Raw genomic sequence first — 102,398 nt, 5'->3', positions numbered from 1 at the left:
TCCCTGACTTTGAAAAATCCAGTTTCCTGATTGGTCCTCTGGTCAGGTGTTTGGTTCCCTTTGTTAACCCTTTACAGGTAAAAGAACATTAACCCTTAGCTATCTATTTATGACAGAGGCTTATATCAATATTGTTCAAATTGTGATTTCATTTGTTTCTCTTTTAGAGAAAGGATTACAGTGAATTGGGGGAGGGAGAGAAATGATACCGTTCAAGTGGCATAAAAGAGAAGAAAGACTGCATTGCTTTTGATTGAAGGCGAGGGAGATTAAGGGGAATTTGGCTGCCAAGATTCAGTAGTAATTTAGTGCAAAAGTTAAAAAGAAAATAATGTTTTTTATATGAAAATATGCAGTGCTACTCACTAGTCACATTATTTTGACCTATATTTATGTTTTGCCATGCTAGGCTATAGTTGCGCGGGTGAAACTAAGAGTACAGCCTGGGCAGCAACAGTATGATTCTCGCATTGTATCTCAGCCCTGACTTAAGGGTGAGAGGAAAGTTTACTCATCAAGTCCACTTCAGTTTTTGAGCTCTGATATAAGGCTGCGAAGGAGAATGTTAATCAGTGGCAGTTGTCATGGTGCTTTTTGAGATAAATTTACTTCCCATCTAGGAACTGGAATGAGATTGCCAATTCACTTAACATAGACTGTCAGGCCTTTGATGGTAATGATTCTTGATCACTCCAGAATTAAGTGGGATTTGAGCATTGATATAGAGGTGAAATACTCTTTGTATTTCATTCTTATTCTCATGAGAGATCCACTCACCTTGCCCTTTTATATTTCACTTGCCCTTTTATATTCTTTTAAAATTAAATAAGGAAGAAGCAAAAGATATGCTATTTTTGTCTATACTTATATAATGTATGTATTATTATTGCTGATTAAAAGTAAATTAAGAGATGTTGAAAGAATTCTTTCATGATGAAATATACACAATGCATAAAGCTTAATTGAGACTTAAGTGTGTATGTGCCTTGTTGCTGGTCCTTTGCACAAGGATGAATTTCATCCTCAATGAGGGTCACAAACACCTATACACTTGAGAAAACATTTTCACCATTTTAAACTGCTATCAATCACTAAATATCACAGTAGAAGCTCTTTAATTGATTTTAGTTCTCTCCTAATTGTTACCATTCTTATTATAAAGGTCACCTAGAGATCTGTAGTGTTCTAATACACAGGATCCTTCTTTCTTGCCAGATATCTCAAGGTTATGAAAATCTTGCAGTAAAAGCCTTCTGTTTCCTGATGAGGTTGAGATGTAATTAATAAGGCGGTTGCTGATGGCTTTCGACACCATGCTTAGCATGCTGATATCCTTCACTGAAAAAGCAAAACCCCGTATATCTGTAAACCTTTATTGCAAAAACACAGCTGCTCAATAGTCAAGAACTTTACTATACATCTCAGTACAAGGAGGCCAAGAGACTTCAGAAAGACGTAAGAGACAAATGTCATTACTGTAAATTCCTTTACCAACAAATTATGGTCATTCAGGATTTTGCATATATCGGTTAAATTGTCATATTTATATAAGGTGGGCAGAAGAACACTTCAAAGAGCTCCCTGAGTACTATCATTACGTGTGTGTGTGTGAGAGAGAGAGAGAAAGAGAGAGAGAGAGAGATGAGGCTCTTCAGGAACCCAAGCTGAATATGAACAAGCCTAATAATGAAAATCCCTTCAGTTTGTAGTAAGGTGAAATGTTATTGAGCAAGGCCCATAGGATAGGTCTCAAACCTGGCATTTTACTAAATGGGATTTTTGCATGTGATCATTTTCATTTATGGACAGTAACATAATTTCTCTCCGTTCCTCACCTGAGAGATATTTCAAGACCATTTGAAAGATCTCTAATGGCAGTGCTTTGAAATTCCCGAGAGTTGACAGTGACTCGGAATCTGTGTCCACAGTGTTGCAGAATGGTTTGGAGCGACGGCTACTGCGCCTGTATTTCTGGTTGGGAATCAAGGTGAAGCTGGTACTTACAGTGGATGTCATCCTTCTACTAGTCCCATAAATTTTTCCTGCAAAGGAAACACAGAAGGCATATAGGGAAGGAAATGAAACTCATGAGGGAAATAAAATGAAATAAGTGATTGAGTGACATGGTAATGGAATATGAAAGTCGTACTCCATGGGTAGGAAGGTACAGTTTTACTTTAAATGTAACAAAATTACATCAATACACTCCCAAATCAATATTTATAATTTCCTGTTCTATATTTCCTTTCTTTCCAGTATAACCACTCTTTTTTTTTCATATAGCACAAAAAAAGAGAATGTATATGTGTTGTGTGTATATGAGAAATTATTTTTGCTTTGTAATTCAGTGTCCGGGGGGAAGAAAGTATCCTGATTAGAAGTTATAAGTGGAGAGTGGGATGGGGATAGCAGTGACCAGTATTTGGACAGGGAGGGCCTCAGGAGATTTGAAAGATAATTAAGAGAAAAAATAAAAAAGTGTAAGAGGAATATGAAATGCCACAAAACATATTAAGGAACTATTATAAATAAGTCCATATCCTTCTATTTTACTGTTCCATGTTACTTTAACTATGTAATAGAACATTAAAAATTAAGGAGGCCATTCAAAGAATTTGTATGTCTCTTGTCTGCCTGAGGCACTCTACTTGTATGTATTCTTGCACACAACAATAAAAATTAAGATTTGGTACTGGGGGGAAGGGTTAGCTCAGTGATTTTAGCATTAGCCTGCTAAAACCAGGGTTGTACATTCAATCCTTGAGGGGGCCATTTAGGGAACTAGGATAAAAATCTATCTGGGGATTCATCCTGCTTTGAGCAGGGGGTTGGACTAGATGATCTCCTAAGGTCCCTTCCAACCCTGATATTCTATGAATGTAAGTAAGCATCAAGTTGTCACTTTCCCTGCACTATTTAAACTGAGGTATAGCTTAATTCCTGATAATGACAAATATCACAGCATAGAATGTGCAAGTATTGTAATGTGGCACAGTATTGCCATCCTCAAGATTTACAGAAATCATGAGACAAGCCCCCATAACCCATAAAATTGTCTGTAAAATTGTGAGAATTTTAAAAAAAATAATAAACATGGTGTTCTTATATTTGGCTTCCAGTTTCTTAGCCTTTAAAGGGGACACACTTAAATTTTCAAGCTTTTCTCTGTAACCATGAGAGTTAATAACTTATTTTTAAAAATTAAAGCTAAGATTCTCATGCAATCTCGTGATTCCAGCAACTGGGGCTTTCAGACAATCACCAAATGTTGCAAGACTTGGAATAAAATTGTAAGTGTTGGCAACAGTGGTAACACCACAGGTGGACTCCTTTCTCTCCTTAATTATGCTAATTGTTTGAAGAGTTGAAAATGTACTGATGCACCTTAGTCAGTCAACAGGTTACATTTACTTAAGCCAAAAAAATTTGAAAACATCAAGTAAACAAGGCACGTTTCTCTAACACATATTCACTGAACCATTTTACATAACATAGTGAATTATCACAATCCCAATGCAAGAATTGTATATTGAATGAACTCAAATAATTATGGACCATTTAATTAAAGCATTACAAACATGTTTGAATAAATAGTATTTTCTCCTCTGTGCCCCGGACAATGTTTCAATTCATTTTTCAATTGTTCATGAAAGGGAATTACACTTGATAACAGGCATCTTTAAATTAGTTATGAGATAATTCATGCTAGCTGAAGAAATCCATAGCTTAACTTTTCACATGGCTTGTGAGCAAATTTAATGACTTTTAAAATTACAGCATTTTATTCAATTTTTGACTGCTTAAGCAACCAGAGAAAACGAATTTGATACTTGTAAAAACAACAAAAATATTCATTTAAATAACATCATAGATGTATGTAACAGCACCTTTAAAAAGCATAGAAATCCACATTTAACGTCAGTGGGACTTTTTTTTTTTTTTTTTTACAGACAACTGCAGGTATGGGGCAATAAAAAGTCTTACTTTGTACATAAAGGCAGTTAAAGGCCTGTTTTGGTAAAAGAAAAATATAACTCTCTTCACTACTAAAACTCTTTCAAGGCTGGCTAAGTCCGATACATTTTGCTGATTCATATCTTAGAAACAGAGTTACAATCTGAGGATGTTTTTTGTTTATTTGTTTGAAAGCAGTCAGTGCTGGTCTAATTCTTCTTCACTGAAGTCAATAGGAGTTTAGACCACTATTAAGTGCTTTTGAAAATCTCATCCAGAGCCTGCAGAAATATTATGTACAGAAGCAAGCCACTTAAACATGATGAGTGGGATTTTCAAAAGCACTGAACACTGCTCCTATTAAAGTCAATGGTAAAACTCCCTTATTTTCATTGGGAGCAGAATCAGGGCAATTTAAATAAAAACTGAGCATGTGACAGAAGTTTTACATTATGAGCCACATTTTAGAGCCCTTTACTCAAAGCTCCCTTTTGACTTCCATTTTTGGTGCTCTATGTATTTCATGTTTCTCAGGGAGATCAGCAAAAACATGACAAGATTGATTTCACTTAGCAACTTTGTGCAGCCCTCAACAACCTCTGTGTGAATCCCTCCTGTCTGGAGAACTGCTAATCAAGAGTGGAAGAGGGAAATGTAAAGTTAAGCATATAAAATCAAATTAATTATAATAATAATTAACAGTGATTTCTCTTATTTATTCTGTATATAATTATTTATTTATAGGGCAGACAGAAGCCATCAATAGTCAAATGTTCCTTCTATACTCTTTTCTGTTTATAAATAGTCCATATATTTTCATCCAATAAATACACCTTTTCCTTAATCATTTAATTTTTTCTGGGGTTTGCATTATCATTTTGCTAAGTATATAATACCAACAGCTATTTACCTCAAACAGCAGCTTCAGGGTTTTGTCTTTTTCCTCCCTAGGCATTTCACAAATAAATAAATGAATCACCAAGAACATAAATAGAAATTCTCTCTCCATTTCCCTTCGCACACACTTAAAAACATGAGAGCTTCTGAAGCAGTGAAAACTAAACTTTGTGACACAGAGGACTGAAGTGGCAGCATGCCAGCCATCCATGGACTGCACCTAATTTGCCATTAAAAGGACCTGATTACACCAGATTGGCAGTGCCTTAAAGTGGATGAAATGCAGTGTGATTTGCTCCCACTTTAAGGATGCTTCTCACTGTTAGAGTAGTGTAAAAAGGCATTAGGGTAAATGAGAATCAATCCCAAAGCCATCTAAATTAACATAAACATACATAACATCACAGATTAAAAAATAAATGCCCTTGATAATCCTAACATTAGCTCTTATTTGTGTCTTCCTGCTACAAGGTATTGCTTTTTTGACTTCACCCCAAAGAGTCTGTGCTTTGATTCATGCTGCAGTCCCAGGGAAGGGATGCTAACATCTGCTTGTTATCACACAAGTTGTGTTTTCCCCTTTGGCCACACTTTGTGAAACCATGGGTCGTGTTTGGCTTTTGGACTGCATTGTGGGTCGCCACAAGCCCTTGTCTGCATTTCATGACTCCATTGGCTGGTGTGTCCATTGGGCTGCACTTCAGAACCCCTTGGGCTCCATTTGTTCCTTGGGCCTCACTTATTAAACACTGTGGGCTGTAATTAACCCTCGGGTCACATTTTGACCCCCATTCTGTGCAGTCACACTTCAAAACCTGCCACACATCAGTGATAATAGATTTTTTTTAAAGAGTGATACCTCCATATAAACCTATATCCAGTTGATACAGAACAGATCTAAACCCTGTTTCACCCCTAGGGAAATTCCTCTGAGGGTGGGGTGAGATGGGTGAGCTCAGACCCTGCTGTCTGGATTTATAAGGGCACCGACTTTCCCTAAACAAAAAAGAAATTGTGTTGAATTAGCTGAAATTTCTCAAACTTCATGAAAGAGTATATATTGTATGCAGGATGTTTTTTAAAATTTATCACATTTGGTTTGAGGGGAAGGCTTTAATAGTTTTTCTCAGGGGAAAATAACTATGTGTTTATACAGGGGTGGGGGTGGGGAATAGAACTACATAGAATATTTTCATTCCAGCAATAATTGATACAATAATTTGATAAGTGAATTAATTCATGGAAATTGGGAAGGGAAGGGCAGAAAAGTAGCAAATGTAGATTTCTGGAGGCAGCAAATTACCACAGAAATCGAACATTTTATTCCAGTGGTAATTACTTAAATGGTTTTCAGCTGCTTTATTAGTGTTTTTAAATCGCCTCACGTTTCCCGCCCTTTTTATTTTATTTTTTTTGCCCTTCAGCGGGGTAGCCCACAGGCTCGAGACAGGCCTTCCCGACCGCTCGGGCACGCCCCCTTGATGAATAATTAACAATCCCTCTCCCGCGCTTCAGTCCGAGCTCTTATCCAGAACCACCGCCCTCCCTGGTTAGTTACTGTGGAATCCTCGCGCCTCAAAGTGAATAGCCCCGCCCTTCTTATGAATAATTAATGAGGGGGAAGGCTCCCTCGTCCCTTTCAGATAGAACCGCTTTCTGAGGGAAGGGCAGTGACCCCAGCAGGAGGGGGAGGCTGGGAGCCCCACATGCCTGTGGTTTCCCCCCTTCCCAGCTTGGCTAAGCTTCTGCCATATTGGTTACCACACACCCGGCTACTCAGCTTTATCCTGAGCTGGCACCACAGTCGCCATGGCACCCTAAGGCAGTGCCATGTCACAGTTGCACGGTGGCCATGGCAGCAAAGGGTGTCGCCATGTCAAGGGCTCGAGCTCACCATGGCACCACAAGGCAGCAGCATCTTAAGGACTCCCATTTGCCATGAGCACCAAAAGACAACACTGTGTCATGGGTGTGGGGTTGCTGTGGCACCACAGGGGAGTACCATGTTACAGCTGCGCGGCTTTCACGGCAACACAAGATATCACTGTGTCACATGAGAGAGTTTGCTGTGGCACCACGAGGCACCACCGTGCCATACCTGTGGTTCTCACCTTGTCACAGGCATACATTCACCAGGGCGCCACAGGGCAGCACCATATTATGGTTGCAGGATTGCCATGGTACCACAGGGCATCATCATCTTGCAAGCACTAGGTCATTATAAACTATCAGTGCATCATAGATGCAAGGTCACCCTGTCCGCAAAATGTCCCCAGGTCAGAGGCACACCGCCACCTTTTAATGAATGCAGGGTTATCACATCACAGCATTAGTATTGTTGTACAAAGTTATTGCCCTATGACCGTAGGCCACTATGTACTATGGCAAAGTTTTTGCTCTGTTAGAGAAGAACACTACGCCATGCAAAGTCAGTCTATAGTGACATAACTGTCTGTGAGATAAGGTCACATTGTCGTTGGGCAAGGTTCTTGCACTATGGTGTCAAGGCACAATGTTGTGATACAAGTTCATGAAGTCGCCCACACAAATTAATTGTGCTGTGATCCACGGACAATATTCTGATGCAAAGATGTCATGACACAAAGTCACTGTGCCACAACACAAAATCTGTGTCCTGAAGCAATGTTGTGGTCTTGTTCACTGAAGGCACTGCAGAACACCAACGCAGAATATTTCCAATGGAAGTTGTGCCACAATGAGAAGTAGGAAGTTACCACATAGTCCTTACACTGTAAAAAAAGAGTCACACTGTTGATACACGACACTGAATGGTCCCAGAAAAACAGGACAAGTGGCCACTCTTAGTATGAGTGGTAATTAGGTCAAAGTCATTGGGAAAATTAACCTTAAAAACAATGATTCTTTCCAGCAGCAACTTTAGCTTCCAATGTACTGCAACTCACTAGTAACTGATTTTCCAAGAGTGGGGCAACTGAGCCCTTTGGTACACCACCTGGTGGTGCTCTCACAAAAGTCTCCAGGAGATGGCAGTAGATGGCTGCAGTAGATTTAATAGATCTTTCACAAATTGCCTTTGTAAAGTCAGGCCTTTGGGGAGTTTGTTTTTTGTTTGTTTGTTTTATTTCATTTTTCCTCCTTGAAAGTGAAACACAAAACAAACGCTAAAAACAAACCCAAGCATGGTGGCCTGTGACAGCTGTCTAGTGAAGAGAATGATCAGACTCTACAGAATGGGAATGCCATGATGATGCAACTGTGCTGTAGGAATTTTGCTGCATAGGGAAACTGGATAGTGTAAAACAATTAATTGTTCTTATATTTTGCCGCATGCTCCACCCATATAGTTGAGTCAGGTTTGACAACTTGTACTTTAAAAGCAAATCTTACATTTGAAAGCTAGGATTGTTACAGAGGTCTCTCTGTGGAGTCTTCCAGAGACAATGTGTGAACTTCAAACCCTCTCCCTAAAAGAAGCTATAAAACTGCTGTGTCTTGATGGGGCATGGAGAGTGTTCCTTTGGGATGCAATGGAGATTAATGCAGGAAGGACCCAAATGAAGGAAAAGAATTGGAAGATTCAGGGATTTCTGCAGCTTGACCTTTCCCACCTGCTGTGTCCAGGGACCTCGATAAGCCTTCTGCTGCCAGCAAGCCAGCTCCCTCCTGGTTAACATGCTAACCACTTGTGCTTATTAAATACGCTATAGGTCCTTTCCCAAGAGTGAGGCTGCTAACCCTAGTGTTCTGACTAAATTTCATCTGGTAGAATTTCATTTGCACTTTCAATTGCCATATAGTACTTTTTTTTTCACTTCCTGTACTAAACTTACATGCATTGTTCTTTTGTATTGCTGTATTCCACCCCAGAGATAGCTGAATTCCCATGGTGGAAGGGATGATCCTTATATATACCTTCCTTTGGCACACTGCAATCTTAGTTAATGTTTGTAAACTGCTTTGAGATAATTAGATGAAGGTTGCTAAGGAAAACAAGTACAGTCATATATATTATAAGCAAAGGTACAGTGTGAGGTCATTAAAATATTTAAAAATACTAAACATTTGCTGGTCATATGATTTTATTACAGCCACCCATGCTACCTCCTTCATGCAAGTTACTTGACACAACAGTCTATATTCTACTGGAATGCTAAATATATCATGCTGCACATGAGTGACCTTATACTTCTACTCTATCTGCTCCATCTACGCTATTATTTTTTATTATTTTATTTTTGTATGTGTGAGCAGAGTTAGATGACTTTGTGGTTAAAATGCCAACAAGATGTCTAACATAGTTCTCCCACTTTCCTACTACTAATGGAGCTGCACCAGTGCTATCAATAGGGGGAAGTTTTAAGCGAAAAGTCGAGGATAGACACATGGAGCCAGATTTTCAAAGATATTTAGGTGCCTATTGGGATTTTCAAAAGTACTTAGGCAGGTTAGATGCCTTGCAATCACTGGAAACATAGGGTAGCTGCAACCTGATTTAAGCATGGTTATTAAACTCAGCTGCAAGGACAGTGGAGACTGGGCCTAAATATTTAGCACCATTAAGATTGCACAGTTCTCAGAAACTAAAAATATGAATATGTTCATACTGTTCAGGGAGAACATGCTAAAACCTTGCTACATTAGCAGCAAATAGGTTTAAAGCAACTAGCATGGGTCTATACCCTGCAAGAACAGGAATTAAGAGCTGTCACCCAATCAGTCAGGGATGGTGTAGGAGTAAAGAAAGTCAGCCTTCTATAATACAGGATGATGAACTAGAGGAGCCACTAGGGGTCCCTTCTAACCCATATGATTATAGGTTTAATTTAGCTAATGTGCAGTCTACTTAGTCTGCATTGCATGGGTCAAATTAGCAAATGGTAGCTCTTTTTTTTTTTTTTTGGCAGGGGAAGTGTTTCTGTGGCCATACATTCTACCCCGCTTCATCCCAGATTTGGCTTGCCTCTGTGAGCCTTAACACTTTTAGATTGTGACCTCTTTTGGGGACAGGGACAATATTGCCAACCCCAAGCAGTCAAAAATTAGGATTCAGGCCTCCCAAAAAGTCATGTCTTAAAGATCATGAGATTTTTTAAAAAGTGTTCTTTTTATTTGCCTTCTTTAAGGTACACTCACTTCATGTTTTTAAACTTTTTGCCCCAGCTAAGGACTCTAAACATAATGAACAGTTAGAAAGCTACATAGTAACAGAAAGATAGAAAGCTGAGATTCTCTTCTGGTCTCTTGACACCAAGAGTAGGGGCTTTAAGAAAAATACCAAATACGGTGAGACTCACAATAAAATCATGATAGGTGGAATGACTAGTATCTTCCAATATATGCACACAGCGCCCAGTTCATTGTGGGCACCACCACAATGAAAATAAATAATAATGATAATACATGGATGAAAGAATGCAGTACATACCTAATTTCATGGCACTTCACACAGAGGCTTAGCAAGGCAGTAAAGGTTCTTCAGTGCTTATTTTAACTCTGTTTAAGTAAAAATTCTCCCCCATTTGCCAAACACTTTTTCTCCTGAGATTTAAATGGAACCCTGAGATGCTGTTAAACCGCTCAGATGTATCTTTTCATTTATACTTGAACAGAGTCGTTTAAAGCTTTTTATGAAATGACAAAAATCTAAAAAAAGCCTTGTGTCTGCACCAGCTCTGATATTCATTCTATTAGCATGTGGAACAAATTAAGTTGATATTTTGTATCATACGATAACCTTAATGAGAGCTCAGGATCAAACCATTATGTTCTGGTTAATTAGAATTTCTATATAGGCAGTGCCTCCAGTGTATGTACAGGCAATCAGACGTATCGCTCAGATCTAAGAGGGAGTGGTAGGAGCCCACAGAACCCAGGTTCTGGCCTAGCTCTCAAAGAGAACATGAACCAAGTCCTGATATGGTGCTCAAAGGAAGCGACTGAATCCTGGTGCATTCTAATAGCTGAAATTCCATACCCTGTTTCTCTTCTATGCTGAAAAAAGGAAAACATGAATCAGATGCAGTAGGAGGAATGAAAGATCATTGAAAATTAAACACAAAGTAATTAGAGGAAAGGACTGAGCATTAATCCTTTATTCGAGGATCCACTTGGTCCTGCAGTTCAGGGCTCACACTGAGATCATTCTGTCAGGTTAACCCTTGCTGTAGTGTTCCTAATCTCACTTTTGTAGTGCTGCATTAATCCATTTGCTGCTAGTCCTCCCTGCAGCAGCAGAACAGAATGATATTCTTTTGAAGTGCCATGGAACTTCAAAGTTTCTGAAGGACATAATGGGATGTTCATCAGTACGCAGGCAATTAAGGTGTTTCCCTGTTTCCTTCAATCATCTTGACACCAGAGCAGAAGATAGACCTAGTCTAAAGGAAAGCAGAAATGGAATTAACTGTCTCCCCTACTTCTTTCCTGAAGCTGATCACAGTATTAGATATTAATAATACTTTGTCCTTCTGCAGTTCCTTTCATCTGAGTATCTCAAAATGCTTTGGATACATTGGATCACAGAGCCGCAAACACTCCCTGGGAAGCAGATAAGATACAGAGTGAAGCAGAGAGAGGTGAAGTGACTTCCTCAAGGTCATGCAGCAGATAAGTGGCAAAGTTGGGCACAGAATCCAGGAATCCTTAGTCCTCATCTCTAACTAAGATATTTCAGTGGAGCCAATGCAAGACTGAAAGACACAAGGCAGGGAAGAGCCTTGGTCAGATAAACGGGAAGGTGGTGCAGGCTTGTGAAAAGTCCCCTTCTTGTGCCCTCTGGTGTTATATATCCTCACTGGAGATTCTAGGCTGAGTCCAGATCAGCACAGCTCCAACAAAATGAATAAATGCCAGCTGAAGAGTTGGCTTTTCCAGTCTACTCCTTCTCTAGTAGAATAAAGGCATGTTTTCCAATCTCCAGCAGCACAAGCAGACCCATTCAATCCTTCAGCTTTACAGAAAAATAGATATTGTTACAAGAAAGACCTAAATGACTTCATTAGCCTCTCAGATAGAATTCCTCTCAATTTCTGAAGAGCTAAGCAAGACCGCTAAAGTGTAACAGGTGCTGTTTTCTTCTCTAATGCTTTTTAAGATGTAGTTTTCAGCTCTAAACAGATAGGAACCTGTCAGAACCACATGGAGATAACCACCTATACAGGCCATCGGAAGCTTCTCTAAGGATAGGAAATTTACTGCAGCCAATATCATCTTGGCCTGTGGTCTTATTCACTGTCCCAAGTTAGGCAGGTTGGTAGGCCTGGTCATTGTGGATGACACATCTCCAAGGAAAATCTTGTTTCTGCAGGCAATGTTGCTGACGATTCAGTAGGAACTCCATCTATCAAAGCACTTAGATTTGACAGTGTGGTATGTAACTATGAGCTTTACAGATCATGTCTGCACTGCATGAGTTATCTGAGCAGCACTGCAATAAACTGAGGAAGGGATTTCTCAGCAGCAGTCTCTCTTCTTTGTTTCTTCCAAAGTTCTGGCCAGGAGGCTGGAGATTTTGTCTCTAGGACGTCACAGAAAGTTAACACAAAACTTAGCTAGGAAATCTTGTGGTTGTTGATCTTTGGAGGGAGATATAAAATGAATGGTCTGATGCCATAGTGATTAAATGTACCACAGCATTTCTTGCAAAAGTGGGAGTGCTATCCCTTAAGATCCTTATCAAATTCCAATGTGGGAAATTATATTTTGTGTACCTAAATCCCCCCTGAACTTGCAGTTTTTCTTTACTCCTATCCTAAATTATTGTCTAATGCTGCTGTACACAACGAAGCAGTTGCCATGTTCCACATCAGAGTTTGGTGCATTTCAATGATTCCTGTATATCTAACATTTGTAGTGTATTTTGGTATCCTTCTGACTGAAAGATGCTATAGAAATGTAATAATCATAAAGATAATTGTTAAAATATCTTACTTTTTCCAATGGAAGGGGAGAGGAGAGAGACAGGTTTGTGGGAAACCATCCTGTTTTGAATATTTCCTTTTAACTAAAAATCACCAGATCCTACAATTATTGGGATGCTGATCTTCTTGCTTTAGGGGAGAAGGATTTCAGTTTTCTAGAGACTTAGAAAAAGCTGAGTTCCTGACGGATTTCTTGGTATGTAGATAACAATGGGAGGATGAAATTATCATGTACCTTCTTAACAATTAAACATGTTCCACCATCTCCAACCATACACTCATGTCCCTCAACTTGAACAACAGGCCCAAGTTTATCTCAGTCCCACATAGAACCAGATGCAGATTCTCCACAACATTACCACAGCAAAGTTTCAGAGAAGAAAGCCAATAGTGAGAAGAGACTCTGGCCTCTGATAAGGTCTTGATACTAGAAATGCTGAATCAAGAGAGTAAAATAACAAGAAATGTCATAAATACTAAAGAAATTACTCAACTACTGGTTCAAGGTTCCTGCTCTACTATTCGTTACCAGGTGCCTAATTTTGAGTATCTGCCTGTCTCCATTTCTAAAGCCTGTGGCACAGACTGCGTCTTGGAGGACCAAGTGCAAATTCATGCTCTATTATTGGGTCCATCAGGAATCACCAGGCATCACTTACTTTTTCTGCCAACCGCGAGAGCTGTGATATATTTTCATTCCTTGGTGGACTGTCTGGCACCTCCACCTCCTTCAGCCAAGGGAAGGGGGAAGCATGGAGGAAGTGGGAAATTCTCACTGCAGTTTTTCTTATTATTCTGTAGGGTGACAGAGTTACAAATCCCTCCACAGCCAAGTAGAGTCATTGAACTAACACTTAGCAGCAGGCACCGGGAAGCCAGAGTATATTAGCATGCAGCCTGTCAGGGAGCATGAAACCTACTATTATTCTGAAAAGAACAGCAGACCTGCTCTTTTCTTTTCATTGCTTTAAGAAAGAAAGAATATGAGTGTGCTTTTCTTTCTTATCAAAGCAACCCTGAGATGGATTTTTGTGCAGAGGAAAAAGGCTTAACAAGCACTCTGCCAAAACGTCTAGGTTTTTATTGGGTTTTCAAAAATAACAAATCTGCCTACTTATTATTATGACTTTTAGCGCAAGTTGAGGAGGGGGTGGGATCTGTGTAATTTAGATCAGTTTCAAGAGAAAGGAAAACTGGTGCCTAGTCTAACCAACGTACCAAACGGGAATACATTCCATCCCCAATTCCCCCAAAATTGAGCCTTTGGAAAATTTCCAATATGTGAAATGGACTCAGAATTTCTTCCTTATCTCTTTGTAATGAGAAAGGGGTGGGAGAAGGTGAAGGTTAGTGCATTGAGCTCTTTGCTTGATATAGCTAAAGGGAGGTGTGCAGGTGTTTTCTGCTCCTCTAGACTCAGTTGGTTAGTCAAGCTTTTCCGGAGGATGAGATGATAATTATCAACCCACCACACTACTGGATTCCTCCCTCTTATCTGTTCTTATGTGCTGTTCACTACAGAAAGAAGCTTAAAGAGCCTCTTCCAGGCTGTGGAAGCCTCACTTCGTGGGTCACTTGAAACAAGAATGGACAAAGCCTGAAACTGGACAATGTAGGTAACATGTGTGCACTTGGTTGCTGTAGGCAGATGACCTACTACGTCTTTTTTGCCATCTCTAAGTTTGATGATTCTCAGGGCACCTCTGATTTCACAGCTCAGCCAGATTAGTTAGGGGTGCAGAAAACGGAGTTGTATGTAAGGTTTCCTATCAACTCACCTGGCAGAGATGCTGATAGCTACCCTGGATCCTGGCTTTGAGTTTTAACTTAGGGAGTTCATAGGTTACATTAGTAGCAAATCCACCCAGCAGTTTTGGGGGCACAGAAGGTAATGGTTAATTCTTCCTGGAGGTTTGGAGTAAAGGAGGATAATTATCTCAATTTTACAGATGGAGGAACTGAGGGACAGAGAGATTCAGTGACTGGCCCAAGATTATGAAGCCAGTCTGTGGCAGAGTCAGAAGTTAAATATGAATCTTCTGAGTTCCAGTCCAATAATTCATGGATTTTAAAGCCGGAATCATCTTGTCTGATCTTTTGCGTAAGAGGCCATAGGATTCCTGCTTCATGCCCAAACTGTGCTTGAACTACAGCATATCATTTAGAAAAATACATGAAAAGATAGTGCATGGGATCAAACAGATCATCATATACATTCTAGTGGCATCAGTAAGGACTCATCCCATGACCATCAATGCTTTAACCAGAAGACCATCCTTCCTCTGTTGTGGACCTCCCCATGCCTCAGTTTATATATCTGTAAAATGGGACTAATATCTACCTCCCAGAGATGTTGTGAAGCTTAATCTAGTAATTACAGTGCTTTCTGATTGTTGGATGGATAATGCTACAGACAGACAGACTATTAACATAAAGGTTCATTGAAGAGTTTTATTTTCATACACACACAATTTATTTTTGGGGGGGGGCATATAAACTCTCACACCCCGATCTGTTTCTTTATCAACTGGAAAGTTCAAGCATTCCAAGGGTTAAAATCCAGCTGTGGCAATATACCTTGAGAATGCCTGAGAGAAATACTTGCTGTTTTTGTATCCATTACTATTCTGACAACAATATATGTATAAAAGCGATCACAGTGAAATTCTTGATGGAATTAATCTGTTGCTCACTGTTGCTAATTGCAGCACTGGCCTTTCGACACCATAGCTAAGGTGCTGACAATGTGTCCATGATATAATTCTTCCCTGTTTAAACCTTTACCGTACAAGAAGGACACTGGGTTAAACTATGGGATTCTTGAAATCCTCAGTGATCTTTTCATATATAAAAAAAATAAACTATTTTGCATTTATAAAGTACCTTGGTACTAATGCCAGAGACCAAGAAAGTGAAACTGACCTGCCTAATTTCATTGTCCAAGCTGAAAAACCTGCAAAATCTAAATAAGATTAATGAACATCATCACGAAAATAAAAGTATAGGATTGATTCAGATCTCAGTTTCGTTGGTGTAAATCAGGAGTCATTCCATTGAAGGTAGTGGAGTTACTCTGGTAAATAAGATCAGAATCACACCCCATGTTTTTGAAAATTCTGTTTTAATAATCTAATATGCTATTAATAACACAGAGAAGGAAATCTTTAAAAATATACTTATATGTCTATTATTCTGATAGTGTCCATTAAACAATGCACAAGGCATAAATAAAACCCTACTCCCATTATGCGTAGAAGTTTGCGTAACATTGCCAATAATCTTTTGCCCTTTTTATTTTGAAAACAAAGCAGTCCAAAAAGATTTTTTGTTGAGTATTAACACTGTATTCCATGCAGATAATCAATAGTAAATACATTGCATTAAAAGACAGCTAAAGTGCCTTTAGTCCCCACAAATAGTCCAACTGTGCTGTAAATTCAAGTATGTGGAAAGTAGGCAGTTAGTTACTAAGAGAGAAAATATTTTGGAACCAGGTCCTGCTCCCATTGAAATAAAAGGGGGTTTGGCCACTGATTTCAGCAGGAGCAGAAACAAGCCCTTGTTTTATTTGTCTTTAATAAAGCCTATTGTATATTTTCCCAACTGCTGAACACAGAGAGAAGTGGTCAATTGATATATGCCCTGATGTTCTCTATTTCAGTACAAGCAGCACCGCTACACTCTAACAACATGATCAACAGTTGCAACAAACTGCAAGGGTGCTGTCCTTAAAAAGACACATTGGGAATGGCATAAGCAGTTGGTTGTATTTTGTATCTTGCTGTAACCAGCAGAGCAATCAACTGAGCACAGCTAGCAGCCCTAGCCCATTTTATAGCTATAAAATACACAGGTCAATAAACACATGTACATTATACAATTTGCTTCTGAGGAAGCCCAGCCAAAGTGTTCAGCCCAGATCTAAACTGAAACTTCAGGACATGGCTATAGAAGCCAGGTGATATAAAGACCTTCTTCACCCAGGTGCTTCTAAGCACACAGCTGGCATTCCTTCCTATTACTTTGCACATGAGAATGGCAGGATTAGCCTGCATCTCCAAATCAGCTGAGTTACACTGATGGCCTTCTACTTGGTTCCAGCTCCATTTCTTTGAACGATGGTGCAGCACTTGTAGGTTGGCAGTGAGAATCCTTCACATTTATTTCTCCTTCCTCCCTTTAACATTATCACCACCACTGCTCTGTAGAGTAGGATACAGAGCTGTTCCACTGTGAAGCCACATGCAATGAAAACTAGAGACCCTGCATGCTGAAAGGTTGATCCTTATTGATTCCACTGACCCAAAGTGGTCTTAGAGCTTCCAGAGCCAGACCTCACTACCAAAGAATGCCTGGGATCCTTTGTTTTCTTCCATCGCACACTCATGCTCCTGTATTTTACCAATAAGCATTTAATTCTGAAATTAATGCTGCCAACTAACTCCTTTCTGTGCCTTATGAGCACATGAAGCATGGGCAATGTAGGGGCTTTTATATAGACTTGGGCCAAATGGCCTCACCTGACACTAAGGGCTACCTGATGTAGCTGTGCCACTGTAACACATCTGGTGAAGACTCTCTATGCCAATGGGAGACAGCTATCTCTCCAGCATAATAAAAATACCTCTGCAAGAGGCATTAGCTATGTTGGCTTCTCCCACTGACAACAGCGCTGTCCACACCAACTTATGTCCCTCACTGAATGGGGAGTTATTCACACCTCTGAGTGATGTAAATTATACAAACATAACATGTAGTGTAGAGAAGCCCAAGGTTCCAAAGAAATGCAGGGAAGCACATGCCCCTGGGAACTCGAATTGTTTTAACACTTCAAGGGTTAATTCTGAGTTGTTCAGAAAAATCTCAGCTAGCTCAACTGCCTGAGTGATACCAAATATGCTGGAATAAATTGGAGTTTAGGTAACTGGCAGTCAATAGACAAGGATTCAGCCTCAGGCAGACATAGAAAGGGAGGTTCTGATAACAGGAGTTCAAATCATCAAGATTCCACAGCACACTGTTTTCTCTGTGTTGGTGATTTCCTTCTTTAGCCCCTCTGCGGTCCACTTGTGACTTTAGATCCAACCACAACAACTAGGTGATGTTGGCTGAGAAAGTACAGAGTCTGCTCACATCTGTCTCTAGGGGATAAAGGAGGAGGCAGCTGGTTCTGGCACATTATACTGTATCTCTGCTCTCTCAGAACATAGACACAGGATCCCACAATAGCTAGGTGAAGGGGTGAATAATGAAGAATTGCACTCCAGTTCAGTCCCCTTCTAGGAGAGAGAGCGAAAGAGGAGGCATCAGGTGCTAGCACACTGCACTGTCTCTCAGCTGACCATAGAGAATGATCTCCGTATGTGAGACAGCAGATCCTCTCTCCTCAAATGGAGTATTGTAAAGTCAGAGACAAGGCTTGACAATTTTAGGTTAAAACTTATCAAAACTACCAAAGAAAAATTTAAAATTCAATTTTGATAAATTCCTAACATTTACAATTTTTGCAGTTTTGACATTTATTTATGGAAACTCCAAGCATTTCAGTGTTGCTGAGAAGTCATGCTCAGCAAAGTGGAGCTCCGGAAGGGTCTGATTTTTTCCTATAGTTCAAGGAGAACCATATTTTTAACACTGAATAAAACTTTTTGCTCCTTGAAAATTAGCCATAAATGTACCTAAAAATTAACACAAAAATAACAAATATTAAAAAGATGAAAACTATGGTCATAGCATAACCAATAATGAAATTTTTTGTTCACTCCCGATAAATTAGGATAATTACTAGATAATACTGGCTGTTCATTTAATGATTAATGTGATATCCAGTCTCTGACAAGACCCAGTACCAGATGCCTGAATGGAAGAAACTGCTTAGTGGGCTACTATGAAATAACTGCTCATAAGGAAAGTTTCTTCCTGACCACAGGCATTCAGACTACAGGCCTTTGGTTTATGCCCTGAAGCATGACAGTTTATTATATAACTTATACATTTTTATCCTACATAACACAATTTTGCATTGTTTTAATTCTGCATCTAAATGTATAATCCTCTTTTGAACCCTACTAAGATCTTGGCTGCAATAATTTTTGTGGCAGTGAGTTACATGGGTTAATTATATATTGTGTAAAGTATATTTGCTTTACATTTGGAGCCTTTCACAGTCATTGGATGTTCTCTTGTATGATGAGACCAGTAAACAGGAGTACCCAACTGACCTTCTCTTTGCCAGTTAATATTCTGTATACCTCTAACAGGTGAAAAAAATGTGATTATTTTATAAAGAGATTGAAAGTCCAGGGGAAATCTCCTACCAGATTATAACCATTTTAAAGAAGGCCAGATTTGGTGTATACACTACATGACAATGTTCCTTTAAACTTATTCAACTGAGGTCAAGAGGAGAAAAATCAACCTTCTAGCTCAAGATCCTGCTTGGAGCTAAAGTTTATCTTCTAAATATCCCTGGAGAAAGAATGTCTGGGCTGATGGTCCATAAAAACTTGACATGGTTCTGCCTGACTTACCCTGTTTGAGCATTTTGGTGTCTTCATGACATAATCAGATGCAGCAAAAGCTTCCCTAGTGGCTAAGTCTGAAGAAGTATAAGCCAGGGTCTAAATGCCACCCAGCATCCATATTTATCCTTAATGGCTATATAAATTCAGCCCATGAGACGGAAAACATTAATTAGACAGACCCTGCCTTTGGCAGTAATCACCACCAGTGACAGCTGAACCAGCCAGTAGATAAAATATGCACCAAAAATGACATCAGAATAAATAAACAAGGACTATGAAAAAACAACACAACAAACTCACCCTGTTTCTTCTGGGAAAGCAAATAGCACTTCACACCAGCTTTTGGAGTCTGTTTGGGTGTCTGTCTTTTCTTACTTTTGGGCCCACTCCTGCTCCAGTTGGAGTCAATGGGAGTTATTCAACTGGCTTCAAAGGGAGCAGGATAGAGCCTTTGTTTTCTGTAGACTAGTTTTTGGTTCTGATTGCAAAGGATAAGAAAAAGAAAATATCTTGAGGTCTAATGCTAAAGTCCTTACTCAGGGCCAGAATGTGATACCAGTGAAAATCCCCAGTAGGGGCCTCATCTAAACCCAACTGAAATAAACTGCAATGGACTTTGGATCAGGCTTTAGATGCATTGATTCCAATAGAGTTACTCTGGATTTATGACAGTGCAACTAAGTTAAAACTCTAGATCTCTGTCCTCACTAAGGTGAAACTTCCATTGACTTCAGTGAAAAATTTGCTTGAGTTTACTTCAGGTTTTAGCTCTGGGAGAATAACATTTTCCATAATGCTCTTTCCCCATTCTTTCCCATTGTAATCTGATCTGGTTTGGCGGCTGTGATGGGAGTAGAAGATGACCTGGGTTTGGAGGAAGGGATCTGAGGTCTCTCACCCACCCCCATATCTCCCTCAGGGGCATCAGCAAAATAATGTGATTGACCAGAAAGGACAGATGATTACAGAAGTGCCACTGAAGGTGTTTCCTTTACAGGGCATGAGCCTTAGTGCAGGCCAGATCGGCTTTGCTCCCTGGACAGAGGGGGAGAGCTATTAGCTTGAAGGAGAGAGGGGTAGGGTTCGAAGCAGTGGGGTGGGATGATGAGTAGAGGAGGAAAGGATGCGGCCCAGATTGGGAACTGCTTCTCTTAGATGCCTGAGGTGGGAGGGAAGAAGTCAACACCACACGAAAAACCCCTAACTCGACAGAAGCTTTCCCTACTGACACCCCCAGGGCTCTGGCACCAAACTGCAGGCAGAGACTGACATTATAATGCACTGCTTCTGCTTCAGGCTCTGCTGTTCCCAGAGGAGTCCTGCAGAGTCACATTCTTGCATTGCCCTGATTCATTTTTTTTTCAATACTCCATTGGGTCTTTTTCCTCCGGTTCCTGTTCCCTTCCAGACAGAGGAGAGAGTTTGCAATAGAATAACGGGAGACTCTACCCCTGAAGACAAGGGACGTTGTGGGGACAGGGAAGGAAAAGAAATGTGCTCAGCACTGTTCTGCTTCCACAAAGCCCTCCTTCTCATGGCCAGCAGGTTCCACCTCAGAGTATGTTGTGTGGTTGGTGTGGTTTCGGAACTTCATGGCTGGCCAGTGGTGTGGTCTCCGCTGTGGACAAAGACAGAGGTGCATTAAAAGCTAAGGAAGAGGCTTTAATTTGGGGCATGCTGGGAAGTTTGAAACCCAGACCTGAAACAACAACAATTAACCTGTACAAGAACCCTTCCTTATTAAAAAGGCAACCTCCTTCCTTAAGAGACCACACCACATGTCACAGAGTACCCTCCTTCTCTAGGAGAAGACCCACTTTCATTAACCAGCTGACTTGTGTAGATCTGCGATCACTTAGGACCAGGGCTGGCTCCAGGCACCAGTGCAGGAAGCAGATGCTTAGGGCAGCCAATGGAAAGGGGCAGCACGTTTGGGTCTTCGGCGGCAATTGGCGGCGGGTCCCTCAGTCCCTCTCAGAGGGAGGGACCAGCTGCCAAACTGCCGCCGAAGAATGAAGCAGAGCGGTAGAGCTGCCACTGAAGTGCCGACGATCGCGGCTTTATCTTTTTTTTTCTTCGCTGCTTGGGGCGGCAAAAAAGCTGGAGCTGGCCCAGCTTAGGACAGGTTTCATTGTATTCATATTCCCCAGTGCTGGAAATCCATTGCAGGAAAAGCGGAGGTTATGTCTATGCTACGGGAGAAACAGCAGCACAGCTACAGCACTGCAATGCTGTAGCCCCATAGCGTAGACGCTTCCTACATCGACAGAAGCGGTTTTCCTGTTGATGTCGGTCATCTACCTCCCTGAGCAGTGGTAGCTAGGTCAACGGAAGAATTCCTCCACTGACCTAGCCATACCTAAGGTAGGGTTAGACTAGCTTAACCGCCGTGATCAGGGGTGTGGAAACATAGCTAGGTCAACCTAATTTAAGTGTAGACCAGGCCTTAATCTAGTGTCACATCACTACAGTCCAGTAGGCTAACACTATTGCCTAAAAGGCTAACTCCAATGCATTAACCACTTATCAGGATTAAAGTGAGGAGAGAGAGGAAATGAGGCCTTTGTTGAAACCAGGCCTCAGGTCCTTCAGAAAGGAAGGACTGTTCAATGGTTAAAGCACTAGCCTTGGACTGAGGAATACCCAGTTCAATTCCCTACTCTGCCACGGATTTCCTGTGTGACCTTGCACAAGTTACTTAGATCCAGATCCAAAAAAGTATTTAGGCTCCTATCTCCCACTGAAATCAATAGAAGTCAGGAGCCTAAATCCCTTTGAGGATCTGGGCCTTAGCCTCTCTATGGCTCAGTTCCCTGTCTGTACAATGTGGATAATAGCACTGCCCTGCTTCATGGGAGGAGTTGTGAGGATAAATACATTAAACGATTGTGAGGCACTCAGCTACTATGGTAAAAGGGGCCACAATATGTCACAGGAAAGAGACAGACTGAGGAATAACAAGGGCTATCAGGAGAAAGGCTGGAAGCTTCCTGTTGCTCACCTCCCCCAAAATAGATCTCATGATGGAATTAACCCACTCCTGACTGCTCCAGGTGTCTGTGAAAGCCAACAAATCATTTGTAAACAGCAAAGAGAGAGAGAGAGAACATCAGAGGCCCTGATTATTTGGAAATGAAAAATCTGCATTTAAAACATTCACACCATCAGTTACATCTTGGAGGATGGAATGGCATCTATTATTAAAGCCCATCAGTTTTAATCTCCAAAACCCAACTCAAAAGGTAGCAATCTCGCCTTTGTTACAGCCCCAGTCCAGCTGAGCACTTGGTCTGGAATCTGTGTGGGTTTTGAGTATTTGTGTCAAAGAGCATACAAAAGAGAGAAATAAAGTGTGAGTAAATGTGGGCGAGCATGTGAAAGTCTGTGACTGTGTGTGAATGAGTGAAAGACAAAGGTTATGAGAGAGTGAAAGAGAAAAGCTGGGTGTGTGAGTGAAAATTGAGAAAGAACCTGGGTTTTAGACATCAACAGCTGGAAGCTGAAGATTAGCTGTGATTGTAGGACCATGAAAAGAAACACATAGATTTGAAATATATCAAAGGTCCCCTGCTGCTCTTCTCTCCTCACTTCCCCAAACACAGTATAAGTGCAAGGCAGCAAGGTTAATTGAAACATATCTGAATCAAGCCTACTGAGAGGATTCAGACTGCAACAAAATGTAACTTTAAATGCATAGTTGGTTCCCAAGTCCTAGGTGAGAGACACACTCCCTCCCCTGCTCCAGAAGTTTAGGATTCCCTGAAGGCAGCTGCACCTGGAGATAAACTGGCTCTTTCTTATTCATGGCTCAGTATATCCAACTACATGGCTCAGCATGCGGTGGCTGCACAAATCAATGTGAATGCTGAGGCTAGGCACACCCATAAGAGAAGGAAATCGATTTAGAGACCAGATCCTCAGGTGTGTAACACCACTGAAGTCAATGGAGCCATGCTGATTTACACAGCTGAAGATCTGGCCCTTAGAGTCCATTGAATCAGTACTCAAGCCTGCTGGGGTCCTGCAGAGGACTTCATACAACAAGCCAGCAAAAAGCTGGCGGACTGGGACATGTCTCCCTCTTTCAAGTGGCTGTACCTCTGTTGATGATAGCAAAGGAAGAGAGAGCCGGCCTGGGACAAGATCTGTCCACTCACCTCGATGAAGAACAAGGCAGCGTTGGAGGTGGGATGGCTACTGATGTAAATTACAGCAAGAATAATGGCTGCAATGAGCAGGACGGCCAGGACTATCCCCACGACGGTCCCGGTGTGAATCAGGGTCCCGCTTGTCTTCATGGGAAGGTCATTTCTCACTCCTGAAAAGGGGATCATGATAGAGGGTGGGAATGCAGGGAGACTGGCTGGGATCACAGAGAGGCAGAGAAAGCACACAGAACTGGGAACAAGGGGAGAGACTTAGGCTTTGTCCACACTACCGTTGGATAACTTAGATAATTTTATGTCGCTCGGGTGTGTGAATAAGCCATCCCGCTGAGTGACATAAGTTACACCAACCTAAACACTGGTGTGGACAGCTTCTTCTGCTGACATAGCTACCACTGCTCTTTGGGGGTGGATTAATTAAATCGATGGCGCAGCAGTGAGGAGGGAGGACTTCAACCACACTAGTATTCATCCTCAACAATGATATGGTGATGTGCATATCAGTGCTCATTGGTGATTACATTTATCAGGCCTACTCAGTTACATGGGATACACCTCTTGACTGTTCTGTGCATAGTGGCGGCAGCGAGTTGGGCAGCTCAGTGGAAAGGAAAGCCAGAGACAGTTCCCCCAGTGCTGCTGTCATTGCAAAGCGAAGCATGTGGCTAGCTCATAGAGAGCAGAAGTGAGCTACTGTGACTATCAAGGAGATCTCTATTAGCTCAACTGGTAGAGGTCCATGACTCCAGCTGAAGGACCTTCTACTACCGGATTCCCAGTGCTGTGTGTGTGACCCACCTGCAGCCGATTAACTTAATACAGAAATCCTTGCAATACATTCTCCACATCCGGCTCTTGTGTTTTTTAACACCAAAATAATTCAGATGAAGCAAACTGTCCCCTCCAGGGAGTGGGTGGAGTGGCTCCTGAATCCTACAATCCCTTTCAGAGGATGGCAGTATTTGGGTGGAGAGACGAATGAGCAACAGCTCCCTCAATCTATATTCCTCATGTACCAAAATGCTCATTCTGATGGAAACTCATTAGCCATATGCTGCCTGGTGTCCTTAGCATAACCTGCCCACAGTCCCTTTCATTTCTTAGCCATGACTATTCAATCGCACAGAGAGGAGAAGGGAGCAGAGCCATGGAGGGTGATTCCAGCACAGATTAGTATTGACATTACCAGATGTTCAAGAAGCAATTTGGCTGAAATCGAGAAGGTCTCAGATTTCAAAGGCTTTGTGCTTACAGGAGGCCCAATCCTGCACCTAGTATAGTCAGTGGGATTTTATCATTAACCTCTATGAGCAACTTGAGCATAAGTGGGATGGACTTGTGGTTTACATATACCCCTTCCACAAATGTCCAGGGATGCTGGTGCCACAGCACTGGTTGTGAACTATACATCACAGCAAGAAGCATTGTGACAGCCCTCAGACCCCTAGTCATAACAGCACTATGATAACTTAGACATCAGGAGATGAACCACTGGCATAAAGGAAACAGAGAGAGAATCAGAGCTGGATTAATAGCTGGGCTGCTTTTCAATATTAAGATTTAAACATTCTCCTGAACTGTTGAGGAAACCCAAAGGCAACTCACCTGTGGGAATGCATGGGGATCAGAGAGTGAAATGGATTATATAGAAGGTGAAAACTGATCAGCCTAGTTATCTGGCAGGGCTGAGAAATAGACAAATACAGCAAACAGCTTCAGGGATAATCAGATTGTTCCAATTCTCTCAGTTTTTACCATCCCAAGGTAGTATTAGTAACTTAGGTGAGGATAACAGGATTCTGATCTTGCCTGCATCCTTTAAATCTGGGGTTTTCTTGCCCACTCCTTTGACTTACTATAACTAGCCAGAGAACAAGGTAGATGAGGTAATATCTTTTGCTGGACCAATAGAAGTTGGTCCAATAAAAGATACTACTTCACACACCTTTGTCTCTCTAATATCCTGGTACTGACATGGCTTCAACACTTCACATAACTAACCAGTGCATTTGATTTCACATAACACATTCCCCTTAGGAAGAATCTGACTGGGTGATGAGAAGGTTAAGGACTTACCATCCCCTACTGCATACTGATTCAGCTTTGTGTCATCTGTAAGAGGGAAATAAAAGCAAGAAAAAAGTAGGAAAGTTAGTAGACCCTTATGGGGCTCTTCATTCTGTACACCACTGCACCTCATATAAAGCTCTACCGCTAAAACATGCCTCTTTGTATTGCCCTGTTACAGTTAAGAGTAGTTTTGCCTCGTTCATTTTGGTGGGGGGGAAAACACCCAGAAAACAAGACAAGACAATAGTGAAATTTCAGGAGATTTGTTTACAGTCTCATTCAGTGGATGTGCAATTGAATCTCTCCTTAAATAGGCACTCTCAGCATGGAAGCACTGTGTGTGGTAATGTGGTATAAAGGATCGGGCCCTATGTTTGCATGTGATATGCAATCACACTCTTTGGATAGGAGTGGATAGGAATGGCAAAGGTTAGTTGATTCATGAGTGTGTGTGCACACACATAATTCCCCAAAAGCCTAGATCTGGAAAATTCAGACCCAAATGAGGTAATCACTTTTAAGACTCTCTTTGTATTCAATCTATGCCATTTACTGCAACATGTCAGTATATGTTGCTAGCTCTCAGCTCATTCATATAGGTAAGGCAAAGATGTTAACCCAGAGTCCACTCCATGGAGGGTCAGAAATCCAATTCCACCTATTCTCTGCCTGGAAGGTAACACCATACAGATTATAGGATGCTCCCCGTCTGACACGAGCACCTATGAGACAGTCCAGCAAAAATCCTGACCCAGATTTATTTGCTGCTTAGCTTGGACTCTGTCTACCCCAGGCACTGAAATAAATGACAGGAAGCCAGCTAGTCAGATGCATTCATATAGGTCTCCACTGAGCAAAGCCAGGCTGGCTGGGAAAGATGCAAAGGGGTGGATCCTCTTTTGCTTTGCTTCTCCAGCTAAAATTTGCTGCCTCACACAGCTGGCTGCTTGTTTCTGTCCAAAATTACAAACTAATCTCATGCTTGAATGTGTCACAAAAAGCCTCTTGTTCTTCTTCCAAGACTCAACCGTGAGTTGGAAAATCATCTCGGTGGTGGTGTTTTTTCCCCCTTCCCTTAATTGCTCTTTTCAAAGTTGATCCATCAGCCATGAACCCTCCACGCCTCCCATTCTCCATTGCTCAAGGACAATTACTCACGTTCCTTTCTATTTATTCTAATCAGTGTTTTGCATGAGGGACTATTAAACAGTGAAATTGAAGTGATACCTGCTACTAGGACAGGAGGACACGGCCCATGTGTTAATAGGATTAACAGGCAATAGAACAGGGGTGTCCCAAAGGACTCTGGATCTTTACTTGGGGCTTCTTATACCAGAGAGAATTCCAGTCTTGGACCAGACAGTAATGCACATGCCTATGGGTTTATTACCCACAATGTGATGGCATCGCCAGCCATGGGTCATCAACGGGGATCGAATAGGAGATCTCTACTGCTTGAGCTAAAGGATAAAGTCCAACATGGTCCTTAACCTTTTTTACGGACCAGCCATTAGAAGGAGACAAAGACCCACACTGTGGTCTGGTGAGTTACACCAAAGAGAGGTTTTGGAGAAGAGTTTAAATCAAAGCCCCAGACTCAAACAGTCCCCAAACTAGGAGAACACTTGGCTCAAGATGGTGAGGAACTCTGTGGCTCCATGTCTAGAGAAGCTGGGCCATGTTCAGAGATGAGTCTAACGTAACTTGCACTTTTTTCCAGCCCTATCAAATGATGCATGTTACACCAGCTTGCTGTGCCTGGGTGCCCCTTCACACGGGGGTTATTCATGATAGAAGAGCTTTATGGCTGCTCTATAATCCCATTTTGCCACCAGTGCAAGGCGGCTGCAATGCAGCTGTGAATTCCCCTCCATGGGGAGGTCTCACCTATGTTACCTTCTAGATCACGTTGAATCTCTCCCCTCTCTAGTCTCATCTTCCTTTTCTCTGCCCCACTCCTCCTCTCCTTGTGCCTAGAGCCATAGGATTGGGTAGCCAGGAATGTTAACTACATTCTCCTGGCTATGACTTCATTTCACTAGGCCTTGGAGGGAAAGATCTCTCCAGAGACAGACATTTGGGGCAATGTGCCCAGAGAGCACTGCTACTGCTTTCCCTTTAGCCCTGGGCTAGCCTCCCCTACCTCAGCTGTTCACCCTATTCCCAGCTGCCAGTACCTTCTGTGGTGAGGCTGCCAATGAAAAGAGAGGAAGTAGTGACATCTTCATCAAATGACGTGAAGGGGCTGTACGGGGACGGTGAATAGAGGTCACTCTCTGCCCAATCCTCACAGGTCCTCTCGTCCAACTGAAAAGACAAATGGAGAAAGGCTACTATTCCCAGCAATCTTCCAGCAAGAGGACCTCTTTGTGCCTAAATCAACCCAGTCAGAAAACTGGGCACAAAGCAGTGACTTTGGGGGTGTTGGGAGGGGGGAAACCAACAAGAAGTATCACCAGAGCTGATCTTACTGAGGCAAACAGATTAATTCAGGCAGTGTAGAGATAATTGTACTAATTAGGATTAAAACTGCAAGGGCTAAACATCTTCATGCTTCAGGGTGGATAATAATCATGCTCCAGAGGATCAGGAAGAAATTTCCCCAATGGGATTGCACCTTCAGGTGCTTTATGGAGGCTTTTCACCTTTCTCTGAAGCATCCAGCACTGGCCAATGCCAGAGACAGGACACCAGATTAGAAGGACTACTGGTGTCTTCCAGTATAGCAAGATGGTGGGATACCAGATTACATGGGCCATTGATCATTCCTCTAAGGTAGGGAGATGAGATACTGAACAAAATCAATCACTGTTTCTAGTGCAGCAGAGAGGGACGACACCAGACTAGATGGACCATTGGTCTGTACCAGAATGGCAGTCCTTATGTTCTTAGGGACCATGCAGAGCTTGTAATGAATATTCATCTCTGGAGGGATGGGACATATGCCATTGTCTGAATCTCATTTCCTTTGTTCTGTGTCATGCAACTCAACCCTTTCTCTGTCTCAGGAGCCAAATGGCTACGAACAGATCTGAGAACCAATTGTCCTAGTGGGAATTCCAGAGGCAGCCAAATCTCTCATCATAGGAGAGAGAGGCAAAGTAACCTCTGAGCAGAATCCACCTTTTCTGGGAAGCTGGGGGCCACTGACATCATCCCACTGTCAGCCCAAGGGAAATAACCCTTCCCTTGATCTCACCTCTTCGCCACAGCCATGTGATAGCCACTCCTCACGGTATCGGTCAAACCCACTGGAGCATCTACAGAGAGAAGGGATGTTACTCAGTGATGGATGCATTCTTTTCTAGACATAGCTAGCGGAGGCAGACAGGGTTCAAGCCGTAATGGTCATGTAGCCACTTTATGTGGGTGGCATGCTTATTTCACATGTATGGTGGTAATCAGTGTGAGAATCCCAGATGCTACCATGACGGGCACCAAGTATAGATAATTGGACAAATACATATCTGAAATTAGCCAACTGCAGAGGACTGGAAAGATCAGATATAAGGGGGTCCCCATGGACATCGGGATTCCAACACAGCTGTGCTGCAAGGACCCAAACTTTCCTCTTTGTGAAAGACAGAGAGAGGCAGAGAAGTAGGACTCTCTCTCTCTTTCTCTCTCTCTCTATATATAGTGAGTTTGAATTTCCATCCTCTGGAATCTGCCAGCGGAAGGCCATGAACTCCACAGTGTGTTTTTTCCAGCAACATCTGCACAGGAAAAGCAACATATAATAAAAATAATACTATACAGCACCAAGAAAATACCAGTTTGAGAAATCTCTGCAAAAACAGAGGGAACTGAGCAGGACTCTGACCTTAGGAAGGTTTCAGGGGATCACTGAAGGGTGAATCAAGGGCTCAGACAATACAAGGCACCCACCCAACTACAAGCAAGCTGAGCAGAAGGGGGCCTCTGGGAAATTCAGGTCCCACAGAGTTCCTAAGATCCACTGTGCTGAAATGTTGCTCCCCTGGAAATTAGGAGCTCAGCAAGAGCAAAGATTCAGTCTGTACTAGCCAAGGGACAGATGAAGAAGCAGTATGGTCTTGTAGTTAAAGCACTAGACTAGGATTTAGGTGGCACAGTTCAATTCGTGGATGTGCTACCAGCTTCCTGTGTGACGGTGGGCAAGTCACAGCAGGTGGGATCTTTCAAAGAGGATAAGTCCCTTTTGGAAGTCAGTGAGATAGCGATCGACTAGCTTAGGTCCTCTCGACAATCCCACCCTAAATCTTTCCATGCTTTAGCTTCCCCACGTTTCTCCCAGCCTTTGACTGTCTTGTCTATTTTGATTGTAAGCTCTTAGTGGGCCAATATGCATGTACGGTCCTGGGGAGAAATGCATCTCAACCAGTGCTTCTAGGTGTTACTGTAATACAAATTAATAATAGCACAACCAAGCTTCAGTGAACTGGGCGTTGGAAGACCAGAGTTGCCTGCAATAATAATTAGAGATGGACTGCAAAAGGATTGCCATGAGCTTCAGGGTTTCAGACCAGCCAGGACCCAGACCTGATCTGCCTTAGTTTGGGTTTTAGAATCATAGATTATTAGGGTTGGAAGGGGTTTTGTTTTTACAACCAGCTTTACCCATCTTTCTCACTGGTAATAACAGAAGATTTTCTCCTCTGAAGCCACTGACTGGGTGATGGTCATTTCAGAAGGAAATCCCATGGCTACGGGTTATGCTTTGGCCTGAGCCCAGCGGGAGGCAATGAATTGAGGATTGATGTCTGTCTAGTATGTTAGCTTGAGGAAGGGGCTCAAGGTCATTCACTGCCTCAGCTGTGTCGCACAGGTTTGCTTGTACCTGGCGATAGAGGTGTTGCACAAAGAGGAGAAAAGACAGGAACTTGAGCCCTGGAGGACTTTGATATAAAGCAGAGGCAGAAAGGAGGAACACAGCTTCCTGCAGAGCCCTATCTCAGTCAGCCCCTCTCCACCAGGGAGGCAGGACAGAGCCACCTCCTATCTAGGGTGCTATTGGGAGTGGAGAAGAAGAGGGTGCCAGAGGGAATGGTGTCCCTGAGCAGATGGGCATCTCCTTGAACATCACTACATGGAAGCAGCGGATCTGTGTTACTAGGTCCCCTCCCCTGCCACTAGCTCAGAATACATCCTATTTCACTGAAACCTCATTAAACTGCTGCATGCTCCTTATCACCATACTGGTGAAAGAAGACACCCTATTTAAATCCTGGGATGGCAGGCAGAGCCCAAAGTCACACCTCCTCCCCACCCCAGATGCTGGAGGATCCACGCTGACCACTCTGGAGACTGGAGTCTGCTATTTACCCTCAGGATGGGCACAGCAGTGACAGGCAGGTTTCCCCATCAACATGCCTCACTCTTGACCCAAGGGGACCCTTAGCCCACAACTGTAAGGACCAGAGGAGAGTTCAGCCTCCGTGACCCATTCACCCTCCACATGTCCCTCCATCTGAAACCTAAAGTTAGCCCTGGGACGCTCCCCTCCTTCCCTCACGGGCCTCTCTCTGCTGCTTGGAATCAGAGAAATATAAGTCTGGAAGGGAATCTGAGAGGTCATCTAGTCCCACCCACTCCCCGCACTGAGGCAGGATCAAGTATAGACCATCCCTGGCAGGAGTTTGGCCTGTTCTTAAAAACAGGAGAGGACCAGGAAGACAGCAGCCCCTGTCCACAGAAGGCTGCCTGGGTTGCAGAACAGCAGGACCGGCAGGCAGAATTGCCTCATGCAGTAGAGCTGGGAGCTCTGCATTCATCCCTGGTCATGCCTGCTGAAGCTGCCAGCAAGGGGCCCTGTTGGAGTCAGTTACAATGGTGGGGCGTTTTTTGTAATGGGCAGCACCCACCCCTTCCTCCCCCAGGCTGAATTCCTTTCTCACATGTTGCTCTCAGCTAATCTGTACTGGAGATGGGCCGGAGCCACAAAGTCCAGACGGAGAGCTGGGTGGGGTTGGATCCAGGGGCCCAGTTTGGCTCTGGATCCAGGTTAGGATTCCAAGCCCATCCCAGTTGCTTCGGGGTGTAAGATCCATGGGGTTGCTTAGGCCCATGGCAAAGTTAGAGGCCAACAGTCCAGCACAGTGGAAGCCACTCTGGATTGGGACGCCACTGAAAGGAGAAGGCGAACAGAAGAAAGAGACAATATTTGACTCCAGGCTGGTATCCTGCTAATGAAGAGCAGACAGGAAAAAAGCAGGGACTGGCCTTTCAGTCAGCCCTCTCAGATGCCTCCACTGACCTCTTCCCCAGCTGGTTAATGGCACGTATTTTTCTCCCAACTGAGCACTACTAAGACCAGATGTCCAGAAGTACCTAGCACCCATAAATCCAACTGAAACCAATGAGAGTTGCAGGCTCTTGGGACCTCTGTACTTTGTGCTAGATTCAGTTGCTCCCATCCACACTAGCAGGACAACTGTTTGCAATACTAGCTCATGGAAGCGGACTGCCTTAATGGACATCTCACATCAAATGGGGTAGTGTTTCCAGCATAGACATAGCCCAAGATTAATAGATATTCTGATCCGCTAGTCTGCCCTCCTGTATAAAACAGGCCAGAGAACCTCACCCAGTGATTTCTGCATCCAGCTCATAAATTCTGGTTGAGCAAGAGCAGACCTTTCAGAAAGACATCCAGTCTTGATTTAAAGACTTCAAGTGATGGGGAATCAACCAAGGTTCTAGGTAAGTCGTCCCAATGGTTAATTACACTCACTGTCAAAAATATGCATCTTATTTCTAGTTTAAACTTGTCTAGCTTCAGCTTCTGGCCATTGGATCTCTTTCTGCCTTTGTTTGCCAGATTAAAGAGCTCTCTTCTATCAGAAATGTCAAGTATTTGTAGACTGTGATCAAGTCATCTCTTACCCTTAAGATTTGAATCACACTAGCACCTTCCTAACAAGAGCCACGTATAAACTCTAAAAAGATGCTGACACTGTTACAGATCTCAGTTTAGATTAGGCCCAAGGTTGCAACTTTCTCTTCCAGCTGCAGAAGCACAAGCACAACTAGGACCCACAGAGGAAACCCATCTGAGCTACCTCTGCAGGACATGACACCAGCTGCAGTTGAAAGTCAGCTTCGAGGTCACGCACACGTCACAACTCTGATGCTGGAGACAGGCTGCAAGAAAAAGGAGAAATGTGCCAGCAAGACACTATCATCAGGAGGATTGGTTACAAGGGAGCATATACTCAAAGCTGGGAGGGGGTGTGGCCAAAAGAGACCATTGACAGATGAGCCTTTGTTCTGACTTCAGGCTGCCATGAGCTTGGAAGTCAAGTCAGCATCTTCCTAGCAGGAATGGGATGATAATATTTCAGCAAGGAACTCCCATCCAACTTAGCCTGAGATAAAACTGATCCCAGGCCTATGCTGTTTCCTATTTAGACACAGAGCCAAGGAGGGAGGGAACACAAACCAATTAAACTTCAGTTGTTGAGAGAGTCATTCACTTGTCATCGTCTCTGGGAAGGACGGTTTAACAGCATCCGTCTTCTACCAGAAGCTGGCAAAGCATCCCAGCCTTCCCTTTGGCTGCAGAGTTTTAACAAGGCCACCCCTGGGAGGCCCATCCATCCAGTGCATCATGGCACACTGCAGAATTTAACCTTGGTTTAACACTTTACAGCACCAAGCACACATTTGGCTCTGCATTCATCCTCTTCTGAGCCTCACATACCTCTCCCAGTGCATCTCCATCCTAACTGCCAGCCCCAATGCAACTCCAGCCCTGGGCTCCCCACACTCACAGCTCTGCCAAAGCCCCTCAGTTCTGATCCACAGCTCCCCTGCTATCCCAGTCCTAGGCTCCCTGCCCTACACTCCTCTGACACTCCTCTATTTTGACCTCCAACCCCACCCCCGCACTCAGCTATTCCAGTCCTGGTCTTCTTCTTAACAGAGAACATGAACTTACACTGCAGTGGGGACAAGTGTCACAGCCCTGCCATGCTCATTCCACTTGTGGCCTTAATAGGACTGAAACTAACATCTCCAGGAGGGAATCTAGTACTTTCCCATCAGCTCTCAACTCCCCCAGCTGCCAGGGGAAAACAAAGCAGCTAGTCTTCGGATTTTTTTTTAAATCACAGAATCCTTATTTATGATCTGCTTTGCAGTAGCTCTGCCTGCTGTTAAGATGGTTATAAAATACCCAGGGGATGCTGTTTAAATGCATAACCTTGGCATACTCAGGACACCTTTATTCTCTGCCTGGTATTTATGTACTGCATGACTACTCTTCCTGTGCGTGAGTGTCCTTCATCCTTGCCTGCCAAATGAATCTATTTAACAGGATCATTCATGAATATCACTGAGGGGAGGGCGTGCTCCACTTTGCTTTGAAAGGGTCTCAGGAACTAGGCTGCAATGTTTAGAATCATTATCTGCAAGGGCGGGGGAGCCATATGGCATGGAAGAGGAGTTGCTTCATAAACTAACCTTTCTTTCCCTTCTCTCCAGAGTTGGCATTCAAATACAGATTTGCATCACAGGCACACTGAATCCATGTCTACACTACAGCATAGTTGTGTCGGTCAAGGGTGTGAAGAGGAGGGATCCCTGACCAACGCAGCCTTGCTTGCAAAGGTCCCTGATGTAGATGTAGTTATACTGGCAAAACTGAGCTTGTACCAGTTTAGCTTGCTAAGGAGGGAGCTGGAATAAGCTATACCAGCAAAAGCTGCATCCACACCAGGAGAGCAATGAGGTGGTATCGGCAAAACATTCCTACTGTACACATGGCCCTAGGCTGCTGGGTCTTAGCTCTTGTGAATGTCTGTCAGGGTATGGCTACATTAGACATTTCAAAGCGCTGCCCTGGCAGTGCTGCGGGAGTGCTGCCGCGGCAGCGCTTTGAAGTGTGAGTGTAGTCAGAGCCGCAGCGCTGGGAGAGAGCTCTCCCAGCGCTGCTTGTAAACCACATCCCTTATGGGTGTAGTGTGCAGCGCTGGGAGCCGCGTTCTCAGCGCTGCCGCCCTGATTACACTGACACTTTACAGCGCTGCATCTTGCAGCGCTCAGGGGGGTGTTTTTTCACACCTCTGAGCGCGAAAGTTGCAGCGCTGTAAAGTGCCAGTGTAGCCAAGCCCTGAGTCATGCTGCCAACACAAAGTGGTGTGATTGGCCCAGCTGGAATGAGAATAGCAGGGGTGCTGCAAACTGAGATGGACAGGCATCAACAGTGCTCATGGGCTGGGGTCCCTAGCAATTGGAGTAGCAGGGGGTGGGGGTGCTGCAGCTCAGGGTAAGATGTGAAGGTTAGGAAAGAGGAGCACTGGCAGAGCTAGGTGGGAGGGATGGGACTGCATGACAAGGGGGAGAGGAGAGGATGATTGCAGCTTGGGATCATGGTACATAAGAATGGGGGAAGCCGGCATTGTGTTGTTGTTCTTACTCACTTCAGGACTGCAGAACTAGTCAGACGGTGTGTTATTGGTGCCCCCAAATTTATCCCTTCACCCATTCCCACGCCACGGCAGTCTTGCTGCCATCCGCTCCCCATCTCTGCTACAAAGCAGCTCCAATGGTGCTAGGCATTTGGGAACTGCTATGGGGTGGGACCGAATCCAGGCAGCAACTGCAGCTCCATAAACACAGAGGTCATCAGGCATCAAATCCGGGATCTTCAACCCCAAAATATAGGCCTGTGGCTGTAACCAAAAGAGTTGGCTAGCAGACATGCAGTAGGTAGCGTATGACTCACTGGGCAGTGGGGTGAACTCCACAGCCGATACGCTAGTGACCTTGCTGGTGTCCAGCTCCACGCGGTGGTACTCATAGATCGTCCTGCGGCGAGACTCTGCAACAGCAAGGGGCTTCATCAGACAGAGGCACAAGCCCATTGTACCCCACCTACTCCCCGTTCCCCAACCCACATGGGCTTGGGTGCTGACCTGTGGGGTGGTGAAGGGACTCAAAAAACCTGGGCTCATCCTGGGAATCACGTCAGGGATGGGGAAAGGTCCCCGAATTCCTGGGGTAGGGAGGGCAAATTCCTAGCTGAAAAGCTAAGGTTGGCAGCTGAGCCCCAGGGCCATTACTGCAGGAGATAACAGTGAGCAGATGCTGGGAGCGGAGTGGGAAAGAGAGAGATGCTGGGAGGGAGGCAAAAGGAGTGCTGGTGGAGGGGGAAGGGGTATCCTCCTTCTCCATGTTCTCCCTGTTTCACACTGGGAGGAGTTTGGAGCTGTCTGTCCTGTCTCCATCCTCCCTGACACCTACAAACTCCTGAAACCAACATGATCTGGTTCTGCATCATTCTCAGGAAACCTGGGGTGCAACGACTCATGACTCCAAGCCTTCCCCACACTCATATCTCCCCTTTGCAGGAGACACCTGTTCTGGGCTCTCCAGCCTCCTGTTTCCTATCCCAACACGCTTCCAATGCTGCTTGTCCCCTGCTCCCTTCACTCTGCCTTTTCGCCTCCCCTTGCCTCAGTCTAGCAGCCAGAGCAGGGGAGTTCAGAACCCAGGACTCTTGGGCTCTCTCCCTGGCTCTGCCACTGACTGGCTGTGTGACCTCGGCCAAGTCACTTTACCTCTCTGGGCTTGTGGCTGACCCTCCGTCCAACTGTGTGCCTGGCTCATATTCACTGTATGTACAGAGCTTGGAGACTCTTGGATGAGCAGGGCACAATGCTTCTCTTCCACCTCCTTTTTCCAGCTCCACACTGCCCCTCCCATCCCTGCTAGGTCCACACCAGCCTGGGGGCCTTGCAGGCAGGTGGGAGGCAGGGGCATGGTCCCAGTGTGCAGTGTCAACCCAGCTGGGGTCAGGCAGGAAGCAAGAGAGGCATGATGCAGGCCTGTTGAGGTTTTAAACGGGTAATAAATGAGGACCATATGGCCAGTTCCATAAATAAGCAACAGCAACCACAGCGGGTGCAGCACAACCTTCCCAGGGAGAGCATGGTCAAGTTTCTGACTACAAGAGAGAAAGATAAGAGAGAGGCTGAAATAGCCCTTTCTACACACACACACACACACACAATGCATTGACAGGTTCATACAACACATGACAACATGCATGCAACATGCATACTGCAACCACATGCAGCTAGCACAATAGGTACAGGCAACACATAGCACATGTGAAAACATGCATGCAACACAGACTGTGCAGTCAGCTCACATGCAATATGGCACACATAGCAGTGCAAAGCCAGTCGATTCATTTTCTTGATCATATGAAGGAGGAAAGTTCTCCTCTTCCAGCAGCGAGGCCCTTGGGGTACTAGCATTTGAGAGTCATGTACTGTGGGCACAGGGCCAATGGGACTCCAATAGGTGAGTGATCAGCCCCACGCCACATTTTCCATCCTCCCCCATTTCTTGCCATCAAGTCAGCAAATGCAGCCTCACCAGGAGAGACTCACCAGGAACGTCAGGGGAAGAGTTGAGGAGCATGAAGGCATCGGACAGGCCAGCTTTGACGGGGTGCTGCGTGGCGCTGATCTCCAGGACCGACATGGGGATCTGCAACGGGGAGAGAGAAGGGGCCATGAAACCTTGGGGTTCCCCCCAAGGCTGTGTGCTCAGGACGCGTGTCTCAATGGGAAGCAGCAGAGTGAAGGGTGATGAAATGGCTTAGCTGATGCTCCACTGAGTATTCTCCCCTCCTATTTCCCTTACACCCCAGAAGCAATTTTGAGGCTGCTGTTTTAGACCAGCCTGGGCCATGCCTAGCCTGGGTTTGCCCGTGTGTGTTTGGAGGTGCCCTAGGCCCATCGGCCAGGCCTTCCAAGGCTCAGTCAACCCCCTTGGGAATAACAAGCCTAGTCGGCCCAGGCACTGCATACAGGACGTTAGGAGCATCTGTGTTGGGCTGTCCTCTGGGTTAACAACAGCAGAGACTGAACTGGCAAACTCCTGAGCTAGGTGCATGAGTCTCTAGCATCAGTGAAAGCGCTAGGCTCTGTGGGTGGAGATGTTCCAGACTCATACCCTCTGTGGGTCAAGCCTGGGGTGGGGAGTCACATAACACACACTGACCAGCGGGTTATACGTACAGACCCCCTTTCTCACAGAGGTTTGCCCTAAGATGGCCTTGCTGTGGAGAAGGAAGACAGCAATTCTCCCTGCTTTGCTTTCCCCCTCCCAGCATGTTCTTTGCTCCCTCCTGTGCCTCCCACTCCAAATCCAGCCCTCCCTCATACCTCCCACTCTATTCCCAGCCCCTCACCCCCTTAATCCTGCCCCATTCACTTCCCCACCAGACCCCCTCACCCTATCCCACGTACACCATCTTGCCTGTGCTTGGAGATGTGCCTGGGTTGGAGAGACCTTCCCTGTGCTCACCGAGCCCAGCATGACCTGAGGATGCAGTGAGTGTTCTCAGTATGGGGGCAGCTAAGCCATTGGAATGAGAAGGCCAGGGACTCCACAGTCACTAGCCCAGCCTCCTTTGTCTTTCCTTGGTGGGGTTTAGGTTCTGTATCCCACTCTCCCCATCTGCCCATGGGTGTTACAGAACCTGCAGTAACCACGCCCCAAGCAGCTGGTCCAGCTCACCTCCTTGTACCCAAAGACGATTCTCCCTTCGCTGTGCAGAGCAGCCTGGAATGTGAAGCTGCCAATGTCCTCCTTCCCATGAAGATAAACCTTGTCCCACTGCACCACAAACACCGTCCCTGGAGGAGAGAGGCGATGACACAGTGGAGCAGAGAGCAGCAGGGGTGATTGCAGGGCTCAATTTCATTCCCTGTGCACTTCTGCAACGATCATCCCGTAGGCACTTGCAGAGCCGGTGTACTTGCTGTGACAACCTGGCTGCAGTCACATACATCACATCCCACACAGCACAGCCGCTGCAACAATCACATACACTCCCCATTTCCACACAAACAACCCCAGCCCACAGCCACAACCAAACCTCACACAGCCTGAATCTGTTAACTGGCCACTTCACCTTGAATTGTCCCTTGAAATGCATGTTAACTATTTATGCTAAACAATCCGTTCCACTTTGTATTTAGCAGTGACTGAGTATATTTCCCAGAGGGAAGAAGAGCTCTGCTTGGCTCTGAAGCTCTGCTCTCTCACTAACAGAAGTTGGTCCAATAAAAGTTAATATCTTGTCCCATAACCACACCCACCAGCTCCAGCTACAGACCCTCACCTCTCCCCATGCCGGCAGTGCACCATGCACGTGCAAGCTCACTGTTGCACAACTGATTTGGCCACAGACAAAAGTTCCTGGAACTCGTTGGAGTCATTTGGGATGGGATGATCCAGTTTTTACTCCCTCTCTTATCTCAATGGTATGGAGGAGATGGCCCTTTCTTTTGCCACATGAGACACTCCAGATCCTTCTCTCTTGAAGTCTGCAGCTCATGTTTTTCAGCAGACCCAGGACTGAGCTCCAAATAAACATCCTGATTTTTGGTGCTCGCCAGAGTGTCTTAAGGTGCACCCAGCACTATCAGATATACCAGCTCTGTTGCTAATCCTCTAAGCCTGCACACAGGAAGAGACACACTCCCCCCAGGCCACATGTGATACATCACACACACAAGGATATGCGTCACACACATCACACATAGAGGGACACAGACAGATACATCCCATGGACTGACATGTCACTCAGGGGCATACACATGACACACAAGAGACAGATATGTCAAACAGATGGACACATGTCAGAAACAGAGATGCCCATTGACACAAAACATGGATGCACGGACACACATCACACACAGAAGGACATATGTTTCTCTCTCTTTCACTCTCACACACACACACTCTCTCTCCCTTTCTCCACAGCCTCAAAGCAGGCGCATAAATTCAGCACTTATGTGAATTCCCAAGTCAGGCCTGTTTCTGAGGTCCTCCATGCAGCTCTGTTTGTGTACCCAGTTGAGATGCCAGAGGCCAAAGGAGTACCAGGCCTTGTATGTTAAGTTCTCAGCACCTCGCCCCCTGAACACTCCTGGCTACTGATTCAGCTGGTTCCTCTCCCTTGCCTTGCAAGGATGAGCGCTGCCCAATTCCTGGTGCGCGTGCGGAGAAGCAGCCAAGGTCCCCAGGGGGCTCTGTGCATTGTGTGTGGCAGTGGGGCTGTGCAAAATGCCTAGCGGGCCAGGGGAAGTGGCTCACCATTGTCGAAGTACTTGATGGTGGAGTTGCGGGAGTAGCTGGGGTTGAAGTTGGCCATCAGGGGCGCAATGTATTGGGTGGCCGTGAGCATGCGGTGAATGACATCCCCCATGAAGATGAAACCTGGAGTGACAGCAAGGGAAGGCAATTTATGTGCCCATCCCCTCACCCCCACCCCACTGCCCTAGGACACCTTCTACCAGCTTCTACCCCCATCCCCACTCTACTGTCCCAGGACACCCGCTACCAGCTTCTCCCCCACCCTCATACCCCAGATGTCCCCCCACCACTGCCCTTGACTAGAGCAGGGCATGAACTGAAGTACCCTGGACCTGGGCAGTTTGGATCCCAGGTTCTGGGTCATGTGTCATGATACCATTCAGCACTAATTAGAGAAGATGGACTTGACCTCATAAACCCCTGTGATGTGGGAGTGAGCTCCATTTTACAGTGGGGTAAATTGAGGCACAGAGCGCAGAAGAGACTTGCCCAAGGTCATCTCATGCATCAGTGGCAAAGCTGGGATTAGGATGTGGGAGGCGAGGCTGGTTAGAGACACCCATGTCACCCCACTAGGCAACACTGCCTCTCCAGCTGATGCTGCCTGTCAGCACACCCAGGCAAGCCAAGTAAATGTGGCCTCAAGAGGCCTCACTCACCTCCTGTTGCTATGGTGATCTGCCGCAGGTGATGGCCATAGAAGGGGAAGTCGAAGGACAGGATGACTCTCTGTGGAAAACAGACAGGGATGACAGCATCAGTGCGGGAGCTACACTGGGAAGTGCCAAGTCTGACCATGGGCGTCTGGGAGGGGCAGGTGATGCTGCTCCCAGGGAGATGGGTTAAAGCAGAGGTGGATGCAGGGGCAGACAGCACTAGAGGGCAGTGTACTTTCCTTCCAAGACATGCTGTGCCCTGCCTGGGGTATCCATGCCCATCTGGCATAGACTCTGGGCACAGTCCTGGCTAGGAGGAGAAATGCCAGAAATGGATTCATCTGCCCATTTGCAATGGGCTCCAGGGGCAGCCCCTGGGAGGTGGAGAAACACCTGAACTGCAGTCCAGTTGTAGCACAGGCTGCGCCCACCCACATCTCCCCAATACCCCGACAGGCAAAGCTTGTCTCTAGCCTGTCTCTCCTATGCAGGCACAGGGAGCTGTGGGGAGATCACCACAGCTCCGGCCAAGGTGCTAGTGCCCCAGGTCAGGAAATCCCTGAAAAGAGAGAAGCTGCTGGGGAAACATTCCTGGGTCACTGGCATGGCACTGTGGCAGATGCCTGATGCAGGGATGGCAGCAGCTAAGCAGAGGGAGGGGGCTCACCGAGGCCTGCCTGTGCATGTTGGACAGGATCCCATGGACTTTCACTTGGCTCCTGTTGGCTTCTGCCACGTCGACCCAGAGCTCTTTGGTGCACGCCTCCCCTGGCCCGTAGAACCGTGACATGTAGTAGCTATGGTTGTCTTCCTGCAGCCACAGAGCATGGAGAGATGGGGTTAGTGGGTGAGGATGACAAGAATTGTGGAGACAGGCCCCAAGGAACAAAATCTGCACCAGATCTCGAACCAACAGGAGCTCCCAGCTGGATGCTGGGGCAAACCAGGCTGAGGTGATCCTTGGGTGTATAACAGGGAAGTTCCCAGTAGTATCAAGGAAGGAATTTTACCTTTGAATACAGCACTGGTGAGACCGACACTGGAATCCTGCATCCAGTTTTGGTGTCCACATTTTACAAAGGATGTTACAAGACTGGAAGGGGTATGGAAAAGAGCCATGAAAATGAATTGAGAACCAGAGATGCCTCATGCTGAGACACGCGAAGAGTTCAATTGGTTTAATTTAGCAGAAGGCAGATTGGGAGGTGACCTGCTTACGGCATATATATACCTTCATGGGGAGAAACTACTGGCTATTAAAAGGCTCTTTGATCTAGTGGAGCAAGGCTGAACAAGAACCAATGGCTGGAAGCTAAAACCGGACAAATTCAAATTAGAAAAAAGGCACCCCTGAGGCTGATTGACCATCGGAACAAACTCCCAAAGGAAGCGGTAGATTCTCCATCTCTTGATGTCTTCAAATCAACATTGGATGCCTTTCTGGAAGATGCTTTAATCACACACAAGTTATTGGGTTCAATACAGGGGGAACTGGGTGAAATTCTTCTAAGTCTGACCTGTGTTACACAAGAGGTCAGATAAGATGATTTAATGGTTCCTTCTGACCTTAAAATCTATGAACCTCACTCTCCTCTCCCCAAAGCTCAGCTTCCCATATCTATTCCACATCATAGTCCTGAGGTGTAGGTATTAATATCCCCTTGGTGAAGACAAGGAAACTGAGGCACACAGAGGCTGCAAGGGGGGGAATTGATGTGGGAAGTGGTATTAGGCCTTGGGAGTTTCTGGCTCCCAGTTCCCTGCACAGTGCATTAGGCCACAGTGCAATCTTATTATTGATAATAGCATCAGGCAGGCAGCACTGAAGAGGATAACCAACCATTGTTATTAATCAGACTGTAATTAGAGAGGTCCTTTTATCCAAGGTTCTCAGATAACGAACTAAACTTCATAGCACTGTTGGGAAATAGATATTGATGTAATCATTTTACAAATGTGGAAACTGAGTCCCAACAGGTTCAGTGACATGCTCCAGGTCACACAGCATCTCAGTGGCAGAACCCAGAAGTGCTGGCACCCATTCCTTCTGCTCCACACTCCATCCAAGAGCTGGGAACAAAACTCCCTGCTCTAATCACTACTCCACACTTCCCCTCAATGGAATCTTTCTTCATCTCTAGACAGCTGATAAACCTGAGAGGCCTGGGGCATGCTGGAGCTCTGCCAAGAAACCTGATGTGCGAGTCTGACCCACCTAAAACTGCTGATCATGAATATATCAAACGAAGCACACCCCTGAAGCAACATCAGATACCCAGAGACCTGGCTATAGCAGGACAATTGCCCACCCATAACAATGATGGCACCAAAAGGCAGTGTTTTCTGGAGTGGAATGCTGCAATCATTTAGCAGCCCACAGCATGTACTGGGATTCTGGACTCCTGGCTTCTGTGGCCAGCTCGGCCATAGTAAAGCTATGCAACCCTTCAGGGGAGCCTTTGCTGCAGAACAGGTGGAATAATCCGCCCCCACAGGTGGTGTAATTAATCAGTTGCTCGGCACATGAACCTTGGTGACCCAAGGTCCAGCTGAAAGAAGCCTCTGGTCAGGGAGGCTGCTTCAGGTTCTGTGAAACCAGAGGTGTCTTAATTTCAACTGGGAAGATGCCACTCGCCCACTCTGAGGCTGATACCAGGGCATGATGGCTGGCAATGAACTAACAGTTCCCGTTTGCAGTCTCTCCTCCTCCCCTCCTAGATTCCTCTTTCCCCTGTCACTCCTCTCAGCTACTTCCCTTCCCTAACAGCTCAGATGTCAGCAGCCCTGTCTCTGCCACCAAGTCTGGTCTGATATTCCCCGACAGCGCTGATCATTGGGGACCCTATTACAGTCTTGCCCCAGCAGCTGCTGATTCCGGGGCCCATGCTTTTCTCCCCACTGTGCCTTCTTTTGTGCCTGGGACTAGCCGGGCTATTAGGACAGTCTCCTCTGGGGGCAATGTAGCATCCCCTAGTGGCTACTGGGACAGGAAAGAACATGCACAAAGGCCTGGGTATCTGAGTTTCCTCACATGACCTCTCTGGCCGGGGCCCAGTGCAGCCTGGAGTCTGGATCCCTTCATCTGGTCTGGGTTGAAGCTTAGGACAAGGCGAGCTGACTTAAGACTGCAGCACTCTGCTATTCCCCCCCGTACTGCTCTGCTATCGCACATCACTCCTGCTATCTTAGTGCTGGGCTCTCTACAGCCCTTGTGTACTGAGTCACTATGCTACGCTCACACCTGGGGTGCTGTACTGAACACTTCACTCCTGCAGTGCAGCCTCCCACTGCTATTCCAGTCTTGTCCCTGCCACAGCTGTGCCACTGCACTCTAGTTCTGGCCTCCTGTTCTCCCTGCCGTGGGATTCCCCCAGCACCTGTCTCATAGGCATTTCTACATGCTCAACACTAAACTGTGGCAGCCCCTGCTATTCTAGGCCAGTTCCCCATATAGATCTGCTGATGTCCCCTAACTCTGACCTGCAGCACCTCCAACTATCCATGCCTTGTCCCCCCATATGCCTGTCTTCCTGCTATTTCAGCTGTCTTCACCACCATCCCCTTTACCTTGTAACTGGCCACAAGGGAGGGCTGTAGAATTTGCAAGCAGCAGAAAAGCAAAGGAGATAAAATCTGTCACTCAAAACAATTAATAGTGACCCAGTAAATGGCAGGAGAAAACCACTCCTGACTTGAATGGTCTGATATATTTCCCAGAGAGCCTTCTCTAGCTCTGCAAGACGTGGAGAGGAACATGGCAGAAACTCGATTAAAATCAGCTAATGCAGTTTTTCATGCTTCAGCAAAACTCCAGCAAAATGGTCTCACTTCCTTTACAAAAAACCCCAAAACCGAACAAAACCACCCTCATCATTATATGAAACGCTCCCCTAGCCCTTTCCTTGTGAACTAGATTAGCCCTTCGTTCCTCTCCAGTGCCTGCCACCCAGCAGCTCAAAGTGATTTGTGAGCATGATCAAAACCTCGCAGCATCCCCATCTCCATCTCACAGGTGGGGAAACTGAGGAACAGAGCAGGGAAATGACTTGCCCACAGTAGGTCAGTGACACAGCCCAGATTTGAGTTCTAACCATCATAAAACATAATCTCTCTCTGTTCTGGCAACCTGCTCACCTCTAAAAACAGCAAAGAGTCCTGTGGCACCTTATAGACTAACAGACACTCACTAACCCACTCACCTCTGCTCTTGAGCCTGTTGAAGTCAATGGAAAGACAGGGGTTAGTTGGACACATGGTGATCTTACTGGTTTTATTACAGTAGCCCCTAGATGTTGCTACCAAGATCAGGGCTCTACGTACTGGAAGGCAGCCCCTGCCCTGAAGAGCTTACAAATAGACAACACAGACAAAGGGTGATAGGGGAAACTGAGGCATAGAGCAGTGGTGTGACCTGGAGAGATATTGGCAGAATTGGGAATAGAATCCAGGTGTCCTGCCTCCCAGCCACTGCACCACTGATCTTGCCCTGCTTTTGCTAGCAACCAGGTTGTCTCGCAGCCTAGCACAGAGCAAGAGAAATGTACAGTTGCTCCTATCTAATCCCAACACCATCACAGAATAGCAAATGAAAAGCAACGTAATTAAAATATCCTAATGCAACATGCAGGTAACTGTGGAACTCCCTGCTGCAGGATATCGGTGAGGTAAACAGTTGAGCAGGAGGAGTGGACATTAATGTGAATGAGAATTGCATTGGAGCAACACTAGCAAGGAGTACAGCAACCATGGATATAAGCTTTTGGTGGATGAGATGTTACCAGGTCGGGGAGGGAAGAATTTTCCCAGTGTGGGAGATGCTGAGGAGTTCTGAATATGACCATCACCACATTAATCTTAGCACAATGGGGAGCACTGTACAATTGTGGGACGAAAAATATGGCTTCCTTTGGAGCCTTTGTCAGAGACCAGACTAGATGGACTATTAGTCTGCCAGGTAATGCTTGGGATCCTAAACCTTAAAATAACCTCCACACACAGAGGCTGTTTTAGGGGCAGGCAAGCAGGATGATAAGCTTGGGTGCCAACTTCCTGGGAGGTGGCACACCGCTGTGCCTTTTGTAGGGGGGTGGTTTTTTGCTCTGCTGATTGGCTGCCCATTGTGTGTGGGGGGGTTGTTTTTGGCTCAACCACTCCAGGTGCAGGGGTATGCACCAAAAACATTTTCCACCTTGGCAGGCAAAACACCTAGAGCAGGCCCTCCTGCATATGCGCACGGACACACACACGGCTAGGTCATCAATGTCTATCCGCGTAGGCCACCCCCATTTGCTTTGAGGGCCAGATCCCCAGCCGGCATGAATCAAGGTAGCTCCAGTGCGCTCATCACCAACTTACGTCAGCTCAGTATCTGGCCCTCAACATGCACCAGCAGATCACCCCAGCATTCTGCAGCAGAGAGAGGGGAAAGCCGCTGCCGCAAAGGCGCCAACATTTGCTCAGTGACTGCACAAAGAAGCTTGTCGGGTGGATTTACCCAGAGTAACTGGAAGCAGAATCCTCCTCTTGCTCACCCTCTCAGTTGGGAGACACCCTGGATTCCCCAGGCTGGATTCAGCCATTGATCCAGGACTCCGTGATCTGGTGGATGGTTTTCATCTTGACTGTGGGCCAGGAGCTAATCTGCTTGTACCAGCATAAATCCAGAGTAACCCCCACTAGCCTTAAATGCAGATTTATGCCAATGTAAATTGGGATCCCAGCCAACCTGACCATTCCTTTAAGAGGCAGCATTGTCAACAAGGTAGGGGGTAGAAATGGCTTTCCTCTCTCTTTGGGTAGGGGTGGGGCAAGCTTCATGCATCTCCATCGCCAAAATTGCTGGTCTTGAGTCTTTCACACACCACAGCACTCAGGGGACACTGTGTTCCGAGCAAGGCTGTGGAGGCGGGCGGAGGAATCCAGAGGTGACCCTGCTCCAAAGGGCTCATTTTACCCCCAGGGATGTTCGACTGCGTAAGCAGAAGGAGGGAGAAGGGGCCAAATGAGTCCTTATAGCCCCCGCTCTGCTGCCCTCATCCTTTCCAATGTGTTCCCAATAAAACTGGGAAAAAATATAAACAGCCAACATGAGATTGGGAGCTGGCAGCGGCTATGCTGAGTTCTCAGCCATCCTCATGACCTCATCTCTGAATCATTATTATGTCCCAATCCGTCACCTTGCTTTGGTTACAGCAGGAATTAAAGAGGGGAACTTTTGGATGCACAAATAAGCAGGGGGTGAAAAAAAGGATGCGGGGGGCAGGGATGTTAAATGAGTTCATAAAGCAAGGTCCTTTAAGGAGACGAGCCGCAGCTAGTAAATTTCTCCCTTATTTTGCACTGGGGTCATTGCTTTGGAAGGGGGATTATCAAGATCAGAGGCATTTTTCCCCTGCTGCTTCTCTCTGTCTGATCAAAGAGAAGAAAGGATTGTTCTTACGGTTAAAGCTCAGGATAGGGGAAGAAGGGTTTGGTCAGGACTTGTTCTATGTGGGTTCTATTTCCAGCTCTGCCACTGACTCACAGTGTGGCCTTGGGCAAGTCACTTCCCCTTCTTTGTGCCTCAGTTTTCCCTTGTTTACAACGGGAGATAACTCAGCCCCAGACTGTGCTGCAAAGCTAATTAACATTTGTAATTTAAGGGCCTTGGATGGAAGATGCTAATTTGAAAAGAAGGGAAAAACTGCAACTTTTCCATGGTTTCCCAAGAGTTTTTGTTGCCACTACATGGACCAGAGCTACCTGGAACTTTGTAGGGCTAGAACTCAGATCCTCCTGCACCAAAAGCCCAAGCCTGAGCTAAAGGAAAATCTCTGCTAGCAGTACCAGGCATATGACACACAGCTGGACAGTTTCTACTCTGTCCAACAGAGAGAAGCAGGGACACACACGGAGCTGGTACTGTGGGCAGAACTTCGTTTTGCGGGTAGAGTTTGAAAGAGTGCCTCTACATTTTCACTTCTAATTTGAACCTTTGGCACAGCTGTAGCCAAAACACCATGAGACTGCGCCTCCTCTCCCGAACTCCCTCTCTGGGGCAGCTTTCTGCAGGCCAACCAGGCCCTCTCTGCTGGGGACAATGCCAAGCCTAGCATGTTTGCCCCTCCTTCCAGCTCTGTCCGTGAGAAGGCAGCTTGCAGACCCCTCTCCCATGGACTCAGGGCCTTGTCACTTCAGTTGGTTGGCCAAGACTGAAGTGAAAAACAACCCTGCAGATGGGAGTTCTTAACTCCTAGGCTGCTGGCATTCTATCAGCTGCATAGTGAATGCTGGGCTGGAACAAGCTTTAGAAAGGAGGGTGGAAGGCGGGAGGGCCCGGCAGAGAGACAGAGATCATTCAGACACAGAGGCAGAATATTACAAACACACGAGATTTTCAGTGCAGTTCTGGGTGTAAAAAAAGCACATTATGGCAGCTGCATGTTCATATAATCAATTTGCATGCTCAATTGAGATTATTGCAGATGCATTTTGTATTATTATTATATATATTTTTGCATATGCAGTTCTGCACTTAACGCTTCAAAGAGCACACCTCTGGTGTGTGAGAGTAGGCAGGGAGAGTGTGTGCCCGTGATCTTTCCTCTCTCTCCTGCAAGTAGAAAGCCACCCCCCTGGCTGTTTAACTCTGAGCATTGCTGAAGTGTTCAGCAGACTGACAGATGCAAGCACAGGGCTGACTACAGGTCTGTCACATGTTATGCGCATTTAACATGTACGATTTCAGTTTTACGCGATTGGCAAAAACAAAAACAAAAAAGAGAAAAATAACAATTTTAATACTGTACTTGTAGTGCAAGTGATTCTGCCCGCCATTCAACTCAATGTAATTTTGACTATACACAGTTTTCGCTTTACATGCTAACCGCGGAACAGAACCCCTGCGTAAGATGAGATTCGCCTGTACTACCTGGAGCTCGTAACTGCAGTCAGCTGCAACCAGGAACCTTGGGTTCTTTCCAAAAAGACAGAGACAGGATGGAAGGGAGTGGGAAAGACACAGTACAGGCATGGGGGAAGACACACACACCAAAGCAATAGCCATACAGCAGGAGAGATGGAGAGAGGAAAAAAAACAAAAACAAAACCAGAAGGCGGGAGAGTTCAGAGGAGGAGGAGAAAAATACGTAGGAAGAGACACAGAATAAGGGCAGAAAAGGGGCCTCAGTTTCCCTTAAGGGAGCTGTGATTAGTGATCTGGGCCATGCCAATGAGACATCCACCGGCCTGCCTGCACCCCATCTTGCAGCTGGGCACTGCATGCAACCCCACACCCTGGCAAACACCAGGACTCCTTCAAGCCGAGCCACCACCGAGTTTGAAAGGCTGAGTATTCCAGTTGGCAGTGTCCACTGCGAGATGCTGCAAGGCTGCCAGACCCAGCTCACACTACTCTGCTCAGCTCCTGATCAGGGGCCGTGGGCAAGACTGCACGCCACAAAGAGACACTGATGAGCTCTCCAGCCCTTGCTAATCTGTCTATGCACTCCCCAGCCCTAATTGCCTATAGACACCATCCTGCAGCCCCAAACCACCCCACGCTGAAATTCTCACCTGGGCCTTTATCTCCTCTGTTATTATAGCATTATAGATGTGCCTATGGGCCCCAGCTGAAATTGGGTCCCTCTTGTACTGCACATACCCAATGAGAGACTGTCCTGGCTTCAAAGAGCTTATGGACTGAATAGACAAGAGGTGGAACAAAGGACGCATGATTATCCTTATTCTACAGGTGGAGAAACGGAGACCCAGAGCAATTAAGTGACTCTCAGCAGGAGCTTGCAGCAGAGACAGGATCAGACCCCAGGAGTCGTGGGTCTCAGTCTAGAACTGGGAACTGAACCTAGATCTACTATATCTAGGCCAGTGCTTTAATCGCAAGACTCTCCTCCCTCTGAAAGCCTCCCAGAAAACTGCTGCCATGTTATCTAGGAAGTACCAACAAGTGCAATCACATCTCCCTCCATATTCAGGCACCCCCATGGTTCCCTGTTCATTTTCAAATGTAGCTCAAAAGTTACCCTCTCCTTTTTAAACTCTTCCATGCTGACCCTAACAATCATGCCACAAACCTTTCTGCTTCCTTCCCACACAACCCCTGCACTTCCACACCATCCATCACCCTCTTCTGATGCAAGAGCCTTCTCCCCCATAGCTCTTGCCTATCACAATAGGTTTGCTTGCAGTACTTTATTCAGCCACTAGGTGTCTGCGTGTTGTATAGAGATCCTAACAGTGTGTGGTCCCTGGTAAACCAGAGAGGAGGTTGGAACTCAAGCTGTGTATGCTTCAGTCAGTAGCTGCTTTCTTTAGTAATTGTCTCCTGTTTGAGAATATTTGTCATTCACTATATTAAGACTCTACTGACTGGAACAGCTTCTCTGCCCCTCTGTCTCTTATCAATTCTCCCTGTCATTTCTAATGTTATCTCAAGTATTGCTCCTCCTTCAGCTACCCCTTCCTCTTTATCGGTTGCTGTCTCCCTCTCTCTCTGCTGGAATTTAATTCAGTAATTGCATTACAGAATCAAATTCCATTTGTAAGTTTATTTCCTTTTATTGCTTTCTGTTCCTCCAGAGTGCCTATTTCTCGCTCTGGGCGCTTTGACAATCACTCTAACATGCAGAACCGGGGGAAAAAAATAATTCCAACACATACATAATCAGTTGCCTGTAAAGCGTCACAATAACATGGACCCATAATGACAGCAGCAATAATGAGAGCCCATCTGATTGCCTAGGAGCATTAACTCACCTGCTCCCCTGGGGGAACTATTCCACCCACCCTGAAGAGCAATGTCCCAGGGTCCTGGCAGACTAAGGTCAGGAGCAGAGAGATCTGAAGCTGCTCTCCATCCCCCAACACTTCCATCAGCTCCCAAAGGAACATCACCTCCAACTACGGACATACCCTATTGCACTGATTGTAACCCACTCCCTGCCCTGTGTTCCCTCTGTCCCTTGCAGGGAGAAGCCCATCTCTACATGACCTCCAAGAGGAACAGAGGCTCCATTATGTAAGGTTCACATCCATCTCTGCTGCCCAGATGTCTAATCTCTTGTCAGCTCCCACCTCGAGGAGCCAGCTATAGATGAACATCCTAGTCCTGAGATTCTGCCCCTGGTCCTCCCAGTGGAGCCATAGCAACCAAGTACCTTGGAGCGGGGGATGGAGAAAAGTCCTGCCATGGATGCATCCCAAAGCCACGGATGAGCCCAAGTGGCAGAAAGCGCATCCAGGTTCCAAACCACCCGGTCTGGGGTCAGCCCAGCATAAAGCCAGTGGGCGATTTGCAATATCTGGATCTGGATTTTGAAGGCTGGAGTTGTTCAGCCCCCAGGTTTAGATTCAGGGCTCAATGCCGGTTTGAGTCCCAGCTCTGTCACAGGCTCCCGGCATGACCCTGGGCAGATCACTTAAACTCTCTGTGCCTCAGTTCCCCATCTATCCACTGAGGCGGATAGGGCAAATGCACTAGAGATTGGCAGGCTCGGCACTACAGCAATGGGAGGCAGATAAGTAGGTAAGAGCAATAGTGCAAGAAAGGCCCCTCTGGAGCTGCTCTGCCAGGCTCCTCCCCTCCAGCTGATTATCTCAGCGCTAGAGAACAACCCACACCTGCACCCCAGATTCAGACTGCCTAGCCTTTAAGGGGGTCAAAACCTGATCCCAGATTTTCTGATCCAGCCCCCTCTCGGCTCAGCGGGTGCAGCTGTTTGGCTAGTCCCCCTCTGACCTTTTGGGTTTTTTTGCCTTCGGAAGCCATTTATGGGGCACTACTGCACCCCATGTGTCCCTCCCCCTTGCTGGCCCCATCAGCCACGAGAAGCCCAGCCCCTTGGCAGCACTGCTCTTGTAAAGTCCCCCTGGGTTGTTGAAAAAACAAACAAACAAGCCAGTGGAAAATATGAAGACAACTGAAGGTCTAATGTAAACTCCCTGTGCCCCATTAACCAGGCTTGTGACAGCTCATATATGTGGGCCTCCATCTGTTACATGCCATATCTGCCTTAGGGCAGAGCATGACATGTGGGCATGCTTGGCATAACACCCCCCCCCCCCATGGGGGAGGCTGCAGGAGGCCAGGAGTCGGGGTGGAGCATGTGGGGGGAGGTGATAAGCACATTCTGATGGGGCTAGAGAGGAAAGTCAAGGTTCAGTGACTGTATGTTAGTGCAAATGCAAGCCCATGGCATGTGCGTCTCATGTCACCTGCATCACACATGTAGCATGTGTCTTCCCTGGAATATGGTGCACAGCACCTGGGAGCCCTACGTCCCTCACATGGTGCACAAGTACCATGCAGTGCATGGGTTTGTCCTGTGCAGTATGCATGGGTCTCTCAAAGAGCCAAGGTACTACAGGGCCTCTATAGGGCAGTCCCATTGAGCCTGACTCCATATGCGCACCCAGCGCTCCCACTGATTTTACATCTCAGGATCAGGCCCTTAGAGAGGGACAGATAAGAGCTCCCAGGGGCTGAGCAAAGAAGGCAGAACAGAGCCTTTCCGCACCAGGATGGGGATCGGGGCCTTTAATGCACAGACCCAGTACTGCTGGGGAAAGGGACACTCCACAACAGGGATCAGGCCCTTGAAACACACAGAAGCTTGTGGATTTTTATTGCTCTTTAAACACAAACCAAAACACCCCCACGCCCCCCATATTATCCTGGCCTGAAAAGGCTGAGTCAGCATGGACTCCACCAGCAAGGAAGGAGGCTGCTGCTGCTAGCTGTGGTGTTGGTTGGCAAAACAAAATAGCCTTCAACGGGCTATTTGCTGAGATAATCATCTTCAGAGATGCTGATTACTCCACGGGAGAGGGGGCCAAGATGGAGGCTAACAGGTGACAGACTTGAGGAAAAGGGCGAGAGAGACAAGGATGGAGGTGGATGCATCACAGAGAAGATTCTGTTCACAACCTCCCAGCTGCTCCCAGTCTGGAAAGTTTGACAGCAGCCATTCCTCCCTCCATGACTGGGGTCGGACCTGAGAGGAGGCTCAGCAGTCAAACGCAGGTCTCCTTATTTCTCCAGCTCCTGCTCCATCTCCCCATCCCCTTCACAAAGATCCCTTCATCCATTGGGATGTAGAAGGACTATGTCTCCATCCCACATCGGCATCAGGCAACAAGCCATCCTCTGCGACAGAGAGGACACTGCTGGAAGGAAGTTCACCACACTGGAGTCCAACCTCAATGGAGGCAACATAATCCAGTGCGGACAGGGTGCTGGGCTAGGAGTGAGGAGCCCTCTGTGCTAATCCCAGCCGTGCCACTGATCTAGGGGAAATCTTTGTGCCTCACTTTTCACTCTCGTCTATTACTGTACACTCTCTGGGGTGGAAGCCATATATATGAGGCATCTAGCACAACGATGCTCTGATCTTTGTCAGGGCCTGAAACATAATATGGTCGGGTACTACATAGGTGCTGTTAAAATAAGGTTGTCCCCCCCCTCCTTTAGAAGAAGGTTTTGGGGATCCCCCAGAATGGGACCCACAAAAGACAAAGCACTGTCGTGAGGCAGCTCAGGCTGCTGCAGTGCCTGCTAGCGCAGCACCAGGAGAGAGCCAAGCCCGGAGCTGCAGATCTATTTTTCACTGCTTTACATATTACTACACAGTGGCAGCTGAAATCTTCCAGCATGTCAGTTAAAGCCTTTAAATGAAGTGACCCGAGAGCAGAGCCCCGGCTGAAGTGTAAACATCACGATGCCATTAACATGTGCAACACATTTTTGCTATTGATTTTAATGAATTTAAATTCTATCTCACTTCTTGGGTTGCAGCTTCCACTCTAGTTCCAGCTCCATCAACACCGTGCCATCGATCTGGGCGCTGTGCTGGGCCTGGAAATCTCCCATACAATCAAGCCACAGAGCTCCACCCTTCAGAGATACCCCCCTGCATCTCCCTAATGCCACCCCCGCCTGGAGTTGAGCCACCCCAGGCTTTGATCAGGACATCTCTCCCCAGCACAACAGTGTCAGCCAACGTCAGGGGGACCTCGGGGGTCTTTCAGCAGTGCTGCAGCTGCTGGGGGTTCAGTAGTGGGTGCTCTTCCCTCTGAGTCCGTATCAAACTGATGCCCATCACTGTTTCCTGCAGGGCAGTTAGCGATTCAGTAGGGGGTGCTCTTCCCTTGGAGTCAGTGGTGCTAGCAGGTGCTGTGACTAGAGCAGGGGCAGGCAACCTATGGCACGCAAGCTGATTTTCAGTGGCATTCACACTGCCTGGGTCCTGGCCACCAGTCTGGGGGAGCTCTGCATTTTCATTTAATTTTAAATGAAGCTTCTTAAACATTTTTAAAACCTTATTTACTTTACATACAACAATCATTTAGTTATATATTACAGACTTATAGAAAGAACTCTTTTAAAAACCTTAAAATGTATTACTGGCACGCGAAACCTTAAATTAGAGTGAATAAATGAAGACTCGGCACACCACTTCTGAAAGGTTGCTGACGCCTGGACTAGAGAGAACTCAACCATCTGTGGTCATTAACAAGCCCACAACCTTTTTTGCAAGGGCAGGGATATTATCCCAGGAATCCTGCTGGCCTAAATTGCCCCGAGGGGATGCTTCTTTGCCTCCTGCTCTAAATTGTACTGCAGTGCTGCTGCATGGCTGTTAAGCAGCTGTCATGTCCCACCACTGAGGTGGCTGCATTTCAGTGCTAGGTAAGTGATCCCTGTATAAAAGTAGCTGCCATGCCACTCCCCTCCATCCCAGAGGCAGTTGCTTCTCAGGGATCTCTGTATAACCAGATGCCACATCTCACGCCAGAGGTGGCTGCACCTCAGCACTGAATGAGCGATCCTTGCATGAACAGCTGCCCCATCGCACCCCAGAGACGGTTGCATCTCTTGAAATTAAAGAGCAATCCCTCTTTAAACAGCTGCCTCATCTCGCCCCTCAGGCGGCTGCATCTTGGCCCCAGATGAAGTGACTTGAGCATATCTAACCTCAATTATTCAAACGTCCTGACTATATATTTGGACCCAGGGGTCTTGGGTAACTGGGGGAATTTTCCTCATTGCTGAGGGACTTGTGACCTTGTCTCAGATAACAGGAGCTGTGGATAATTGAAGGTCAGATAATTAAACTCGCCCTAGATGCAAGAACCTTGCAGGATCCCTGAGGATGCAACCTGCTGTAGCTATACACATCATTATCAGCAGCACTCCCTGCTCCAGAATACTGGGGGAGGGAGGGGAGGAGGAAATGTTGCTTCCAGCTGTGAGCTCAGCCTGTGCCACCCTCCCCTTCTTTCTGCTCCAGCATGTGCTCCTACCTCTTTCCCCCTTGCTCCGAGACCATCGCTCCTGGATCCAGCCTGCCTGCAAGCTCCTCATCCACCCCCTCCTCCTGCCAGGGCCTTTTCCAATTTGGCTGTCGCTCGCAGCACTTGTCCAGATTAAGAAAATGCTGCCATTAATTTGTTAAATAAAACTGTCAGTCAAGGGGCTGTGGCTGCATCAGGGAAGAACCATTCCCACAAATGTGGACACAGGAGAAATTCCTTCCCCATCTCTCCCGGGGCCTCTCCTAAGGGGCAGCACACCAGCCAGCCAGCCAGCCCACCCCACACCATCCATCACTGCCCACCACAGCCACACATGGAGCAAGCGCTTGAGACCCCAGCTGGGTCTAGGTGCAAGGAGAGACCTTGTGTAGTCACCCCTCCCAACACCCCATTTTTTTGTCCATTTTCTACTGAGATTGCAAGCTCTTTGGGGCATGGACCTGTCCTCCGCCAGACTCCTGCCACCCCTGGCCCTCCAGCCATGAAAATGTTCCTGCATGGGGGAGCAGGCTTAGAGGGGGAACCAGGGGTACTGCTACCCTGAGCCCTCCCCCCAAATGCCGGCCTGGGAAAACCCTTTGGTTCAGGCCCACCTGCAGCACTCACAAAAACAGAGCACAAGTGCCTGTGTGCTCAGGGCTGCCCCCTGCTGGCAACGGTGGCTGGCAGGGGGATTCCATTAGCACAGCAGCATCCTTCCTACCCCCAAGCCATGCAGGGGAGGTTGATGCTATCTGTGGGGGCAGGGCAGGGGCAAGAGGAGCTGAGGTTGCAGTTGCGGGAAGGCGAGAAGAACAAGACCCCGATCTCCCACACACACACACACACTACCACTCCTCCAACTGTGATCGAAAATGGGCTGGAGGGAGAGGAGTGGATTGTTCTGAGTGGCGGGGTAGATTGAGATGGAAGCAGCTCAGGGGCACCGAATGAAATGCTGACTCCTTAATTCCCCTTCACTCCTGGCAGATGCAGAGCTGCATTGTAACCTAATTCGTTTCTTTCTATTAAAGCCGAAACCTCCATGGAAGTGGCGGGGGGCGGGGGAATGGTCAGAGCAATTGCCAGAGCAGTGAGATGCCCCCTACCCACTCCCCACACTGTGCCCACAGGGGAAAGAAAGTTAACCCTTTCTAGACAGGGCTGCTCTGAGCTGGGGGGTGAGGGCTGGACTGGAAAGCCAGGGGGCCGCAGCAGTTTAGGGTGCAGGGTATCGGCAGAGCCATGTGCGGGGAGCCCAGGGCAGAGCTAGCGAAAGATCTCCCATGTCTTCGGCTGAACCCCAGGAGGGACGCTGCAGAGGAGACACTGAAGCCCTGGGTAAATCCGGAAGGGCCCCTTTAGGGAGCCGAGCCTCTCCGATGATGCCCATTAAAGCTCAACAGAATGAACTGTTCAGACTAAAGCAGGAAACTCAGTGCCCAACCTGCAGCGTGCACAGCTGCTGCCCCCCCTGCTATTTTTACCTTGGGGTGTAGCTACCCACTTGCCTACCAGCTTCTTTCCCAGGACTGAAATAACCCACTGAGGCCAAACTGCAAGGGGAAACCACAGAGCCTTGGCCAGTCTGATGCAGTCAGTCAAGAAAGAGAGTTGGGCGGTCACAGAACACGTGTGCACCATGGACACGCCCATCAGCTCAGTGCACAGGCCTGTGTGTGTGTCCCCTGTGACATTTACGTGGTTCCCGTCACAGCAGGAACACGGCTGGCTCATGGCAGCTACACCTCTTTCACCCAAACCTTGGTAGCAGATCGGCCATTCTCTGAGCACCCTCCCTGCCCTTTCCACTCACCCCCAGCAGGCCTGTTAAGAACTGCACACATGGTTTGGCTGGCTGAGTGAGGAATCACTAAAACAGTTCTGAACAAACCCCAGGGACCCAAAATAAAGTCCATCACCACAAAGAAATCCAGACTCAGCTCCAGGGTCTCCTCTCACAGCCAGAGCTCCTCTGTGCCAGTTTGTCTCACTGCCCCTCAGCCCAGCTCTTCCTACCTGGAGCTTAGCCCTCTGGCACCAGCCTCAAGGCTCCCAAACTTCTAGGCCCCAACTCCATCTGGGTTTCCAAAGAGGAGCCCCCAGGTTCTTTGGGCTCAGGGTCTTCCCTTCAGGAGCCCTTCATACACCTCACAGCCCCTCTTCACTTTCCAGCACAAACTCCTCCCCCACATTGTAGGCTCCTGCTGCTTGTTATAAAGCAATCTCCCTGCTTTCCCTCATGTGTGGCTCATTCTGCACTTGGCCCTGGCTCTTAAGGGACAAGCGGCCCTGTTACAATCTTCACGGGGCTGGATCACATGTGTGGGTGTCGCATGGAAGCTGCATGGCTCTGGTAATCTTTGCAGAGTCCCGTGGCAATCACGGCAGCCTTGAGCGACTGGATCACACGTGTGACCTTCAGACAGAGCCACACATGTTGTGTGCGGCATTTATGTGGCTTTCGGCATGACCTGCAAACAGGTCATGTGTGGCTGTCACGGAGATCCCACAGTTCTCACCGCCCTCTTCAAACGGATGGCTCACTTCTGCCTCACCTGCCACTTATGTGGCATTTCACAACACACATGAGCTGTGCTAAGATCCCACAAACCCACAACCACCCACCTGCCATCAGGGCGAGAGAGCAGCTTAGTGCAGTACAACCCCTCCACGACACCCAGCAGCAACACCCCACACCAACTCACCACAATCTGCGTCTCATTATCTGGCAGGGTGTCAATGGCCAAGCTGCCTCCTACCAGGTCCTGGCTGATATGGGTAATGTCGGCCTCCAGCAAACTCTCCCGTGTCTTCCGCCTCCAGCCCAGCAGCTTTGTCCCTGCTCCCCGCTCCAAGGAGCGGCCATGGAGGCGTCCTGTGGAGCACACATGGGAAGGGGAATCAGCAGGCCTGTGACAGAAGGAGCCAGCAAGGTAGAGAGTCTAGGTCCAGGACCAAATGCCACCTTTTATTCCAGGGCTGTAGATTCGGATCCACCTTGATGACCCAAAGGGACTGTCATGTGACCAGGAGAGATGAGTTTGGTGTCTCAGGCCAGATCTTAGGGGACATCATCAAAGAACACCTGGGCCCAAGCTAACCCCCAGCAGGTGGGCCAGGGACTGAATGGGCTGTGGGAGGTAAATTTAAGGGCTTGGACGCTGGTGATGAGAGCAGTAGAGATGGGGCCCATTGGCAAGGTTTTGGGGAAAGGGGATGGCGAACAGGGAGGCTTGCTCTGCCCTGTGAAGAAAGCAGTTTCAGCCTCCGAGGTTGCCATGCCAGCCCTTTTCACCAGCTCCCCCAACTACCCTCTCCCTCATCCCCCCCAGGGCACGGAGTGTAGGAGAACCCCAGGGAATGCTCAAGCCCCTAAGGGGAAGGCACTGGCTATTCACAGCAGCATTACACTACAGCCTACAAGCCACAGCCGAGATCAGGAGCCCATTGCCCCAGGCACTGCCCAGACACATAATGAGAGACAGTCTCTGCCCCAAAGAGCTTGCAGTCTAAACAGACTATGGGTGCAGAAGGGAAACTGAGGCAAAAAGCAGGGAAAGGACATGGCCCTGGTCACTGGCAGAAGAACCCAGGAGTCCTGACTCCAACTTCTATGCCCTAGTCACTAGGTTACAGTGATGTAACCCACAGTGGACTAAGAGCCACTTGAAACTGCCAGGCACCTGACCTCACCCCAGGGACCTCCATTCAGCCGGCCCCACCCTCAAAAGCTTCTGTGCCACCCACTGCAGCCTGGACACCCAGCCTGGGCAACTCCTGGCATGCCAGCGCTCCGCTGCCAGCTGGCGTTCAGTCATGTGGTGAAGGAGAAGGAGATGTAATGGGGTCATCTGGGGAAGACCTCCCTTTGAAACCATGACAAGGTTCCAGGTCAGTGAGATCACAGAGGGAACAAGGGGTGGGCGGGGGGAAGGGGCCCCTAAAGGATTAGTAAACCTGCCTTAGAGTGATAGACACCGGGAGCTCAATCTATTCAGTTTAACAAAGAGGTTACGAGGTGAGAACACAACCTACAAGTACCTCAGGGGTGCAATGTGGGAGACACAAAAATTTGACAGGGGCTCTTCAGTTTAGCTGAGGAAGGTCTAATCCGAGAGATGGCTGGCAGTAGAAGCTGGAAAGAAGGTGTAGCATTTTAACCATGAGAGTAATTAACCACTGGAACAACTTGCCAAGGTTTCTCCATCCTGGGGAATTTTTAAATCAAGGTTGGATGTTTTTCTAACCGGTCTGCTCTGGGAAGTATCGGGGGATGTTCGAGGGCCTGTGCTATACAGAAGGTCAGAGGAGATGATTATAAATGTTCCTTTCTGGCCTTGGAATGGCTCTTTATGGATGGGTGGAGGGGAGTGAAAAGCCAAGCCCTGGGTCAGCACAGACAGGGAGCCCTGCAGGCAGCTGCGGTCAGAGGTGTTATGGAGGAACAGTTTTAATAGCATAGTTCTCTGGTTACCTCTGGCTCCCACAAGCCTCCTCTTTCATTATGGAGATAGGTCAGGGATAGGGACCTGCCAATCCAGCCCCACTCCCAGAGCAAGCAAACCTGGGGTCAGCGCCAACACCAGTATCAGCTCCATGCGGCCTTTCTGGGGAGCTGCCGATATGCAAATAAGCCAACCGTGTCATTTGCATAAAACATCCCACATGCAGCGGAACAAAAAGTAGCTCCATTAATTGGGGGGGAGGGGGCAGCTCTGCCCTGGGAGGGGCTTCCCATTTGTAGCTGCTGATCCAGCTGCAGTTGAAACCAGCGGCACAGGGGGTGTGATGGGGATGGCAGCAGAGCTCCTGGCTAGGCCTGGAAAGATCCCAGCTTGGCCACCTCTGCACGGGTGATCAGGAGGCTCATGTGCCCACGGGCTACGCCCTGGGACAGCTTGCTGAGCACAGGTGCCCAGGGTTGCCATCTGTATGGCACAGGGGAGATTATGCCCAGGGGTCCCCTGGAAAGGTGCAGGGAGGAGGGAGCCTCCCCAGCACTGCATGGCTCCCTGCACTGCCCCTCCTTACATTGCGCAGTAGTTTATGCTGAAAAGGCTGCCTGGGCCTCTGGCTGAGTAAGCCCTTCCCCTGTCAGCCAGGGCGTATGGACAGCGTGTACTGAGCCTGGGGACCACATGCCAGCTGGGCTTGGGGGTGGTGCAGGAGTGCAAAAAGTGCTTCGGGACACTGAGTCTCTGCAAAGGGCCCCAGGGGTTAGCGCTCAGAGCCAGGGGATGCTGCAGCCAGACCCCCAATCCCTGTACACTCACACCCAATGTGGGCCACAATCAGACCCACAACAGCCCCCTGCACACTCACACCCGTATGCCACAACCAGACCCACAACAGCCACCTGTACGCTCATGCACTTCTACACCCAGTGCAGAAACTCACAGTCACGTTAATGATACAGCCTTCGGCAAGTCCACTGCCAAAAACAATGCAAAGACAGCTGACACGCACGTGCAAACCTGCACAGGACTCTGGTGCACAGGAACACAAAGCACATACAAACATTTACGCAGGCAAAACAACCCAACATATGTATATCTTTAACTCTGTTAAAAAAAAACTGACATGCAAAATACATACACTCAACAGCAACACACAAGACAAGACATACACACACACACACACCCCCTACCAAAAACCCACAAAACCCACCTCTTCAAAACACTGAATTGCATACAAACCACAGACATTCACAGCTACTCCTGGCCACTCAGACTTTACAGCACAGGGTAGAGGGTGTGACATGTCTTGCACAAAAGCACCCTGGGGCAGGCTGCGCGAGCAGGGTGTGTTGGCAGTTTCTCACTGGTTTCACTAGGCGCAGGGTCATTCCCGAATCACACCCCTCTGGACAGTCCATGCCCTCGGAGCCTCTGGGCCTGGGAAGGCATTCCTGGCCTAGCAACCCTGCTTCTGTCCCCCTGCCTCCATGGGGCAGGGATGCTGTAGGGCAGTGAGAGTGCAAGGTCAGCCAGCTAAGGGACTTACTAATGAGCTCACTGACTCCAGGCCCTGTGGCCGGGCTGGGACACTGCCCTGGCCACTTGGACGATGGCCCAAGCTGCAGACTGTTATTACGGGATGTGCCCCTCCCAGGGTCTGGCACAAGCCTGGCTTCTCCGCGAAGCCTGCACTTAGCTGGCCACGTGAACTCTGGGGAGAGCTGGGTCCCATGTACCAGGGGCCCCAAGAGGTCAATAAGGCCTCAAGAGGGGCTGTCCCAGTGGTGCACAACACCCCTTGGTGGGCTGGATCTGCCCTGCCCATTGCTAAAAGGGGACCCCCCCCCCAAACTGAATGGGAGGGCTCACAGCGTGATCCCAACTCCTCCCTTCCCTCTGCAGTGCAGGGAGTTTCTACAGCCACCAGGAGGTGCTCCATCCACAGCCCTAGCGACACGAGCCTCCCCCGACACCTGCCTGGGCAGCCAGCTCTCCTCTTCCTGCTACTGTCCCTGCACACACTGCTTCTCCAATTCCAGGTCTGTCCTGATGGCACTGGTTGGATTTAGGATTCACTCAGGCAGGCTCCGTCAGCGCAGACGGCAGCAACTACTGGACCCTCTTCCCATGCCCCTCAATGGGCTCCCCATGCAACCAGCTCCGTCAGTGCCCCTCACTCTTGACCCACAGCCCCTCTTTCACTATCCCAGTCTGGACTCCCTACACACACGCTGCTCTGCTGATGCCCCTCAGTGTAATTTGCTGCGTGGTACCGAAAAGCAGCAGGCGCTGAGGGTTGTGATCAGACACCGTGGGATTAGGGCCCGCCTGTGGAAGTGTCTTGCACGAGGGCTTCTCGCACCTTGGAAGCCTTGAGCCCATACAGTGGCTGCGGGATCTGGAAAGGGTGTCATTCCAACCTGCAAACAGCAGCAGGCATTTTGCAGCTCCCAGCTGCTTAACTCCCCTTGCACAGGGCTGCTCGCAAAAAGCAGCTATATCCTCGCACGGGGGACTTGCCTCCTTGGTTAGCTGGGGGAAACTCCGCCCAGCTTACTTGTGTGTGTGTGGAGGGGACCTCAGCAGCGGCCCCTGCTAGCTGGGGAGTTTCCCCTCAGGATGAGCCTGAGCAGTGAAATTCAGATCCAGTTGCTGATCTGGACTTCCTCTGAGGTGGAGTGAATTTGGGTCAGTTCTGGCTCAGATCCATCATATGGAGATGAGCCAGAGCCAGGAAGTTCTGATCCAGATCTGAACTTCACTCAGACATCGAGAGAGATTGGGTCAAGGGGTTTTAGGTCAGATGTGTTGCCCAGAGGTCACACAAAGAGATTGGGGCAGAGGCTTCTGATCAACTAGTCTGATCTCTGATCTGACATAGGCCAGAGAGCCTCTCCCTCTTGCACTGAGATTTAACCACAAGCTCATCCTTCTCCTGCTCTAACAGCACCAGCCACAGATTCTGACTCTGTCACCAAGCCCCCTACGAGACAGAGCTGATTAGCTGAACCCCTCAAGCCCTCCTTGTCCCTGACCTGTCTTGTCTCCAAATATATAACAATAATATGTAGCTCTCGTGTAGTGCTTTTCAACCACAGATCTCAACGTACTGCACATATTACAGATGGGGAAACTGAAGCACTGAGAAGGGACATGACTGACCTGAGGCCACACTGCTGGTGTTATGCTAGAAGCAGCTGTGCTCTCAAATGGCATGTGGAAGTAAGGGCTTGAATCCCACCCCTGAAGTCGAGGTAGCCACTATTGAGACCCAGCTTTGAACCCTGCTTCCCTTCCTTGGGCTGCCCACCCAGGTCCAAGGTTCAAATCATCAACTCCCTTCTCACAGACAGAGGCCTGACATGTTTTCGTAAAGCAGAGCCTTCCCCGCGCTTTGGTTTCAATTAGGACCAGCTCTAACAAGCCTTGATTAACTGTCACATATGAGCAAGCAGCCCACGGAGGCTCCAATTTCCTCCACAAACCCCTTCTGACTGTGACATGCTCTCCTCCTTCTGCGTCTAGATCTGTAAATGTCAGCAGCAGCCTGAGATGCAGCTAGTACAATGTGACTCCATACTGAGAGAGACACTCAGCCTCCCCACTGCTCTAGGATGGGCCCTAGAGCTGGGAGCCATGAGTAGCCCAAAAATACCCCAGCATCTTAAGCAACAGGCCCCAGGTAGCCACCAGAACCCATTGCTCCCAGCTCAGCCAGGGATCTCCTATCTCACGCCCCTTCTTGCAGACAGACTATGTGCTGGGAAGAAATTTGCCTCCACGCGGCACCTCTTATCCCAAACCTCAGGAGGGGATTGCATCTCTCGCTGCTGAAAATGCGGCCAACTCTGGGGTGGGACGCACTAGCTGCTAAACAGGGCACGGTGGGAAGTGAAGGAAGGACCCCACGATAGAGGGATGGGAATGTCTAGGCTCACACATTGGGAATCTGGCCAGGATACCAGGCTCTCACTGCTCCCAGGAAATGCCTCTGGGCATGGAGCTTGGGCCCCCGATCCCTTAACCCAGATGCTGCACACAATCCTATGCCATGTAGCAGCGGGCACCCCCTGCCTCCATCAGGGCCCCTCTGGGGCCTGGCCGCGATGCACAATCTGTCTTGCGTGGTGAAGGGAGGTACTCGACTCTGGCACCAAACCTCCTCCCCTCCACCCCCCCCCCAAGGATCATGCTCCCCAAGCTGCACCATGTTTACTCTTCAGCGTCCAGCTCTGGATTCCTTCAAACAGCTTCCCCATCCATCAAACTGACACCTCCACCACAGACCCGCAGGGGCTTGCCCAGATGCCTCCCCCGCACCCCTGATGCACTGGGAACTGGGGTGGGGGGGCCTCAGGATATTTGATTGACAACTGTGTGCGCAGCTCCCCCTCTGCTGTTCCAGTCTAGACATAGCCCTGCTGCTGCCCCTCAGAGCTGACCTGCTTCTCCTGCTCTGCCCAGAGAAATCTCAGAGTGTGATCTGGGAGAGCACTCAGCCTCAGATATCATCAATCAGGGCTGCTCCATCCACTTCAAATGAGGTGGTGCCCATTCACACCAGCAGAGGAGCTGGCCCAAGCCCCCAGGAGCTAGGGTGGGCGGGAGGCAGTGGTGTCCTGTGACCCTTCCAGTTAGTCAGCAGTGTGGGGGTCTGATCCACCTCCCTCCCCTGTATGTGTGCAATTCACCTCAGAGCCTGCCGTCTGCAGCCATGCCACCTGCCTGGCCGTCACACCAGTGGGTCGACCCATGGCCGAATTCCCCCCAGATTTACCACTTACATCATAGCCCCGCCACCTCTGGGCTTCCTGCATCAGTTATGAATGTAAAAAAATGGCTTGAGCCCTGGCACCTCTTTCATTACAAATTAAGCATGGTTTACATTACCTTCATGCCAAGATTCCACCGGGGGAGGAGTGAGGTCCGTCTGCTTTTGCCAGCTGGAGTGCCTGTGCCCTGCCCCAAGGGAGGTGGTGGGCACGCAACAGCCCTTGGGAACACAGAACTGTTTATAGAGGGTTCCTAACTATCAGCCTGTCAGGACCCGTCTTATTGACAGTCTGTAACTGGCCTGAAGGTCTGTGGGAATGAGGTAGGTCTGTCCACCGTGACGCTGCCTGAGTGCTGGGTCAGGCGTCTAAGATTCCCAGCCTCCTGGCTGATGCCTGAGAGATGCTGGCAGTTCATCAGGTCCCCCATGCAGCAGGGCCCTGGGTCTTAGCAGCTACCAGTGGAAGAGGAGGAGATGCTCCGGGTTGGATCCCAAGCTTCACTCACACACTGCTGGCTCCTCTATCCCTACGAGCCACGTATCCCACATTCACTGGGCCGGTCACACCCGTGGAGATAAGGCCAGCCCCTGAGCTGCTGTAAACAGCTACAACCCTGGCAACTTACATCACTGAGGACCTGGCCCCTAGATTCAGTCCCGTAGCTGAGTTACACTGAATAGATCCAGTGTCTCTGGGCACATTCCTGTATGCCCATCACCATGGCATTCAGCCACTTTTTTGGTCATGGGTGGGATCTTGCCTGTCTATTCACCCCTCTTCTCCTCTCCATGTTCCCCCACTTTGACCCACAATTTTGCCCTCTCTGAGTGCAGAGGGCCCTTCCTGCTGCGATCAGCCATGATCTCCCTGCTGCCCTCCTTCCAGCATGTTACTCCTTACCTTGAGCTCTGGAACCCATGCTCTAGAACCTGCACCATGTTTCACAGGATCCATGCTACACTGGCTGATACCCCACTCCCATTCCCACAATTCCTGTCAGCCCTTGGAGCCTACGCGCTGTTCTCCAGCATGAAGCATGATCTAGAACCGAACAGATCACAGTGACTGCTCTAGAACCCATACAGCCACCTGTTTCCTATGCTTGGACTCAAACCAAATCATCTGCCCAGCTCTTTGGCTCTCTCTCACTGTGGAAACACCATGCAAAACCAGGACTCTTCTGTCCAAGTTGCTGGTCACACCATCCGCCCTTGCATCCCTCCCCAATTCCAGTTCTCTCCCAGCCCGAGAACGGAGCCCTCTGTATAAAAAGGAAAAACCGGCACTCTTGAGACCACAGCACAGATTCTCTCAGTGCTGCCTCTTTCATAACCAGCCTCCGCTAATAACTTCACGCCAGGAAGTGGTGGGAGGCTGGGCCAAGCCACAGAGTGTCTGAGCCAAACATCCAAGGCTGGCTTGATGCAGTGTATCCCTCCATGCTGCCCGACACTCTGAGATCTCACTTAAAGGGCCAGGCAGACAAGGATCAGGACTGTCTCCCTTTGAGAGGAGACAGATGAGAGGGGACAGGCTGAGAACTTACAACCCTGTGCCAAGCAGAGGGGAATAGATTATAGCAATGTAGGGCTGGAAGGGACCTCAAGAAGTCACCTGGACCATTCCCTACTTGAGTGTATCCAACCCTAACATGTGTTTGTCAAAGGTGTCCTTAAAAACCTCCCATGACGGAGATTCTCCAACTTCCCTAGGTCATCTGTTCCTGTGCTTCACTATCGAGTTAGAAAGTTGTCCTGATATCTAACTTGAATCTCCCTGGTTGCAAATTAAGCAGATTCCTTTCTCTCCTGCCCTCTGTGGCCACGGAGAACAAATGATCATCGTCTTCTTTGTAACAATATTTTACTTGCTAGAAAACTTATCAGGTCCCCGTTCAGCCTTCTCTCCTAGACTAAACACATCCTATTCCAGGTAACAGCAGGGCAAGCTTCCCCCATCAACCCAGCCCTGGAGGGAATGCCCGCCTTGATCCCTCCCCAATCCCTCCAGTGAGGGAGCCAAATGTTCTATAGGCACCTGCCTGCTAAGAACTGGTCTGAGACCACCTCCAGCAGGTGCAATTCTTTTAGCTTGTTGGGCTGGCTTCAAACCTGCAGCCTGGAGGGGAAATGTTCTCCCTCTCCATTTGCAACTCCCCACCCACAACCGTCCATCCAACATCCCCCAAAATCTCCCCAGTCCCTCTAGGGGCAGCCCAAGGCAATCCAAGGCCCAGTCAACAGAGTACCCCTTCCTTCCACCAGGCTTTCTGAGACCCCCTCACTCCACAGCTGGAGGAATGAAGAGTCTGGTGTTCGAAACATGAAAATGCAGCCACCTCTGGGGTGGAATCCAAGCAGTGCACAGCAGAACAGCAAGCGAGCGCTGAGCGAAGCTTGTGGCAGCAGGCAGTCTGGTCGTTTCACACCTGAGACTATGCCCACTCAGTCACCCCCTCCAGCCCTAGTGCAGCTCAGTGGGGAGTGTGGGGGTCGCACCAGCACAGGAATGCAGCTGCTTTCCAGGTCAAGAGGCAGAAGTGGGATCTGCTTAGGGGGAGACTCCAACCCCCTAGATTTACACATCACATGGGGTTCCCCAAGGCAAACTGCAATCACTCCTGGGTCCCTCTCTCCAACCTTCCATGCACCCTAGGGCAGACAGCCAGCAGGAGCTCCAGGGTACCAGGGAAAGGTCCATCCAGAGCACACACGGGGGTGGCTGGAGGGCGACTAGGTGGCCTGGCCACATCCGAAGAGGCTGGCTCAGGTTGTGGGGACGGGCTGCAGCCGTCGGATCTACGTGGCTTTGGCGTCTCTCTAGTTTTCAGCAGGCTGCTCGGGAGCCCCCAGGGCAGCCAGCCAGCAGCCTCCTCTCCTGCCCTGAGCTGGGGGCCTCTGCGGACCCCCCGCAGCTGCAAGCCCTGGCTCAACTGGCCCAGCAGAGGCGGGTGCCTACCTCCACAGCGGCCAATGCACCCTGCAGACCCCGGCTGGCTCGGGGAAGCTTGTCCAAAGGGAGCCGTGCAGATGCCAAATGGGGAAATGCACAAACGTGCCCAGGACTGTCCAGGCACCCTTCCCGCCACGCGCGGGGCACCTGTACCCTCAGCCCCGCTACGCGCGCAGGGACGCTGGTGCACACTTCCATTTGCGCACACCGGACCTGCCAAGTCCCACTCGGGTACATTCCCCTCCACCCACGCTCAGGGACACCCGTGGCGGCGCTCTCCCTTCCCTGCACCCCTCGGCGCTTGCGCTCACCCACACACACCTTCTCTCGTGTGCCCGCTCACGCGCATTTGCACCGGCACTCGTGCCCCCAACCCTCCCCTACCCGTCCACTTCCATGCCCCCCGGTGCACTCTGCCCCTTCCACGCCGTACCTGGCTCCAGCCTGCCGCGAGCCTCCCCCGCGGCCTCGCGCAGCAGGGCGAGTAGCAGGAGGACCCCGCATCGCATCTTGGGGGGCGGGCGCGGGCTCCGGGGCTCCTCTTCCCCCCCAGCCCCAGCCCTGGCTTCTCTCCGGCCCCCGGCACCAGCCGCCCAGGCTCTGCAGCGCTGGGATCGGGCGAGCAGCGCCTTGTCCTGCGGCTCAGCAGCGCAGCGCCCCCGTGGACCGAACCGGGGGGTTGAGGGGGAACGGGACGCAGGCTGGGCTCGTCCGGCGTGGGGACACCAGCCGCCCGGCGCTGCTGCTGCCCGTGCGGGAGAGACTGAGCCTGGGCGAGCGAGTGCTCGTGCCCCCTGCTGGCGAGTGGGTGCCATGACTGGGGTTGGGGAACGAGAGCTAGAGGTGGGGTGAGACCCCTCCTGCCCCAGCTCCCCCTCCCTCCCCGTCGCTCAATCCACACCCACCCCTGTGCAGCCTCTGGCACCTCCCTACCCCTCCCTTTCCTCAGCAGGACGCCTGGGTTCTGTTCCCTGTTCTGGACAGGGCAGGGGCTCTAGTGGATGGGGGACACGCTGGGAGCCAGGACAGTTGGTTTCTATCCCTGTTCAGGAAGGAGAGTGGGGTCTCTAATGGGTGGGGGTTGCTGGGAGTCAGGACTCCTGAGTTTTGTCCCCAACTCTGGTCAGGGCATGGGGTCTAGTGAGTTAGAGCAGGAGGGGGAGGTAGTAGCCAGGATACCTGGGTTCTCTGCTGGCTCTGGCAGAGGAATAGGGTCTAGTGGGTTAGAGCAAGGGGAGGCCTGTGAGTCAGGACTATTGGGGTCTAGTTCCAGTACTACCACTGAGTTCCTGTCTGATGACAGGCACATCCCTTCTCCTCTCCCTGCCTCAGCTTCCCCAGTTGTATAACAAGGAATAGCTAACAAGCCAACTTCCCAGGGCTGGGGGGGGTTGTCATTGGAAGCAATGGTGTGTGATATTTCCCCCAGCTGGAGAACAAACCAGACACCAGGGTCCTTTTACACTGGCAGGGATGGTGAAAATAAAGCAGTTGCCTGCTCCTTCCCCCCAGCAGATTTGCAGGGAGGAGGGAGCGCTCGGGGGAGACAGCCAGCTCCTTGGTGGGCGAGTTGGATGCTTTTGATCCAGGCAGAGGGTGTCAGAGCAGCACTGGCAGGAACAAAGCACTAGCTGATAATGCGACAGACTGTAGTGCTTCCCCTTGAGAGCCAGGCTGTGGAACCCCCCCAGCAAACATCTATGATCTTGTTCCATCAGCTAAACTCTCAGCTGGAAGCTCATGCACAGAATATGGGGAGAACTAGGTTCAACTACAAATGCTGCCTGGCTCCAAAGAGAAAGGAAAGGTTATGGGGACACTGCTTTCCCTCCTCGCCCGCCCACCCTTGTTCAAGCTAGGCAGGGTCAGAAGGCCTCTGTAAGCCTGAATTCAGGCACAGGTGGGGTCTGGGGGTCAGCAGTGTCAGAAAGACACCCCCTCATTGCACTAGATGAATCCTTCACTGACCCTGCCAAGATGAATGGCTGATCCCTCCTGCCTCCAACCCTGCAGCCCCCTCCCTGAGACCACCTCTCCATTCAGGGCTTTGCACCATTGACAGGCATGTGCAAATTGCTCACTGCGCAGGGCCTCCCCGTGCAAGTTAGGATGCGATCTCTTTCCTGTTCCCCAGGGCCAGCAACCCTCCAACACAGCTTGGAGCAGAGTCCCAGCTGAGATCCCCAGAGTTCTGAGGACAAGCCCCAGTTTGAAATGGGGAGGTCAGTTCCATTCAGCACAGGGGCTTTTCCTTTCCAAGGGTTGGCACTACCTGCTACCCAGCTCCTATACCCCAGCCGTCTCCCCCTGCAAGGAGGTCTTGCTCAGGAAAGCTCCTGGGAATTTCCTCCAGAGCCTGGAATGGAATTTACAAGTGGTGTGACCCCATGAGTGGCAGGCAGAATATGCTCCTGGGGGGGCTGATCTGAAAATGATCTAGAATCCTAGATTAGGGTTGGAAGAACCTCAGGTCATCCCCTACTCAATGCAGGACCAACTCCAACTAAATCATCCCAGCCAGGGCTTTGTCAAGCTGGGCCTTATAAAATTCTAAGGAAGGAGAGTCCACCACCTCCCTAGGTAACCCATTCCAGTGCTTCACCACCCTCCTAGTGAAAAAGTTTTTCCTAATATCCAACCTAGACCTCCCCCCCTGCAACTTGAGACCATTGCTCCTTGTTCTGTCATCTGCCACTACTGAGAACAGCCTAGATCCATCCTCTTTGGAACCCCCCTTCAGGTCATTGAAGGCTGCTATCAAATCTTCCCCTCTTCAGACTAAACAAGCCCAGTTCCCTCAGCCTCTCCTCGTAAGTCATGTGCCCCAGCCCCCTAATCATTTTTGTTGCCCTCCATTGGACTCTCTCCAGTTTGTCCACATCCTTTCTGTAGTGGGGCCCAAAACTGGATACAATTCTCCAGATGTGTCCTCAACAGTGCCGAATAGCGGGGAATAATCACTTTCCTCGATCTGCTGGCAATGCTCCTACTAACGCAGCACAATATGCCATTAGCGTTCTTGGCAACAAGGGCACACTGTTGACTTATATCCAACTTCTCATCCACTGTAATCCCCAGGTCCTTTTCTGCAGAACTGACGCTTAGCCAGTCAGGCCTCAGCATGTAGCAGTGCATGAGATTCTTCCGTCTTAAGTGCAGGACTCTGCACTTGTCCTTGTTGAACCTCATCAGATTTCTTTTGGCCCAATCCTCTAATTTGTCTAGGTCACTCTGGACCCTATCCCAAATCTCCAGCATATCTACCTCTCCCCCCAGCTTAGAGCCATCCGTGAATTTGCTGAGTGTGCAGTCCATGCCATCCTCCAGATCATTAATGAAGATACAGTATTGAACAAAAACGGCCCCAGGACTGACCCCTGGGGCACTCTGCTTGATACCAGCTGCCAACTAGACATCGAGCTGTTGGTCACTACCCATTGAGCCTGACGATCAAGCCAGCTTTCTATCCACCTTATAGTTCACTCATCCAATCCATACTTTTTTAACTTGCTGGCAAGAATACTGTGAGAGAAATCATATCAAAAGCTTTGCTAAAGTCAAGATGTATCACGTCCACCGCTTTCCCCATATCCACAGAGCCAGTTATCTCATCATAGAAGGCAATCAGGTTGGTCAAGCATGACTTGCCCTTGGTGAATCCATGTTGACTGTTCCTCTCCTCCAAGTGCTTCAAAATGGATTCCTTGAGGACCTGCTCCATGATTTTTCCAGAGACTGAGGTGAGGCTGACCAGTCAGCACCCCCTGGGGCACTCGAGCAGGGCCCAGCCATCCAGATTCCACAGAGCTCAGCAAATCCTGAAGACTGAGAGCTGGACTGTGGCGCTCAGACAAACCTGACGCCCAAACCCGTAGCGCCAGCTCTGTGGGACAGGAGGCAAACCCAGCAGTGTGAGAGCCTGGGGAGAGAGACGCTCTGACAGGCTAAAGAAAGAAGATGAACGAGTAGAGCCACATGGCAGATGAGCAGCAACAAGAACCAGTGCAACAATTGATGAGGATGATTAATAAACCAGCCCTGTCTCAGCTGGATTGGGCCAAGCCCGGAGTCCCAGTGCCTTGATTAAACGAAATAATGATTCAATCCAGCAGACACCTCCCACCTACCTTTCAGAGTAGCAGCCATGTTAGTCTGTATCCGCAAAAAGAACAGGAGGACTTGTGGCATCTTGTTTCCCTCTCCCTACCCCCGCCATTATTTGATGTAGTTCTTGAGCAACTAAACTTGTGAGCCCAGGATTTAACTCCCCCCACCCCAATCGCATGGCAGTACAGCATCCCCTCCCGCACAATCCCTGTCTGGATTCTGCTTATGTACACAGGCAACCATTGTGCACACACACCCCGCCAAGCCGCTGCCTCCCTCACTGATTCTCCGAGCAGCACTCTGGCACAGACAGGGAGATAGATGCTCAGAGTCCATCAGCCAAGGACCACAGGCTGGGCTGCCCAGGGCTTGAGCCAGCCCCACTGCCCTGCTTGGTAATGTGAGGCCAAAGAGGCCATTGTTGCTGGGATATGTCCCACCTCCCAAGCCTGCCCACAGAAGTGGGGGTGCCAGTGCACCAGGGAAGGAAAAGGAAAGCCCTGCCCAGTCCCAGCCCCACATGAGGGACTGGAGGGATCCAGAGCTTGAAGGGTCACTGACTGTGACACCACCCCCAGGTCATCAGCGACAGAGGGGGGAGAGAATCTGCACAGAATGACACCTGGCTCAGCTGGGGCAGAAGGGGGGCAGGTTGCGCCAAGATGCAGCCTCCAGTCAGTCATCCACCCTGCACAGGCCTCGGGTGGAGGGAGCAGCAGGCAGGGCTCAGGGAAGAACTGAAGGAAGCATTTGCTTTGCTCCTGAGGCCCTTCCTGATCCAGTTTCTTGCAATCTCCCTTCTGCTCTTGGAAGCCTCGTATCCCGGCCTACTGCTTTCCAATGAATTCACTTACACCCCTGGCAAGGCAGAGTCAGTGCCCTGCAACCCAGCCTACATTGCTACTGGCTTCCTGGCATTCACATTGTCCTGCTGCCCCCTAGTGGCATAAAAGGAAATAAAGCCTCATTCTTTTATTTTGGTTGTTTTCATGCAATATATTCCGCACTCCACTCTCCTATTCCCCCTTCCCCTCTCCCAGTTCCATTCCCAGGAAATTGAAACCAGAATCTCCTGCCTCAGCACAGCCTTTTACTGTAAGCTCTTCTGGGCTCCCTCTTACTCTGGGAGCCCTGATTTCAGTTGGCCTCTAGGCACTACTGGATATGAAACATGAGCAGCAATAATGCCGCTGTTGCTTTCTCCGGTGAAAAGTTACCCTGGGGCTGGAAAAGGAGATGGCAGAAGACAGCAAGAGAGCTAAGGCCCAGATGCTCGTTCGAAAGCAAAGCACCTGAAGCCAGATCGACTGGCCTGGCCTGATTCTCAGAGAATGCTGCTGTCAGGCATTGTGGCTTGGCAGCATGGCTGAGAATCAGCCTTCTTGGCAAAGCCCCATAAGCCCTACCTAGGCACCCAGCAAATAAACAATCAGAGGAAGGGCGGGACTAGGAATAAGAGGGTGGCATTTAGAAAGAGGGACAGCTGAGAGTGAATATAAAGAACAGCTTCTTGGCAGAGATGACTGGAGCTGGGGGGTCTGCTCTGGGAAAGGTGGGACCCCCATCTCATAGGGCAGTTACGATCAGACTAAGCAAAATACTGGCAACAGGTGATAACCCGGCACTGTACAGGCTAGGGACCAGATGTTTGTTAAATCTTGCCCAGCTTTTGATTCCACACCCCCTGGTTTGTTATTGTAGGGTTGCTCGGGCGGGCTGGGCAGAGAGACACATTGTGCCAGAACCCTTGTGCCATTGTAAAGCAGATCCCTCTGCTCCACTCAGCCCGCGGGGACAGGGGAACATCCTGCTCCCACTCCTGTCTCCTTGTATTGCACCCCACTGCGACAGGTCGCTGAGAACAGCTCCCCTTTCACTTCAAGCCCCACGAGGCACTGCCTCAGCTCTCCCAATGCATCTCCTGTCTAGGTGTCTCTCCGGATCTGACTTTGCTGCTCTGGAAGTCAGTAGCAAGACTCCTCTGGACTCCAATGGAGCAGGCCGAGGCCTGTAGACAGTAATGCTTCTTTGGGTGCATGCTTCCTGGCATGGCTCTGCAGGCATCCCACCTTGCCTAGAGTCCTTAGACTAAAGTTCCCCTTCCTGGAGCTCCATATAGTAACAGGCTTAATCCACAGTAAAGGAGATGTTGGTGAGATATTAGGAAAAACTCTCTCACTCTATGGCAGTTAAAATCTGGAACAGGCTTCCCAGGGAGGCTGTGGAATCCCCGTCACTGAAGGTTTTTAAGAACAGGTTGGAAAAATGCCTGCCAGGGATGGTCTTTCGGTATATGTGGTTCTGCCTGAGCACAGGGGTCTGGGTTTGATGAGGTCTCAGAGACAGTTCCAGCCCTAAAGTTCCATGATTAAGCCTTTAGGAATTGCAGTGAACACCAGCACTGTGAAAGCTAAGCCCTTCCTTTTTAGGGCTTCCAATTTCACACTCAATCCAGAAGTCCAGGCTCCCAGGTCTCCCTCCATTCACCTCTGAGCCAGGGGACTGTCAGTCCCACTGCAGCTCCTGGTGCCCCTAGAGAGTTTTTCTTCCCAAGTCTCATCCTGCCCAGTCTCTGGACTCAGCTCAAGCTTCCCTCCTTCAAACTACCTGCCCTGCCCTCCTCAGAGTCACCGGGCAGCTGGGTTTTTATCCTGCTCAGGAGGTAGCCCCCTTTCCCCATCTTGTCTGCAGCTCCCCATAACACCTGCTCCATAAAGGGCCATGGCATGGAACAGGCTGGGCTGGCTGTGAGTGAGTCCCCCTCCTCCTTGTTCCAAGCTGTCTTTATCTCCCATGCCGGATACAGCGCCCAGTGCATTGGGGGCACTAAACAAAGAAGAAAAACTGAACTAATTCCTGAGAACCCATGTGGATCCCAGTGCTGGCAGCTGGACCCTGACTCTGCTTACAGTGAGAACGGCAGGTTCACAGGAGTCTACATATTCTCTGTAGCAACCCCTGCCTTTCTTGCCATTGGACTGGAACTGGAGAAAGACAGAAAATGAAACTGATTAAATGTTTCCACAGATTCTTTCCCCTCACATCCTCCTTTGGTTTTACAAAAATCTTTAGATGAGGTGGAAAGACTCCCTTAAATAAAACTGTTAAATGGTGATAGGAGGGGTAATTTAAAGCCCAGCACTGATGCTGCAGGAGCTATAAAAATAATAGCCCATTACAAGATTTGCCCTGCCAAGCAGGAATACTGTGTCAAAAAACGTTAAGTTTTTAAAATGAGGGGGCACCCGGATTTGAACCGGGGACCTCTTGATCTGCAGTCAAATGCTCTACCACTGAGCTATACCCCCTCTGGTGGAGAAAAGGAGAGAAAAGTATTCTCTTATAGAGTAGATTGCACAAGCACAGCTGTGAATTTAACTGTGCATTGGCAATGTGTTACAGCCAGCACCTAAAACAACCACCCACATAATGGGTGGAAGCTAAGCTCTGGGGAATGTTTGCACAGGGAATGACTCAGACTGCACAGCAAAGCTTTAAACAGCAACAGCCTGGCGGAAGACTTAAACCTTTACATGAATGCTGGGTGGTTGGATGTTAAACATCACAAAGACTCTTGATGTGCAGCAGATTTATCCATTTTTGAAGGCCAGTTGGGGCTAATCTGATTTTAGTCTGACCTTCTGCATAGCACAGTCTGGAGACTTCCCACCAGAGATTCCTGCATTAAACATAATCACCTCTGGATGAAGTAGAGCGAATCCATCTATCTGTAGACAGCCGTCTATACTGCTTTCACTCTGGGGTGCAGCTACTGCAGGCCGTGAAACCCGTAGGGCCCGATAGGCATCAGTTAAATGGCAGCCACCAAAACATGTTGCTGAAATATTCCCGGCCCAGACAAAACTGGGCCTGGCTGGTGGTGTTCTGAAAGGGGCGGCCAGTACCTGCTTGGTATATGGCGTGCCCCCTATAAGAGACGCGTTGCAAGGCCCTAGCCAGAGGCTGGACTCAGGGGTGTTATAGCCATTCTGTCATAAGCCAAAGGGAAGCAGGGCCTCTATTCAGAGAGGGAACAAAGTATTAATCAGATTCTTAAAGGCACTGTGTCCTTGTGGACGGAGCACTGGGCTCAGGATAAATGGGTTTGGCCACAGACAAGTCACTTTCCCTCTTCGTGCTTCAGTTTCTCCATATGTAAAATGGAGATAATGCCACTGACCTCCTTTGTAAAGCGCTTGGAGCTCTATAGAGGCAAAGCACTAGATGACATGGCATTTACAAAGGGAAGAAAATAATCCAAGACCTTTAACTCTTTCCACTCTGGTATTTTCCTCACTGGTAGGTAAATGAATGTGTCAGTGAAATTATATAGACTGTGGAAGCTGCACTGGTTGCATTTTGAATAGGTATTACTCTAGCTTAAGCAACCTCTGAACTCTCCCCACATTCTTCTAGTACCAGATTGGTTGATTTTGAATCTAGTTGTCCTAAGTAAGGTGGTTCTAATCCCCCCACCCTTTCCTCAAGAGACAATTCCACCAACGCATTCATCTGAGGCCTGGTCTACACTACGCTGTTAAACTGATTTTAACAGCGTTAAATCGATTTAACGCTGCACCCGTCCACACTACACTGCTCTTTATATCGATTTAAAGGGCTCTTTAAATCGATTTCTGTACTCCTACAAAACGAGAGGAGTAACGCTAAAATCGATATTACTATATCGGATTACGGTTAGTGTGGACGCAAATCGACGTTATTGGCCTTCATTATTTACAAAAGTAACTTACCGCACAGTGCAGACGCGCTCCAGAAAACTTCGACGCTAGCCTCGCCCGTGACCATGGACGCACACCACCGAATTCCAAATGCGTGCCTACGAGGTTCCGGGACGCGCGCACCACAATCGACTTTATTTAATATCATGTTTTATACCAATCGGTAATTAAGCTAATTTGATTTACCTCCCTTGTCCGTGCTAGACGTAGCCTGACTAAAGAAGTTTCCCTGAGGACTTCATTTTGTCCCTAGTTATCTGCAGCCAAAATATTTCATTACGTTAGAGCTAAGGGTTCCCAGGGCTGCCTCATTCCCCAAAGGTGCCCACAGGTAAACCTTGGAAAGCCAGGAAATATAGACTTACACTGGGACCACGATAACCCTGGAAAGCCAGGCCATGAAGAGTGGTCGTTTCTTGCCCCCACTCACTGCTTACATCCTTTAAATATATGTCATCACTCACCCCACCTGCCCCTTTAGTGATTGCTTGGAAAAGTCCAGATAATCACATTTTTAAAAGATCTCACGCATGTAGAATGGTAGACAGGGCTGGCCCTAGAGCAAATGGCGCCCCAGGCGAGGAGTGTCTTCGGTGGCCCCCCATTTTATATTGTTGCATAGATAGGGGGTCGATAAATATCTCTGGCATCCCATTAACTATATCCGTTATTTGGCGCTACTAACACGCTTCTTCAAGTCTTAAAAACACAAGTACACTTTCACATTTACACACTAAAACAAAGTTCACAGTATCGCAGCTGGGCACTCACTTCACTTCACTTTGTTCTTATATCTCACTGACTGAGTGGCAACACCCTGCCCCTGATATACCCGCGAGGGCGTGGCTGACAATATTCTAGGACAGTGTTTCTCAAATGGGTCCACAGACCTGTATTCCAGGGGGTCCGCAGGCCCCACAGATCAACTCCTCCTCCTCCTTTCCCAACACCTCCTGCACACTGGGGAACAGCTGTTCAGAGGCATCCAGGAGGTGCTGGGAGTGAGGGGGAGGAGCGGGGATGGGGCGCTTGGGGCAGGGGGTGGAAAGAGGTGGGAAAGAGGAAGGGCAGAGGTGGAGTAGGAGTGGGAGGGGGTATCGGGCTGAGCAGAAGGTTGGGGTTCCATGAAAATGTTTAAATCAAAATAGGGGTTCTCAGGTTGCTAAAGTTTGAGAACCGCTGTTCTAGAAGGTTTGAGGAAAATGTCATTCGCAGAGAGTCTGGAAGGTTCCACAAAGGTCCAGAACACCCTAGGAAGTTAGTGACAAATGAATCCATCTACAGAACACCTGAAACATGTGACTTCAAACATTCTATCTTCCCTTTTGTCCCTAACCACAAACACAGAACTCCAACCCCGGCTCCCCCGTCCCCCTGAAGCGCTCGTCTGGGTTGCCTGTCCCGAAATACGACCTTGATGGTAGAAGTTGGAGACAGAGGAAAACCGGCCTCGAGCAGTCATAATGATAAAAGAACCCACAAAGGTTAGATTCAGATGTGCTCTCTGGAGCAGAGATTATTAACCTGTCTGGAGAGTGTACTGGCCCAACCCAGTTAGGGCTGTGCTGGTTCCATTGGATGCCCTGGGAGCTAACTGAGAAATGGCTGGTTGTAGCTGATATGCAGCAGAGACCAGGATTTCACAGAGATCTTGACCAAATGACAGGGACAAATGCCCAGCTGGAGACTGATAAAAGGAAACTGCCCTGATCAGTGATAATGCCCTAGGAAGCTAAATAAACATTTATTATTTAAGACTCTCTATAAACACACAACAAATCAAGGGTAGAGCTGAGAGAACCCAGAAGTCCTGATTCCCAGCCCCTGCCTTAAGCACTAGCTACTCTGCATCCTGGAGCCTAGGATAGAACCCAGGTATCCCGTTACCCATGCCAGGAATCTGCTGCCAGAGCCTGTTTTCAAAAGACTTCTTAGAATCACCCGAGGGACATTGCTCCAGCAACAGCTCCAGTGCCGCTGCGGGGAGCCTGCAGGGGCCAGGGGAAGGGGCATATTTACCAGTTCAAATCTAAAACTAGATTTGGATCCCATTTTATTTATACCCACAAAATTGGGGAGTACCACTGACTTCAATAGAAGGAGGATTTGGTCCTCTGGAAGGTATATGTGGCCAGCTTGAATTGCATTTTGCCAAACACAAAGCAGGAGAGGGATTCAAACCATCATTTACTTGATACCAAGCCAAACACAACACACTAGCCCCTCAGCTGCAGGGCTTGCTAGCATTTGCTAATGATGATTACAACATGGCTAGCTAGCAAGTTATTTCATGCTCAGCCTCCACTGTCTCAAACATGAGGAAGTGTGCAAGCATTAGTCCCTCAATCTATCAAGGACATCACATCGGAAAGCAAGGAAACAAAACACCTCTGTGCCTAGGAGGGTTGTCAGTTTTGATTGGACGTATCCTGGGAGGTTTCGTCACATGACATAACCTTTAATTCAAGATTAATCTGTAATTCCTGGAGACTCCCGGACAATCCTGGATGACCGGCAACCGTAGTGCCTAGGAGATAGGAGACGGCCAGCAGAGCTGGCATCAAGCTCCAGAATAACTAGCACCTGATCAGCCAGTGACTAATGGACGGGGGAATCAGACCCCAAACAATGCGAAGCCCTCCCACGGGCAAATCTTACCAACCTCTGACAACACCTTTTTATACTTTGGCGACCCTGCTATTTGTAATCCCTGTAAGAGATCTATGTAAGAGCCGCTCATTAGCAGATCTCAAAACACTTTAAAGAGGAGGGCAGGAGCGTCACCCGGTTTTACACATGGAGAAACTGAGGCCAACCAGCTGGCCTGTGAGAGAGGAAGGAATACAGGGCAGCTTGCCACACCAGTAGCAGAGCATCTTGTTAAACTGGGTAACAAGGGACCAGCTGACTGAGCACAGAATTCTCTGGCCTCCTTTCTAGGGGAAAGGAGATGATCACACAAAGAATCTGATTCCGTCTCCTTTCTTTCAGTGCTTTTGTCTCCTGGTGCTCATCTTTGGCCTACCATCCACTCCACCCGCATAGCCCCCCTCACAAAGCTCTGGGACAAAAGAGGCCCCAGTGACATTACCCCCCCCCCCCACACACACACTGGGAGCTAGTTAATATGTACATATTGTTTTCCTTAAGGACCAAGCACTAAGGGCTTTTTGGCTGTCGCCCTTTGGATCCAGCAGGCCCCAGAGCAGGATGTCCCTCTGGCAAGGCACTAATTTCGCTTCTCACAAGTGCAGGATCCAGCGATACTCCAAAAGAGGCTCTGTGAGTGGTTCCCATTAAAATCGGGACAATTCCCAGCTTTTCGCGACCAAGTGGCAATAAGCATAACAGCAGCATTGTCCATTCCGACCCCCTCAAAAATCACGAGTCAGGTGCTAAAATCACGAGATCAATTTACCAATCACGAGATTTCAAACAGTAACACAGCTGGGGTTCTGTTTAGTGGACTGATGATTTTTGAGCTGGCAGTGTGATGTTTCCCACTTTCCTCCACCACGGTGAAGGCCAGAAACTTACTTTGAAAGCAATGCTACCGTGGTCAACCTAATTATGTCGCACAAGGTATGAAATTTTTCACAGCCCTTTGCAAGGTAACTAGATTGATCTAAGTTTTAGGTATAGACCAGGCCTGAGAGTTTCACTTAATCACATGACTCCAGGAGCTGAGATTTTAAAACCAAACCTAATTAGCCGGCAACTCATAACAGAGTCCAAATCACTATAGGGTGTAACTATCCTAGAGGCAGGGAATTGCCAAGTGGGAGAAGATATAAATAGGAAGGAGAGGAAATGAAGAAAGTCTGGACAGCGTAATTCGAATGAGGTCTATGCAGGGAAGCAACAGAAGCTTCAGCACTGGGGATATTAAACCTAGAGGATAAGGAGACAGCCCACCATAACCATGATCTTCCTGGCTAGCTAGCTGCTGTGGGTGAAATTCACCCCTGTGCAGAGAGTTGGTACAAGGCCTAGCCATGTCCCCTAAGCAGGACATCAGTGGGGCTTAGGGGTGTATTTTTACTTACTATAAAATATATTAAAGAGTCAGAAACCTGAGGGAGGGGTGTGGGGTGGGAAAATCAGCCACTGCTAAACCTTCTTGATTGAGGGAGGCAGAGGCAGCATTGTCTCCTGAGGAATCCTCTCAGAGGAGAGCATTTCCTTGTTTGCCCACAGCTGGTTGTTCCAGTCAGCCCCCCAGCTGGGCCAATTTGTCCAGAGGAGCAGAAGATAAGGCTCCCAGCGCCAGGCAAACACAGTCATTTGCAAACCCATTAGGGGAGGCGCTAAACACGTCCCCCTGAGGGTCTGTCAGGAGGATGAGGTGACAGGTCGGGAGCACTTAGATAAACTATCCCAAGGGACAGTCTAGAGAGCTGGGGCTAATAACATGCTGCACAGACCCAAAAGGATTGCCCCGTTACATCAGGGTGGGGAAACTGAGGCATGGGGAGAGGGAGTGACTTCTCCAAGGTCACACAGTGAATCAATGTAAATGGAACCTAGGAGTCCTGACTGCCAGTTCCCGTGACTAGATCACCTTCCTCTTCTGAGCTGGGGATAGATCCAAGGGGTCCTGACTCCCAGTCTGGTGCCCCAAAACAGGACAGAAAGTAGCAGGGCACTGTGCACACCAGGGGGTGGTTTCTAACAGGCAGGGAAGCTGGGCGGGCATGGACTCTGCTCAGAATCCTTCCTTTGCTCTGTGTGATCTACTGAGGGGGGTGTTTGCAGACCGGGGTGAACAGCGCCTTGTAATGTACCTGCAACCACAGAAGCATATACAGACTCGGACAGGGAACTGGGCTCCAGCTGGGCCCGTGACAGATCATTAATAGTGACTCTCTTCCCAGAATAAGGCCCTGGTCATCCCACAGCCACAGCTAGCCAAGATTAGCCCCAATTCCTGGTCCAGGATTTGGAATTTTAGAGTCATGAGCTAGCCAAGCCATCCTCTGGCCTAGCCCCCAAGTACCCTGGGCTGGAAAACTGCTAGAAACAGCTTCTGACTGGAAATGAGCAAAAAAACAGGTCCAGCATCCAAGTATCCCAAAAGCCTAGATCCAGACTCTACGGCTACGCCCTGCTTGCTAGACCTCAAAAGAGCTGCGTTCAATCCCTCTGTCTGCAACAGCCTGCCCTGTGTGACCTCAGGCAAGGCACTTTGGTGCCTTGCTCCCATTGAAGTCATTAGGAGTTAGGCACCTAAATAGCTTTGAAGATATGTGCCTCAGTTCTTCTGTCTGTGAAATGGGGGCAGTCTGCCTTGTCTATTTAGCCTGTAAATTCTTTAGGGATGGAGCTGTCTTTACAAGGCCAGGATATACTCAGGCCTGGCAGAATTCCTTTTTCATAATTTTGACAAATCATATCCATGTTTAGTTTTAAACATCATTTTAAGCTTTGTTGTTATTCTTTTCTCCTGCTGATAATAGCTCATCTTAATTAATTAGCCTCTTACAGTTGGTATGGCAACTTCCACCTTTTCATGTTCTCTGTATGTATATATATCTTCTTACTATATGTTCCATTCTATGCATCTGATGAAGTGGGCTGTAGCCCACAAAACCTTATGCTCAAATAAATTTGTTAGTCTCTAAGGTGCCACAAGTACTCCTGTTCTTTTTTCTATTTCAGTTTTCACAGTTGCAGGAAATTTGGGGGGGTGGGGGGAGAGACACAAAAATTATTAAATGACAATAGACATTAAGATTGAAAAGCTTTATAACCATTAAAGCACAAATTGTCAATATCACATGTCCAAATATATGAATCAACTGTTCACAAGTTAACCTCTGATCAGTTCTCCGGCAGCACTTTTCTTACTTGGCTTATCTGTCCATTTCGATTATCGCCAGTGGAGATATTTTCTTCCTTGGTTTGTTTGTGTTCCGTAAAATTGACATTTCCCAGTTAAAATCGAATCCTTCCAAGCCTAGAGATAAGGCAGCTAATAATAACAATGCTATGGCTAGCACATTTCAGCTGTAGTGCAGACGGGGACTTTCCGGGAACGGCAGCATCCAAACATATTTCTGGTCAGAGAAGTGAAACTGACGCTCTTGTTTTCTGTTTCACTTACTGACCCAAATTTATGTGTTTTCTTTGTGGCAGTGTCTGTGACCCTTGTATGAGCCCACATGATGGAATCTGCCAAGAGACCAAGGTTCAACGCCCTGACTCTTATGCAAAGCACCATGGGATCGTTAATGACCATTATTACTTAATAGCTATATTAGGAGAGCATCTAGCAGCCCCAACTGAGATCAGGGCCCCAAGGTGCTGCACAGACAAAGAGGAAGAGAATTCGATCAGAGTATGCTTGCCTGGCCCTACATTCTGTGAGCCAGTGTGTGTTAGGGCCTCAGACGCGTCCCCAGCATGGCCCCCATGAGCCATTGGCTTTGTGTGGTCCCAGCCCTTGTACACAGCACGCTGGAGCTGCACTGAGACCTGCAACTCATATCCCCCTCAGAAGGCATTAAGGGGCTGGTCTCTGGCTAATGGGTGGCGGGATCCCGGGGCTGCCCCTCGTGTGCTCAGTGAGCCCAGAGCCAGACTGCCGGGGGCTTGTTTATTTTGGGGGCTGTTTTGGGAAGGCTGGTGATTATGCTAATCCTTTAACCCCTGATTGCCTCCTCCTTCCCATTAGATGGTCAAACAGCTTTGGCAGCAGGGGCTGAGATAGGCCCTGGACTATATAAACCCGGGGGCTGGCGCTGGGTTTCCTATCACTCCAAAGGGAAGATCCTCCCCCTACCATTTGCCAGATCTTCATCATGTGGGCATCTCCTGCCAGACTCTGGCTCCTCTCCTTGCTCCTGTGGCCCCGGCCTGCTGCGCATGGCTACATCTGGGCATGGTTGTATTCTATGCCCTACCACGCCCCAGACGAGGCCACTCTCTCCAAAAGCTCCAGCCCCCTGGCCGACAGCAAGGAGATTGCGGTAAGCAAGGGATGGGTGGGCACTTGCTCTGCAGCCTTCAGCCTGCCTGGCTTGACTGTAGGGGATCAAGCATCAGAGACGGGGAGGGGTCTCTTTTTCTCCCTGTGCATCCTACAGCTAACAGGCCGGCCTTTGCAGTGTAATATGGGGTGCATATGACTAGTGGTTAGAGCTGGGGATTTTTTTGGGGTGGAGGAAAGAGTCAGAACTCCTGGGTTCTATTCTCTGATCATAGGAAGGTGTCTGCTCTATTAGCTAGAATAAGGCACCAGGACTCTTGAGTTCTATCCCTCACTGTTACTGCATGTTCTGTGGCAAATCAGGGCCTCGTAAAATTAATAGGCATCTTTTCATTGACTGCACAGACCCTATAATCTCGCTGTACCTCATTTTCTCCTACTATAAAACAGATGCATTCATGGCATAGAGATTAGCGTTGCTGACATCTAGGCAGCTGGTCCTAGGGCAATTCCTAGCCAATGCAGCAGTACGTTTGGTGCCCTTTGATAGCCTACTGCAGTGGTTTTCAGTCTGTCGTCCGTGGACGCCTGGGGGTCTGCAGACTATGTCTAAGATTTCCAAAGGGGTTCACACCATTTGAAATTTTTTAGGGACCCGCAAATGAAAAAAAACTTGAAAACCACTGGTTTAGTGGGTAGAAGAAAGGACTGTTGCATGCATTGAAAGAGCACCACCAGTTTTCACATCAATCCTGATTTAGAGGCAGATAAAACCACCATCAGGTGCTCCAGTAGTGCAATTGGTTAGCACGCAGTACCTGACTGAGCAATGCTGAGGTTGTGAGTTCAAGCTTCACCTGGAGCAGGTGTTTTATGGGTATGGAATTATCTCCTCCATTTTTAGGAGGTTCAATGGATCCAAACAGGCAATAAAGCAGGGGTTCTGGGGACCCCTCAGGTGGTAGAGAGGTTATTACATAGGGGGTTGCCAGCTGTCAGCCTCCACCACAAACCCCACTTTGCATCCAGTCTTTATATGGATGTTAAATATATTAAAAAAGTGGTTTTAATTTATAAGTGGAGGGTGTTACACTCAGAGGCTTACTATTTGAAAGGGGTCACCAGTACAAAAATTTGAGAACTACTGTAATAGAGGGTCCCTCTGGCCTCAAAAATCAATGGACACTCACAAGAGGTGTGTGAAGCTTTAAGCAGTTAATGACTATTAAAAGCTTCCCTACCTGGGTGTTTTAATCCTTAAGGGGAAACAGCCACATATATCTTAGATATCACATAATCAGTTCTTGAGCTGTGTTATTAGATGCCCCCCCCCGCCCAGTTACTAATCCGGGAGGAATGTTAGAAATAGAACTAAGTTGGGAAATGCTTCCCCCACCCCCTGCAAAAATTCTTGCAAACACTAATTTTTTTGTTCATGCTCATTGAAATGTTTCTTCAAACATGTTCAGGTTTTCATTGCAAATCCAAAAATGTTAGCGGGCAGGGGAAGGGATTGGGATTTTTTTGGTTTAAAAAAATGTAGCTGGAAAATTTTCAGCCGATTATAGCTCAGATGTGGCTGATCTGTTTCACTTTGTTTTCTGTTTAAGTTTCACTTCCTAGTTCTCATACACTAGCTCAGTATTGCAACGTTTAAATCCAAACTGTAGAAAACCTCACCCTGTTTTTACAGATTCTTTATAAAAGAAAACCAAGGAAACATTGCTATTCATGTCAAACTATTTTTTTCTTTTAAAGCTACATCGTCGTCTATAACTTCCTAACAGCGCTTTGGTTAGAAAGAGCCTCATACTCAGAAGTGCTTAAAACCAACCATAAATTCTAGAGTGAGTTATATAAACTGTCTCTGCCAGGAGTGGCCTGCTGGCTTTGAGCAGCTCTAACCCATATGCTTAGTACAGAAGTTCTCAAGGACTTAATCATTATTTTGCCTATGTAGTATTCTGATTGTACTAAGAGCGCCAGTAACGGACCAAGTCCATAAGATGCCAAGTGCTTGGCAAACACAACAAAACATGGCCCCTCCCGCAAAGAACTCATGTGCTAGGAACTCAGCTCTGAGGGCTGCTTCCCCAGTCCAACTCCCCTGCCCCCCACCAAGGAAGCAGCAGGGACATGCCTTTCCCATCTGACCTTGCATTGTCTCTTCCCCAGGCAGCCACAACGTGTAGCCAGGACCAACACTGCGCCCACGGCCTCTTCTGTGATAAGCACTTCCGGCTGTGCTTTCCCCTGCGCCAGGAGTGGCAGTACTGCCGCTGCGACACCCACTGTGCCAGGGGCCTGAGCTGTATGTTTGGCAAGTGCCACAGGACCGTGCCGGATGGGCAGGAGGGTAAGGCATGGAGAGGCGCCGCTTTCCAGGCCTGAGTCACCCTTATCCCATCCCTCGGCTTTAGGCATGACCAGGATGGGGAGCTCCTACTGTTCTGAAGCTGAGCACTAGGCCTGTGTGGGCCCCTGGCATAAGGCGGAGCAGCCTCCCAGCTGCTGTAAGTTACACCTGGCCACTGGGAGACAGAGACTAGCCATAGGGCAGAGTGCTCCAGCCACGCCCCCCTGACCCTGTGCCTCCCCTAGGAGGCAGGGCAAGGCATAGCCATGGGGGGTCCAGCTCCTGCACCCGGAGGAGTGGGGTTTCTCTGGGAGACTGGTTCAGCCGCACAGTCTGCAAAGGAGGAGGCCCTTGCACCAACAAGATGGGAGGGACTGGGTGCTATGCTGGTTGGGTTGGAAAGTAGCAAGAGAGGCAGGCTGTGGGGTCCTGGGCAATGGTGGGAGGGAATGGATGAAGCCCCTCCCTGCCCGCCTGCCTATCCCTCACCACCACCACCCATTTGCCTCCAGGTGCTCGCTGCCGGCAGGACAAGGACTGTGGCATGGCTGCCTGCTGCGCCCGCCACCATGGCGAGCTGCTTTGCAAGAAGAGGCTGGCCTTGGACGAGAGCTGCTTTGTGCCCCAGGGAGGCTTGGCCTTCAGTATCAACCAGGTCTGCTCCTGCCAGGAGGGGCTGGTGTGCAGGACTGGGGCTGCTGGCCGAGAGTGAGTGTGGGGCATGCTCAGGGCCTGGAGGTATTATGGAGATCCTGCCTGGTCTGGGGCAGGACTCTGGGATAAGGTGGGGAGCGGCTTTCATGCTATCAGACCTGCCAGGACAGAATACAGCAGTAGGTGCAGGGGCATTAGTGAACGCCTGGCAATACTGGATGCATTGCCCCTGCTCTTTACTTGAAGGGGATAGTGGATTATACTGATCAGAGCAGGGGCATGGGACCCAGGACTCCTAGGTCCGAACCCAGGCTATGGGAGGAGAGTGTGGTCTAGTGGTTAGCCAGGACTCCATCCTGCTTGCTCTGAGGGTATGAGGTCTGGTGGTTAGAGTAGGGGAATTTTGCAAGTTTTCTGGGTGCTATTCCACTGACTCCTTGGGCGAGTCCCTTCCCCACTTTGTGCCTCAGTTTTTCCATCTTTAAAATGGGGATACTACCCACACCCTCACCCCCAGTGTATGCTGTGCAGTTCCAGGGTGGGGAGGAGAAGGGCAGAACAGAAATGCCTGTTCTGAGCCTAGTCACCCTCTGACCTCTGTATCGCTCCCTTCTTGTCCTCTCCAGGAAAGCATTCGAGTATTGGCAGGATAAAAGTGACTGGAGATGCATGAAGCCCTTGCTGTAGAGAGGAGGTGACTGTGCATCCTTCCCTGAGGACAAGAGCTCTGTATTTATTCCTTGTAAATAGCATGTACATAGACCTGCTCTCAAATAAACATGTAAGATTCTTCAGCACTCAGGGGCCTGGCTTTTTATCAATGGCGGCTCAAACCATTGAGCTATGGCATGACCTGATGCTTCAAAGCACTGGCTGTTCCCTGCAATAATGCCCTGGATTTCTGCACATCGTTGTGTGTGTGATTGCTGTATTCTCCCATAGCGTGTGCGTGCATGGGCATAGCTTTGCTGTACTCTGTGTGTACATACTGGGGAGACCTCACACTGTTTCCTATATTCCCCATGGCAATCAGTGCAGTATTGGAAGCCTGATATTCGATTACTGTTATCATAGCCTGCAGAATTCAATTTCTCTTTGTGTGGAGATCAACACAAAGGTATGGTAGCTGCTCCCAGGAAAAGAGAGAAGGTAGCACCTGCAAGTTAACCACAGATTTCTTGATCTGCAGTCAAATGCTCCACCACTGAGTGACACATCTCCCCCACTGCCTTACCGCTTACATTACCTGTTCATAAGGCTAGCTGGCAATAAGTACTATCTCCTTGTTGCCTAGTGACTGTCTGGCGCAGCGTGAGCAGAGGAAATGCAGTGTGTTACAGGGCTTTGAACAAATAAGTTAGGCCTAATAGTTCTGTTAATCGGGGCAGGCGTAGCTGAAAAGCGGCTCATTGTTACAAAGATCCAGTAGTCTCATGGCTAATGCAGCAGTCCCCCTTAGCACATGCAGGTAAATGCAATTCAAAGTAATCCACAGGCAGGGTTTGATTCCTAGAGAGCCTGCACTGAGAGAAGGCGTGGTTTGGAGCATGCCACTGCTTGGATTTCAATGCCCTAGTGAAACAAGGGAATTTTGGTCTTTAGCACTTTGTCACAGTTCCACTGGATACGCAATTCTGTAATTAAAACACAAGAGCCCAGAGCTTCAAAAGTATTTTAGTGAGGCAGATGCCTAAATACCTTTGAGGATCTGAGCCAAGGTGCCTCTTTCATATCGCAGACATCTAGAGCTGCAGTGCAAAGGAAGCACGCGGCTTTAGCTACCTTTTGTAGGACACCACAGCACCACTTGAATACAAAGTGGGGCTAGCTCTGTGGTCGAACATTTGACTACAGCTCAAGCAGTCCCTAGATCAAATCCAAGTGCCTTCTTTTTACCTCTAGAAGTCGTGACACTTGTTCAGTGCAGTGAGGTGCCGGGCCACAAATGGGCATCCATGATGCTACTAAAATACAAGCAATAAGAAGCCATAGCGCATCCCTCGAGGAGCTATTTCAGCAGTTCATCACTGTTACCTTCACAGGTAGAGATGTGGCTTTTGGTCCCCTTTCAGTCTGATTTCCCCCTGCCCCCACCAACTTCAGCTCCTAGCCCTTGGTTTTTTCTCCTTTTCTCCACTAGATTAATGATGTTACCAGCCCCAGTGCTCACAATTCTGCAAAAATCAAGAGATTGTATTTAAAAAAGAAAAAACACTTGTGATATTTAAGTCATTGTGGGTTCTTTTGACTTGCCTTCTGTGTTTGCTGAGTCATACGTTCAAGCTTCTCTGAGGAAGTGGGTCAGCAGCAGCGTGGGGCTCATGTGTTGTATCTAAAGCTTATTGACTAGAGCAGGTGGGAGCAGACACGTACACACGAGAACACTAGAAGGTGCTCAGGCAAAGGAAATTCAGTACAGCAATGGAGTTAAAATGGGAACTGTTGCATTTTTGAGAGTTCACGTAAAGAAAGAATCTAATTCAGCCCCTCCGCCCACTTGCTTATTGCAGGCACAATAGAACATCTTAACTTCCTGCTCTGTGCTGCTGGATGTTTTTGCTAAAACGATGAGCAGTGAAAGAGTTAATAGTGTTGAGATTTAAATGAATATCAGTGGGTTCCAGAGTTAATGCACCCTTGTTATTAATGTGAGAGTTCACACCTCTCTAAGCTATTGTTTCAGGACATGTGCAGACTCAGGAAGAAAATGCCCCAGCAATTAAAATCAGTAAGCTTCTCTTCACAGTCAGGAACATGCTTTTTAAAAATATTAAAGTTGGGATTCTAGACCACAGATCTGTGGCAAGAGGCAGAGTCCAGGTCAAGTTCAGTGGATGTGGCTATACAGAGCCCTGTGTACATGAGACAGCTGCTACCAGCCTCAGGCACTGGGCACTCTACCTCTCCCATGGCACCAGTGCTTGTTTACCTGTCCTCCCCTTATTAGTGGCTGAGTTGTGTTAATTAACTAATTGCTCATGTCAGAGCCATTTCCCCAGCATGTGGAGCACGGCATATTCCAGGCCTTAGTGCATGAGCCCAGGAGTTGAATTCCAGATCACATAACATCCAGTACTTAAGTGTAGGGTGACTAGGAGTCAGGACTCCTGGGTTCCATTCCCAGGTCTCCCGGTGACTCTGTACAACCTTGGTAAAGTCACTTAGCCCCAGCCCTACTCGGAGCCCAGCACTCAGCCCACTAGACAGCAATGCCGACCTTTCCCCAGAGACAGGAATCCAACAGGGGTGGGGGAAGATCCAGGCAATAATTTTTTTTAAAGGAAGACCTGAAACTGTGTTGGCTCCTTTAGTCCCACACTCACCTCTGTGCGAGGTGGGGACAATCACCTCTCTCTAGTCCCAGGGCACCTGGGAGGCTTGGCCAGTAAATGTGCAAGTGCTTTGAGATCTGCCGGAGGGAGGGGCAGCGGGTTGCCCGGCTGGAGGCGCTGCATCTGGTGTGGTGCCGGAGCAACATGCTGATTATGTTCAGCTGCCGCTGCACAGATCCCTGCCCTACAAAGCACCTCCCTGCACTTCCTGTTTATGTCTCTCTGTAATGTCGTTAGGCCCAGCTGCCTCCCTGAGGTTTACGTACAGCTGTGAGCTCACGGGGTTTCCATTCAGAGACAGACACATGCACAGCTCCTCTCTCACATGGAGGTAAAATTACCCCACAAGCGGGCTCCGCCCAATGCCCTGCTGACTCAGCTCAGCTCCTAGGCCAGCGATGATCAGCTCCGTCACCTGCAGCCTTTAATGCTGAGCCTGTGAGAACGCACCCCACACCGGCAGCGTATAACACCCAGGGGCCCGGCTAGAGACCAGTCCTGCTGGCCACCTGACTGGCAATAGTGCAAAGTGCCCAAGAAACACTCACCCACTCCTGTCACGCAAGGGGCTCCGCATGCCCGAGGCAGAGGGGCACCTTCCCCCCATATCTCCTGGCTCCTGTACAGACTTCCCTATGCACCAATCAGCTGGCCACAACCAGCACAGGACAGGCTTCCAACCCACCGCACCGCAAGATACAAATCAGGTGCTTGACCCGCAGAATTGGCAACAGGAAGAGGCCACAGGGCAAGTGGCGACAAGTTATCCAACATCCTCAACTTGAACCTCTTCTGATCTAAATAAAACATTTTAAGGAGGCAGGTTCTGCCCCTCCTGCTCATTAACCCTTTCTGAGCTGGAAAGTGGAAGACAATGGGACTGCAAGGAAAGGCAGGCTAGAAATGGCCAACAGAGGCCAGGAATTTTGTCACTGAACTTTGCTGCTGCCAACCAGGGTCCCAAAGCGGACAAAGCCCAGCAGGCCACATGTGCAATGGGATGGGTTTCTGTGGTGCTGATCGAAGGCAATGGGAGAAACTGACAGCTCAGACAAAAACAGGCCAGTGGAAAGTGTCAGCTTTATGACATGGTGTTGGGGGGGGCTGTATCTCAGGAACCCCTTGTTCCACTGACCCCAAATTTGGATCACTAATCCTCTCCTGCACCCCCATGAGGCATACTAAATTTTACAGCAATCCAAGTCAGCTTGTGGATGTTGGTGCCCTTCAAAGAAGTGTCCTTTGAACAATACGGCCTTTGCTACCTTAACTACATCAGAGCTGGCACTCTGCTAGAATGCAGAATTTGACATGCAAACATCATGGGTTTCCTTCCTTACCAATGAACACTAGAACTAAATATGAATAGAATCCTCTTGGGCTCATGCTCTGTGCTGGAACCAGGAACAGTGATGTGTGTGTTTCAATGGTGCTTACAGACCCCGGCTGAGATTGGGATACCCCTGTGCTGAGCATGGCACGTAAGTATAGTAAGACAGGCTCCCACCCTAGAGAGCTTAATATCAATAAGGCAGGGGACAGCTTTGCCAGGGGCTGTCCCAAGACTGAAATGAGCTCCCTTGCCTTCCACTTAAAGTTGCAGGTGCATTTCTTTGACCTGCCCGTCTGCAACATAAAAACAGAGCAACGGGCACAGATCTATTAATAAAAATTTTCCAAAATAAAACACTCCACTGCACACACACTTGTTCCCCCCATGGGGAGCAGATGAAAGAACAAAACACGTGACAGACGTTAGTCATGTTGCTTAATGAACTACTGGAAGGGGCTCCGATGCCATTGTGATGAGCACAATATATAAAGAAAACAAATAGACACACAAGGATCAAGTTGGGGGAAGGAAGGGTTTTTTATACCCATTTCACAGATGGAAGAACTGAGGTCCAGATCTTCAAAGCTATTTAGGGGCTTAATTCCAATTGAATCCATGGACGTTAGGTGCCTAAACTCCTTTTAGGATCTGGGCCAAATTGACTTGCCCAAGATCCCACAGGCAGTCTGCAGCAGAGCTAGGAATTAAACCCAAATCTCCTGGATCCTAGCCCAGCGCCTTATCCACAAGGATGGAAAAGCTAATAAAAGACAAGACCCCAATCGTGCAAAAAATTAAATAGTGGAGCCTTTAATCAGGTATAAAATACAAGACACAAGTTTTATAAAAAATACAGAACTGGAGAGTCAAATGGATCATCCCAGAAATCGTAAAAACCCCATCTGAGCCCAAGGCAGGAAGCTGTGACACGCTGTCCCGCTCCTCTGAGCCTGGCAGGGGGCCTGTGCAAATGCAAATTCATGGAACAAGTTTAATTAGTTAAAAGCACTTAACTGAAGAAGATTCGTTAAGGGGCTGATCCAGAGCCCAATGGATTCAACAGGCACCTTTCCAGTGGGTTTTGGGGTCACACCAGTTTAGAGCACTGCACCAAACAGTGGAACCTCTGATAATGACCTCCCCTCACCCCCACCCCGAGTCCCTTGTGCTTATCCAGCATCCTTCACATCCAGGGATTCCAGGTCACTCTACAAAGGCAGGCACTTGCCAATAGGGTAAACTGAGGTACAGAAGAGCTACGTCATTCCCCACAAGTCTGCGAGAGCAGAACCCAGGTGGGTCCCCCTGACCGTCAGCTCCTGCTGCCTCCGGAGTGAGACTCAGTCTTCAATAAAAATGGGACACGGGCTGGCTAGGTCAGACCCAAACATCCCTGAGTCCGGATCCATGGCATGGATTTGGTCCTGATGCCAGGTCCCACACGGATCAAGTGAAGCTTGGATCTGGCCCTGCTGGGCCTGACCCATTAGCGGCTCCTGGTGGAAGAGATGGGTATGAACCGTTGTGAAGGGGGAAATGGGGAAATTGCTCCCCGGGGCGAGGCTGGGGCAGCTCTTCCCACCCATACGTATTTCCCCACCCTCACTGAATCTCTGCCCTCCAACGGTGCTGGAGGAGGGGCCTGAATATAGATCTGTGTTCTTGCTCCAGGGCCACGGCAGAAGAGAGAAATACTCAGGAACAGAGCCACGGAGCCGGCCCTTTCCTGCTTGTGTTAAAAAATATAAAATACAAGATGTTCAAGGCCTCGATCAGATAGGCCAAGGGAAAGCACCAATGGTAGGAAACATCCAGTGCGCGCTGGTCGATGTGTCGCTGAGTGACCCGGGGATGATCGCAGAGCAAATCCTGGGAAATGTCAGTGTCCCGAAGGTTTCGGATGCTCACCCTGAACACCACCCGAGTTTGGAGAAGAGCATAGGCAGCACAAAGGGGCACTGGGGTTTAAAGGTTATTACCCCCCTCCTCAGCCCTCTAGCAAAGTTTATCCCCAATCCCCATCTGAAGATCTAAGGCATTTCCTGTTAACTGGACTCCAGAGAGGGAGGTTCTTCCTTTCATAGCTTATTGGTAAATCTGCTGGAAGCGGCGCTGGGCCTGCGTGTGCGTAAAATTCCCATGCTCCAGGCGTCTTTGTTCCAGCTTTTACTTAAGTGCAGGCCCGGAGCAGAGGATTTCTTCCTATTGGTTTCCCTCTCTGCAGATGTGATCCAGAAGAGAGATGACCCAGAACCGACTCCCCTCAGAGACACAATCCAGAACGGACCCACGACCCAGCAGATATGATCCAGATTCCTTCCAGACATGCAATCCAGGAGGGACCAGCTCCCATGCTGACCCGGGCTCGGAAATACACTGTCCGTACAAAATTCCAGCTTCAGCTGCTTTAGAAGGGAAGTCCAGGCTGAAACTCACATGTATAAAAAAATAAATAAGATGCTTGAGAGCTTTGCACTGTTCCGTGATATGTCTGGCCAGATGTGTCAGTTGGCTGCTACTCGAGACTTCATCCACTCCAAGCCAGCTGGCAAGCTGCACGAATGGGGAGAGAACACGCATTAAAAACCACACTCTGCACTGATACCACCTGCCAGAGGGTTACAGAATAAGGAAACTGAGGCACAGGGCAAGGATGTGAAAGGCCTGCGCTGCTCAGCAGGTCAGGGGCAGAGCTGGGAAGAAAACCCAGGAAACCTGGCTGCCAGCTCCCCTGCTCTAACCAATAAAACCCACTCTCTGACCAGAGGCAGGAAGAGAAACCAGGAGTCCTGACTCCCAGCTCCCCTGCTCTAACCACTGGATCCCACTCCCTTTGCAAAGGTCAGACGCAGAACCCCACTCCCAGCTCTAACTGCTACACTGCACTGCCTCCCCAAAGCTGAAAGAAGAACCCATAGATCCTGCCTCAGCCCCCTCTTGCTCTAACCACTAGATCGCGCTGCCTCCATTTCAATACAACGCAAGTAGCTCCAGTCCCTGGCTCTCCACACAACAGTCCCCCAAGGACTGTCCAGGGTGTCCTTATCATCGGCAAAGCAAACAGCAGCAGCCTGTGCTTATGAGCAGGCTCCACTTTGGGGAGACACCGATTTCTAGAGGTTGAGAAGCCCGATTATCCCACAATCACAGCTGAGTCAGCCTCCTGCTATCGAAAGGCCTTGAGGAGAACAGAGAAAGGCAGGGCCCCTTTACAGGCTGGGAGGTGAGACAAGGGGCTAGAGACAAGGTGGATTACGTTTCATCTGAGCAGTGAGTCATTGGTTAACCAAGCCCCAGCTACTCAGCCTGTAGGTCGAATACCAGCCAACCTGACGCGACCCAGACAGGCGCACCTGTCCCCAGAGCTTGCGTCCGCAAACTGAGCAAACACTCATCATGCCTCCTGGCATCTATTCCCAGGCTGTTCACATGAAGCCAGCACAGCTGGTGCTGGAAGGATTCTGGCCGTGTGAGTCACGGCACTACCTGAGCGCCCTGGGGCAGAGATGAGGCTTCTGCCTTTTGTTTGAGATGTTTGGAAAAAATGAAGTGATGAACTCCTAGGAGCGGCTCCCACTCTACTGATAGAGAAACTGAGTCAGAGGTAAAGTGCCTTGCACACAGTCACACTAACTCAGGGACAGAGCTGAGGGAGCACCCAGGAATCCCTCTGCGCTAACCACTACACCCCTTTTCCCTCCCAGTATGGAAATGGAACCAGAGTCCTTACTCCCAGTCCTCTGCATTAACCACTAGATCCCACTCACCTCACAACAGATGATTGCTGGAGTCCTAGTTCAGTCCCCTGCTCTAACCACTACATCCAGCGCCTCACAGATAAGGGTGCCAGTTGCACACAACAAACACTTAGAGGTGGCTGGAACATTTAAACGCAAGTCATTGCAGGCCAGGGCTGGGATGTGCGTCTGCCTGGGCTGTATGTGTGGGGACTCTGCCTACATCTGTACTGGCAGAATCTCCCCTCCAGCACCAGCTGTGCAGGACCCCAGCAGTTCTAGTTAGTTACAGGAATCACCTGACCTTCTATTGGCTTCTTTCCCCGACTCAGTGCTACTGACCTGCGGAGAGGACAGCACAACCCCCAATAGAGCCAGCATAGATCATTGCATGAGTACCCACAAGCCAAGCACTTCCCCAGCTAATCAACTGCAAGGTGCCCCCAAACACCCGTGCCAAGCAAGGGAAGAAGGGAGCCCACAGGAACTGCCATGCTGTCCATCTACCTCAGTCTCCCGTCTCGTAACAGTGGTCAGAACTGGAAGCTACAAGGAACCCTGTAGCGAACAACTATGGAAGAAAGTGGCTCACGACTTGGCACAGGAGGGTTCTAGCCCTTAGATAGTCCTACCCAGCCTAACAAGACATTCGATGTGCTGATTATCTCTATGTCCCCACCTAGAGCTGGTTCTGGGGTTTCTCCCCATGGAAAAGTACATTTTCAGCAGCAGTTCAAATAGCAAAATACTTAAATTTGGAAATGCCACCCAGGTGCCTCATGGGAGTTGTAGTCTGAGCTGAAACCTTGTCTATAGAAGTGAATGGGAGCATGAGGCTTCTGAACTACATCTCCCATGATGCATCACAAGCTTCCCTCGTGCATCATAAGATTCCGTGGCCGTGGTGCATCATGGAAGATGTAGTCCGGCTGGGAGGAGACTGGGAACAGGAAGCAACTGAACGCCAGCATTTCCAACCAGGACCGCATTTCCAAGTCAAAGTATTTTGGCTTTCAGGCATAAAGCAAACACTTTTCACAACAAATATCCTTTAAGCAAAAATCCAGTTCTCTACCAAAAACAGTTGACACAGAAATTTTTCAGTCAGCTGTACCCCTAACCTTTTGCTGAATGCCATTAAGCTCTGTGCCTCACTTCTGCCTTGTGGGAGAGAGTTCCACAGGACACTTAAGCACCAAAAGGGACTGCCTAGTTTACTCTGTTGTGCACTCACCCCTCTCCCGTGAGAGCGCAGCAGCCCTGGATGTGCCATGGGTGGTCCTTGATGGAGCTGAGGGTTAGGAACTTGGAGATCTCAGAGGTAGTCATGGAGTTCTTTACATCCTGCTTGTTGGCAAATATCAAGACTGCTGCATTCTGCAGGTCCTGAGGAGAGAAATCCCACCGTTAACTTTCTCCCCCTTCCATTCAGCTCCCCCCACACGTGAACATCCCCCAGCCCTATGGTGCTGCTAAGCGGCAGGGAAGCAGTGCTAGGCACTAAGGTGGCGCAGCTTCGGACAGGAGACATTCCACCAGCCTGATGTCCTAATGCAATCACTGGCTGAGGTTCCTGGCACTGGAGAAACCTCTGCCCCCACCCCCGGCACTGGAATAAAGCACCACAGAGGCTCCCAATTTATGAAAAGACCAGGAGATGGGCACACGTGGGCTGGCAACCGTAAGGGACCCTGAAGAGGTCTGGTTAACCTGAGCCCTGTGCATTGACACTAGAGTGATGAGGACCAGATGAATCCAGACACCCATAGCTTGGCCAGTGACCAAGCGAGCCGGGCACTGGGCTGGGAGTCAGGACACCTGGGTTCTGTTCCCACCTCTGCCACGTGACACTGTGCAAGTCACTGCCTCGGTTTCCCCTTCCACCCTGTGGCTATTTAGATTGTGACCTCGTCAGCACAGGGGGCTGTAAGTGCCTGGCACGATGAGGCCTCGACCTCAGCTGGGGCCTCTCGGTGCTACTGAATAATTCAGAACACTCCACAAAGCCCATTCTGAACGGGACACCAGACTTGACAAACTTGTTTCGCGTGACACCCAGCAGCCGAAGGAAAGCGAGGAGCTGCTTTATGATCCATCAGTCCCTATGTGGGCAATACAGAGACACCTCGCAGAGCGACTACCTGCAGAACGAGCCCAGGGATTTCTACAGAGCACGGGGGATAATGCAACTAGGGCTCCGTGGTACGGATCATAGGCACCAACTTTCCCCAGTGCCAGCGGGTGCTTGCACCCCTCGCCCAGCCCCGCCACCATTCCAACCCCTTCCCCAAATCCCTGGCCCGGCCCAGCCACTTCCCCGAGCACGTAGTGTTTCCCTTCCTCCCCACTCCCTGCCAGCACTTGCCATGCGAAACAGCTGTTTTGCAGGGGCAAGCGCTGGGAGCCGGGGGAAAAAGCAGGCATGCAGTGCACTCGGGGAAGAGGCAGAGGGCAGGGCGCTGCTGCTGGGTGCAGAGCACCCACCAATTTTTCCCCTTGGACACTCCAATCCTGGAGCACCCAAGGAGTTGGCGCCTATGCTACGGATGGCTGGGGCCCTGTGCCTGAAAGAGCTGGGTACCCTGCCTCTAATGCATAAGGTCCTCTTGAGTGGGATGGAGCATCACAAAGTTCCCAGCAACATCGCTCAGGGATCTGCCCCCAACTCACTAGACTAAAGCAGCTTTACTCTGAACATGAGGCTGCGGCCACGAAGGGCGACCCTAGCGCTAACTCACCTCATGGGCCAGCATCTTGTACAGCTCCTCTTTCGTCACTGTCAGCCGCTCGCGGTCGGTGCTGTCAATCACCAGGATGACAAACTGGGGGGTGGAAAGAGCAGATGTCAATGAAACAGCCTGGTCCTGGGCTAACATCTGAGGCCTGGCTCAAGAGCTGCAGGTGGAGTAGGACCCAGCTCGGGTGGGCACAGCAAATTAGCAGGTGTATTAGCGGAGCTCTTAGGACCCAGACCCTGCCGTGCTAGATGCTGCACAAACACGTTCTCCTGCTGCTATCTGACATCTGAAATTCAGCTCATGTCTAGCCTGGGAAGCTCTGCGGAGGACTGGCACGACACCAGAGACCCCAAGGAAGTGAAACAATCATTTCACAGAAGGATGGCCTTGGGCTGGGACTCGGGAGGCCTGGGGTCAATTCCTGCCTCTGCCACAGATGCCCTGGGTGACCCTGGCCAAGTTGCAGCCACTCTGTGCCTCAGTTTCCCCATCTGTGGAGAATAATTCTCTCTCCCAAGATAGGCTTGTCTGTACATTACAGCTCACTGGGGCAGGGACTGTGCCACTATGTACATGTACAGCCCCTAGCACAATGATGCCCCAATCTCAATTGGCCCCTCTAGCCCCTACTGCAACACAAATAAAGAAGAGCTCCCCATGGACTAACTTTCCATGGTAACCAGGAAAGACACTGACTCCACCCCCCGGAGCCATTCATTAATGACCAAGCCAACGTTTGCTCTGTGGCTGTACAGCACCTAGTGCATGGGGTCCTAGGTGCTACCCCACAACGAATAATTCATTGTAATGTCACAGCCAAACCCGACTGGCTTGGGGCTTTGGAGCGGGGGGAAAGTTAACAGCAATCTTGCACTCTTGCAAGACCTGTTCTGAATCGCGAAACAGAATACGGACGGCAGCGGGAAAGAAATTCCAGCTCGAGTTATGTCAGGAATGCTGGCCAGGAAGGAAGGACAAAGGACGTGTTTGAACTCGGCTCCCTGCCTCTCTCTGTGCTGCTGAAACAGCTGGGGATCTTTGCCAGGGCCCTCTTCCCTCTGGGATAGTATTTTAATCCCATTCAAAACAAGCTGAGACAAAAGGGGAAAACCCACCCTGTTTAGAGAAGTGGCACCTCCTCTGGATCCTTCCCCCCAAATTCCCACCTGCTTCCTGCCTTGCCCCAGTAAAAATCTGTTCACTCTCTGAAGCTCCGTTCTCCTTAAAGGAGCAGCGCGATATTCAACAAGTTAGAAAGGAAGGGTCCGACTCTGCCATCTTTACCCAGCAAGAAGCCCCATTAACATCAATAGAAGTGATCGCTCGAATAAGCACTGCTATGCAGGATCAGGCGCTCAAATTGGGGTTGCCAGAGGAGCTGGGGGGAATTAGGAACTCAAACCCAAGGGGATTCGGATGCCTATGAAAATCCCACCTGATGCTGCTATACAAGTGTAAGAGTCTGAAATAGCAACAGAACCTGATCAAATCAGCTTTCCCAGTGGGAATCTAACAGCGTGAGGCCACTCATCCCTGCTCCAGCAGCTACCTCCGAGGCACCTCTTAGAGCAGACGCAGCTGCTGCCGGCTGCCCACATCCCAGAGCAAGGGAATCCCGGGCACTGGGCTGTGGCATGAGGAGGAGACATGGCAGAGAAAGCGAGGGAGGCTGTCAGCTAGCCTCTTGCTTCGAGGGTAGCACATGGAACCGCTTGGTTATGGCAGAGCGACATGGAGCCCAAGGTTGGAATAACACTAGTACACAGGTGCGTCAGCAGAGTCGTGTTTGGATCAAGGACTAGAGTCGCCGAGGGGCTGCTTGTCAGGACCGAGGCACACTGGCAGGGCTGGTGGGTCCCCAAGAATACAACTGGAAGGGGTGGTGTGGGCAGGATTGCTCTGCATTGGTTGAGGTGCGGGAGGCTATCCTAACACAGACATAGCAGGCAGAGCTGCATGCAGGGGTCCCAGCACTGGAGTAGCAGAGCGGGCTGTGGGTCAGGGCTGAGGAGCATCTGCGCACACATCTGGCTGCCATCGTGGTCACTCAGCTTCTCCCTTCCACTGTAACTATAAGAAAATCCGCCAGCTTCTCCAATCTGCCAAGCAAATGAAGCTCAGGCGAGCATCACAGGGCCAGTGCAGTCAGCCCGGAAGGGATGGTGCTGCTGCTCACACGTGGCCCCTTACCTCTGTGTTGGAGTAGTAGGTGTTCCAAGTGGACCGCAGCGTCTCCTGCCCCCCGATGTCCCACATCAGGAAGTGGGTCTTCCTCAGGATGATCTCCTCCACATTGCTGCCGATGGTGGGTGACGTGTGCACCACCTCGTTCATGAGGCTGTGGGAGGCACAGGCCAGGCATCAGAGCCACCCCGGCATAACCCAGCACCGGACCCTCCCTTGCCCCCTAGAATGGGGCACACCAGGTGCTTCCCAAGAAGCAAATGAGCATGGAGCCAGGATGGCCTTGTGGTTAAGGCACCAGATGGGGATTCTAGAGACCTGGGTTTAATTCCTTGTTCTGACACTGACTCTTGAGCAACTGACTTTAGCATCTCTCTGACTCAGTTTCCCACCTGTAATACTCCCCCTCCTCCCACCATTTGTCTTGTCTACAGTAGAACCTCCAAGGAAGTTCGGAATGCCAAACAAAACATTCTGGTTCTTTCAAAAGTTTACAGCTGAACATTGGCTGAATACAGCTTTGAAACTTTACAGTGCAGAAGAACAATGCTGCTTTCAGCCACCTTAATTTAAATGCAAGTTTCCTTACCGTATCAGGTATTTTTTTCTTAACTATCCCTTTTTTCAGATAGTTTAAGTTTAACTCAGCACTGTACTGTATTTGGGGTTTTTTTCCGTCTCTGCTGCTGCCTGATTGTGTACTTCCGGTTCCAAAGGAGGGGTGTGGTTGACTGGTCAGTTCATAACTTGAGGTTCTACCTTACTCGGATCAATCTCCTACTATGGGTTTGTACAGCACCTGGCACAATAGACTCCTGATCTCAACTGGGGCCTCTAGGCTTAATAGAAACAACTTCAGACTAGGCCTCTGTGGAGCCCCACCCCCCCTTGGTGATTTCAGTTTAACCCCTGTTGCCTTCTGGAATGTGAAGATAGGATGCAGGCATCTTTGTTTTGCTGCAACCATTTGCTGCCTGCTGGGGGAGGCTCTGTAGCAGAGGGGGTTGGGCAGGGATACATCATCTCCCCCCTCAGCCATCTGGCTGGCGGTTTGACTCTGAATGGGAGATGAAGGGATGGGAATACTCACAACTGGTAGAGGATGGTGGTCTTCCCTGCATTGTCCAGGCCAACAATGATCACCTTGTGCTCTGCAGAAGCAAAGAGGCAGGGTCAGGAGGAAGCTAGCAGAGTCAGGCAAAGGCACCAGCAAATCCAGCCAACCCAGGGTGTAACCCAGCTTCCTGCCCCACCGTCCAATACTTGGAAAATCAGACAGCTTTCAGTGAGCAGGCTGGTTCTCGTCGGGGACAAGCAGAGAGCGGGAGCTGAGCAGCAGCGTTTTAAACACGGGGACATAAAAATCCATGAGCCGAGTGACGCAAGATTCCAAGGCCTCCCGTCTACACTGGACTGGGATCACCCCAGGGAGCAGATCTGGAATAGCACTGTGGCTAGAGAGGGACTGACAGTTTCCAAGGATCTAACAGATAGAGCATTGGACTGGGAACCAGCTCTGCCACTGATCTGCTGTGCAGCGTTGGGCCAGTCATGGCTCAGCTCCGTGCCTCAGTTTCCCTCACATGTTGTCTTGTCTATTTATACCATAAGCTCTTTGGTGCAAGGACTCTCTCTTACGCTGTGTCTGCGCGGCACCTAGGACAGTGGGGCATCTAGTTACTATTGCAAGATAAATGTTGACTAGTAATTAGTTTAACAGGAGGGGGGGCAGAATGGTGGGTCCCGTGATTAGAGGCTAGCGGAGGACTTGAAGACCTGGATTCAATCCGCCGCTTTGCCAACACACCCCTATCCCCTGCAAAAAGCCATTTAGCTTCAACGCCCTAGTTCCCTGCAGAATGGGGACCACAGTGCTGCCTTCCCTCCAGGGGAGTCGGGGGATGAATACATTAATGATTGCGACTATGGTGATGGGGGCCAGAGAAGGATCATAGACAGCCACATCTGAGACAGACAGACATTTACAAATACACTTGGGATTTTGATCTTAAAAGCAGGCAGAAGAGAAACCCAGCTCAATGGAAACAGAGGGGACCGGCTGCAACGTAGCAAAGGTAATTCTGCACTTTGGTGCAAATGGAACATCTCCTCCAAACTCCCACCATTCCATACTTCACTTTACCCCCCGACCTCAGTGCTCTCAAGAGTCTGACCCCAGCCAGTGCAAAACCCCTTTGAAGCAGAGTTCCCCAATCAGGGTGACCAGACAGCAAGTGTGAAAAATCAAGACAGGGGTGGGGGTAATAGGAGCCTATATAGGAAAAAGCCCCAAATATCAGGACTGTCCCTACAAAATCGGGACATCTGGTCACCCTATCCCCAAAAAACACCAGTGGAGGGCCAGGCGAGTGCGTAACCAAGCCTGCGAATTGAGAGTGGCCGTTGTGGAGCTGGAGGGGGAGAGAAAGAGGCAGGACACCACCTATTCTTGGACCCGGGCTGCTCAGTGTGTGAAATGTGAGCATCACAGCAGGGTCACCATGCAAAGTCTGGGAACAGCTGTGATTTAAGAGGCACCCAGCCCCTGCATGCAAGAGAGCGAAGGATCTAGAACAGGGGTTCTCAGCCCTTTTCTTTCCGAGCCCCCGCTCAAAACATGCTCAAAAAACTCCACGGCCCACCTGTGCCGCCACAACTGTTTTTCTGCATAGAAAAGTCAGCATTAGGGGGTAGCAAGCAGCTAACCGCCTGGCCCCCATACCACAGCAGCTCATAAAGATAAGTTGCTCAGGCTTCAGCATCAGTCCCAGGTGGTGGGGCTTTGGCTTTCTGCCCTGGGCCCCAGCAAGTCTAATGCTGGCCCTGCTTGGCAGCGCCCCCACCGCCGCCAAAACCTGCGCACAGCCCCTCCCGGGGGGCCCCAGGCCCCTGGTTGAGAACCACTGATCTAGAGGAGCCATAGCTTCTGCAAAGATCTGTGGCTCTGAACTGAAACTGCTTCAGTCAGGAAAAATCCTGGCAAGCACATCAATGCCAGAGTAAAAATAATTTCGCGGGGGGAGGGCGTGCGTGCAGCGCGGGACTCCTGAGGAAGGGAAGGAAACTGACGGAACAGCCGTCTCCCCCTCTGGGCTCCGCTCACAATCAAAAGAAGCTGTCTGCGCTCCAGACCAGACGCCCACACAATGGGCTGCACGGCTGCATTGTCTGGGAGCCCAGGCCAGTCTGGCTGGCCGGAGTTTGGGGCGCCCAGGGAAGGGAGGCTGCTCTCACTCCCACCCTGGCTGCTGGACAGAGGCAGCCTGAAAGGCAGGAAAGTTAGAGCAGCACAAAGCAGGGTGGGGAAAGCGGGTCAAATGCCAGCTCCCCCCGCAGGGACGGCTGGGGAGGGGGGACCCCTGCTTCACAGGCACTGTTCTGTGCCTGGCAAAGCCCCACCCCCGGCCCTGCCCTGCCCCCCAGAGAAGTGAGCTTCCCTGCAGATTGCAGGGGTTGATTTCAGATACAACCCCAGGGTGAAGAGACGCATGTCTAAAATCCCCCAGCAGGCAGCTTTGGACCCCAGCTCCTCCTTTCTGCCCCAGAGGG

General features: G+C 48.9%; 3 protein-coding genes and 1 non-coding gene across 5 annotated transcripts in view; all 4 read right to left on the bottom strand.

The window, feature by feature from the left end:
- Nucleotides 1-2,031, bottom strand: part of FBXO47 (F-box protein 47) — a 17,649-nt gene extending 15,618 nt beyond the window's left edge. Inside the window, exons 1-2 of the mRNA XM_032791341.1 lie at nucleotides 1,836-2,031; nucleotides 1,168-1,338 (exon numbers count right to left, since the gene is read on the bottom strand). Coding sequence (XP_032647232.1) covers nucleotides 1,168-1,338; nucleotides 1,836-2,016 — 352 coding nt within the window. The 5' untranslated portion in view covers nucleotides 2,017-2,031. The remainder of the gene's footprint in view (nucleotides 1-1,167; nucleotides 1,339-1,835) is intronic.
- Nucleotides 2,032-20,381: 18,350 nt separating this feature from the next.
- Nucleotides 20,382-67,272, bottom strand: PLXDC1 (plexin domain containing 1). 2 transcript variants are annotated; one of them, XM_032791338.2, is made up of 14 exons: nucleotides 67,175-67,272; nucleotides 57,263-57,432; nucleotides 40,933-41,076; nucleotides 40,269-40,338; nucleotides 39,610-39,732; nucleotides 38,026-38,144; nucleotides 36,891-36,990; nucleotides 35,219-35,314; nucleotides 32,553-32,634; nucleotides 28,712-28,772; nucleotides 27,690-27,819; nucleotides 25,519-25,554; nucleotides 23,434-23,594; nucleotides 20,382-20,894 (listed from the first exon to the last, which is right to left on the bottom strand). In XM_032791338.2, exons 1-14 carry the CDS (start codon nucleotides 67,248-67,250, stop codon nucleotides 20,775-20,777), a joined length of 1,488 nt encoding a protein of 495 aa, XP_032647229.1. In that variant the 5' UTR covers nucleotides 67,251-67,272; the 3' UTR covers nucleotides 20,382-20,774. The 2 variants fall into 2 exon arrangements, with proteins under 2 accessions (XP_032647229.1, XP_032647230.1); XM_032791339.2 differs by lacking the exon at nucleotides 39,610-39,732.
- A 6,812-nt stretch (nucleotides 67,273-74,084) lies between these two features.
- On the bottom strand, nucleotides 74,085-74,156 carry TRNAC-GCA (transfer RNA cysteine (anticodon GCA)). Its single transcript has one exon. It is a non-coding gene; the product is annotated as a tRNA-Cys (tRNA).
- Nucleotides 74,157-90,983: 16,827 nt separating this feature from the next.
- ARL5C (ARF like GTPase 5C) lies at nucleotides 90,984-100,010 on the bottom strand. Its single transcript, XM_032791337.2, has 5 exons — nucleotides 99,940-100,010; nucleotides 98,856-99,003; nucleotides 96,666-96,749; nucleotides 95,162-95,313; nucleotides 90,984-92,743 (listed from the first exon to the last, which is right to left on the bottom strand). Exons 2-5 carry the CDS (start codon nucleotides 98,997-98,999, stop codon nucleotides 92,695-92,697), a joined length of 429 nt encoding a protein of 142 aa, XP_032647228.1. The 5' UTR covers nucleotides 99,000-99,003; nucleotides 99,940-100,010; the 3' UTR covers nucleotides 90,984-92,694.
- Between the last annotated feature and the right edge of the window lie 2,388 nt (nucleotides 100,011-102,398).

The sequence above is a fragment of the Chelonoidis abingdonii genome, chromosome 21 (assembly GCF_003597395.2).
Source record: "Chelonoidis abingdonii isolate Lonesome George chromosome 21, CheloAbing_2.0, whole genome shotgun sequence".
NCBI lineage: Eukaryota > Metazoa > Chordata > Testudines > Testudinidae > Chelonoidis > Chelonoidis abingdonii.
The sequence above is the reverse complement of the archived record's forward strand: the minus strand, read 5'-3'. Positions and strand labels throughout refer to the sequence as shown.

Excerpts from the sequence above, each read along its gene's own strand:
- PLXDC1 (XM_032791338.2), bottom strand. The coding sequence starts at position 67,250 with ATGCGATGCGGGGTCCTCCTGCTACTCGCCCTGCTGCGCGAGGCCGCG. Across the intron at positions 57,433-67,174 it reads TCGCGGCAGGCTGGAGCCAG|GACGCCTCCATGGCCGCTCC; the intron begins GTACGGCGTGGA and ends TGTGCTCCACAG. Across the intron at positions 23,595-25,518 it reads TCAGTATGCAGTAGGGGATG|GAGTGAGAAATGACCTTCCC; the intron begins GTAAGTCCTTAA and ends TCCCCTTTTCAG.
- ARL5C (XM_032791337.2), bottom strand. The coding sequence starts at position 98,999 with ATGAACGAGGTGGTGCACACGTCACCCACCATCGGCAGCAATGTGGAG. Across the intron at positions 96,750-98,855 it reads CCTACTACTCCAACACAGAG|TTTGTCATCCTGGTGATTGA; the intron begins GTAAGGGGCCAC and ends TCCACCCCCCAG. Across the intron at positions 92,744-95,161 it reads TGCGCTCTCACGGGAGAGGG|CTTGCCAGCTGGCTTGGAGT; the intron begins GTGAGTGCACAA and ends CCATTCGTGCAG.